This window comes from Echeneis naucrates, chromosome 15, assembly GCF_900963305.1.
Source record: "Echeneis naucrates chromosome 15, fEcheNa1.1, whole genome shotgun sequence".
Lineage (NCBI taxonomy): Eukaryota > Metazoa > Chordata > Actinopteri > Carangiformes > Echeneidae > Echeneis > Echeneis naucrates.
Genome location: NC_042525.1, coordinates 15,760,528 through 15,881,396, shown reverse-complemented (window position 1 = coordinate 15,881,396; position 120,869 = coordinate 15,760,528). Strand labels below are relative to the sequence as shown.

Below are 120,869 nucleotides of genomic sequence, written 5' to 3'. Positions count from 1 at the left end.
CTGCTCCAAAACACCTTATTCAAATGAGTGGCTCCTGATCAGACCTCAGCAGAGCTTGATGACAAGCTGATCATTTGAATCAGGTTTGTTGGAGCAGGAAACACCTAAAACATGCTGGACTGTGGCCCTCCAGGACCGGATTTGGAGACCTCTGCTCTGACCCAAGGGACCCCTGATCTGACAGATCTGGGCCTGTAATCTGATCAATGCTCCATCCATGTTGTGTTATTCTGGAAGTACACACAGGCTCTAATAGTCTTTTTTAAAAAGCTTTTTTTTTTTGGGGGGGGGAATAGTACAAAACAAAACTAATATGTTAATAAAGTATGAATCATAGGATCATCATGAGATGAAATCATGGGCAACTGGCTGAAATTGAGACATAAAGCTGCTGCAAGACAAACTACTTTTTGTAGACAGGTTACATCAGTGCAACATGGACTGCACATAAAATTAATGCTAGATATATTTTTGTTGTTAGTTTTCAACCCTCATAAATGCCAAAAAAGAAGAACTTGTGCAGCTTCCAACCAAATGTTCAAATGCAAAAAAACAGACTGAAAATACCCTCTTCTTGATAACAGAACAGAATAGTCAGAATCACATAAATGTGATTTAAGTGGTACATATTAAACTTCGAGATTAGTTTAAGATCTAATGAACATTTTGGATGTTGTTCAAAATTTCAGGCTGCAAAGTCACTACAGCTGTCAGAAAAATGTAGTTGACTGTAATAAAACTGTTGCATGTGAACTATAAAGTAGCCTCTAGACTAAATGTATAAAATCCTATTAATCTTTATTAAAAAGTTAAAGGCTAAATATATTGTTGCTGTCCACTTCAAAGTGAGCTCAATGATCACATCTGTCTAAAAAAACGGGTTTCTGATGTGACACAAAACAGATGGTTGCCTGCATTCACCTTAAACAGCAGTTTGACCTTCAGGGGCTTGTTTGCCTCTTTGGCTCCACTTTGAACTTTGATGTGAATGTGTGACATTCAGGCTCCCCAGTCACATGTGGTTCTCTTAACCTCTTGTGCACTCTGAGCTTCACTTCCATTCAAAACACCACCTTAGCCTAGATACCGCCAGACTGCCTTGAGACTGGGTGGACTCAAGAGGAATGAAACAGCATTTGAAGAGTTGTTTTTTGTCTTTATAGCCATCACTTACACGTTTGTCTCCAAAAGCCTACATGCCAACTTTTGGGCTTCAGTCAATGTTCAAGTATGCAGGAGTTACTGCAGTAATTTGTAGAAATCACAATACAGTATGTTTCAGAAACCACATTTATATGATTCCTGATGATACACCCTAAAAGCTCTATTTCATACAAAACATAAAGAGATGCTCACAGTATTAAAATTTTACTGGAAATTCCAAGCACTTAATTTGAGAAAAATGTAATAACATTTGTTATTTTTGACTTTCCTCTCTTTATCCTATTTTTGGCAGTTTTTTTTATATCAAATTATAAAATCACAGGCCATCAGCAAATAGGCTAATAATAGAAAGCATGTAATTCATTTGCAAAAAGACATGGATGTACGGCAAAACTTATGACAAAAGACACTCTGGGGAGAGATGTGGCTCCTGTTTGTCTCTTATTTTGTCACTATGCCCCCCTCAAACACACACACACAATATTAAAATTATTTGTGATTCACTTACAATGAGAAATGTTGCATGTAATTTAATGTTACAGGATTTATGAACCATGCACATAGACATTGGAAACAATGTTTATATATTTTCCCAGTTAAGCTGTGGTGACAAATTTAACTGGTCTCTGGATTATTTATTAAAGAAAAGCTATACAATAGTAAAGACACATGTATATCCTCCAAGGTGACATTAGAGTAGCTCAAGAGCTATATTGTCCAGCTGATCAATTAAGAAAAAAAAAAACAAAAACAAAACTGAACATAAATGATGAACCTGATCAATATCAGGATCAATAAAATAGGTAAAATGATACCTTTAAAAAGACCAATGAGATGTCAGTTTCACAGCTGTGGAGACAATAGACCTTTTAACTCCTTCGTTTCTCTTCCAAAGATTTGAGAAGTGAATCTGTTCCAGATGTGGAGCAAACATCATCACTTCCCCCAGCCTTGTGTACCGTATTCCTCCATTTGTGTGTCTGTGTATGCATTAATTGGTTTGAGCGGGAGAAAACTCTTTCAGTGTGAGAAAAGATGGAAAAAGTAGGTGAAGCCAAGAACAGATTAAATAGAATTTAACTTCCCTCATGGTAATCACACACACACACATATGCACACAGAGACACACTTATTTTTATTCTGCCAAGATGCTGTAAAACACACACTTACGTTTTCTAATAAAATGCACGCCTGCTGCCACACTGAACGCTAGAATTGAGCAGTGGGTGTCACCAACGTTTTTCAACGGACAACAGAGCCACAGAGGAGACTCTGCCTTTAAGACTTTACCTTAGAAGAAACATAAGACACCATGTGTGCCTGTATCATCACGTATCCACACAAACATGCACACACACATTCAGGCACACACCTTACATAATCTTGCACTCATTTTAATCTGTGTTTGAACCCTTGTGTTTACATTGCTATGGTTACAGCGCCAGCACCTCTCCTGGACGTTTCCAGAGCTGTGGAAGCAGCAGACACACCTTCCTTTGATTCCACGGCTAGAGTTGCTGCAGCCAGTTCACTTCAGCCCTGATGGATGTTTTGACAAGTGCTTCTCTTTCCAAGAGCCAGTGGGCTGCACTTCTGTGTGAAACATCAGGACTTGATGAAAAATGGTGTGTGGGGTCTGATTACAACCCTCAGGTCCAAAATGTCTGTACTTTGGTGCATATGATTGATTACAGGTGGAGTTTTTACCTTTTACCATTGACATTTATTAAGCACAAGGGAAAAAATGAAAGAAACATGGAAGAGGCCTACATGTTTTAAATTGAATAAGAAGCACATGTGCAGAACATAAAACGCAAGTTCACAAATGAAGAAAGTAAAAAGCAATTTCAAAAAATAATATTTTCACTTCTGCAAATTTCTAGGCATTTCATATGCATGGGTTGCTGGTTTGCATTAATACAAATGTGAACTTTAAGTTGATATACCTGCATAAAACTGTTTGCCATGAATGTAACAAAAAAAAGTAAACAACTCACGTTTTATTGGCTTTGTAGAACAAAGTAGAACAACAACATTTGGAAAGTAAATAAAACATAACATGCAAAAAATAAAATACTAGACTGAAAGACAATTTAAAAAGCTGAAGAGGATTTTAGGCTGCAGTGCAGCTGCTGGGCTCTGTGATGAAACCAAACTTGATATTAAAATATTTAAATCTGTCCTAGGGAGTGGAGCAATATACTATCACATCCCCTCTGATTGAAATGCGGCTAAGAAGTTGTTGTCTGCAGAGTTTGCAATTTTTTTGTGTCTTAGTTGCATCGGTGCTTCATCGCAAAAACACCACATAATGCATTTTTTGTACCTCAGTATGAACAACAAATGAGCAGATTACCACAGCGTCTGCTGTCAACAGGACATTCGGCTGCCTCTGAATGTTTCGACAGAGATTGAACTATGACCTCAGTGTCTTTAACAAGTCCAACATGAAACGAATTCAAGAGCTTTCAAGCTCTAAAATGCTGCTATTTTGAAATGTGGTTGAAAATATCTTATACTCCTTTTATTTTGCTGAAGTTTCTTTGGCACCAAACACCTCGGACAGATCTGTTTTTGCCCCGATTCACTGAACTCGATACATTTCAGCAACATGATGTAAGTGGCCTAAATCTCCGAAAAAGCATCTGTTCAGGTCCCATGTGATGCTGACAGTGGACAGTGTGTGGGATTGCACCAAGGGCAGGCTGTTCTCAGCCAGCATTTTATTATTTGTTGTTGTTGTGCGATAAGGCCAAAACATAGCAACAGCTGGGCTTCGTTCAGCCGTGCAGAAGGAGTCAGAAGGGCCGCACGGAGAAGTCTTCACTGGTGTGACAGGATTATGTGATAGAAACATGCTGTGCTCATGCGTAGCCAAATATTAAATAACACTACTGTCCCGTGTTTGAGGGGCCGAGCTCTGCACTGTTGTCGTGCTGCCATGGTGACAGTAACCATGCACAGGACAATGTTTACAGAATGTTTAGCATATCACAAAGCAGGCACATAGGGTGACTGGACCACATGAATCAAATGTTTGTGTGTGTCTGTGTGGGTCTGTCTGTGTGTGACCAGACTAAATACTTTTTTCGCTGACAGTTTTTCTTGCTGTTAAGTCGCCAGTAGTTCACATTGTGAATGGATGCAGCTTACAACCGGACAGTGCTACATTTTGCTACCGAAATACTTAAAGCATTATAACAACATTACATTACAGTAACGTTTCCGTGTAAGTGAGGTGATTTAATGTTCTATGTTACGTGATATACATATGTGGAAGCATGTGCAGTAATATGCTCCAGATGTTGTTTTGTATAAACGAAGCGCAGGGCAACGCTGCACTTGGTAACAGCGTTGCCTAATCACACTGAGGGCGGTTGAGAAGGGATGGTCTGTTTCCTGATAAGATTTCAAAATACCAGCACCTGTCTGCATGCATCATGAGACATACTTAAACAGGCTACGACTGAAATCTAACAACCCTGAATACAGCCAGGTCGTAAATGCTTTATGAACAGACAAACCCGAAAATTCAAGAGATGGACAACTGGCAAGAACTTTTTCCATCTCAGATGTCAACGCGTTGGTTCTCTGACATTAAAACATTTTAACTTTTATTAAAGTTAACTGCACATCTTCAAATTTAGAAAACAGCTAAATCTACAGGAAATACCAAGCTGAATGCTTTTGTGAATTCTTTATAAAAATAAAACATCATCTAATTATGAACTGAATATTTAAATATGAATCTTCTGTGAAAATATGACTTTGTTTTTTTCTTTTTTTTTTTCATTGTGCTGTCTGTCTGTTTGGTGGTTGGTCACTATGGTCCAGAATTAAGTATATCCACAGCTACTAGACAAAATAATATAAATGCAAAGACATTAATGGGCCTGCAGGGGATGAATTCTCCTTACTTGATTTGAGGGCCACCAGCACGTCAGAAGTTTTACTTTTTCAATTAAATTTCAACATCACTTTAATGGACTAGTGCGACATCTTGCAAGATATTGATTTAGCTCCCAGATGTTGCAGCCTAAAGGCTTTTCCTCTAAACCAAAGATGAGGTTCACCTTTACTGGTTGACATTTTGGTCTCGACCATATGCAAACATAAGGTGTTAGGTTGCAATAATGGCAGCAAAATCACAATGATGTAATCAAATGAGTGCCAAGAGTACCATCTATGTTTGCTTCATGTATTCATTTAAAGAAGGTAACAGTTGCATTCTCCTTATCACTCCTCTCAAATCTTATACTTTCTGCTACTACTTTTGCATTTGTCTCCACTAGTATTGTGAGCACATAAATTTGTAGATGTAAGCTTTTAGCTTGAACACTCTTGATCTTGGTGTATGAATTAAAGTCTGTATCAAATATAGCAGCACAACTAAGCATACTATGCACAAAAACACCAAGAAGCATTTCCAGTTACATTTGACCATACAAACAAGATTTTGACCAGGCTTCCTTCTTTGTACTCTAAATTTCCCGATGCACTTCTGCCATTTTAGCATTTTTGAATATCCTGCTGTATATACTGTATGATGCAATGCTGCCTTTGCAGTATACACTTCCCTGTAAGCTGCTGACACAGTCTCAATTTGTTACTTGCAAACCCTGCGCTGCATTTTACACACTGAATCACTCAGTTTTCTCTAAATCCCTCAGATGATTCAAACAGATGGAAACAGGCTCACTGACAAATCATCATCGGCAGTTTAGCCTACTCTGCAGCACAGTGACGATGACATTTTAGATCTGGCTTCCTGCTGGTCACCCACAGATCAAACGCCCATTTGTTCATCTGCAGGGAGTTGTCACAGTAATGATAACAATTGTGGAGAGGCAAATAGAAAAAATGAATTTAAACTAAAATAAACTGTAGCTGAGGACCCACAAAGCACATATTGTGGCATCAGCTCAGCGGTGGAGTTCGACAAGGTGCTGATTAAAAGGCTGAGACAGTTGGCAAGGAAAATGAGTCTGCTTCATTAAGCAGACAGCGTTTATGTGTCCCTGAGCAAGGCATTTATGGCCAAATGGCCTAAGTGTTGCTACGATTACCACCAAGAGACAAATGAATGTCTTGACATGCTGCTATGACATAATATCTAATCACTGCAAGAACAACTCGATTTAACCCCTCATAGTAAATTAGTTGCATTCATTTGGGTCTGGCACTCTTGTTAATCATGTTCTGCCTGAAGCTATTAAATCATTCACAAAATACTGCTCATCATGAGTTCAATTGCCATATATACTAATGCATATAGTGCTCATCTTATTCACTGGTCCTCTATTAGCTGGAAAAACAAAGCCAGCTTTGATTTGAAGCTACACTATAACTAGTGCATAACGTTTTCATGAAGAATAAAGAATGGGAGATTCAGTAAATGTAATTTCGTGAAAAAATTATTGAGGTAATGCGAACCAGATGGGGACAGTAGTAAATTTGGTTGAATGTTAAATGTTACTGGAATTCTCTTTTAGTTAAAATTTGCATCACAAGGATCACTGTCGGCTGTTACCCACACTGCTTTCCTCGCATGCTTGGTTACCCGTGGTTCAATTAAATGGAGAATTCTTTTTTGCTTTCTGTCCTCATCATGTCACTTCCTCATGTAACAGGAACATACAGTATAGGCAATAGCAGTTTAGGTGTCATTATATGTAATTGCAGAGCTGTTGGAGTGTAATTAGGTGTGATGTCATCACTAAACTCAACAGCCTCTGTAATTTGCTGAGGATAGACAACCAGACTGTCATCTCACACTGAACCAAAGCAGCGTCTTAAGAGCAGCTGGGGAGTAAGACCGTTATGTATCTTGAAGAGGTTCTATCACAAGGTGCACTACAATCAATATTAAAATGAAAGCAGCAGAAGATGATCAGTAGTGGCTCACACACGCAAAACATACTTGAGGATTTTCACAAAGTAGCAGCACTGTGTATTTATTTCAAATCTGCATGTATGTGCATTTCAAACATTTACTCAGAGGCATTGTTTGGGGGAAATGGTTTATCTCCTGCAGAGCTTCTTTCGATGTGGATATGTTGTGGGTCAGGGTACTCCAGGAGACATAACCACACTATCAAGTGCCCTGTTTGAAATGCTAATGCTGGGTTTAATGGAGGGAGATGAGAAAGCAGCTGCACACACCGAGAACAATTTTGGAGGCAATTTAGATGACTGCTGGAAACTCACTGGATGCCACGTGTAATGTGTTCAAGCTTATCTGTCAATAGGAGAAGTCTTTGGAGAGATTTACACACACATAAATAAATGCATGTGCAACATCCAGGAGTCACATGCAAGTAAGTTTTACTTTAGTATCTAGTAATATTTTTAAGAGTTGTGAAATTCTTTGTTTCTTTTTTTCAAAAATCTTCTTACAATAACAAAACAGTGAGTTGATCCAGATAACAAGTTTTGCCTGTGGATTCAGACTTGAGCAATCAGGTTCCACTGTTTTCCAAGAACTATTGAACTCATAAACCTGTGAGTCACACTGTTGCACTGGTGACATGATGCTCCATCTCCATGAAGATGCTGAGGCAGTCAGTCGTAGGTTTAAGTTGTGAATTCCTAAGGTGTAAGGAAATCAGAAATTGTCGATAGACAAACTAATTCTGTTAGTTTTGCCAATATCATGAGATTTTTTATTTATTTATTTTTTGAGTAAGACAAAGAAAAAAGTCAGCCTTATCATTTAAATGTGTTAGAAAAATATGCTTCAAATATATGTTGGCAACAAAATATGGTGAATGATCACAGTAAGTACTCCAAATTAAACACCATATGGGTTTGGTCCTAATCTCTGGTACAGTTAGGGAGTTTCCTGAATTACTAGCAGGAGATAAGCCTCAGATAGTGTGAGAAAATCACTCAAAATAAAGCCCTTTATGTTGTACCATACTGTGCTGAAGGTCTGGATAGGGTTAGGTACAAAAAGCTTAGTCAGAGTTAGATCATAGTTTGGGATACAGAATTTGGTGGAGGATTTGTCCATGTTGTCTTGTATTAATGACGTAAACTGGCCTAAAATTGTTCACAGATGTTTTTGTTTACACTATAAATGATGAATTCAAATACAGACAATAAATTTACCCTCAAAATATTTGGTTTGCAATTCAAACTTAACTTTCACTAATTAAATTGTGATTCAGGTCCAAAGTATTTCATTAAGTTAAGCTTCCTGCATTTGAATGGACATTTTACTTTTGACACACTCAGTCACAGAGATGTACATACACACACACACACACACAAACATATATACAAAGCCGGTCAGGTGAGGATCTAGAGAAGGCAGCTGGGTCATCTTCATCGCCATGGTAACGAGCAACACAGTAATGTAGGGAAGCATGATGTCATTAAATAAATCTGTCATCCATGGCCTCTGGGTGTTTTTGCTGCCACAGGATTTGTGGGGGATTTTTGTACTTTGGTATCTGGCACCGCTGTAAAACTCACAACAATGAGATGAAGTCAGGATTTCTTTTTTTTTTTTATTATTGTTTGAAAATACATGAACAGAACTTCATTGAAGCACATCTGCTATCACAGTGCATACATGTTACGACACAGGAGTGTAGATGCCCTTTGGGGAGAGACGGAGGAGGTAGTCGACTGTCATTTGAAGCAAATAAAACATCATAAATCTGGCAACATAAACTTTTGGATCATTATATATGCTTACATCAACGCTGATGCTCCAGTAAAGATAAGACAAGATTGAGAATTGGCATTTACAGTAAAATTGCAAAAGTATCTGACGACTTTAATAATGAGGAGATAACTAAGGAAGATATAATTTTTTGGCTCTACTGCTTTAACGGCTGCTAAAAATTACTTGTTAAAGTCAAATATTTGCGACTAAGGAAGCAACAACTGAAGGAAAAGAGTGTTTAACACTCAGTAGCCTGCTTACTCAGGACTCCGTGGGTCTAGTTTGATCCATAGTGTACCAGTAAACATTTAGTCTGGGGCCATAACTTGTGCTAAGAAACACATGTATATATATGCTGTATGCATTTATATGCTACATATACTTTCATATATGACTTTGTATAAATATGTACTTTAAATTGATCATCTCTGTGGTACCAGTTACAGAGAGTAAGAAATTCATTTAGAAGATTAGATTTCAGTGCATAACCTCACCTTTAGCTCCGAACACAGGCATCTAATATTTTTTCACTTGCTGATTGATTAAAAGTCAGGGGATGAAAGTTATTCAAGGTCTTTCTCCACAAATATCTGGACTAAAGTTGGCAATGATCCACCCAATTGTTTGTTGAGTCACTTCAGTCTGGACTGAGTGGACTGATTTCCTAAAGCTACATCATTAATACAAAGGGAAAAAGTTGTGATGATCCTCATATATTCATGAAACTATGCTGCGGAGCTTTAAGAACCCATCTAATCATCTCATTTGACAGTTTCTTCAGCATTATAATTGTACCTCAAATAAAAATTGTGAGATGCTTACATATTGGTTAGATGGTTTGGAGAAAAAATAACCATGATAATATTACACAGATTGAATGCAATTTTTCACATTAATTAAAGTCACAATTGTCCAGAGATTGTCCAAAACAAGAAAGTGCACTCCCTACATGCCCCAAATAATGTCCAAACCTTCATATCACCCATATATTTTTTAACAGTGATTGCCCATTTGTGAAAGACATTTTCTGAAGGTACATGAAAGTGTGATGGGAGTCAAGTGAAGCATGGAGGTTAATCCTGTTGTGAAATGGGATTCATATTCAGCTTTCTGTCAAGGTATGAATATAATTACAGCTACAGTTTATATATCCTACATAAGTTTGGCAAAAATACAGTCAATCCAGGGAGGGCTGCTCCCCTACTTCCTCCAAACAAAAACAAAACATCCCTGAAAATGTGCAACAGGGACACCGCAGAGCAATAACAGCAGATTTTACAGTGCAGGGAAGAATCTACAACAGATTTAACATCTAGCATTACACACAGCACATTGTACATACATACATCTTTACCATCAGACCATGACGCAGAGCAATCACAGCAATTTACAGCCATTTAGATTCATTATTCATCCTGCTAATGGACACATAAATGATCTATTAGCAGCACTGCAACATCATGGCTTCTGGAGAGGGGGAGCATTCACAACACATCAAAAACACAGCACATGCTGGTATTTAGGTCTACAGCTGAACTGGCCAAACAACTGCCCATAAAGAAGTATACAGAGTTAATTCAGCATGCATTCATGTCAATATAAACATTTCTAAAGTATTATGAACATATGATACTGGACTGAGTCTGTGGCTCGTCACCTTTTCAACACTGAGTTCCTTCCTTGCACAGTTAGATGATGAAAACTGATGCCAGTGTCTGGCCTGCATGTACGTTAAAAATAATAAAGCCAACAATGCACATGGTACCTTTTACTGTATTGTAAAAACAAGGTTTTGCAGGAGGTTCTACTTGTGCCTAGTTCTTCCATTAATTAGTGAGTTTAACAGGTTCTGGTACGCAGATTGTGTTACCTTCTGGCAGCATCAGAGCAGCTATTTCCTCCATTTTTCCCTCAGCAGCTGCGCTAAGCTTCATACATAACAAACACACGAGTGTTAAGTTCTTCCCCTCTAAAAAGGTGAATTAGGTTATTACACATAAAACGTGGAACGATTCCTTTAAAGGCAGGACACACAAGGTCAAGTCAGAGAGCTCACTGATTTAGAAAAACAAGAAAAATTTCTTGTTGTCATTCAGAGAAAGAAATTAAGTTATTAATAACTTTTGATACAGAATTTAATTTTTTTTAAATTCTCTATATCCTTTCTGGCCAATCAATATTTAAACATGTTTCATGCATTAACAGAAGAGAGCCCACAATCCAAAGACTGGCCTATGGTTTAAAAAACACCCATCAAGTCCCCTAAAGTGGTATTTTAAAATGTAGCCTTCCTCATTACTGATTACACAAAAAGTCAATCAGGCTCTGCTCTTTGCCTCCCATCGACTATGAGCAGCTACAGGGTGGGCTCCATTTCATAGATATTCCTCATTTTGGATTTCACTTGAATTTTTCTTCCCTTTGCTCACAGTGCAGACTATACAGAATCCAAAGGCACATCTCCACCTTGATTCAAATACAGCATGACTCCTGTGTGCTTCAGTTATTAGTTTCATAAACTAAATATAAAGAATGAGCAGTTTTGCTGCTTGCTAATATGCAAGGATGAATGTTTCTATCAGCCTCCACTCTGTCCAGCACAGTGGAGAATAATCAAAAAGGTACATGCACAGTCTCGATACTTTCCCTCCACCAACGTAGACTCTCGGTTCTCTCTTTCCTCAGGTTAAAGAGAGATCACTATCCACCTGAACTGAAAACGACCACCCCTCTTTGTATTTTGAGCACCTGTTAGCACCAAAGTGAAAATACTTCCTGTTACACAAAAAACTGAAAACAGAAACAGGGCAAGCAACTAGAGGAGAAGCTGTTGCTGTGGGGAAGCCTGAAAGGGTTAGAATTTCCTGGACAATACGAAGAGATCAGCACTTTGAAACCCATTCTGGGTTACCACCACATGTAACAAGCCTCTTTTCGCTTCTCTGCTCAAAAAGCAAACAGGAAAGAGGTTTTCACATTCTGTTGTGCTCTGAAAATTTGACATAACATTTTCATTGACTTTCTTCTTGTGTAAGGTTGATAAACAAAGTGAAAAGACAAAAAAGAGATGAAGTCCTAAATTATATTTACTGTTAGTAAATATAATGAGTACTGCTTAGGTATCTTCTAGTCTGAAAAAAGTGAATTACACCAGAATATCTAAATCTGCATTAAGACTGAGGGCAAAGAGAAACAAAAAGGTGACCCTGAGTTGGTACATGGCTCAGCTGCCCCAGTCCATCTGCACCAGAGGCCCAAAGGTGATCTGTGTCTCCTGGGCTTCACCTGAAGGCTGCACCCCGACAACGAAAGGCGTCCTCTGGGACAAAGCTATCACGTCCTCAACTTTAAGATGACCGTGGCAAGGATGAGGAAGAAAGTGTTCCAGCCCAGGGTGACAGCGAAGCCTCGCCACACCATCATCCGAGACAGATCCCAACCTATTGGAAAGTTACATGCTCATATTCCTGAGTCAGACATTAAGGTTTTACATACATTGTGTTTTTAGGAAGGTTGTTAAAACAAACATTCTACATATAAAATTAAAAAACACTGTACTGCATTAAATTGTGATATTGAGACTTTTAAATTCCCGTGGTACATACAGAAAATTTTAATTTTCAACCAAGGAACCTCTCAGTTCATTATGCTGTTATTAATTGTAAATTGCTGTATTTTCATTTCATGACCTTATTTTGCTTTGTTCTGTTTGCTTATGCAAAGCCCCGTTTTGACGTCTTGATAGTTTATTCACAAATTGCATAGCAATAGATGATACACAAAAGTTCACAGTTCATTTTTGACCTTGGAAACAGCAGTTAAGAAAATAATCTCACCAGTCTGTCACTTGTGACTTTAAACAGTAGAACTTCACACAGCACTTCACAATAAAGAAGAAATAAAAGGCAACAGATATGAAGAAACAGAATTTTTTTTTGTTGTTTTCTCATCAGCCACCAGTCCAAGATCAAGAATGGCGGACAAGAATAAAGCTCACCCAATTCAGGCAACAACAAAAACTTTTCTCCTTGGTCATATGTAACATCTGCATCTTTATTTTTTTCCAAACAGCTGCCTTTTTCAATCTCTTTTTCTTCTATTTTGCCGAGAAGATGGTCTCATAAATATATGTATGAAATACAATACGCACAGTTTATAGGGTTAAACAAAAGTTTTCCCTGTAATATCAGCAACCCAATGACAAATGAAAATCATAGTTTTCTGTTGAAGGAGAAGTGAAACCATTTGGAGAACCACTTACAGTAACCCATTTATTTCCAGTGACACTAAAACCCTACACAAACAATAACAAAATCTCTCCTCCCCTTTTCAGCCCCCCCATTTCCCCTCTTTTAATTATTTATTGCACAAGGCACTACTTTATGTGTCACCTATCTGCCTGTCTTGCTATGTTTTTACGTTTCATCTAAGAAGCCAAATGAATCCATTCAGTGAATATGCGAGGGTGAGGTTCTACTTCAACCCCAAAACTGAACTCTGATGCTGCTCACTTGCTCACCACTGCACCTCCATGTTAAGGTTTTCAAGCAGGAAACGGTGGCTCTGACTTCCTGTGCCTGGTGTGTATCACGTAACATGGAGGCAACCTGGGTTGTTGCAAGGTCTTATTGTTCAGAGACGATCAGGTCCAGAGAGGATATTGGAAAAATAGAGTGAGACCACTATACCTTACAGTCAGGGCTGATTAAAGATTTAGATGACTGGCTCACATGCTGGCTGTGCTGACAGGAGCACATGCTAACTTCATGCCAGACGAGATACAGCACCTTTTGACGTTGTGAAAGCGATGCGAGTTGTGCAATGCGTGTATACATTACCTCTGTACATGATACAGCGCAGGGCTTCAGAGGCGTAGGTCTGAGGAAGAGCCAGGCTGAGGTAGCGAAGAGGATATGGGATACACTCCACAGGCCAGATGATGCCTGCAGTACAGGACGTGCAGAACAGGATAGTCATTTATGCCCTTTGTCAAAATAAAGTGCGTGATTAAAAGCATTTAAGCAAGTTCTGATTTTCCCTGTTTTGACCCTGTTGTCTTGGGAACAACAACAAAATAGCACCGTGCAAGGTATCAAAAGTTAAAAACAACTGCCTGGGAACAGTGAAAAAAACAAAACAAAAAAACAGCATGGTCCATTTAACAGCTATTCAAGAGAATTTAGTCATATTACATGGTCTTCAGCTGACAGAGTTTCTCTGGTTACCATCAAATTGAACTTTTCAACCTCAAAATTGAATGTTGAAAGATAAAGATATGAACAAATAATCCTTTAAATTCTCAATGGATGGGAAATTTGATTCCATAAGAACAGACAGTTTGTGTGTATATCTACAATTGAAGATACGAGATACGAGATACGATTATTCTTATTGATTTAAAATAATATAATAATAAATCAACTGATGTAATAACCTAAACTGGAGCTGTGTTTAGTTTTTTTTTTTGTTTTTTTTTTTACTTCTTTTAGTTTTGTATGATTGAAGTTGCTAAATCCCTGTCACCTTTTTTAGGATTGGAGGTAAAAGTTTTGATGTTGTGAACCAGTTCAGACAAAGACACCCCCAGTCTCCCTCCACATTTTTACACTCACAGAGGCTGCTGCTGCAAAGTTTACCACAGCACACACACACACACAGACATGAGAGAGGCCTACCACTGATGATGAGGTTGGGGTAGAAGATACCCAGAGCTGCCTGGTTGGCGCTCTGCTCGTCATCGATTGCAGAGGAAATGACCAGACCAAACGAGATCCCGGTGACGCCCTGCAGCACGATCAAAGTTATGACCAGCACCAAGGAGCCTTCATTGGGTATCTGCAGAGACAGACAAGCAGAGGGGGATGAGGGGCGGATAAAGGAACGAGAAGGATGAATTTTATTTTTAAATGCAAGACAAATCATCACATTTGATACTCTTACTAATTCCAGATTGACAAAGTCATCTGGTGGTGAATAAAGTTTGGTGTAGCTGGCAAGTTTTTGCTTTAATTATCTCATAGGCTTCTTTCACCCCAAACTTTTTCCAACACTCAGAAACTTTCCCAGTTAAAAATTGATGTCCCTGAATAAAAGTTCCTCCAATGGTCTGAATGTGTCCCGTTCAAAAATGGACAACAAAGTCTGGACTTCTCTGTCAGCCCATTAGTCATAAAATCTTTTGAGCTGTTCCTTTCTGATTATCGTCTGACACCGAAATCCCAGCCGAACCAAGGGACTTTATTTGGGATCTCCCCATGTCTTAATTTAGGTTCTTGCCCCCCTGGGAAAGTTCTTAGCGTAGAAACACCCAGTGTGTGACATCGAAAGAAAAGGAAAGTAGGAAGAGAAAGGGGGGAGACGAGGTCACTGTCAGCTGTGATTCTTAAAGGTCTTAAACTTTTTCAAACTCAGTTTAGAGGTCTTGGTGTATGACTGACTAACTGAAAAAGAGCATTTTGTGGTTACAGAGCTTTGTGGGAAATAAATCTAAGGAAGACGTTCATTAAAACCCCCCTGTACCAAACTCTTCAGCTGCTGCTAAGGCCTACAGCTTGAGGCTGCAGTTGACACGAGAAAACATCTGAAGCGCTGTTGTGGGTATTGTAGGCGGCAGGAAGACTCAGCAGAAACATAAGAACAGATGAAACAACAAGCTCAAGAGAAATAGAGAAAAGAGATAAAAGAAAGAGAATGAAGAGAGACCCGAAGATACGGAGGTGCTCAGTGACTTTCAGCCAAAAATACTGAGGCATGAAAAGAAATGTTACTGCTCATTACGGTTGTAAATCACACGGGCAGAGGGAGGAGTGTAAACGGAGCGGCAGCAAGGAGCAAAATCAAATGGAAAAAGAAAAGAAAAGTCAGTTAATCTCAGCTCAGCAGATAACAGAGCGATAAGTCTCTGAACTTGAAGAGAATCTGATGTTTGTGTGTGCGTGTGAACTTGTGTTAAGACACTATCTGTCTCCCGTGACAACGTGCAAAAATAGACTTGCATCGAGAGGCCACATGACCACTCGGTTGCCACAGCAATCAAGGGTTGTTGTCGTGGCAATCCTGCAGTGATCCTTAGATACGGCCATTGCAGGAAGTGATTTATGAAGTGGTGGTCTCTTTGGACTTCAGCACCTTAATTAACACACAAACGCTGACACTCTCTCATGCACACACACAGTTCCAGGCACGGACGATTGCAAACACCCATAAAGGCATGTGCCTGCATGGACACAGATACACAGACACACACTCAAGTGATATCTATCCTGCCTTTATCTGCCTTTACCTTCTCCTGTACTGACTCCATAAAAGTCTATTGATATCAACAACCCAACTGACCTTTCAGCGTCTGCTGGGCCCACATGAGATTTACACCACAGTGCTTTTTCTCTAGTGTGCTGTCGCATGCGACATCAATGATGCATCATAATCTTTGAAAATAAAGGTCTGTTTTATGGTTATAATAAATTTTTATGGCTCGACTGTGTTGTGTATAAAGTCAGGTTTTTGATGTTATAAAAATGCAAATCAGCAGGTGAACATGGTAACAGGGCCTGCTGCATTTGCAAACCATTAACCTGAAACTCTCCACAAACCCAATCATGTTCGGCATGCCGTGACCTTTCAGAGGCTCTTTCACGCTCCAAAAATCTCCCATGGGAAGTTTATTTAGCAGCTAAATAGTGTAAGAATCACATGAGTCAGCTTTACTTCAGCATTAATTGACAGTGTTGTGGTTTTCAGTAAAGGTAAACACGATGGTGCTGAGGAACGAAACCATAACTGCTCTGCCCGTCTGTGACACTTTCAGATTCACAGGCATTCCTGACAAGTCAGCCATCTTTTTGTGATCTAACCAGTCATAAAATCCTTTTCTTTTGACCCATTTTTTTGGTAACTTTGGTATCATTTGTGTTTTAGTTTCTTGCTGCTATTTTATTTTCTTTGGATTTTATTTTTTCTGCTGCAAAGATCCATTTTCTCCAATCAATAAAGTCCCATCTCATCTAAAGTGAAGGGCGTGCTTGGGTCAGTCAACATCGCTGGGTGTTTTACTGCCGGGGAGGACGAACCTTGAAGACGAGCAGGATGAAGAGAAGCAGCAGGATGATCTGAACACTGATAACGAACAACTGAGAGAGGAGGTGAGCCAGCATCGTCTCCATGGAGCTCACACCTTAGAGAGAGAGAATGAATCTATGATCAGCAGTAAGTAGGTCACCACTCAATCTCAGCTGAGTCTATGTGGTTATAATGAATTTAAATACCTTATTATTACTTACAAAAACAAACTTTACAGCTCTCGGCATAGTTATTTCTCATTTCAAATTTGAATTTTTACAATGAATAATTCATCATGTGTTAAAACAGCTGTCTGTATTACTGTTCATCAAATTTTGCTGCAATCATGTTACTCCCCCTACAGGTTCTAATTATAATTACACTTAAAAAAATAATTTATTAGATTCAATTAAATATCCAGAGCCCACACAATATGACAGCAGATATTGATGCTTTTTAAGTTTTAAGATGAAGTGCAATTGGAAACTGAAGTCAGTTCATCATTCGTATACGGCTTTTGTGTTTTTGCACAACCTGTGACCATTTACCTGCAACCCAGCACCTGTCCAGAAGCCCCTCCTTCCTCTCCAGGACAAAGGAGAGAGCCGTCAGACCAACAGCCAAGTAGAAAGTGATACTATAGCACCAGAGAGGAAAAGGAAAGAAACAACTTAGGTGACACTTTGGTAGGTTGCGGAAGAAAATCGGGTTAAATCCCAGAAAATTAACTGATAAACTAAAACTGATATAACAGAATTTGTGTGCATAAACAGTTTGAATACATCCTTAAACAATCACTCTTCAGAAAAGTCCACACATTCATGAAGTCTTTTAAAAGTCTTATTTTATACATAAAGCAGCCTTAATCACACTGACCTGAGCACAGCTCCAGGCGTTACAAACGTAGTGAAGTCGGTGTTCATGCTGCCGTAGATTGGCTCCTCAAACTAGAAGATGACAACAAGAGAAGATTTATTTCACAGCGAGACACACAGCATTTATATTTATTTTCCCTTTAAAGACGGTGATACAAACACCATTTTATTCCATTTTATGCTCCTACCTTTATTGGGAGGGCAGCCAGGTATGACATACTGCCCAACTTATTATCTACAAACGCCTGCAGATGGAGCAATAACATCGACAGTTAAATGCATACAATGTGCTAATATTTTATTTTCAATTAACTTTCATTGGAATCGTTATGGTGATGTAAACTACCAAAGCCAGCAAAATGAGTCTGCGTGTTCCTGTGCCATGTATGAAACAGGAAACCAGATCATCTGTACTGATATCTGGGAAAATACTCCTGCTGAAGAAAAGGGCACTCAACCATATGTGCCATGTTTAAGAATGCTCTTCTAGTCTAGTGTACACAGTATAAACTCTGCTGACGACCCACTTACGTCATCTTACATCGTGATGTTGTATATGTTATTAGAAATATTTGTAACTACAAGACATGTTGAATGATTTCTGACTGCATCTGTCTCAGAGAAATGAAAACATCCGGATATAAAAAAAAAACAAAACAAAAAAAACAATGACACAAAAAGCAGGAAACAGATTCACACCTGAAAAGCCTCGTGAACCTTCTTCTGCAGCATTAAGGCAATTTGTCGATCTAGAAAAAAAAAAACAGCGAAAGTGAGCAGCTTCAGCTTTTCAGTAGAAAATAACTGGATTGCCCACAATGACTGGATTTACTAAAGAATTTTTCTGTTTTCCAATTTATTTGTTGCATTTTAGTACATGTGCAGGACATGCTTACAGAGTAGTAAAAATATATATAAATATAACATTCAAATCCACAACAATATGAATGAATTACACACCCCATCTCTAAAATATGACAATGATATAGTACAGTTTCTGCTATTGAATCTCAAAAGTCAATATTATAACTCGAACTTGCACAAATGATTTTATTTCCATTCAGTGCAAAAGACAGCAAAAAAGACATAAAACCATGAAAAGGCTTTGCATCTTACTTGTCATGTCCAGCCAGATGTGCACTGATCCTCCATCCACCACCTCTTTGGAAACATGCCGCTGCATCATCCTGTAAAGTCATGGACACAGACCAATTCTGAAAACCTAGCTGTGCTTATGTGACATTAAACAGTCAATGACACTGGAAAACAGATGTTACAACAGATGCAGAAATCAAAGTGATGATGTGCCGAAGATGCTGATGTTTTGGACATCATCATGTCCTGTTAAAATTCCATGACAGGTTAGATAACTACACAAGGTTGTCCTGTTACAGAGCAGGTCTATGCGATTATGATTGGGTAAAAAACTTTACTATATGCTATGCACAAATTGTGAATATTATTTGTATTACTGTTGAACTATTGAATATGTTTTGAAAGGATGTAGTATAACTTGAAGAACTTTGATGACTATCTTCATGTGCAGCCACTGAGGCCCTATCCTTAAATTTAACTTTGTTTGGAGGTATTTCTTTAAACTGCGTATATTAAATATGACTTGAATGAAAGACACTGTCAGTTTTCTCCAGCCCAGTCTGTCACATGAACCACAAATGATTCAACCAAAGGAAGTCTTTCATTGGCTGGTGCAAAGCTGTGACTTGCTCAGGTGTGTTAAGGACAAGAATGACCAGATCTCTGTTACGCACACATATACACAAAAGTACACATAAAAATAAACACAATGATTCCCACCTGGAACCACAAAAACAACTCATGACCTTTAATCTCCAGGAATGACTCATCCTCACATGTCTGTGTGTGTGTGTGTGTGTGTGTGTGTGTGTGTGTGTGTGTTTGTCTGCGTGATGTTTGTCTAACACAGAGTGAATAATACAGAAAAGTTATTCAGGAAATTCAAAATATAGGCATACATTAAAATACAATTTTCTTTATTGTTTTAAGCTCACACTGACCTCTTCACTTCTTCTATTTGTAATTTAAGAGGTACTTGATAAATTAAATGGTTTTATCACAGTGTAATGTAGCTCTGAGAAAATCCAAGGTATGTGTGGCTGCTGTTATGTCAGCATGGTTACAGTGATTGAAGAGGGAACTGGTGTTTTTGTTCTCTGGTGTCCTTTAGCATATACATCAAAGTCCAAGACATTAAACCCCAGATGGCCCCAAATGTGTGTATGCAAAGGGGAAAACAAATGTCACTATCCATGCTAATGGATCTGTAAGGCTGCACATTGGTGCTAAATGTAAGATTAAAGTTAAGAGATCTTGATTTAGGGTGCGTGCCATGTGACTGGTTTAAATCTAGCCTGGGACCTTTGCCCCTATATATCTCTATATGTTTCATGTTGGTCTCCCTGCCAGATACTGACTCCAATAAAAGGCATAAAAGCCCAAAAATAAATCTTTAAAAAATGAATTCACCAGTATTAATACAATTAATCCTGATTGAATCATGAATATCTGCATTGTAGTCATCTATTATTCTTTACGCAATTTACTTCAATAAACTAAGACGCTATTTGAAAGGAAACTGTTTCATATTCTACAGGAGATTCTTCTGGGATCAGATTAATAAAAAATGTTTCTCCCTTTTGAATCGATTGGGACATGTAAGATTTAACAACCCCTCATTCAACGGGGGCTCCTATTAAAGTTTTAAGATAGTGAATGAAAGGACAAATCAAAGACGCACCATGTTTCTGTCTACATGAGGCGGAAGTTTTTCCTTGCCACTGTCGCCAAGTGCTTGCTCATCGAGGGATCTGTTGGGTCTCTTTAAATAATTTTATAAAGAGTTTGGTCTAGACCTGCTCTATATGTAAAGTGCCTTGATGTAACTTTGTTATGTTTGGCGCTATACAAATAAATCTGATTTGATTTGATTCATTGTAAACCTTGAAACTGTGCGTCAAGAACTACGGTTGACAGAAATGAATTTATAACACAAGAGTTTGTGTTTACACACGACTGTGTGGTGCATTTTTGGCTCACATACAGTTTACCACATATAGTTAAGTATAAACAATGTCACAAGTTGCTCCTGAAGGACAAACTGAAAATGACTGTTGCTAAAACTGGTGTGAGAAGTTCAGGAAACAGCTCTTAAAAAAGCAGCGCTGAAAAGAGATACCCAGGTGTGTGTGTGACCACATTTGAGTAAACACTCACAGAAGGGATACACCAGACATGTTCAGAATTGAGCTGCGATGTAAATAAATCTTCTGTGAGTGGATTTCAGTTTCAGTACCTGCAGGTTGGTCTGTTTGTGTAAAATGCCTCAACTTGTCTGGACATGATATGACCTTAAAGGTGGACCTGCTGAGTCACAGAGTTTAATGGCTGATCACATCTGACGGGTCCAGTATATTAAGACGGATGCTATTCCTCTCACCTTTTTGTCAAGTAGCTGGTGAAGTTCTTGCCAAAGCCAATGACGCCCCAGTAGTCCCCATTATAGATCCCACTGAAAGCATCTGCATGGGACAACGGCACCTGTTCACAACAAACAAGAGACATGAGTCATGTGTTCTACATATACATATATAGCTAATTGCATCAAATGAATGCAGCCAAATATCGGTGATAACTGGAAGTTATACAAAACTGAAGTGTTGACTCAGTGTCAATTTCCTTTTTCACAGATTTCTAGAAAAATTTAACTGAAGTGAAACTTATTTGGTTAAACATTTACTAAATAGAACAACTAAGAACTGAGAAAAAGGCTGCTGCTTCCTCTCCAGACTGAAACACTTTCTAAAACCAAAATATCCCTCTGAATGAACAGCTTATGTGACAGCCACAGAGAAACCACCCAGCTCCACTCTGTTTTATATAAATGAGAGGATGATGTTCATTAATACCTGGTGCACACTGGAGTTGTCCAGGAAGGAGAGCAGTGATTGGCTGTAAGAGGTAACCCCAGTTTCATTGTTCACGACAGCGACCTGGATTCCCTTTGGATCTCCTCCAACACACAAACAGATCAGAGAGATCTGGATGACGGGCAACAAGAACTGGAAACACAATGCCCTGCAGACAGAACAGACGGTTGCCGTCACTGTAACAACTCGACTTTTGCTTTTAATCATTAGACATTACTGTTAAATACTGTAAATGCTGACATACCCCGGCATTCTCTTCATGCGCACCAGAGTCTTGACCATCAGAGCGGCGATGTTTCTCCACTTTGGCAGCATGTGTCTGGCTCGCACCTTCCAGTCCGCTGCACAGTCACACAAAACACACAATGAGAACACACTGTACAGAAATAGCTGTTCTAAATGAGTTGCATCCAAATGCACAACTAGGTGTCATTAAAGAAAAGAGTTTTATTTGTTTGTGAAAAGTTAGGTGTTTGAAGCTGATAGAGCACCTGTGTTGTCTGTTAGGGCAAAGACACCATGATACCGTGCAACAAAGTGTGTGATGATTGCATATGAGATGACCCCTCACATATTATGGGGCCTATTTTCTCAAAAGCCATAAACAAAAAGAGAATAAGAGAAATAAATACATCCATGAAAAGGCTTTATTTTACCTTGTGTATTTTTTAGCTGCATTTGAAACCAAAAATATAAAATTAAGTTCTGTGATATAGCAAATCAGAACCTGAATATTTGGGGATTTCCTCTGCAGCTCCTGATTCTGTCCCCAAAATTGGCCGACTCTCATCGCGGCCGCTCTCGAAGGATTGGCTGTTATCTAATGGGCCACCCTGTGGGCTGGATCCCTGTATGGAGGTGTTTTGATCTGAAGTCTCACACAGCTGCAGGAAGGCATGCTCCAGTGTCTGAGACAGAAGATAACACATTGCCAGGTCATGTTTGTTCACATTTGACCTGGTAAAATCAAGGTCAATAACAATAATAATACACAGGTGAAGAGGAACCAGAACTTTAGTCTGTCTGCCATTTCACTTCTTCTTATTGTGCGACTGCTTTTTATCTTTTTTGTGATGAGACATGTTTTCGCTTTTGTTGTGCTGAGTTGTATCTTGATAAAAATCTGAAAAAATAACTTCTCACCAAGGCATTTTCAGATGGTCAATGCAAAATTGCACTTTGGAATCATTTCATTCGATGTTCACATATTGCAACTTGAAGCTACTGTTGCTTTGTGGCCCAATGAACTGCCTGCCATCACCACCAGTGCCCCTGAGTGTCCACACAGCTCATTGTAGACTTACTGTCGCACTGTGCTGCTTCATGACTGCATCTGGAGGACCTTCAGCCAGCAGATGGCCGTTCCGCATGAGACCGACCTAGAGAACGAAGAAGAAGCAAAAAAGAACTTTTTATAAGAGATGTTTTTGTCACTATCTTGTCACAATTTTCTCACTTGTATATTCACAGAGATGGTGTTTTCCTTGGCAGCAATAGCATGAAGTTTCTTTGCACTAAATAACTTGAATGTAAACTTGACAAATTACTACAGTTAACAATAATATTGGAATAAATTAATTGCAGCTATTTGAAGCTTTACAATTAATTGTAAAGCTGCATCTAATGATTATTTCCACTGTCTGCATTAAGTCTTGAAAAAGGTGATGTCAGACCCCTTAAATATGTGGACTACGTGGTTTGCAAACAAGCATCTTGTTACAAAAGAGTAGAGTAACTGGTTTTCAAAATCTGCAGTGAACTCAGCCCTCAACAAAGTTTGTGATTACTAAGTGTTGTACCCAACTAATTAAACACCAACCAAGCCAAGTTCATTCCTTTTAAGTGCTGGCTCTCTGACACAGTTCTGTCAGGGTGGAACAGCAACAAGGAGAGAAATAAATCAGCAGATCCACATCACTCTCTCACAGCCTGTGATCTGCCTCCACCGCGTACCATTTAACCCAGTATGGAGCTAACTGAGCGGTCTGACTGGTTTTGGTGGAGAATTTCTGGCTCTACATTCATGTCACTGCATCCGTGAGGGGCCAGAATGACCTTGGACCTTGTTTTGTGCAGTGTGGGAACAAATTTGAGTTATGCAGTCTGAGTTTCAGTTTGAATGTCACCCCCCATCCTACACAAACAAACTCAGTAACTGAGTTAGAAAGATGAGCCTGGTCACATGACTATTTAAGGTGTGCTACAGATGTGTTTTTTACACCCATATTCACCAATAACAAACGTTAGAACGTGACAAAAAAGGTTTTTAGTCTTCATAACCCTTAGCAGGGAAAGCTTTTTAAAAATGTTAACCAACGTGGGACAAAATATTCTGTGCTGAACCTAGAACCTTTCTTGTTGCTTCATTTAGTGGCTGAGCAGTGCATAAAACAGTACAATATTGGGACTTGCTGTTTATTTACAAAAATATTTTTAGTGAAAGTACAGCGACGACCACCACAGGGAGTCGTCTCTGTACGGCGCAAATGTACACAAAGCAGGAGGGGGGTAGAACTAGCACTCACAACACCGAAAACAGAAGTGAAATTTTAGTTTCGGAAACTCCTACAAAATGTTATCTATTAAATCTGTTTTCATGCGTCCTTAAACTCGTTGCAATCACATAGAAACATAAGGCCATGTAAATGATTTTATCCAATCAGGATTGTGTGGGGTGCTGGAGCCAATCCCAGCTGGTATCTCAAATGAGAGGTCGCCAGTCTGTCGCTAGCTGACAGATAGAGACTCAATCAATCAAACATTCACACTCACACTCACCCCTACAGCCACTTTACAGCCGCCAAGCGACCTAGATATGCATGTCTCAGGACTGGGAGTCCGGAGTACCCAGAAGAAACCTGCACAGCCACATGGTGAAGATGCAGACTTGCCACAGGAAGGCCCCAGGGGAATCAAAACCACAGGTCAACAGTGCTAACCACCATGACACCATGCTGACCTTGATAAATAGTTTTCTTTTTACATTTTAAGGTCATTGCCTCTCTGTATTTCTAAACTGAAATACAGGGGGAACAAAATTGAGTTGATCATGTTCTGAAAATGTTATTTTTTATAGGCTTTTAGGCTGAAGACCAACTAATCTGTTCAGAAACCATCGTTATTTTTGTGCTAATGAATAAGATACAAAATGGCAATATGTGAACTTTAACGTTTAACATTGCCTCTAATTTTAGTTGTTTTATTTTATTTCAGTCATAAAATAATATAATCCTGAGCCATATCGTCTCAACTAAAAATGATGGACTTGACCTTTTAAACAGGAAGAAAACTTCTGAGGCTTGTGGCAGCCCTAATCTACTGTACAAACATACAAGTGTAAAGCTCTCAGTTTTATGGATTTACATACAAAGAAGATGAATGGTGAAGTGCAAAGGTTGTCAGGGTCCAATATTCAAATCAGTTATTTAGCCAATTGTACTATGGACAGATACTAAAAATTATGTAATCAGAGCCGATAAACTTCTCCTATGCTTCGCTAATTACATTTCCAGCAGTTAAATGTGATGCGTTTGAGTGTACTATAACATTTATCAACATAAATCAAACAACCCTTAAGTATCAATAAATATAGATATACAAACCAAACAAGGCTTACCTAACCCTAAAGCCACTACTTTGAAATGCTTCATCAGCCATGAAGGTTTGAACTTGAGACAAATCCTTTTGTTTTGCTAGTAAATCGAGAAAAAATACACAAGAGAGTTCCTATAGATATTCTGCAGGAGGTTTCCTCCGTGACGTCGAGCTTTTGTCCCTCCTGTCAAAGCTAATAAAAAGTAACGTGGTGACACAGAAATATCAATGGACCCTTTGTTTCTGAGGACTGCTGTGGAGGCAGTGTTACTGATTGAGCTGCTTTCTTTCTGAATGGTTGAATGTCTATTTATGCTTAATTTACCTTGTGTATTTGTGCATAGCTACAAGATGTGTGTATGTGCGTCTCCATACATGTATAAATTATCTCACCACATTGGCTTGCCTGGCCTCCTCTATGTAGTGTGTGGTGATAATGACAGAGACGTTCCCTGTCTGCACAATCTCCACCAGATGCTGCCAGATCCTAGAGAGGAGGCAGAAGAAGCCAAAGAAATTACATAACACTTGACCGACTCAGTAATGAGAATTTTCCGAAAATCTCAGTCTGAAAAAGCTCACAGCTTTGCCAGTTGCAGTTTGCCTGCCAACCGTCTGAGCCGATGAGGCTTTGTGGTGCACTTACACAATGAGAAGGGAGTGCTGTGTGTTTTCAAAAAAAGTTTTTGATTTATTTGTCTTTCACATATGCACAAATCTGATTGCAGACTTTGTCTGTAAAAATACACATCATGTTTATAGGCTGCTAATAAAGACTAAATATTGGATTTATAAGTGTTACTCCATAAAAACGCCAAAAAGAAATACTTGGTGAGTTATGAATGCAAATGAGAAATTAATTTTAATTGATTAAATGCCAACAAAAAATGTACCTGCAAGACCATTTCTTTATTTTAGCTGTCTGAAGAGAAACTCACGTTAAAACTAATCCAACAATGGTGGACAGTGTTAAGAGAAACAGGTTATTTATCCTAAGTGAAGCAAATTACTTTTTCTCATGTCAGCCATTTGAGTTTGAACTAAATGCAGCAGTGATATAGGAATTATTTCATGAGCCTTTACAACTTGATATGATATCGGTATTGGGACGCACAAAGATTTTATCTTTTCTTTGTTATGTAATCATGTTACAGCTTCGCTAGCGCCTTTTTGTACTTCTAAAAGAGACTTTACAGTTCAGTGACAGTTATTCACAGGTTCTTGTTAAAAAGTGGAGGACACTCAGTGTAAGTTTGGGAAAAATGCCATGTAACAGTAAAGTCACATCATTTCTACTATTACGATGGCCAGTTGATGGAACTGGCTGGATGTTATCCATGATAATAAACCATTTAAGGATGCACTCAAGTATTATTTTTTTTTCTAGAGCATTGTCATCAGGGCCATTACTTTTCCCAAAGTAATATGAGCTGGAAAGCAGCTTGCAGCTTCTAAGGACAGTCTATACCAATGTTGCATTATACCAGAGAAAAAAATGTGTGTTTGTGCGTGTCCCTCAGTACTTACTTGGCTCTGAGCACAGGGTCCACTCCGACCGTTGGTTCGTCGAGGATGAGCAGCTTTGGATTCTGGAGCAGAGCTGCTCCAAGAGACACCCTACGCCTCTGACCCCCGCTGTGACAAACACACAAAATATGAAAAAAGCATGTACATGAAAACAGCCAAAAGTTGACAGGGATGACATTCCTAATTGTTGTGTGAGCAATAATCCACCCCTGCTCTATGCATGCCACTCACTCCTGAGGGAGTGGAGGAGACCAAACCTGCGAGACAAACCTGCCTGACGACACAGAAGCAAATGATGACAAGTAGCTGAGTGAGGGATGCTGCGAGAAAGAGGTGTTTTGAAAGTTTGATTATATTCTCTGGGACTCAAAAGACAATATGAATAAACAATGAGTACACCTGTCATGTTAAGTCATACCAGAAAGGCTTTTACATGGTGAGTAGTAAACGGTTTCAAAAGCATGCGTGACACAACTCACGTGGCCAAGAACTCATTTTCTGTTTTATACACATGTTGCAGCTCAGTAACAGGCTGGCACTCCACAAGTGACATCAATTTTGCATGAACTGTTAATGGAAACCGGTTAGCAGGGCTTCAATGGTAAGTCTTTGTTATGAATCAGGGATGTGAATCATGAAACAATCATCTGAAACCAGAGCTGATTAATTTTCCTCCAATACCAGCATGTACAGTATATATTTCATATACAAGGGCCACAAAGTAAAGGATCACTTTCTCTGATGATTGAGAGGTTGCAACAACACATACAACATATAAAAATCACATTTCCAAAAAAACGGGTAAACCAGAGATCCAAGAGACATATTTGGTGAAATACCAAATACTCTATTTTTACTTTGTATTGCTTGGTTCTTTCCTTTTTAAGGCTTGATAACATAGTCTTTTTTCATCCTCTGGAAGTTATGAAACTGAGGAAAGCTGATCATCTGCTCCCTGAGCAGAAGCAGCTGGAAGTTGCCAGACGTCTCAACAGGAGGAAGGAAGGAGGTGATGAACACATCTTTGTAGATATGACCACTGGTTCAGCGGGACAGTGTTGCACAGTGCAAACTGCAGTGCGAAGAAGGCAGGAATACAGTCCTTTACTTTGGTACTCAAATTGATATTTTGTGCGTATAAGATTAAAATGTATTTAGCAGATATAAAGTCAGTTTTTAGAATTTGTCACTGATTATATTTTGCATGCATCCATGGGTTTGGTTTTGCATGACTTAAAGAAAGAAAACAAGTTTTATCAACCCCCTAACATTAAAAGTAGACGTGCAAATACTTAAAAAGAGACTGTAAATAAATGAATGAATAAATATAAGGTGGCGATTATCCAACGTGGAAAGGACATAACATCCACGTTAGATAAGAATATACTGCAAATCTGATGTTATAGTAATGAGGAGGATGTCAAATCTAATCAAATCAAATGTTACTGACATTGTGCCAAATCATACCAAAGTCACCTCAAGGCACTATTCATATGGACCAGGTCCAGATTAACGAAATGATGATTTACAGAAATTAAAATAGATGTCTCTTTATCTGACTCCCACGTGATTCTTAATCAAAGTAAGTTACATTATTTTATGAGTGCTGGGTTTACAACCTATGGAGGAGAGAGGTGATTATGTTTGTCCGTGTGTGTGTGGACAGATACAGTTATTATAACTTAGGTGTCAAAGTCAACCAGCCGCTGCAGAAAGCCGTAAAAACACATGCACTCCACTTCACAGATTGGCCTCATCGCTGTCTGTTTCGCTGCACATGAACAGCGTCACATTCAAAGGTTTTTTCAGTACGAGTGAGTTTTTCCATTAAGGGGATCTCGCTGCAGCACAGGAATCACATCACAGGGGTTTGCTCAGTGGCTGCTAAAAATCAACCCACGCTAGCATCCAGCTGACTGTTGACATAGTTTACCTGGAGCTATTTTCGCTCCATGACACGAGTCACATTTTTACAAAACTGAGGGGTGAGTAGCTGCTTCACTGTGATATATTCATGTCTGTCTGGTGAATTCACACTTCCCATCTGTTAAACCACACAGGTGTACCTAAGATTTCGGACCAGGCTCTGCTTCTGAGGTAGATCCAAGAAGTCGATGAGGAAGTTTATGCGTGCCTGCGTTTCCTTCGACGTCAGGCTGTGGATTCTGCCAAAGAAGGTCAGGGTGTCGCTGATGGTGAACTCGTTGTACAATGCCAGCTCCTGTGAAATGTAAAGGCAATCAGATTTCAAAAAGGTTGTGTGATTGTGTGTGCAACAGTCCCAGATGTAGTAAAAAAAAAAAAAAAAAAAAGACATTTGGTGCTTAATAATCCAGCTTTTCAGTCCCCATTATGTCCCACAAATTTACTTGCTCACCTCACTAATTCATGTCTCTAATTATTATTATTATTACGGCTACTACATCTTTTTGCACTTCCGTAACTGGAGCAATTGGTCTGGATGAATATTTAATATTGAATAATTTTAAGTTTAACATAAACATATATATTTTTTATTCAGTCATAAAAAATGAATATGATGTGTTAAAAACTGTAGGCAACTCTGTTGGAGTCTAAGGCACAAGTCGATGAATTCATCTGCCTTTCCAGATCAGACAAGGACAAGTGAAGGCACAACAACACTACGCACAACAGTAGTGGACAAACAGAGTCATATTTCCTGCTATCTGGGTCGCAGACAACTTCTAGAGACGATACGATGCTCAGGTCTACACTCAGAGGAACACATAGCATGTGTGTGTTATCTGCCGCATCAGGTATCCGTTCTGACAGTAATGAGACACACTCAGGTGCAGTTCACTGACTGCAACAAAGGGTAAAAAGAAGCCCTTGAGCAAGGCATTTAATTACTCTGCTGGTCCCTGAGCTGAATGCTGACAGTCAGGAAAGTCAGAAACAGATTTTAATACATCATAAGACCTTTATGATTCTTCTTAAACATGAATTCTTTCTGACAATCTTTCTGACAGAACATGCACCTCAGAATAATAGTGGGTTCTTTTAGGCTAAAAGAAGTTAAATGTTTAATTATTACATGGCTTTTGTGGATATAATACACATGTAAACATGCCTTAAAATGTTGTTTACCTGTGGCATGTATCCTACCATCCTCCCCGGCACTTCATGACCAGGAAATGCAGGTGGCTTCCCTAATACAGTGATGTGACCCCGTGAAATTTTCAGGGTTCCCACGATGCATTTCAGCAATGTGGTTTTCCCACAACCGCTGGGGCCTAAAAGACCATAACTGCAACACAATATAAAACATGTTATAAGGTAAAACTCTACTAAAGTCTACACTCAGCAAAGAGATGGCGATTCATTGTGATTTGTCTTCTTTCCACCAGAGAGAGGAAGAGAAAAAAAAAAAAGAGCATTTTTGTGGTTAAATACAGTGATGTTCCTAGCACAGTGGTTGTCCTATATCCCCTCTGGTGAATAGCACTGTCACACACTGTGCAGTGCAGGTGTGCGAATGGAATGAAAAATAGTTAATATGTTAGAGAAACTGTATCTCCTGCGTACAGTCATGCATGACAGCACTTCAAAGGGAGCGGCAGAAATAGATTACATCTATGTAAACAACAGTAAAGATAACCAGATGGCTATATTTGATAAAACCCAACAATCAAACAAAACCTCTTAAAATAAAACATCATTGGCTTCATTTGTGATGTTGGGGAAAAAAACAGACATTTTCCACAAATCTCACAGTCCCAAGCTAACTCATCACTTTAGCTAAAATAAGAAGGTAAATCACGTAGACCAGGTGTAACCCTACATCTAACATCCGTGAAGCTTCTCAGTCATCCAGCTCATCTTAGTCTCGGAGTGTTTAGGGGGGACCACTAAATTTTTGTAGGAGCTTAAGGATGAACAAAGTAAGAGAAAACATGACTTTCATTACATTACATATAGATGTCTTTGCAGCTGTTAGTCGGCACCCTGTCCCTGCCCTTTAGGGTGACTGAATTTTCCTGTTTCTGCTCTGCTGAGGAGGAAAACAAAGTAAAATCTTAGGGGGTTAAACCTGACAGTCTTGAGGGATACTGAGATTGTGCTAACAGATACAGGACAAAGGAGTTGGCTAGACTAGACTGGTTCCAGTCAAGTGCTGGACACCTCCTCTAAGAATGTGAGCCTTATTTGCATATCCAGTCCATAACTACTAACTAGCCCAGGTCTGTTTTTGTGCCTTTAAGAGCTACAAGTGAAGTAAAGAGGAGGTGGCATGCGTTAAAATGTTTTTCAGCATCTACCAACAGCATTTAGGTCTGTGAAATCAAATATAAGCAAACATCAAGCACAGGACCTTAGAAGTCAATTGTTAGCCTGAAATTACAGCAAGACTGACTCATTTGAGACGATATACGCTGCACTCACATGTGGCCTTGTGGTACAGTCAAATTGAGTTTGCTGAGGACCTTCAGTTTGCCGTAAGAGCGGCACACATCTCGGCAGCGGATCGCAAACTCCTCCTGTCCAGCAGGCAGAGAAGCCTCCAAATCATCTTTCATATTCTCCTCCTTTGGCTGGAAGAGAGAGGGAAAAATCCATGTCACCTTGCAAGACCACAGTAACGACTCATTAGAAGACGCACTCCTATGTTATTTCCTATATGTGCGTATTTCCCGTCACATTCACATCAGTTAGGAAAGTTTGAGACAGGCTTCAAAGCATCAGCCTCTAACCCTCACGCTGTCTGTGGGTATTTTTCTTCTCACTGCTGTGAGAGGATCTCTGCTTCAGCGGGTGAGCTGAGTTGTTCACCGCGCTTTTAAAACCTGATGATGGGGTATTTGAGACATATCTTTTGGAAGCCCAAAGGAGAGCAGAAGAAAAGAGAATGTCTCAAATTTAGATTTACAGAAACATCCTCCAAAAAGGAAAGTTTTGCATGAGGAAATACAAGTTAAACGTTTGTAAACTGTAAGCTGTGCCTTACATGCTTGTTTTTACTTACACTGCACTTTGAGCTACTGAAGTGGCCAAAGGGCACTGAGATGAAGGGCTAAAGTTGTCCAGTCTCGATATTAGTTTTTTTACTCATGATTTAAATCTGTTTTTATCAGACATCAAATCACAAACACAGTTGCCCATAATGAAGCGCCTTCAATCCCCAGAAGCAGCTTAAAGGGCCAAGTATGTTTGCACATGCGTGGAATTTGCAAGGAGGAACTTTGCATTCCTTCACTATTTTGCACTCCGACATAGGGAGCAATTTTAAAAAATAAAATAAAATGAAATAAAATGGGTTACTCTCACTGAGAAACTATGAGTTAAAAAAAAAAAGAAAAGCAAACTTGCATTGTGTCCTCAGGAGTTTCTTCCCTGTGCATGTTTGTAGCTCTATCAGTGGGAGTGGTGGTGTTTTAATCCATGCAGCAGGAACAAAAAGCAAACTATTTGTATTAGTATATCAGCTGCCAGTCCACTGCTGGTGGTAATCTGGTCACCACCAGCAGTTCAAATACAAAGTGAAGCTTTTCTCATACAGAACCAACACGATCATACCATTCTCATTGGTCTCTGTGCATCCAGTCAAGATTCAGTAGACAAAGTATGTGGGTCGTACAACAATAATCTGCTCAGTAATCTCTAATTACAGCTTTCTTTCACGGGTTTCCCTCAGTCCATAACTAACTCCCTCCTTTAATCCAGGATCTCTCATTTTCTAGTGAGGAGATTAGGCAGATTCCATTGCATAATCTGATGCATTTGGTTAGCCTCACCTTAGCCTACATCAGCAAAATATACAGCGAAACAGAAATCACCTCAGTTGTATATGAATAGGCCTTTACTTAGCGGAGGCTATGGTCATTTTAGAAGACAATCTGATTTTAAACCCAGTTAAGATCCAGTAGTGGCATCTAAGATAATGCTGGATAAAGATGAGGTTGCCTTCTCAACAAGTGAACACACTGAGAGCTAAGACTGAAACAGCAATTCAAGCAAATACTCACAGTAAGGGAAGCAGGTGACAAAAAAAGGAGAAACGGAAAGGGTGAACGGTGCCTGATGAGTGTCTGCGCAGACTGAAGACAAAAGTTTAACAGCATGTGAAAATCAGCTGACACAAACTTCCCAGTAAATCCATAGTGGAAGAACAGGTTCAGTTCACATACAGTAGATGCTTGTGGCTGAAGAATACACCCACCCACCACATAATCATTTCTGAGCCGTAATCAGTATTTACTATTGACTAAAATTGTGAAGTTTTCCTTCAAAGGCCCAAATATTTGCGGCCAATATAGTGTCTGAAAGAAAAGGCCGAGTTTTACTGAGTTGTATAGTAAGATTAACACCTTGGGATGAATGGGCCCGGGTGAGGGCACAAGTGTGGTTTTAACTTCAATATATTTTGGGAGCTTAATTATTCACTGCAGATACAGTCTTCTTAGAAAATCAATAATGTAAGCTGGAGTGCCGCTTTTCCAAATACTATGCACAAACCAATAATAATTAAAAATCTTTCCTCAAATTACCGATTTCAAACAGCCCGACAAAGAGTCTCTTTTAATTCATACTTGGGAGCGATTTCTTACCCTGCCCGCAAATTTGCGTCACCGCCAAGTGGAAGAAAAAGGCGCTCGGCGGGCGCGCTCGGACCTCACGAGATTCAGCGGCGCACTAAGACACACTCCCCGGTGCACAGCAGAGAGTGGTGGCCTCAGCGGGGCTACTTTTAGCCTACACCAGCCTACATCCACCAGCTGCTTCGCTTTCGTTTCTCCAGTTCTGTTGAGCGCGGCAAATGATGTGAGCTCTGCAGCTGTGCAACCCCCCCCCCGCCTCCTTAGAGCCCTGTTGCTTAAAGCTAAACTTACGCCCACCCCGCATCTGATAACTGCGCCATGAAACCCAAAGCCAGCATCGTCTCTGCTACGGCGGCGACGGCGAGCACACTGCAGAGTTTCACTCCGTCTCACTGCAGCACTCAGTCTCATGCAGGGAGAGGCTCGATGCCGGGCATTCACTGCAAGGAAAGCATCCTCAACCGTTCAATAGCAATCTTACCCGCTCCTCCATCTCGGTGCAGTCTGCAGGTACGGCCGTCGCATCATCGCGACAGACAGCCTCCGCGGCCATGGCAGCGGGGGGGGGGGGTCGAGGAGAGGCGGTGATGGGAGAGGAGGGGGAGAGGGTGGGCTGGGTGCACTGAGGGACCTTTATCAAGAAAGTCCCCCAGTGATGCTCGGTGTTAAATTCAGATTTTCGAGTGGATTCTCTGATTTGCCATCATCAAATCATGTCTTGCCCTGCCCCCGGGGAGGCCTGCAGCTGGGGGGGGGGTGCAGACCCCATGGACTGACCTGGAGCCATATTCCACAGCAACAAATATCAGCTTTGACATGCATAAAATATATATTTTCTTCAATTTAAAGAAATGAATTGCCATTGGTGGTTGGGCCTATTCATTTAGTGTTCTTGCCTTCACCTCACCTCTCCTGCACACTTTTAGTTGTTTTTGGTTTTTGATCTCGCCCCTCATTTCATTTAGCAGAAAAAGAATGTAGTGAAACTTATCTGGAAAAACGGTGAATCCTCAGTTTATTTGTCGTGTGAACAGAGGAAACATTAGCCAGCGCCACCTGGTGGATATTTCCTGCAGTGTGACCAACCTGACTGCCCTCATCCTCCGGATCGTGTTTGTTGACAGGGTGGAGTTTCTCGTTGCAGATGTGACAAAGTGGCATCTTCTTGGCAGGAGAAAAAAGGGGGGATTTAAGAACACATGATGAAGAGAATATTTAGTTTGAGATGATTATAGTGTAGTACCCAAAGACACCACATGGTGAAGACAAAACAAAAATCAATAGTGCACGACACTCCTAAGGGCTGGAGATATTGGCGAATATTTTTCAAATTAAGGCTGAATTAGTTCAAAATGTATCTTGAACTAATAGAAAAAAAAAATTTACCTTCATGGTGGCTACTGGTTAATGCTACAGAGGCCCACGATGCCTGTTGTGGTACATCTGACAACTGAATTTCCTTTTCAGTCCTAGAATATTTCTGCAGAAAATAAATGGCGGCACATTACAAGTAACAAACAGCACATGTGTTGCAGCTCTTCAACTTGAAATAATAACTTAAAACCACATCAGTTCATACCTGAATCAATCTGAATAAAATAGTTAGTCACCAGCTTCACTGCAACTCTTCCCTCTGGTCCAACACGATTTGCTGTTCAGAAAAACTTCATTAACTAGATACAGGAGCACCGGAAAACATCACAGGTCAGCTCAGAGTTCCAGACCAATCATCATTAACTGTGACAGAAACAATCAGCTTCCTCTACATGTGCCTGCGATAAATCAAGATTATATATATGGCAGTCACTCTGCTGCAAAAAAAAAAAAAAAGTTTTTGATGAGAACAGCTATTCAAGAAAACCTCACTATACAATTTAGAGGTTGAGGAAATCTGGAGAAAAGAGATACAAAGACTGGCTGGGAATGTGATTGGTGTCAGAGGGGAATATGTGAAACTGTACAGATACAAGTTGGACAAAAACATTCACACAGCTGATGTGAACCCACTGGGTTATCCTGCTTCGATAGAAAAACTGTGATTGCACTTATTTAAAATGAGGAAGTCTAGATAAAATTAAGATTAGAAAGTCTGAAAATGAAAATAATCAGGACAAACAGATATCAGTGATTAGTTTGAAATGAGCAGGGTGCTCAGGGATGTTTGCTTCTGCTGCTGCAGCTGCACAATAAGATGACTGTGGGGGAATATAGAACAAAACCGTAACAGCAGTTTTCATTAACTCTTACTGAGCCATTTTGTACTGTGCTGCACATCTGAGTGTTTTTCTTTTCAAATGTCTTTGTTTTTAATCTGAATTGTCTTCTTCTGCAAAACACTTTGCTCATTGCTGGATGAAAAATAAATCCGGCATATTCAGACATAATGTTTTGAAAGGTAGGTGTTAACTCTTCTTTCATTTTGGTCATCTAGTTTCTTTTTAAGTGAAAGATGCTTCAAACTAAATTCAGAAATCTAAAAAAATCTTGGCTGTGTTTCCTTTGGGGTGGGGGTGGGGGGTTAAATTAAGGAAAAAAAAAATCAGCAAATGGACATTAGAGCATGTGGATGCTGTAATGTTTTACCTTATTATGAGTCACGGACACAAAACTCTGAACCAGACAAACACTGAGTGCAGCATGAAATGATATCTGGTAGTGTAGATCGCATACATCATCCTGTTTCAGAAGACTCTGGATACATAATGCATGTGGTGTCTGGCTGTAACATGAGTCCTTAGGGGGTAAAATGCCCATTACTCAAATGGATTGCGCTAATTTGAACAAAAACTGGCTGAAAGACAAACACAATAGCGCTTGGTGTCTCAGGTCGGCTTGTAATGCCTTTAAAAATCCACAGAGGGGCAGGATGTGTCCGTCTAAACAAGAGAATACAACAAACCGGATTGTCTGTTGCGGGTTTGGAAGCAGACCAAAGACAGAAACAGGGACAGCAACAGAAAAGGGGGGGTGGACGAAGTCAGTGACAGAGAGACTGTGTACATTTTAAACCTCCCTCACTGAAAATCAGGTGGTGTCCTGGGCAGAAGCTGTTCATCCTCACAGGCCAACAGCAAAGTTTAATCTAAAAGTACTGAGTGTACACTTCGGCCATTGTCTCCAGAGTCCCGTGTGTCACATTTAAGGAGAATAAGCAGCAGGAGGGTTAAGGTGGATTGAGCTCTTATTCAACCAAAATGACCTCCTGGATTCCTGTTCCGGTTTGAGCCCAATAAACGCCAAAAGAGTCCAAAGAGCGCGTTGCCTAAGTGGGTGAAGGGTTGAGGGGATGATTAGCCTTCTCCAGCAGACGGGGATTAAGCTTTTAGTCCGTAATTATTATAAAGCATACGTCAGCAGATATCCACCCATTTCACAGAGACACGGGAGAGAGCGGAGGGATGTCCCGCTAGGTGACTGCTCTGTGTGAGGCGGGTGAGACGTGGAGACCCAGGAGCAGGATCAGGATCAGGAGCAGGAGCAGGAGCAGGATCAGGAATATCCTCCTGAGTCAGTGCCACGACGCCGACACGCCACACTCCCCGGCAGGGCTGCCTCCGCTCCCACAATAAGCATCCGATGCTATTCTGCTCAAGATGGCGGTGCAGGCAGCGGAAAAGGACGGAATAGTGAGTATTTGGCTGGCCGCTCCTGGCCTGGGGCGGGCGGCTGTGTTTTTCTTCGTGTATCGGTATTTGTGTTTGGTGCAGATCGGCCTGCGGGCTTTGGTTTCAGCGCGCCGTTAGCTCCATTATCCGCCGCCTGTTGTGACTGCGGAGCGCCGTGCGCAGCGCAGCGAGCGACGGGCGACTCGTCTCTCATCCCCGGCCGGGGAGGAAACGGGAAATCCGATAGGTTGTGTTGAAATGTTGTCGGTGTGTGTGTGTGCGCGCGTGTTTTCACCGAGGCCCTCGGCCGGCGAGCCGCATTTGTGCGCATTTACCTCATGAGGGGTCTTATGAGGCCAATGTGTAAGGGGCCCTGACAACATGACAGGTCTGCTGCCACCCTGTCATTGTTGGACTCCGCAGGGGAGGCCACACGGTGTGATTGAGCCTCACAGTTCAAACGCACCAGGGCCAGCCCCCCCCCCCCAATGTCAGGCCGGTAAATGACCATTTGCATCTTGTGCTTTCTGTCACTGGTGTTGAAGGCTGTGGAGGAAGAGCACCTGAACGACTCGCTGGGGAACCCCGGCCTCATCTCACCTGACAAGGAGGACTTATCTCGTCTGCTGGTATGAAAGACGCTTTAGTGCAATGGAGAGCCGGTGTGACTCTGGCTCCAGGCTGTGTAATTTGAATTCAATGTGCTTTGCATAGACGGTGCCATTCAGCGGACGCATCCGGGGCGGCATGCGGCCAGGGAAGAAGATCATTGTGATGGGCATTGTCGACCTGGAGCCAGACAGGTAAGATAACAGCAGCGCACGCACACCTACCTTATCTGGGGCATAGCTCAACATAATTTAAAGCACCGTGTTTTTGTGTCTTCCACATGCACGGTGAGATGTTTTTAGTGATAAACGTTTTGTTTTCAGTCCAGTAAGACTTGAACAGCCACTCCAGGACTCATAGACTGAACAGAGGCTTCTTAACTATGCAGAGACAGGGCGTTCCCCCTCCAGCAGGGAGGAAAAAGGGGGTAAAAAAGAAGGCCCAGTGAAACAGACTTGTTGGGTGTGACCATACCCTACATGGAAACTTGTTTCAGACTTGGAAGAAACCTCCCCATGACCTCATCATGTTCAGTGGCTGCTGCTGGAACAGTAATCATGCTAAAGTTCATGTGAATGTCCTGACAGCTGCTCAGTGTTTTTTCTCTTGTTCCATCCCAAAGCTGAGGAACTTTTTGACTTGTAATCACACACATACACTTAGTACAAAGATGCTTGTGTGTAAACAGCACAGCTGTTGGGGGTAAAGCAAAACTAGCAGCAGGGATTATTTCTAATTTAACACACAGTTGGTTTGCTCGTACACAGCAAGAGCAGAATTAGAAATCTGATTTATCCCAGATTAGCTATTGGACTCATATCTCACATCTGATGTCCTGTTTGCCTCTGACTCCTGAATCCTCTGGTCCCCTCCTTCTCCTTCAGCTTTGACGTGAGCCTGACCTGCGGCCGTGAGTCGGACAAGGAAGGACTGCCGCAAGACGTGGCCTTAAAACTCACCGCCCGCTTCAGTGACCGCCAGTTTCTGCGCAGTGCCCGTGTCTCTGGGAAATGGACAGAGGTGGAGGCGTCCACTGTCTACTTTCCCTTCATCCCCGATCAACCTTTTAGGGTAAAGACCATTTTTACATTTATGACTAACCTGCATATCAGATGATGCTGACCACTTCCTGTTTGCAGATGCTTTCTAGTCTCTTGACCAACACATGATGTTGTAGAGATTGTGGGATGGTCTGTCTTCATCATTTTCCTTTGACCTGATGACTGAAAATTCAAAATATGTACTTCATTAATATGCTCTTAGGTTACATAATATCCGCAACCCATTCTTATAACCTTAATCCTATTTTGTGGTCTGACAAGTTTCCTCTATCTTATGAAAACATTATACTCCGTTTTATTGCTGAAGTTTGGGGATGAACTGATTCTACTGATAGTAATAGTGTTCATATCCATTGCATGCATTGTGAAACTGCTGTGATGTGCAGCAACTCTGGACACAGCTCTTGAAAATCTAATGGACATCATGGATAATAACCTTTGTGATGTTTTTACTTCCAAAATAACTGATTAATCTGAAGGTGACTTGTGTCTCAAAGAGCTGACATTGTCACCAAAGGGACTGATGACCAAAACAAACTATACATACTTAATGAAGATGACCTTCTTTTTCTCTGGGATCAGTGGTGCCACATCAAACATTCAAACAAAGCAGTCAGTGTACAGTGAGGCGCCCAAAAAAAAACATATGGTGCCAGGACAAAGAAGCAGTACAAGTCAGGGGGAGACGTGATAACCATTCAAATTGGAAATCTTTCTTCAAATGCATTCATAGTGTTGTCGCAGGTGGTTGTGTGAAAAATAAGAGCGGTGCAGTGCCTACTATCCAAATGTCCAAATGTTTGATTTTTTTTTTTTTTTCCTGGCTGCCTGTAACACAGGAGATGTTTTATGATATGTGTAGGAAGGTAAAAGGCTGTAATGGTGCTGAACCATCCAGAACAATTGTTTTTTATTATATTGTTTTTAGGATTAAAAAAATAATCTAGCATCTTCATTCCAGTTTCTTTCCTCCAGCTTTTTATTATTGATGCTCTATGTAGTTTGGTATATCTTTGGGTTATACGCTGGTAAACTATTAATTGAGCTACCAAATAATCAACAATGAAGCAGATCATGAGTTGCAGCCATAGCAGGAGTGTAACTGCAATTCTATGAACCAAAAAGGTCACACAGTTCAATGTGCACATTGCTTCCATGTATCATTACACAGAGCGATTGTCACATGTTTCTACAGCAATGTTGTGACTATCTTTGCAGTATGGACATAAGAGACAAAGAGGAAATGCTCTTCCATGATAAACTGTGGCTATCAAGCATCAATGCAGCTTGTATCCTGTGTAGATGTGTGTAAGGGGCAACATCAGCTGTTTGTGTGGGGCTGGGAAGTTGACTACATATGTCATTCATGACATCAGATTCTGCTATAATAATTCTGAACGTGGACACTAAGCACATATGGCGCTTTGCTAAAATACATCATAATGTAACAGAAAATTAATTTAACAAGAGAAATCTATTTTTAAACTGTGATATGGACACTTGAAATTAGGTCCAGGAACAATTTATGTGCACAGTGGAGGACATAGCATCTACTATATTAAACTTCTCTTTGGAGGTGATCCCTGTGTATGGTTATGTAACAGCAGCTCTCTGATAAAGTGTTATTGTTTGTGGTTAGAGTGTGACCGAGAAGGTTAGCACAGCCATGACTGTCAAAAGCTGGGGGCAGGAGATTAGGGCTGTCTTACTGATTGTTTCCAACAAACTGCCTCCTGAATTTGGAGGCATGAGGACAAACACATGATATGCTGCGGTTTCAGAGCAGGAAGGCTCCTTTCTGTTACGCTGCTCACTGAAATCGGTTTGTTTTAGGCTGCATGATCACACCTAATGGGTTTGTTCGTGTCATGATGTTTACACAGTCCTGTCCATGTATTTGTTTTGTTGTAAGTTCACAACACTCGTAAGCCAACAACAAAGTTTTAGTTGTAGCTTTGCATTTTGATGGTTTGGTAAGCATCAGTATGTGTTGTGATAAGTGCTGGTTAAATTTACTATAATGGACTTTACCAGGAAGACGGAGAAACTGAAAATGTCAATGTAGATTTAAACGGAGCTCATAAAAAAAGACTGTTATTGGGCTTGATCCTGGAAAAATTACTGTAAATGATCATATCTGACGGATACATAAGTAGACAGATGAATGCCATGTTAACAGCAGGATTTGCCAGCCATTAAATATTATTAATATAATATTCACCAAGATCATGGTAGGGAATCTAATCTTTAGCTTTTTCTCTATTTTATTTATTTATTTTTTTTTCCCAGAATTCTTTTAGGTGAATCTCTTTAATGGGATTAGATTGTGTGCATATTCATATACATTGTGTGTAGGAAGCAACATTGGTCAACACAGGTTAAGTCAAATTACAGGTCTTCATCTAGATTAGAAATGCATTTTACTCTCGTTCACTGCTGAAATGAAACAGATGGCTCATCTTAAATATAACAACAAAGGAGCTTTGCTTCTCAAACCCATCAATGTCCCACAACAGCAAGAGTCTCACAAGATTTAATGAATGATTGTAGGGTTTTTAATTTATTTTTTAAAAAGGGTTAGGTTTTTCTGGGAGTTATGTAGGAATATTCCTATTTACTTTCTTGAGATTTAGATGATTAGATTAATTCCACTTTCGTATCTGTTTGTTCTATATAAAACTGTAGCTCTTTACCTCAGCGTAAAGACCAGACCTGGTTTTTACTCTTAGACTTTTAATTTAAAGTTTAAGTATTCATTGGTGAGGTTTAGATGGATTTTTTTTTTTTTTTTTTTTTTTTTTTTAACTTTTGAATAGAGCCCAGTTGCTGTTTCTCCCTGTTTCCACTTGCTATGCTAAGCTGACCACTTGCTGTAGCATCATATTGTGGGCAATATGAGAACGCAAGCAAGCATATTTCCAAAGATGTCTGAATTATTTGTCCCCAGTGCTTATCTTTATTGCCCTTTTATTACAGTTTGATGCATTAACACTAGTGTCAATCGGTCTCCTATCACTGATTATAAGTTGTAAATGTACTTTGTTTAATCTCAACTTTCATTATTGATGATACATGTTATCTAATCTTCTCTCTTTCTCTCCATGTTTCTCCTGTAGATTGAGATCCACTGTGAGCACCAGAGGTTCCGGATATTCGTGGATGGACACCAGCTCTTTGACTTTTATCACAAAGTAAAATCTTTGCCCTGTATCGACACAGTACGAATACAAGGAGATCTACACATCACTAAGCTCGGTTAACTGCCCCGCCCTTCCTGCTCTGCAATGTGATGCAAGAACTTCATCACAGATGACCACACACAACACAAACATTTATGCACCCGTTATCATCCTCCATAACCCGTCATGCAACACTGCAGCAACATTACTGGAAAAATCTTTGTCAGTGACACATTAGAGATCGTATGCTTAAATTTCATTCACTTCTTTTCATGTAACAAGGATCTGAGGTGATGATGTATTGTGGGTGGATGTCTTTGCTCTATTTTCAGGTATTATTTCTTGTAGCTCCAGTTTTGTTAGATCAGGGATCTCACAGCTTATTAATAGTGCATTCATTTTTATGATGAATCCTTTTGGGATCCTGATAAAGAGGCAGTTGTGGAGTTCTTTTCTAGCACGGAAAACAAGCCTGCGCATGTTACAGAAACCAGTTACTCAGAAAAATCTATCTGGAACTTAGCAGCTAAGATGTAAAAAAAATTATTATTATTTTTTTTTTTTTATGGTTGTTGACTGGTTAAGAGTTAAAAGTAATAATGTTAAAATTTTGCAGCTTGTGATGGCAAAGTAAATTGGGGATTAACTGGAAAATGCATGTTAAGGAATCTTAAATTAGTCACTGGTTAATTTCTACCCAACAATGGTGTCATATCGTATAAATCTCTGCTGTTCTGAACCTGAGCAGTGTTCAGATATTAAATCGGAGCCTTGACTAATTCCCAACTGGGGGGGATTAGATAAATTTTTCTTCTTTATATGATAGCCAAGTAAATTCAGTGTTTCAATTATCTACTAAAACTGATCACAAGGGTCCTGCATTACACCCCCTCTCTGCGTTGGTCTATCTCCAACTCCGTAGGCGCTCCCCCTGCCTTCCCTTGGGTTTATTCCAGTTGTCATGGTAACACGCTGCAGTCTCGCTGACCTAAATAACCAAAATGAGTTATATCATGACAAGGCATCGCAGAAAGCGTCCCATACTGTACACTATGTGTGTTGGTAGTTTGTACTCAGATTAGCTATCACTGCAGCCACGCTCTGTAGATTCAAGAAAAAGAAGAAAAGGAGAAAAAAAAAACAAAAAAAAACAGGAATTAGATATGCAATATGCTAGTCGATTTCATAAATGTAGACTCTCTTCGCCACATTATTAGAAGAAACGGTGCAGTCACAATGTGTGCAAATGTTAACTGAGCGCAAAATAGACTCCAAAACCCTTCGGTGACATTCGACAGTCAGCTGGTAGTTCGGAAGCAGAATTGGTATGTTGGTATGTTGAATGTACAGTAGTCATGTTTCTATAGTAGCATAGAAGACATAGTGATGCACAAAATTATTACTTAATGTCACAGTTTTTGGTGGTATGGCTGGTGCTGTTATAGTTATATAGTTTTATGTCTTTTTTTGTTTGTTTTGCAAGTGTTTCCTGAATCATTCCATGTCAGTTTCTGGGCCATGCTGAGGCAGATAGATGTTACAAAGCTGATACATCCTTGTCTAATGCAGCCAGCAAGTTTTGTACAAGTCTAACAAATACTCCAAGGCCCGTTGTGCATTGCAAAGTTTAGTCTCTGACCACTGCACTCTACAAGGGACATGTTTCCTTTCAGCGAGGCAGACCGGAAGTTTTAACAATTACAGTTATAAGTATGAAAAGTATTATGACTCAAGGACCTATGTTTACACCTCTTTCAGTATCACTGAACTAGATAACATGATGATTTTCCGATACAATTGTAATTTACAACTTTATTAATGACTATTAAATCATTCACTAATGCTGTATGGATCATGAAAGAAATTGCTATAAACTTGAGGTTTGACAAGGTGTACAAAATCCCTTATGTGTTTATTTGTGTTAATGCAGTTATTAATGATGATAAACCATTGGTTCCAGATGTTAATAAATAATCAATAAACTTTCTCATGTAGAAAAATGCATTAAAGCTGAAATTGTAAGTGTTAAATTGCTAATAAATTGATGGTGGTCCAGATGCTCTGCAGCTGTGTTTAAAAAGACAGATGCAGAATCAGGATCAGGCAAAGGGGATTTTTCACAACCTGGCAACCCAAAAATATTTCTTATGATGACATGATCAGTAAAACATTAGTAGATGATTTATTAAATATGTAATCATGTACTCTATTATGACTGATTCTGATTATATGATAGGTAAACCTGAGCCAGTCTTGACAGGCTGCGCTCATCTTTGGACAATGATTGATATCAAACAGAAAAATGATCATTAAGTCTGCTCTTAATGATGTATCACAGTTTAAAGAGATTTGAAGTATGTATCTAGTGGTGAGGGGCTTCTGTAAGATTTTAATCTTACTGCACTTAAGTACTCAGTGATGACACTTAATCTAGGTTTTCCATGTCATCACCTTTTGCTGCTGTGAATTTAGAGTAAGCCATGACATCTGTCCCCATCAGCTGCACTGACTTTACTGCACTGACGCGTACCATCGCTCACATGAATGAAGCTTCCTTTAGCCTCTGAGCAAACTTTGAGGAAACCTCTTTAACACCTCATTACCGTCTCTGCACAGTAAGAGAGGACATGTACTCATTAAGTCCTTTCAGTTAGCAATAAGGTCGTTGATTGCTCTGGAGCAGAGCATGTTTTCCTCTGGTCTGTCAGACATGGTCTTCCTGAGCTCCTCGTTCTTGCTTGGCAGCCGTTGGTTTATTTTGAATACAAACGGGAAATGAGTACACTTAGGTATGAAAGGGCAGTGAGGAGTTCAGTGTGAAAGGATGCGAGCCAGTGCGATGTATCACTCCAGTGTTACAACAGAACAAATGTGTACAAATAATGTATCTGTGTTGACAGGTTGTGTCATTTGTGTCCTTTTTATTAACTGGTGAGCTCGCCTTTGTAATGATAACATGTTAATATACACCATGTAAAGAAAATGACCATAATTCAGCTATTTGTGTCATGGATGTAGCAATGAGAAGTGTTAAAGTGCAGCTTCATGTTTTTTTGCTGCACAGCTGTCATAACTGGCAGCAGTTAACAATATGGACAGCTGTGATGCTGTTACGAGGAATTATGGGGGAGGGAGATGGACAATTCAAGACTTAATGAATTAAAAGGGCTCGAAGCAGGGAGTTTTTTTTTTTTTTTTTTTTGGGTGTGTGTCCGTGTGGGTAGCTGAGCTGGGAGTACGTTTTACTTACTTTCTCAGCACAGATGTGATTCTGCATTACCAAATTATTTATGGAGAGGTGGTGTGTACTTTTTAGCTGTGTATGAGCACAATCTTTTTTTTCGCCCCATGAGGCTTTCTGCACAGTTTGGCGAAGCGCAGGTACTTGAGGGTACTTATTTGGTACTATTGCACTTTAAAAAAGGGTATTGGTGTCCATTTAAGGGACTCAAAACTGCTTATTATTCCCGTAAATAAGTGTTTTCAGTACATTTATTTGAAAAACCTCAGCATAAAATGTGTTTCCTCATAAAATACTAGGTCCCACTCCCTGATCTCCTAATGATCCCATGTCTTGAGAAACAATAATTCCTGCTCTGAGCTCTGATTTTAATTGTTCTGAAATATCCGAAACAGTTTCAACAGAACTGAATGTCTCTCTTCCTGATTGTAATCTGATGATAAATAGGAAATACTGTTACTATTCACCTCGTTCAAGATCCTCTTCCTCATATCTACTGAGTTGTGAACTAGATGCTTCCTACTTATAAGTTAAAAATGGAGGGCAAGTGATGTGAGAGAAACAGTGTAATCGACCCAGGACTGTATGTTGCCCTGTTGTCAGACTTTGGATGTATATATTTATGAACGTGACCTCACAGGCTTTGTTTTTACATGAAAAATACCAAGCTAAATGGTAAACAGGAAGCATTTTGTTGTGCATGTAAGCTTGTACCTGGTTATTGTGTAAACAGGAAAGATTAAGGTATTATGCTGCCAGTTTTTGTTCTAGTGTGCTTCTATTAAATTTTCCTACCATCTATGTAAGGTTTTTCAAGATTTTCCCTTGGTCTGATTTCTGAAGAGTGGAGTTTTAGTGTTTACTTCCAAACCAAATTGTGGGATTTAAACAGGGCTGACATAAATATTAGAATGAATAAAACAAGAATATGGACTAGAGTATTTCTAACAAGCTTTTTCCACTTGAGGTTTAGGAACTTTAACAGAAAATTGACTTTCTAAGAAGTGCTAAAACCTACCTAAAGTCTACATCATGATGTCCATTTCTGAAGTGTCTTCTGAGTAGAAGTAGGCTGATCTCTTGCTAATGTATTTTGTGTGGTTGTACAATCATGTTATCATTTCTACTTATTCCAGTGTAACCAGCAGAGTTGTGAGTGGTACTGTCATACCTAGAGTATTGGTACTGTTTTATATGAAGGCATCTTGAAAAGTGGAGTTTTTGATAAAGATGGGTTTGTTTTGGAGTAATGTACAAATATTACACTTTAACTTCTCTTTATAACATGGAGATGTGTGAAGCAAATATTGGAACAAACCTTCGCCTTAAAATATTCTTTTAACTCCAAAACAAGATCCGCCATCCATTCTGAGTGTTTGTGGCTCCTTAAACATCATCAGGGCTGTTTAATCTGCTGTTTATCAGCATTCAGTGCTCCATCAGTCTGTAAAACACGAAAGAAAACAAACAAACAAAAAATTACTTACCGGATGTCTTTGTAATTCATGAACTAAACTGAGATGACCCTAAATTCTGTGTCTCATTGACAAAGTGCTCTGATCCAGTGTTTGGATGAAGACAGTACATTCTACCGTTGTGATAGCCCTCACCAAATGTTTGTTTTTCTTCCTCCTTATGCTTTTGTAAAAACAGCTTCTTTGCAAACAAATAAACTTCTCATCTTGGAACATGCTGGTGCTGAGTGTCTCAACACACACACACACACACACACACACACACACACTAACTGAGGTTTCTAAAAGAATGAACTCAGTTTATCGCTATGGGGAGAAAATCATTACGATAAAAAGAAGAAATGTTTCTTAGAGTTAATGTAGATGTATTGTCATTACACTATGAAATATTAAGTCTTCTGCACTAATTTTTTTCATATCCTCCATAGCAGAGGTCCCCAACTCCAGTCATGGAGAGCTACTGTCCTGCATGTTGGAGATGTTTCCTGCTCCAGCACACCTGATTCAAATGATCAGCTTATCATAAAACTCTGCTGAGGTCTGATAAGGAGCGACTCATTTGAATCAGGTGTGCTCTCCAGGGCCGGAGTGGGAGACCTCTGCTGTATAGTTTGTGTTTGCAAACTGGGATGTGTCTGTAGCTGTCAACTATATCACGATATAATGCATGAATCCATTTAGAATTACATAGCAATTAAAACCTAAATGGTTTAGAGGTGTTGCTGGAGTCACAAAGGAAATGTTGCCTCCTTCAGAGGAGTGGAGTCCCAACATGAAGCCACAGCAGTGCCAAGTAAAAATGTAAAGTAGTAAAATCTCCTCAGTGCTCATAGTGGATCAAACCAGCCCAAACTGTAACTATTATTTAACTTTGGTTTTCAAAAATAAAAATCTTTTTCATACGGTTTTATATAGTTATCCTGTGCTTTTTTTCCTCTGTGTTTGATATAGAGCTGTACAAATGAAGTTGCCTTCAGCCCCTTATTCAGCCAACAGTGGCGGTCCGGATGACAATTTGCTCTTAAAAATAGACTTGTAAGTGGCAGCAGATGTGGAGGGGTAGATGGAAGAAGAAAGGAGGTGCAGTAAATGACACGTACCTTGGACTTGCGCTCAGTCAGCCCCGCAGGGGGCAGTAAACGGACACCACTGCTGGAAAACCCACGAAGAAGAGGAAGAAGAAGAAGAAGAAGAAGACCATACGGAAGAGAAGCCACCTTGAGAATCCATGATACAAAGCAGAAGGGCCAACGTTGGCAGACACTGAGGGGTTATTTGGATGAAGCAATCGGCGGTAACATGCCGTACGCCTGCGCTGTGAAAACGTGCGGAAACAAGGCGAAGCGGGGAACCAGCCTGTCATTTCACCGCCTCCCGGTCCGGGAGCCAGAGCGGCTCAAACTATGGCTGCTCGCCCTGGACATCGACATGAGCACCCCGCTGGAAGAGCTCAAGAAATGCATCGTGTGCTCGGAGCACTTTGTGATGGGGGACTACACGACCATCGGGCAGCCCAAAGGGATGGTGCACCGTTTCCTGAGGCCTACGGCGGTCCCGACCATCGGACTGTACCCCCTCTCCCCAGAACAAAGACAACCGGAAGTGGTGAGCCTTCATATTTCTCCTCATTCATTAGCAGTCTCATGCTTTTATTTTGTAAGAGACCTCGGGTTATTATGTGGAGATGGTTTTTAAAGAGACAGTTCAAAGTGGAGTATTCTGCTTTTGTTGTCAGCTGACTGTCAAATCAAACTGAAGCACTGAAGCACAGACCACCCCACGCCTTTTTTTTTAACTGACTGTAGGAAATACAACCAAATAAAGAAAACATAATTCAAATAAGTCTTTTCTTCAGGCTCCTTATTTCATTTTAAAAACTGAGGAAATAAACGGCAGGCTGACTTTTCCCATATGGGCTAAAAACAGATGGCTAATTTTCATAGTGATCAGTCATCCTTCGTTGTCTGTAAACATCAGAAAAAGGTGCAAATAAATAATAATAGCGTAGCGTTGAGTCCAAGGTGATGCCTTCAAGTAATTTTTTGTATTAATGGTCCACTGTCTGAAGCAACTCGTAGCAATCTATGGATCTTTCTAATTTGGATTCATCAAGGTCCACATTGAACTATGCATATAATGAAGACATTACAGAAACATAAAAAAGTAATAGTGGCAGGCGCCGTAGTTATATGAAACCATAATTTAAGACAAGGAAAGGAGATAATTACAAGATGGAAACTCACACAAAGTGTAAAAAGTCAGATTTTTATGACTCCAGTTTCCAGTGAAAACTTCAAAATACACCATAAACCAGATGCCCAAGCGTAAGCATTTGAAACTGTCTTCACAGTTCAGTATCATAAAAAAATTAAGAGCTTAAATGCAGTCTGGGTGCAAAGAAGCCTGAAATATCACTGAAGATAAAGTGATTTGCTGGGAGACAGGTGAAAAAGGAAGGATGGTAGGGTTACCGTGTGCAGACACAGGGGGAACTGGATTGTTTTTAAAGCTCATAACAAAAAAGCAACAGTGCACAAATCTTTGATGCATGCATGGTGCAGAGGTTATCATTAGTTTAATTGCATTTATGGTTAGCAACCTTGGCTACTGTCCACTTCTTGTATTCAAACTTTAGGGGTGTGACAAATACTAACTATTACACAAACTACGTGAATGTGCTTGTTCCTTTGTAACTTGAATTGTATTTGAAACAGCTTTAGAGAGGTGTTGCTACAGTCTCAAGATAAATTCAACATATAAGTCAGATATATTGGAGATGTAGTTCATCCTGCAGTCTATAGCAAGGTGCACCTGTTAATGATCTGGCAGTCTTTGTAGTAGTGATTTTGTTAAAATGTAGATTAGAGCCTCCTTAGCTGTTAATTTTGTCTTATGTACTCCCTATTATACAGACTGACAGAAAGTTATTTTCAACAGGATTCAGAAAATGAGGAGAGTGGGCATACATTCATGGATCCTCTTTCCCCTGAAGGTAAGACTTCGGCTGCTTTTTGCTCTACAATGCTGAACATATTGCATATTCATCATTGGGCAATGATGAATATGCAATTTTTTTTTGTTTCAGGATTTCAGCAATGATGAATGTCAGTTTGTGTTATATGTGTGTTTGGAAGTTTCAAGTTTCCTCTCTGTCCTTTAGACACTAAGCCTGACCCGAGAGAATTTCCTTCATCCATGCAGCAATTTGACAATGAAGTAGAGAGACGTTCTATCCTGGAGGGAACAAGGATGCTCACACAAGACAGAGAGGTGCAGTCGCAGCTGTCGAGCTTTGATTTGGAGCAGGCTCCTATCCAGGAGGAAACAGAGATCAAAGAGGAGCAGATAGATCAGTGCATCAGTCCAGACATGGAGGCTTCAAGGAGTGTTGAAGTCAGACATATGGAACCAGAATCCACCTTAACACACGAGCTCCCCTCATCTCCCAGTGCTGTGACTCTAAATGATGGCACTGATGACAAATGGAATGAAAGTGATGGTTCTTTATCACCCCATCAGAGTCCTGGCATCGAAGTCTTTGTGGACCTGGAACAGCCTCCAAGGGATGAAAAGTCTTGCTATATTTGTGGCAAACGTTTTAGAAAGGACTCTTTTCTGATAAGGCATGTTCAAAAGAGTCATAAAAAGCAAAAGGCCTTTAAATGCCTGGAGTGCAACAAGGAGTTTGACCAACGGTACAAGCTAGTTTTGCATGTTCGTATTCACACAGGGGAAAAACCTTTTACTTGTGAATACTGTGGCAAAGCATTTGGTCAGAATTCAAGTCGTCTTGCTCACTTGAGGGTGCATACAGGAGAAAAACCATATTTTTGTGCCAAGTGTGGAAAAAGTTTTGCCACAAGCAATCATTTAAAATTTTGTAAAGTGCAGAATGCCCCTAACATTGTACCAGAAAAGGAAATCACAGATGAGGGTGACAAAGAGGAGAAGGCCTTTAAATGCTTTCAGTGCAACAAGGAGTTTGATAAAAACCACCAGCTGGTTCGCCACATGAGAGTCCACAGTGGTGACAGACCATTCAGCTGTGATTTCTGTGGCAAAACATTTACTCAGAATTCCAATCGCACCGTTCACATGAGACAGCACACGGGAGAGAAACCATACTTTTGTGAAAAATGCGGAAAGAGGTTTGCAAGTAGCCATCACCTCAAATCTTGCACAGGGAAGCCACGCAAAAACTCGAGTAAGAAATTTCGCTGTGCAACTTGTGGCAGGAGGTTTCACACAGAATCGAACCTGAAGGTGCATATGGAGGTTCATAGATCATGGCAGCAGCACATCAATAAGAAGCTGCAGGGACACGAGTTGGAAGCAAAAAAACTGCCAGAAAAAACACTAGAGTCTCTGACACCAGATACATTTCCAAAAGTTGACTGAATGTGATTGATTCATATGTACGATAGTAAATAATTTACTTTTATGGTGCATAAGTGAACACGAATATTTCCCATTTCCTTCTGGGGAAAGAGGACTTGCAAGTTGATTGTGAGATAGATGCAAATCTAATATATATTTCCACACAAAATTCTAACAATAAAAGCACAGTCCTCATTCTGTATAAAATGTAATGTGCTAAAACATGGGCGAGGAGAAAATAGGAAGAAAATCTACTCCAATTTTAGAGAAGTAAATGCATAACGTTTTTGTATTTTTGCCTTATATCCTGATAGTTTTCCCATGAATTCTGTAATGAGCTTTGGCCAGGTCAGAAACTTGTTGAAAATGAAATCTTAACTATATGGTACATGTATATTAAATCTTTGAAAATCGATTGTTTGTTCTCATTTTAAAATGGTTTTATAACACCGACATGAGTGTGAGAAAATGCAAATTGGATTACTACGTTCTCTTTTTCATTTTTACTTAAATGACACAGGCCCACGATGAGAAGTGTGATCACATCACTGCTGAGCTGAAGAGCAGTGGGAGCACAGTTGTTACCTGGGCAGTTCACAAAGATGCCTTTAGTGTTTGTTTGTTTTGTGTCCTGAACTCATTTCCTGTTTGTTTCGACTGGTTCCTGCATCTTTACATTGATGGTCGTTATCATTTTGTTGTTAAGCGAGTTGTTTATTTCATTATATTTCCTCAAGTTCTGTTTATTTTGTTCAACAATTCATTGTTTCTTGATTGTATATTCAATGTGAGAATGCATTGATGTATTCATTGTGACCTATAAATGTTTGTCGCTTCATTCAACATAATGATAGAGCTTGTCTAGAACATGTTTGTATGTTGTCCCCTTTGTAGAAATGTAACCACATAAACCCGACTAACTACAGGCAAAATATAAAATAGTGCCAAATGGAACCTGCTTACTGCTTCTCCTGCTTTTCTCATATTCATTCAGGCAAGTCCTGTGTAATCCTAAAACACGTATGAAACATTTTCAAGTGGGCATGATCACTTCAATAAAGTCTCCTACAGGCTTCGATAACGACTTGAGCTTCTTTTTTTCCAAATACAAACCAAAACCTTTTAAGAATTTACATTTGTAATTTCTGAATCCTTGAGCAGTTTGGTTAATATCCGTGAACCTGCAGCAATCTGCCCTAATTAGCAAAGGGAGGGCTTGAGTGCGAATGCAATGTTGCCCCACTTTGTTCACTTAGTGTAGCAGTGAACTATTTCTTGATTCAAGTAAACAGTACGAAAATTTCTGAAAGTAAAAATTTTATTGTAAGTGAAACCATGATTGTTTTTTCACATTATTTAAGAATGTATTGGTAGTAATTACTATCAGAAAGTTTTCTATGCATCACATGCACAAATTGGACAAGTTGGACTCAAAGTCTGTCTTAACTAAGGTGTGAATGTGTTGCTACTGTGCAAAGGAGAACGACTCCTCCAAGCTGTAGTAGTTTTGTGTGCTTGGTGTGTCTTAGACCCATGGACTACATGTGAAGAGTAAAATGTGATATTGGTGTGACATCATCACCTGGCTTTGCACATATGGCATCACATACTTTGAAATGATTGGGAGTACATATGCACTTTAATAACTGCACAGGCACTTTAAGAGAAGCAACAGCACTTTATTGAAGGTTTGCACAATACATTTGAACACATTGCTTTTTGCACATTTTGTATGGATAAGTATCTTATTGAATATTTATTGTCCTTCTTGTAGGTTTGGGCTTTGTTGGTGGGAGCTGTGTAGGCCACGCAGTTCCACCTCGAAGAGAGGGACTTAAGATTAAATGTGCAGGTTGAATTATGAGGTAATTGAATGAATCATGAGCTAAACTGAGAAGGATGCATTGCTTGATGTATGTTCGGTTGTGTTGTTCAGTAAGTGTGTGCATGGAGTGAACAAAGAAAGAAAAAAAGTGTATTGTGTACTCACCGGTCTTTGTGTCCTCAGGGTGTGCAGGCAAAGGGCTTCCCAAAGAGACGGACTCCGGTTTTATGATTCTGGGGGAAACCGAGTGTAAATTGGTGTTGGGCGTGTGTGTGTGTGTGTAGTATAGGAACAATTGGGTTTTAGAATTCGTTCAGGAAATCTAAACTTGCACTTATTTTCATAAGAATTGTCAAAAATATTTGGCGAGATGCCTCCTCCGCACCAGGGGGCGCTGTGACGGTGTCCGTGCTTTTATGTCGCTAAATGGTGCATGCCTCCGCTCACCATCGGTTTGTGTCTGCCCAGTCACAGCCGCACACCGCCCTTCATCATGTCGGACGCCCACCTGCTCAGAGTGCTGCTCAACCAGCGGCTCGCGGCCGCGGCCGAGGACATATGGGGGCTTTTTCAAAAGACCATATTAGAGTATCAGCAGGAAGTTGTCCGCTCCAAGGGAGAAATCGTTCAACTCAAACAGCAGGTCGGGCAGCTGACGACGTTATTCACGACAGGTCCGTGTCGCTGCCATGTTGCCATGTTTACAGCGTTTCTGGGCAGCAGATTGTCTTTGACTTTGACTGAGCCGCAAACTTCACGAGCAGCAAGTAAAATGAACTGGCGGTTAAAACCAGAGTTGGACAGTAATGATGTAGGCTACCTTTTATCCAAGAAGGTTTCAGTGCCATTTGTTGAGTGTTTCCATCTTCTTCTACTTTACATTTACTTATATTTAAACACGCTTGCAGTGCGGTGCACTGCATTATTGGCCAGTCTTGATCGGGCGCCGCATTTATTTTGTGTATAAAATGTCAACAAACTGTTTGTTCAACCAAACCCTGCAATTATGAGTCACCCTTTAACTTAACGTACATACCTTTTGATTCATGAGAGGTGAAGGGATTGTACCTAGAGGACTCCCACATGTTTGTACTTTTAATAACAACAACTCAATACGTCATACACCACTAACTAAAACGTATCTTACTTGGGCCAAATATACATTTGTGTTGGTTATTTCCAAATATTTATTCAATGGGTTTCGGCTTGTGACTTTTCTGTCTTTCAGACACCCAGTCAGCCTCCAAGGATGCACTTTCTTTACAGCAGCCTGACCAAATTCCCATTGTAAGGAGGAAAGACACCCATTACTCTCGTGAAGTTAAAGAAGAACAGGTGGATCTCTGTACTATCCCAGATCAAGAAGCTGATTCTTCTGCCTATAAGAAGATCAGATGTGCTGAATCAGAAACAATTACTTCAGTCGACAGCCAGATCTTATCAACTTTCAATGCAATAACCGTGACACTGGACGATGACAACGAATGGGATGAGAGTGATGGCTCCTGTTCCTACTCTTGTGGTCAAAATCATGGTTCCGCTTCTTTTAGGGCACAGAAACGAGCCAAGACAAACAAGGGGGATTGCCGTTTCTGTGGCAAGAAGTTTAAGAAGGACTCTGCCCTGATCAGACACATGGATGAGATTCACATGGGAGAGAGGGCCTTTAAATGCTCTGACTGTGACAAGGAGTTTGCTCGTAGGGATCATTTGGCTGTGCATTTAAGAATTCACACAGGGGAAAAGCCACACAAGTGTACTTTCTGTGGAAAATCATTTGCTCAAAGTTCAAATCTTAATGTTCACTTGAGGATGCACACAGGGGAAAAGCCCTATTTTTGCAAATCGTGTGGCAAAATGGTTGCCCATACCACTCATCTCAAAAATTGTGGCATTAGAGAGTCGAAACAGGAGAAGTCATTTCGCTGTGTAGTTTGTGGCAAAAAATTTCAGACTGCTTCGAAACTGAAGGCACACATGAAGGTCCATGAAGCGAGGAAACCAACCACGACTGTGTAGCCTCTAAATGGCTCTGACCATGACACAGAATTGACTAAATGGTGATATTTTATTTATTTATTTATTTTCTATACAAATCTGAAAGTACACAGTTTATTATTAATAATAATAATAATTCTTTCTTTACAGAGACTATAAGCTACTATAACTACTAAGTGTACACTAATGAGAAGATTGTAGCCTGTGTAGAAAAGATATCCAGCATTTGTTTCTCACTGATGATAAAGCACTCAAGCTACTTCAGCACTTGAATATACTTGAAAGGATAGTTCTTGACTGTAATTGTGGTGGTTACTTTGTTCTGATTCCTATGAAAGCAGAGCTTTCTTTGAAGTTTTGTTGGTTGGGTGCACATCACAGCGATGAAAAACACAAAAAGAGAAAAAACAAAAAACAAAAACTCAAACAGCATTGCTTTTTTGCCATGAGGGTTTTGACAGATAGTTTTTGTGGTTGTTTCAGAGTCATGCATATTTAACAATAAATAGAATAAATAAAAAGCATGAAATATTAGAAGTAAAAAATTCACTTTATTTGTTCGCTTGTAGTTAAATTGCAGCTATCTTTGATTTATTACTGAATCTGGTGTTCATGCTTACTTATTAATACTTACACTGCTTGCTAAAACACTAAAAACCTAATGTAACATAATAGGATACATCTCAAACCTGACTCTAGATTCAGTATCTAAAGTGACATCTTTGAAATACTACACACATATCCATGGGCATTTATGTATAATAGATGGCCAGAGTCAAATGATATACAGCTCTTCCTCCATATCACCCAAAAATTAAACGTTTATAATCCGATGACCTTGAAAATAATCATAATCGCAATAGAATAAACTGTTAAATGCTAAAAAGCGAATGTCCGCACTCAGCGCCTTGACAGCAACAAAGATTGTCTATTTATAAGAAGAGTCGCTCTCCGGACCTCTGATAGTTCCCAGGTCGTCATTGGCAGCAGCGTAATCCTGACTCTTTGAAACGGGACGGAGTGAGACGTCTAGACTCGTCTTCCATCCAGGTTTGTAGTCGGCGGACAGAGATGGTGAGCGGTGATGGAGAGTTTATCTGCAGCACTGACGGACTGCAAGAGACAGGAGGACCGAGTGAGCGACTGACGGTAAAAATCTAGGCCCCGGTGTCCGGGCATGTCGGGCTGTTTGACGGACAAACAGACAGTGTCTCCGCCTGCTAGCTTGTACTCGCGTTAGCTGACCGGCCGCCGTGCTGGAGCCAGATAGCGGAAAGTGTTGTTGTCTGTCGGTAGCTAGCTGGAACGCTTCATTAGCAGCTAATATCTTTCTCAGCTGATCCTGTCATGACCCCCCCACCAGAGGACAGAGAAAACGGTTTTGTTCCCTTCACATTCCTGTATATAACAAAAAACGATGCACAAATAAATCTTGTCAGTGTTTCTTCAAACTAGGCAGTTGTGTGTTTGTATCAGAGGGTTTGATACTGAGGTGGCCCTGCCAGCCGGACTTGGTCTGAAGTGTTTGTGCACAAAGCTGCGGATAGTGTGTCCCGTATCAGGTTGCTGTCTGGGCCCAGAGCTGGACTCTTTTTCCTCTCAGGGATCAGCACCACACAGGGCTGCTCGTGTCTCAGTTACATTTAATCAAAAGGACATGTAGAAAGAGCAGATTGCGCAATAAATTATTCCAAAGTTAAGATTTTTTTGTTTCCTCCATATGGAGCAATCGGGTTCCTTTTTTTGTTTTTGTGGACAAAGTTTGCAGAAAGTCTGAATTGAACCATAACCATTTGTGTAATTGCGCAGTAGGTTACAAGTCCACTTGTAACCTACTTTCAGTCCAATGCTTGCTTTATTTAAAAGTATTCTTTTCCGATCTGCTTTATATTAGAGCAGGAATGTCATGATTATTTTAGACATACATTTTTGCCCGCCTCCATGTCCAAATAAAATAGTTTGTTAGATGTTGTTTCTTTTGTCTTAACCCAATGATATTACAGATACTGTCCTACATGAGAGAAAGATGAAGCATCTTCTCACATTTGAGAAGAAGTCTTAGCTGTTTAGAAGTTATTTTGCCAGTAAATCTGAAGAGTTGATCAAATTGTAAAAGGCTTAGAACTGCACAGTGAAGCACTGCTTGTATCCAATCCTCATGCATGTTATGAGGATGCTTTTGTCATTGTTGAGCAGTTCTGCTCTGACTGAACAACCAACAGACAAGGCTTTAGACTTAAATAAAAATCAGTCTTAGAAATGACTGAAAGTTTTGATCGATAATTATCACCCCGCATTGAAATATTTTCACTCCTTTTTGATGATTTTCCTCTCTGTTACTTTCACTTTTGTTTCCCAGGTACACAAGGTCATCGGGTCCTGCTAGGATTACTTATGGAGCCATATATCATGCCCTTCCACTCCTTTTCTCCCCCTCCACTGGATGATGATGGTGGTGGGGAGGCTGGATCAGAAGAGGATGAGTTTGGAGAGTTGGGAGGACTTCCTGTCAGGGTTCCTAGGTGTCCTCAAGGTTTTGATGATTCCACACAGTCAGCATCCAGCCTCAGAGGGCCTTGCCAGAATACAAAGGTAGCCACCAATAACCGCAACTACAGCTTTAATCACCAAGTTGAACAATCGCAACCTGTATCTACTGTGAGCTCTGGATCTGGTAGGGGCCAGATGGATGTGGAAAGGCAGGAATGTAATGCAGGATTGTCTTTGCACCTCACAAATGGATATGCTGAAGGCGACCACACCTCTGGAGCCTCTGTGTTGGGCAGTTGCTCTTTCAAGGAGGAAACAGGATTTGCTGATTTCACTGTGTTTACAGAGCAGGCAGCACACCCCTGGTGCTGTGGCTTTTCTCCCATTGGAAGCACAGAGCAATGGGCTGGCAAAGGGGCAAACCTGGGTGAACAAATCTGCAATCCAGGTGATGAAATTATAATGGACTCTGAGCCTAGATCTCATTGTACATTTGAAGCAAAAGAAAATATTTGCACAAAGGTCAAGCACTGTGAGAAAAGAGATGCAGCACTTGTGCGACTGTCTCAGGACCACCCTCAGGAAGCTGCAGCAGCTTTGGGATTTCCATCTGACCAGCCTAATCTCACAGAGGAGGATGTGGGCAAGCATGGAGACCGCTGGAGGGAAAGGATGCATAGTATAAATTCTTTACAAACCTCAGAGGTGAAGGAGAATAGAGAGAACCACATTTCTACTATCCTTCAAACACCGAGTGTGTATGAGTCTGCTTCAGACGACCCGGTGTCCTCCTGTGATGATTTGTCATTTGAGGGAGTTTCTGCTGACTTGGAACCAAATGTTTCATCTCTTGCTTCACAAGGTGATCAGACTGACTGGGACCTGACTGATGATGAAGAACTGGGAAGCTACAGGCATCCTGGTCTTTTTGACAATAGCAGCATGGCAAATGTCAGCCATCCAGCAGAGCAGAGTTTTCATCAATGCCACCAACCCACAACTCAGGAAACCTCTGATACCTCCAACCAGTCACACTCTGTATTATTTAAAGAGGACCAATTTGAAAACCACAATGACAATAGTTCTGAACGGCCCACGGACCAGGAAGGTTTACAAACAGCTGATGTGAGGGTGCAGTGTCTAGGGAGCCTCCCACCAAGTGACAGCTTTGCAGATTTTTGCTCAGCACCCACACATGTGGGTGGAGAAGGTTTGTGGGTGGAGTTCCAGGATCAGAGGACTCATGAAGAGGTGAAAACCTGGACAGAGATCAACGACTCAGTCAGCAGCCTTCAGACTGATGAGGAAGTAAAAGGCAGGGTTGGACAATATGGAATTATAAGGAGAGACAGCTGTCAGGTGGGAGACATTTCACTGAAAACTGTCTTTTTGTTTTTAGCATCAACAATACAAGTTTGACACCAGTCAAAAAATTATTTCTTATCATATTTCACAACTCCTGCACTGATTTTTCACTTTGCCAGGCGTCATTGTCATGCCGTGTACAGCAGCTCTTCTGGGCCAGTTTCCCAGAGGTAGCAGTCCCAGCTGTGGAAGGTGAAGCAGATCAGCTTAAGCTTAGTGCTCTGCTTCACACCCGACAGCCCCTTGAGGGTGATGAGAAGATGCTAGAACTCAGTGCTGCTCAATGGTGAGGATAACCTCCTGAATTAGGAGGGCAGTAGTGATCTGATGGCAGTTATTAACGTTTACACTTCATAAGAGCAAGTTTACAGCTTTATTCCGTATATTTAAAACGAAAATAAAACAAAACACATTTTTTTTGTCATGTCAGTCGTAAGTTGATATGTTGTCAGTAGTCACGGTCAGCTCTGGCTGTCAAGAATCTAGACTAAATAAATAAAAAAATTTGTGTTGCATTAGTCGTTATTATAACTGTTGCCCTTGCTGACCATTTATATTTAGCCTCCTATTTCTCAACTCCAAATGTTAATGTTTTCTGTGGATGTCTTATACAGCTTTTTAAATTCTCATAATTATTCAGCATACAGCAAGGCCTGTGGTGGCCATATCAAGACGTCCACAGTGCATTTGGCCTCCAGTTTCAGTGGGGTAGTTCCCATACAAACAAGTCTCTGCTCAGGTGCCTCGGTGTGGACACGAGAAACATTGTGAGTATGATAAAACTGAGTGAAAAAGCTGAATGATTCACGACGTTATACACATGGCTATGGGCTATGTTGTAGTCTGTCAGTATATTGTGTGTCTGAGGTATCTTCATGGCCTGTTTTTATTTTTTGTGTCTTTACCCTCTGAAAGGTCTTCATTGGTGTGAAGAAGCAGCCAGTGACTGTGCCTGCTTTTGCATCCAGCCTGGTGAGACAGCTGCAGGACATATGGACAAATAGAACCTTTTACTCGGAAGAGGCATTGTAATGTTGCAAGAAAACCAGTTTTAGTGATGTGATAGAAGACCTTACTAAATTATGTGAAGGCAATATGAGTCAGGGCAGCTTCAGTGTAATAAAAAGATGCTTTGTCATTTTTGTATCTCCAGTTTTAGTCCGTATAGTTCTATATTCTGTGATTCCACTGTAATGTCCCACACTGTTTTTGAATTTCTTTCCCTTCTTAATCCCATCTTTCATCAGGGAATGCTAGAGCCCACCAAAGAATCATTGCAAGTAGTCTGTTCTCCAGGATACACAGCAGTCACAGCACAAACAGCTACAGGGATCCGGACCCCTCCAACAAACGTAGTTCGGGTAAGCTGGTGTATTTAGTTAGATTTGATAAATTTAAAGAGCATAACACATGAACACATTAAACTGTAATGCCATCATGAATTTTCTTTCTATAGGAGGCACTCCCTTCCAGCCAGCTGGACTGGAGCAGCCGTGGCCTTAGCAGCTCTCAGGGCGGTACGTCCCCTCGCCGAGCCCCTCACTTCTGGGGTCGGAAGTAGACTACCACCAGTCCCTCACAGGGGTTCTTCTAATAAGCCAAAACCTTTGAGAGTTTACTATGGACTCCACCTCCCTTCCTCCAGGGCATGTCTGCTTCTTTTTATTTCCCACTGTGTTTCCACCTAAATCAGCCACCAATCACTTTGTTGTTCTACTGAATCTCCTCTAATGAACAACATAACAAGTTACATCCAGAAATCATGATTCATGAAAAACAGAAAAGTATTAGAAGTATAATATCAAGCAAACCCAAAACTGAGACTTAAAGTAAAAGATATGTGAACCCAAACAGGTAACTGACCCATCCGTCACAATTTTTGTAAAGCAGTTTCCGGAGGAAACACTTTACCGCCTTCCCTTTTCCCACCCTTCTGTTACTCTCTCTTATCTTTTCCTCCTTTCTACATTTATGAAGATTTTATCTCAGTCTTTATCAGTCCCAGCTTTGAAGGGGATCCCTGGAATCTTCCTCTTCAAGTGGTGGCACCTGATGTGGATAGAGTCTACATTTGGCTTTATCCAAAGGACACTTTTTTACTTTACTTGCTGGTGGCCTCTGTAACTCTAATCCAGGGTTAAATCTGTTGTGTACCCTCTACACATAGTGTAAATCTGACAGTATTAACACATTTTCTGCTTTTCTTTAAGTTTTGATAAAAACTATTAATTTGTTCATTATTTTCTGATAAGGGGGTTTCATATGTTAACTTTGGAGAAAAAAAAATTATTTACTGTAAAAAAAGTAAACAAGACAGGTAACAGGTATAATTCTTTGCTCAGGAAAATTAGATGTGGATCAATCTCAGTTATGTTTTTTATAAACAGCGACCCCTTATCCTAAAGTATCAATCTTAACAGCAACCATAAAGAAGATTTAAATAATATGATTATGGGAATAGAACAAAGTAGAGACAAAAAAAAAAAAAAAGAGAAGCAAAGGATAGAAGTTAGAAGAATTACTGTTGGTGCCCTAACTTTTTCGCAGCAAATCTATATACTTGTGTTTTGTTGTAACTGGTAACATGCTGCTGGTTTTCAAAAAAAAGTTCAATCTAAATATTTTTTAGTTTACCGCATGACAAAGACCACCATAATCAGAGTTTGCTTATGGATCAGTGACAGACGATCAACGTGTACATGAAGAATCTGTATTTCTGCTGCATGTGTTTGAAGTAGCTAATATGAAAGTATGCTAAATAATATAGTGGGGCACCAAGACACAGAAAATGTACAGACTAACAAAAAAAAAAAAAAACAAAAAAAAAAATAAAACAAGCAAAACTGAACTATTGCAATGGGTCAAAGTGAATCTTTACTTTAGGCTGGTTTTTGGAAATGACTTCCTAATTGTCAGTTCCATATGTGGTATTGCACTGTTGAGTTTAAAACAAGCTTTTCTCCGCTCTGCTTCCATTTATGTCCAATTATGAACCTCATCGTTGTGATCCATTCACATCAACAGTATAAAGGCATTGACATTCGTGATGCAATAATGAAGTATGTGCACCAGAGGGCAGTGAAAAGCTCAAAATGGGTTTAATGTAAGAGCAAAATGAAAGAATTTAAATAATTTAAAGTCTAACTCAGAAATCAACTACTAATACAAATAACATACAGTACATGTAGTTTAATTTTTTTTGTTGTCTCTTCTATTCATTTCTGAATTAAATATTTCTTTTTCAGATGCTTGGTTATGTGAAATGTATCTTTGGGCATTCAATTGATTCTTTAATTGATTAATGTATGCAGGTGGGGTGGTGGTGGTGGTGGGGGGGGTCCATGTAATAATACAAAAGAAGAAGAAATGGTAAGCGTTTGGAAATAATTGACAAAAGCAAACAAGACAAAAACTGATATGACAAGTTTGTGTCATTACTGTATTAGCATGCTGAAGGGAATAGCATTTGATTCCAAAAACACTTGATTTGGTGACAATAATTATTACCTAAAATCTTTTTCAGTGTCTCATTATGAATCAAAGGTGTTTTTACAACCTTTATGTACCTGCAATCACAGTATTTCATAATGAGTTGTGCCTTTAAGCCAACAATGATTTCCTTGATGGTGAAAATCTCTTTGGACCTATAGGTTGTTGTATTTTTTTTTGTTTATTTACTGCTCGGATTCAGATTTAATGCACTACAATAAGGCCTTGTGGGAAATTCTTGTAAATACTGAAATAAATCAGTGGATGATTTCTGCTTTGCTTTTCCTCTCTTCCCTCAGCTTTTCTGTCTTCCTAGAAGTCGTGTCACTTCTCACTGTGGTTGAATACAACATTGGTGTATTCAAACTGCTGCACAGTGGTCTGGGATTTGCATCTTTTTTTTTTTTTTTTAAACAATGGTTCTTAAAGTTTTTAGCTTTGATGATTTAGACATGATGCTGCTGAACCTACTCTTTAAAACCAAAATATCTGACAATGTTGAGACTACATATTATAGCCAACCTCTTGTTCTCACCTTGCACTTATGTATTGGTGCAGGTGAAAGTAAGCCCTGACATCACCATTAGGTGTGTGCGACCAATACTTCTTAGTACCACATTCTTGTACAATCTGGCATCTATATGTATGCATGAAATCAGGGTTGAAGTAGTATGTACATTTTGTGTCTAGAGTTATGTTTTTACAATATATGAAATGCAAAATGCTGTTTCCTCCAACTGTGAAGCACTGGGGCTGTTTGTCACACCTGCTGCGTTGTAGGTGACCTTATCATGTCAGTACAGCTTCAGTGACTTCATGCTGAATGGTGACTCAAGATATCTCACTGTGAAGGGACCTGAAACCGAATAGAAGAAGTCAGACAACATCAGCTTTGCATGGCTTTTGTCATTTGCTGTGTCACTCTCAATCTTTCAGTCCGTCCACTTTCTCAGTAAAAGTAGGTCTCAGTCAAAAGGACAGGTTCAGTCTCCTTTTATGGATGGAAAAAAAGTCAAGGTCCTCCATTCCTCCTAACCTACTGTCTCCCCTTGTAAGCACAGGCTGTTCTGCTCTCAACTTGGATTATTTTGGTCCTGAGGAGAGCAGATCAAGCAGCAGCAGCTGTAGCAACAGTCCTCCACCAGGTCAGCATGTGGAACTGAAAAAGAAAGTAGATTTTATGAACTGTCTCTCAGGTTTGAAATTATGATAAAACTGTTAAGCAGTTCGGTACATCTTTGCTATATTTTGTGTGAGTATGTCAGTACTTTGTGCTTTGTCCCTTTTGTAACATGTTTTATGTGTTTGCTATACACTCCCACATGAAAAGGAGTTGACCGTGAACTGTATAAGCTGACCATCAGCAAATGGGAAACCAGCGCTAATAGCTGCCATTTAGAGGACACTTTGAATCGCCTGATGTCTGCTGCAGAGAACACCAGCACATTGATCAGGTCAGTTCTGCTGCTGCAGCCATCCTCTTACATAATCTTATTTTGTTTATATATCACTTTAAGGTGTTAATGCATTAATGCAGTGAGCAAAAAACAAGCTCACACAGGCAGTACTCATCATCATTCAATGTTTGTGTGTATTCCCCAGAAGGAACCCCAAACAGGATGAAGAGCTGAGTGGGGAGGCTGACAGGGTGATAGCTGGACTTCCTAACCTGTCCTTCATGACAGCCAAGATCCTCATGTTCCCAAGTGTCCTTGTACCCTGAGGAAGCAGTTCGTCATTGTGTTCATCCTGAACACATTCAGGCCCCAAAGGGTGCAGGGTTTAAATTCTGCATACAGATCCAACTTCCTGGATCAAAATGGTCAAAATACTCCACCTACTGGATATCTTAAGTTTCAACTCCCAAATAAAAACCACTTAATTTCATTCAATGTGTTAATTTAACTGTACAATATTCTGCAAAGAAGGTGGTCTGCATTTTTATGTATCACTTGTTTTGCACCCAGTGTTGGTCTTCTTAAAGTCAACACCCACAGACACATACCTGTCATTCGCTAAAGAGCTATATACTGAAAACACCAATTTAAATTACGTTTGAGTTTTCATATGCTTATCTGATAAGAAATTTCAACCCTTTTTAATACAAATAACATACTGTTTTTCCTCCAGTATAAATGGGCTTACCTTACCATACCTGTTCCACTCATGTCTGCAAATAATTACAAATTAAAAACTTATATACTTCTATAATAGTATTCAGGTCCTTAGCGACTGAAGGGACCGTGTGGCCGTTGCGACTGTAATAATCTTGTGACTTCCAACGCTTATGACTAAAAACAGTTTTTGGTGATTTTGCAAAAATTACGATTACAGGTGGAAACAGAATGACATTTTAAAAAATTATACAGACTTGGGATCCGTTGCCGCAATCGGGACGTAGTTGTGGAGAGGCTGGCGGACCGTGCGGGGAGTGCGTGTCTTTTGAAGGGCTCCGTCACCGGATGAGCACCCTTCCCTTCCTCCTTTGGGCCGGGCTGCTGTGTCTTCCTTCCGGCTCGCCGAAGAAAGTTGAGGGAGGTTCAACGGCTTCTGGGCTTTTACATAATGGATAGCCAGGGAAGGAAAGTGGTGGTCTGCGACAATGGGACCGGGGTGAGTTTGTCGCTCTGAACTCGGCTCGTTATCAAAAGGTGTCTTTGTGCAAACGGCGCAGTTTGTGTCGAATGATTTGCTGAAACAGGAAGTGGGGGTGTCTGCTCCGAGCTAGCTAGCTTTAACTGGGTGGGTAGCTAGCCTGACTGGTGGCCAGCTCATTTTCATTCATCCAGGCTCTCCTCTGAAATGGCACCGAGAGTGGCTGTTATTGTCGACGTGCAAGCTGACTCCACGGCTGTTGGTGTAGCTCCCACAGCTGCACATTCTCCATCATTAAAAAAAAAGCTAAATTTGCTTCCGACGGTTCTGAAGCTACGGCAGCTAGCTAGTCGGCTAACAGTGAACAGCTGACTGCCGTTTTATTCTGTCGCCCATTTTGGGGGGGTTTGCGCAATAAACTACTCAAATCGTGCAGATTCATGATTCGTAATTTGGTACATTTGGTTGAATTGCTGAGCACAATGGCTCCGGTTTAGTGGTGATATCCACCGCCAGGTAGGTGTAGGGTCGGCTAGGCCGTGCCAGGTGAATAGAGGAACCACCTTAAACTGTGCTGTCCTGTCGAGCAGCAGCTTTCACGGAGGTAAATGTCAACTAACTTCCTTTTTAGACCAAATGTGGTCGAAAACCACAGAGACTAACCAACTACATCTACACCCATTCTGATAATAGACTGCACATTTCTGACATTCATTCTTCCATTTCCTAGTATTTTCCACTTCTGCTTCATTACATTTTAAGCAGGTGTGGCCTGCAGTCTTCTACAGTAAAGTACCTTTAAAGTGCCTTTCAGATGACGTAAAGAAGTCATTGCAAATTCTGTTAATATAGTCCATTATCGCAAATCACAGTTTTCCTCAAGAGTTCTCAAACATGTAAACAAAACCAGGGACTTCCAACCATTTTGTCTTTTCCCCCTGACAAAAAGAGTGTTTTGCTGCTGCTGTTGCAGTGTCCTTTCTTATTTCCATCCCATTTCATGTTTAACAAGTTGAGACTGGAAGGGCTAATCTGTGAAATATTTTCCACAACAGTCAGCATGAGAGAGAAGTGAAAACATTTATTTTAGCAACTATTCCCCAATATTGACAGCCATTTAACTAAAGTAGCTAACTGTGCATTAAGTAGTCAAAGTTGCTCTGCCTTGATCTTCTACATCCATAACATTCAGTGATGGGTGAGTTTTGCTGATCTAATAATTTCATATAATTTTGTTTTTCAGCAAAAAAATTATATTTTTACAGACTTATAATACTTTAACTTCTATTTGTAATGGATTATTTTTCTAATGAGATTTTCTACCAAATTGCATTTGAATTCCACTAATGGAAATGACTCAATTTACTGACAAATGCCCAAGAAATTGTTGGTGGGTAATAATAAAAGTTGCAAAATAGTCATCTCCAGAGTGGAAACAACCATCAACCCTATGGTTGTGTGTTTGCACATGCAAGGGACTAGCCTGATGTCTTTTTTGTCACAACCAGACCAACTGGTTTATTAGTCCAGTAAATTTGGATAATATCAGATTCAGTTTGATCCAACATATACAGCAGCATGCTCAATGCTTTGCTATCTTTCTGTTGATGAATTATTTATGCACACAGCTAATATAGCCTCTGTTGGAGCATAGAGACTTCCTGTCTAAAACTTGTCAGTGGTTAGAGGATGTTGCCTCAGCATATGACTGACTAATAAGGATTTTTTTGCGATGTGTTCAAAACCATTGTGCAAAGCGAGAAACTGAGCCTGGTTCAGGGTTGAGTTTAGAAGCTGAGAGGAAGTGAGAAAGTCTAAACACCGAACATATGTCACAGATCCCATTTTCTGAGTTCTGCTGCATGCTGTTTCACATCATAGCCCACTGTAAAATCTCACAGTTTACCTTTGTTTGATGCAGCAGCAAAACAATACAAAAGCAACTGGACTGTTTGTTGAACTGGTAGTTCTTATTTAAATTCACCATGAAAGGTGAATTTTTGTAAGATGATGACGCAGCTGATTGCTGTGGTTTGCCTCGTCTGTTACAGTCTTTAGCCAGATTCCTTTGTGGGTGCAGGGTTGTAGAGATGTGGATATGCACAGATTCTGAAATATTATCTTAAGTATTTCAACAATTCCTGTTGGAGCTGTTCTTAGAATTTACTCGTTGGCTTTGGCAGGTTGGAAGAAGTCATGTCATGCTGTTTGAGGACTAAAAATTGTTGGGGGGTGGGGGTAAAAATTTTAGTAACTAAAGGTATAACCTACCATTGAATATCTTTGTTGAATTTAAGATGAGCTACATAGGTAGCTCAACTGGTTAAGCATGTACCATTTGTCAATGCTGAAGCCTTACCACAGGGGAGCAGGTTTGGGTCCAGCCTTTTGCTATAGCAAATATGCTCTATGTCCTGTGACTATAAAAATTAAAATGAGACAGAAAAGAACAATGTCTTGACAAAACATGACTGGTGTCCTACCTTTTTGCTGAATGCTAAAGCAGCTATTGCTCATATGTGCATACATATTAACAGAAAAGTATTTGGTGTAAATCTCAGTTCAGCCCCCTGTTATCAGCAGAATGACAGTAATGGTGTCTGGCTGTATTGTACATTCGGTCTTATCAGCATTCAAATGTTTTTCCTAATCACTCACCCTTGGATTTTTCTTTCCTTTTCTTTTTAGTTTGTCAAGTGTGGCTATGCAGGTTCCAACTTCCCAGAGCACATCTTCCCTGCGCTTGTTGGGAGACCCATCATCCGCTCAACGGCCAAAGTGGGAAACATTGAGATCAAGGTACAAGCTGGTCCACCTGATGTAACTCAGATTATTGTTTTGTTCACTAGAAAGTCTTGATTGCCAGGGTGAACAAGGCCAGGAGATAGGTATAAATTACAAACGGGTTAAAAGGCAACATATGAAATCAAATAAAAGAGCAAACTCAGGTTTTAATATAGACACAACGTCAAAGCCACAGGCTCCCGATTTGACTGTAAAAAAGGTTAGCAGCTCAATTGGGATCATAAATCTGTTTGATAACAAAATTAATGCTATAGTCATGAATTAGATCTCGGAGAATCTCGTTTGCACTCTCACAAATGAGATATCTAAGTCAATACTGTAATCATGGAAAAAATCAGTTTGTTAGGCAGAAAAGGCCTGTATGTCTGTCAGTTTCCCATTATTTTAGCATGAAGCCTATCTCTGTTCTGTTCTTTCCAATTGTTTTGTTTATTTATCTTTTTTATATCTACCTTCCTCTTCCTCCATGTTTTGTTACCCCTCGATGAAGTAGAATGCACAGAAGATGGTAAGTTCAGGTTGGTGTGTGCCTCCTGTACTTGCCTGCTCCGTTTTAATCTCAGCTCTTCTTTTTTGTAAATATTTTTTTTGTCCATTGTGTTTTCTACATTTCTTTTATCTTTTTTACTCACACAAGGACTCCATTCTTCAACATCCTAACTAGATTGAGTGCTGTTGGCCAAATGGGTGGCACAGAATCAGATAGATATACAGCACCTTGGATTAATGCATTCCTTTCTCCAGGCTAAATGTGTTGTAGCAATGGCTTTGATGAATCATAGGCCAGCTGCTATCAATGGAGTGCTTAGAGAGATTTTGGACCACTTCCATTTTCAGAGCCTCTGATTTGCTGGTACATCCTGACAGCTAACCCCCTTCATCCTGCTGCTATTTAAGGAATGAAATGAATGGTTTTCACCTAAAGAAAACTTAAAATGTGAGCTGCACCCAGAAAGTTTCATTTACAATGTTCTGTAATGTTCTTAAGGATCATGAAGTAATCCGCCTCTCTCGAGGGATGTCCAGAAAAGATAAAGTTGCTTCTCTAGTAGTACACCTTTTACAAGTGCAGAGGAAGTGTTCACCCTCAAGGATGCATGGCAGGCAGCTGACAGAAACACATCTGTTTTTCTTTTTACTTTTTTTTTTTTATTGAGGCCACATGGAGGCAATGCCTGTGACTGGTACTTTGTTAATGCCAAAGCACACAGGATGAAACCATAAAATGGCTGCCTTCAGTGGGCTTTTGATGTCTCCAAGTGGAACGTGAGATGCTTGACTGTGTGGCTAACACTGAGCTCTAACCCAGCCGTTGTTTACATTGCCAGGCTGCCTTGCATGCAGCTAGTTGAATGGTGCTAAAACAAGTGATTCACTGTAGCTGTAGAGGGAAGTGTTTCCAAGTTTAAATGCATGGAAAATAATGCCTTGTTATGCATGCTGGGTAACTGAGTTTTAAGGTAAAGAGCTCCATGAATATGATTTAGAGATGATTTGTCCCAAGGCAATGATGAAAGGATTTTGAGATTCTCCAATTTTAGTGAAACAACAGACTTTTGGGCAGGTTGAACAATTTTTTTTCATTATCACCTAAACCAGTAGTTGGTGCTTCTCTCTATGGTACGGTACAATGGCTGATCCAAACTGGGCTTCAGAAACTGGGCACTAAGCTCCCTCACTACTAAATATTTATCTGTGTTTACATCTGATCTCTCCCTGTAGGACCTGATGGTGGGGGATGAGGCCAGCGAGCTGCGCTCAATGCTGGAGGTCAACTATCCTATGGAGAACGGCATTGTCAGGAACTGGGATGACATGAAACACCTGTGGGACTACACCTTTGGTCCTGAAAAGCTCAACATTGACTCCCGGAACTGCAAGATCCTGCTGACCGAGCCCCCCATGAACCCCACCAAGAACCGTGAGAAAATCATTGAGGTACATTGTTTTGAAAGAAACATGAAGGTTTTTGTGGTTATGCAAACAAAAAAGGGAACTTAAACTTCTTTATATTATTAAGACTATCTGCTCTGTCATTTGACATTTGCACTAATTCATTCTATGTCCAGGTAATCCAACCAATTTTATTATTGGTTGTTAATAACAGCCATCTTCAGCCTTGACCTAACTGATGATGGCTGTTGGGGTAAGAAAGGTGGACAGTGGTAGCTGTCAGTTTTTTTTTTTTACCCCTCAGCATAATGTCTTTTAAAGACCACTGTAGGTTTGCCCATAACTTGCAGGCTCATTACAGAAAATGTATTTATAGGCATTGCAGAAGTACTGTTTCAGTTAAGCCTCTGTGAATTCATATCATTATGTTTTACTTCTGCATTCTGCTACAGAGATACAGATATATTGTATATTAGTGTTACTGTCTGATATTTACTGGTCTTTCCTGCAGGTGATGTTTGAGACATACCAGTTTGCAGGAGTCTACATTGCTATTCAAGCTGTGCTGACACTGTATGCCCAAGGTAAGAAGATACATACACTTACATAAGATGCAAGTTGAAATAACACATTTTTCTTTTGACCTCTACAGTTTCTTCATCATATATAACTTTTTTCCCAGCCAAATCAATAGACTTTCCCTGAAATTTGGGTGCCAGAGCTGGTTGCTTTTGTGTTTCAGCTGTCATCCTACATCAAACAGAAATATTTTCATCTTAACTGTGAAAACATTTCTGTCACAATGTTTAAATGCCACACATTTGTCAAATGGTTGTTAAAAGATTTGTTTTATGGATCTAAATTGATACCTGGTATAATTGTGCCAGAAACAGTCACATGAACATCACTCTACAACATCTCAGTAACACAAAAACCTTATGTCATCTGAGATGTTCTCATGTTTGTCCACTAATGCCCACCCGTCCTTGAAGCAAAATCAGAGGAGCTCTGAAGCTATATTCAAATACACCACACATGAGGTCTGTGGGCTGCTGTACCATTTATGAATACGAGTAGTCAAGAAATAGTGAGCACTTGCTTGCAACTGTTTGAAGCGTTATCTCACCAGGCTTTTGTGTTTACTCACCTGACAAGCTGTCAGTGAGTAGCCTAAAACTCATACTGGCCAAACCTTAAATTTAAACACAGATTAATGCTTGTGTGTATGATTGGTATTCGTTTTTCTGTGTTTTAGGCCTTCTGACTGGTGTGGTCGTGGACTCAGGTGACGGTGTGACACACATTTGTCCGGTGTATGAGGGCTTCAGTCTGCCCCACTTGACCAGACGCCTCGACATTGCAGGCAGGGACATCACCCGCTACCTCATCAAGGTATCTGGTCTCTCAGCAACTCAGGGTTACAATGAACACACCAATAACTAGTTCTCCAAGTAGTTGGTCAGTACTGCATGTGTCACTTTCATGCATTTGAGTGTACAAATGTCTGTTGTAATGTTATTAATAATAATAATAACAGAAATTACAATCTACTCAAATTTTTAGAACCTTTTTATAGCACAGCTAGTTTCTGTTTCTTACCTCTCGACCTTCATTACCTTACGTCTGTGTTGTCTCTTTTGTTCCATTGTCCTTTTTTCTCTTTCTGGTTACAGTTGTTGTTGTTGAGGGGTTATGCCTTCAACCACTCTGCCGACTTTGAGACAGTGCGCATGATGAAGGAGAAGCTATGCTACGTTGGGTACAACATTGAGCAGGAGCAGAAGCTGGCTCTGGAAACCACTGTGCTTGTGGAATCGTACACGGTAGATACATATTTGAGTTTTCAAGATATTAAAAGATCATAATAAATAAAAACCTTAAGTCTATTTAGTAGACATACAGCTTTGTTATAATATGAAAATGTATGGCATCAGTACAAAAATTGCTGATAGACTGGCCCTATACATACAGACAGAGAGAGCTCTTAAGCTGCTCTGCTTTTTATGTAGAATAATGTCAGTGGTTGTTATTTCATCACATGTGCAGGCACAATAGCCAGTATGGAGCCAGATCTATAAATTAATTGCTGCCCTCACATGGACATTGACGGTATTATTGAGAATGTATGCTGAAGAAAATACAATGAAATGACATGAACGCCTGTGTTTCCTGCTGTCACCTGTGTAATGAGTAAGCCAGAAATTTAAGGAATGCTCGAGTTGAATTAGAATCATGGGATCAAGCAAATTGTGGCAAGACGCAATGAGAATATGGGGATAAGGAAAAATATTTTTCATTTTAAGGATGTGAAATAACTGCTGAGAAACAAGAGAATTTTCTCAAGAAATGGGGACATGCATATTTTGTTAAGCAGCTGTCGTTCAATTTGGCCGTTTTTCTAGCCCACAACACATTTTCGACCCAAGGGATTCTTATTTTTGGCTTGTACACAAATAAAAAAAAAAAAAAAAAAAAGAAAGAAAAAGTAAAATTAGTTATTTTTATGTAGGCCACAGGCAGACAAGTTTCACATTGCTGCTTAAAATAGCATCATTATATAAATAATCCCTCCCAAAGGGTTTGTTATTCAAAAGTGGCAGTATTTTGAAGTAATCAAAACTAATGTGGTAACTAAATCTGTTTCTGCACTGAGCTAAGTAGACTACCACATGCCCATTGTTGGCTCTGTTAGACAGGGCAGTGCTGCTGACTAACTGTTTTCTCTGAGACTCAAACATATGGGGGTGCAGTGCTCCACCACCAGACTTGCTTTTCTTTCCAAGGCCTTTTCCCTGCAGAGGGAACCACAGAATCTAAACGCACGACCTGAAGTCTGGGTGACTGCACGCCTTACCGAGCACATGTTGTGTCTCATAGCTCACTGTGACCATGTGGGTTTGGGTTAGTGTAGGCAAGTGCGTGTGTGTGTAGGCGTGTGATAATGTATGTGTAAGTATCGTTTTGTGTGCATGAGTGTGCTGAAACAAGGAGGGCAATGTAACTGTGGCCGAAGGGCCCTGAACTGTATGTTACATCATTTCCTGTGCAGCCACATTGCGGCTGAGGCTAGGCTCCGCTTCCTCCCACTGCCCTCAGCTGAATGAAGCCTTTTTATAGTCAAACACATTCACTCTACTCAGTTTGGAGTCTACACTCTACGTGCTTTTACTTGCTTTATAATATGATCAGAGTCTTAGGGGGCTTTGTTTTTAAACTGCAGTGAACACTTTTTAGGCACATTAAAAAGTCCTTTCATAGATTGCAAACTGAGTATCATTCTTGATTGAAGATTTACACCCTCTCTGTTGAGTCATACATTAAATCCTACCTCCTCAGTGCTGTCATACTTCTTTTTTCCTTCTCTTTTCATCTCATTCCTCCCACACATATCCAGCTGCCAGATGGTCGTGTGATCAAGGTGGGAGGAGAGCGGTTTGAGGCCCCTGAGGCTCTGTTCCAGCCCCACCTCATCAACGTGGAGGGGGTCGGAGTGGCCGAGCTCCTCTTCAACACCATCCAAGCAGCTGACATTGACACCAGGTAAGTTCAGTGAAAATGTATACACACTCTATGGATAAAGGCAGGCACATGCATTATGATATACCTTACCAACACTAATAGGTACTTATTGTGATCACTCTGACTCACATTAAAACAAGTCAGACAAAGTATGCAAAATGTCTGTGTAGGCAAAGCAGGGGTCAGAGTGCAGCAAGAGAGGGTTTAGACATCAAACTAAAGATGTCAAACCATGAAGACCGTTTCCTTCCCAGTTCATGGTTTTCTTAAGACCGTGATTGAATAATTCTTCTCTTCCTGTCTGCATGTTGATGTTTCTTCCTGCACTCACCCTCTTTTCTGTATTCTCTTCATCAGGCCGGAGTTCTACAAGCACATTGTGTTATCAGGAGGATCCACCATGTACCCAGGCCTGCCATCTCGGCTGGAGAGGGAACTCAAGCAGCTTTACCTGGAACGTGTGCTCAAGGGAGATGTGGACAAACTCTCGGTGAGAACCTCATCCTTAACGCCATTTCTCTAATTAAACTTTTGGCTGCGGTGGAGCATTACGGAAGTTCTCTGGACTAAAAGTGCTCATTTGTGGTTTGCAGAATCACTGTAACTTGTATGGGTGTAACGGGCCATTTAAGATCAGTTTTAGGCACAACTTCAATTTGGTTTTTGGCAAGTATACAAGCGTTTAAAAATGTTGACTAAATCAACTGTTACATTCAGATGAGTTGAGTTTAAGTTTGGCCATGTTGCACCAGGCTTCTCAGTTGTTGTGAATTAATATTTCCAGCTGATTCTCAGTTTGTTTAACCAGGCCTGGGTGGGGTCTCCCACATGTGAGAGAGCAGCAAAGTACCAGAAATGTACAACAACCACAGGGAACATATTTAAGTCAACTTACTGTGTAAACTGTGACTGACACCTGACAGTGTCTTCTTTGTCCTCTTCAGGATGTCCCACACACTTTTAGCTCACAGTAGAACATATAAAAGTTCTTTAATTTCTTAAATTTGTGACGGTTCTGTGTGGTGCATTACACAGAAAAAAACACCAGGTGGTGCCAGATGCTAACAGACATTCATTCATTTTATTTTGAATTAAATTACAGCAGTTAAATCACAACATATTCAAGGACTCACTTCCCACTGAACCTGAACATTTCTCATGGAAATATATCACTACATTTTATTTCTGTCAGTATCTCTCAGATACAGATCTGCTTCATACTCAAAGGTCTCCAGATGACTCATAAGTTTAATAGTAAGTCATTATGTGCTTTACTTCTCTGCTCAGAACTGCAGCCTGCTGCGCTTTTCTCAAATTGTTTATCTCTGTCTCTAATGGCAGTGTGTGCCTTTCATATATCCTTCATTAAAAGTAACACACTTTTATTAAAATCTGTACAGTCTGGAAGCAGACATCTGGTTACTAATACTCAGCCCCTGGGGGCTTGAACCACAGCCGTGGTCATAGTTTAGTCTTTTATAGGGAGCAGGAGCCGTGGTAAGATTTAGCTCATGTTGACTACACTTGATTTGAACACATTTGGGGGGGGGGGGCATCCAAACATAAATTTTAAACTAATAGATGCCTTCCTGCTGCGTACTGCAACTCTCTGGTGTTCTTAATCCTCAGTCTGATCCTCCAGACACGCAGAATGTGGCTAAATACACCACCTCGATATGTAGCTTGAACTGTTTAGCTGCTTGTTTGTCGCAGCAACTATGTTTAGATGTCTAGCCACGTGTGCAACAAACAGAATCTGCATCTTTTGCCCTATTTGGTGAAAATATGAGTGTTTGGACATACCAAGTTTACAGACAGCATAGAGAGGTGTGTTGTAGGAATTGCTTGAATGGTGTTTTGAAAGTTTTCCATGATAAAATCCTGCCGTATTTCGTATCAACGTGAAGTTGAGTTGAACATAGCTGACATGAAACCATCTTCTTTAACTTGAAAGCTGCATGCATAAATACTTTTACACAAACAACAGTTGAAATGAGTTTATAATTTGACAGGTGACGCTTGTTGTGGCAAAGCCACCAAGAATCATCTCTCTGCATTTCCCCTCAGCTCCACAGAGCTCCTCCATTTTTAACTGCTTTAAGTTGAACGGCCGGAAACATTTGTGTTTTGTTTCAGGTTCATTGCTCACATCGGTGTTGTTTCCATGTACAGCAGACAGCTGCTGTCAGATGTTTCCCCCAGGAGGTGGTTGAGTCAAAAACAGAGCTAAAATGAGTGTTTAATATCAGGTGACCAAGGGATAAGCGCTGTACCTACTGGAGGTTTAAATTTGTAAGGAATGAAGTTTATCACCTGTATTAGTTTATGATGTATTTCTAAATCAGTTAATTTAATGTGACACCACATGTCCTTTTTAAATGAAATGTGAAATATTAGCAAATTTATGATTATGTAATCATCTATAAATATGTATCATTTATAAATCAACACTTCTGTAAAAAATAATTTATGCCATCATAGAGAAGGTTTCATATTGAGTATGACAATTCAAACAAAAAAACAAGACTTTTTAGGTATTTGCTCTAAATGCTGGTGTGTCAAGCTGTTTTATTTTACTCTTCTTTATTATTGCTCATATTGGTTTAACTGAGCTGCCTGGCAGCAATGCCTAATTAAATTTTTATTTTTATAAATGCACAAACTTTATGTGCCTGGATCAAACTTTAAATATATTCCAAACTGGGGAAAAAAAAGCTGTCTGAAAAACATTGTGACCACTGCTTAAGTTACACAGGATCCTGTCATAGTGTGTGTGTCTTTGTCTCCTTGTCTTGCAGAAATTTAAGATCCGGATTGAGGATCCTCCCAGGCGAAAGCACATGGTGTTCCTGGGTGGAGCTGTGCTGGCCGACATCATGAAGGACAAGGACAACTTCTGGCTGACCCGGGAGGAGTACCAGGAGAAAGGAGTCCGTGTGCTGGAAAAACTTGGAGTCACCGTCAGATAAAGCACTGAACGGACAGGCCACGCATAGACACACACACGCTCACACACACACACACACACACACACACGTATACATAAAATGCACACACTTTCCCCCCTCGCCCACATCGCAGAGTATCTAACTGTTTATCCCTCTTCTCTCTTTCGGCTCTTGATTTTCCTTAAACATCACAGGGAATAGAGTCGTCACCTTACCCGCTTCTCCTCCTCCTCTCTGCCTCTTCTCTGCCTCTCTGCCTCTCTTTTCTCCTGGTTTGGGATTGGTTCACACTTTTCCTCAAAAGCCCTGATTTCCACTGAAACCCCTCCTTTACTTTAGTAAGGACTAGAAGGGTTAATGTTGCCCCGCAGGTGTATTCCTGAGTCAGATTCTCATTGGGTGCTGGTGGGGAAGGTTACATGTAGAGCAGGAAATGTTTGATGTCAGTTAAATTTGGCAGGTAAAGCCACCAGCCACTGCAGTGATTGTCTCCAAAATTTATGTTTCCCTCCTTGATTAAAGGTCTGGTGGGGATTAATTGATGTAAAGTTTCTAAGCAGCTCATAAGCATCTGTAATAACACAATCAGGGTCCACCACAAACAGCCACGGGCCGCTTTCAGCATCTGTTCCAGGTGAGCGAGAACTGATCACAGTTTTATGTCGGTTTTTATAAATGATATCGACATTTTTCTTTTCTGGGAGAGGGATTACTTGTTTTTGCTTTTTCCTTTTTGTTGGATGTATGAGCTCATATCTTTAAATCAGACTCCCCCCACTGACTTTTTCTTTTGTTGCTGTGCACTACTACCATTGTAAATGGAGTGTATTGTGGTAACAGAAGTTCCTCCATGTTTTTATGAAGAATCGATGGTTGATTTATAAAGGGACAAATACGCAAAGTGAAATCCCCTGAGCTTGACATTAGTTTTGTGGCAGTACTTTGGGGTTTGTGAGTGGTGAGACAGTGATGGGACGAGGGTAGTGTTTCTATTTGTTCCTCATCAGACGGCCGTGCCTCTGCTTCCTCCCTGACGTGTAAATCTAAAGCTGGATGAATAGGTGTGAGCAGTTGTAGCAATATTAGACTATGACCGTGCTATAGTACCTCACTTGTTGCATTCCCTCAGATTCACCAAAGCACGGAGGCAGTCGCAGGTTGATGATGACACTGATTAAATCTGAGCAATGAAAAACTGATACATAAAAACAAATTTTGTTGAAGTTGAAATGCTGTTGAGATCATATTTAAGTTCTCCAGTCTTTCTCCCAACAGCTTTATGATTACTGGAGGCACTTCTATTTTGAGTATGATAAATGTGTATCACATTTTTTTTTTTTTCTCTCCTCCCCTCTTTCCATGAACATCTATCCAGTGCCAAGTGCAGTTAATGTTAACTGGATCTCATGTTTTAATGTCTTTCTTTATGTCACTGTTTTTTGTTTTTATTTTCCTGTGTTGTTCATAGCATAACTGCCTAACGCTGATTTAAATAAAGAAAAGTGATTTATAAGAATTACTGTGTGGCAGGCCCTTTTTTCTCCACAAAACAGGGTTTATTGTGTTAACTAACTTTCCTGGACCTGCTCCATGATTCAGACATTGGACCGCATTGTTGTTGTTGTTTTTTTTTGTTTTGTTTGTTTATTTATATTTTTTTTTTTTAAAGACTAATTGATTTACTGCGTCGTTGACAAGAGGTTTAAAAAAAATGTGTAAAACTGCCCAATTCAGATTTTTTCTGAATTTGAGAACCCAGACTGATGCATTCAAATGTCTTCTTTTGTCAGATCAACACGCAAAAACATTTCGCAGAAACTCAGTTTATGGCTAAATGGGAAAAAAGAAAAACTCAATTATTTCAAAATATTTGATATCTTTGGTTGAAAAATGACCACCAATTCATTATTCAGCTATAGTTCACAGTACACAATGGTTTTGGTAATTTTTTTTTTTTTTTTTGGGGGGACTGAGCAAAATTGTTCTTGAAAAGATGGGAGATAATTCAGTGTACATGCTGACGACAGTCAACACACAGCTCTTTATTCATTTGTATTTATCCTGAAGAATAATTCTCATTTTTATGGTTCACGCAGGCTCTGATTGTACTCTGATTGCTATCAGCTCTCTTTCTATCTCCAGTCAAACAAACGACGCAACAGAGATCATCCTCAGCCCACACTGAACAAACCCCTCTTAGATCGACTGAAGGCTTTTTTTCTGTAAGCTTTCAAATGTATCACATGGTCTTCATCAGATTTCACTTGGTAGTTGTTATGTTTTGATCTCTATCACCTTAAAAAGTTCATTCTTGATCTTGGAAACAATTCCCCAAAACAACCCTGAGTGCATTTCATCTCTGCTGCTGATGTCCATGTGATACTGTTGAAAGCTTGAGAAGGGAGGGGGGTAATTCATGGATCTAAGAAAGACGGAATTGTTTTGTCACTCAGAGCTTGTTCAACATGTTGAGATGAGCAGATAAATATCAAGGAGAAGATGACTGACATCTGAAAAATTACAAACCAGCTGTTGTACACAAACTCTGCTGGATCCCTTTTCAGGACTTTTTTTTTTTTTTTCTTTCCTTAAACCAAAATATTTCTTGCTCTGCTTATTGAAATTTTGCTGAAAAGTGTCTGTTATTCAGCAAATGTTGTATAATCCAGTTTGAAATGACCTGCTCGTCGCCACAGCGGCTGAGAGCTTTAACACAGTACAATGCTGAAAATGTATGCGGCAGCAACTTTCCTCACAGCTGTGCAATGTGGAAAAACTGCTTTGTTACTGTCGTCAGCCCAGGAAATAATGTCTGTTATTCCTGTTTGCATCTATGGTAATGAAGCCAGGGTTTTTATGTGAAAGCAGGTTTTACTCTTGGAAATTTGAAAGTCCTCATATCAAAGATAAATCTGCAACTGACAGCTTATTTCAGAAGAACGAAAAAGTGAATTGGAAGTAAAATTTTCAACTTTTTTTTTTTTTTTTTTCGAAATTTGGCCACTTAGTGGATGAATTTCTCTGATAGACAAACAGCTAAATACTTTTTTAATCTGTTTATTATGTGTGTGATTAATCAATAAATATTTGACCCCAAAAAATCACAAGAAAACAGGGCCATGGTGTCTTTATTTTTTTTTTTTTTCTTCAGTCAACAATTAAAAATGCAGAGGCGTTCAATATACAATAAAAAGCTCATTTGCAAAGCACAGAAACCTTTAAATGTTAAATCAAGGGATTGTTAAATAGTTGCAGGTTTATTTTCTGTCCGTTTTCCCTTCGCAGATGTTGGAATTAGATGTGTTGACATATAAACATTGCTACCAGAGGAGAGGATGCAGGTATGAAGGTGACTAAGGCTCGGCGACAGTGGAGGAGGAGGAAGAGGAAATGGAACAGTGGCAGAGGACTGGCGCCACCAGAGGAAGAGGCTCTCTTTCCGCGCCTGAAATAAAGATCTCACCCAGACTCTTCCGGCCTTGTTCCATTTTAATCCCTTGACTCTTGCCACTTCCCTCTTAACCCTGAACTGTTACCTCTGATGCACTGTTTGAAGTTTCCTCTCCATCCGAGCACAAACAGGCAACACTGGTTTCACCAGAGGTGGGTGGCAGCACAGCCCATTTAGTCTAGTACTGTTTCACTACACTGTATTTATTTATCCAACACAGTCTGTATGATTTGTTCAACAGGAGATAAATTAGATACAACTTGCTCTTAACAAAGACTAAACAACTTTAATGGAGATTTAGTATTTAGACTGAGTAGTCAAATTACCTTTTGATTTGCAGTTTTGAAACCAGTGTAAAGGAATAAAGGACGTTTGGGAAAGTAGAATTTTATGAAAACTGGACACGCATCATCTGCTGATGAAGATCACGTGATATGAGAAAAACTTCAGAGCAGCTACTGAATGCTGCGATCGTTCACTCAAGCGAAGAATCTTCTCACTTGCAATTAGTTTTTTTTATATCTTTTAATTCAATTCTAGTCGTTTTTATATAAGAAATATGTAACATTATAGCATCGTTACTTGCTTTTGGCGCACCGGTACATCCTACAGCCTTACACTTACTTCTTCTTGTTACTTAAAGCTGCTTTTGCACAGACCCTGACCAGCAAAAACCTTTTCCACAGGGTGGGAGTAGAGAGAAATTTTCCCTAGTACTCTAATGCAGTTTATCTCAGGTGCAAGGGTTTGAGCTCAGTCCTTTATAGAGTATGCTGAAACAATTATCTGGTTCCTTGTAGGCAACACTTCTGCAACATATTTGCGCAGTCTGGGTTCCTCGGCCAACTCAGGCCTAGGTAAGACCCCAACCTTGTGCACAAGTTACATAGAGCTAGAATAAAACCTCAGTCTTGAGGAGGGAACTGTAAAAATCTTTGGACATGAGACCACAGCACCGGTGTAGGACAAGCCACCCATTCCTTTAAATTGTACTGGGAAGTGAGCGCCGGTGCTCTATGCACCCAGAAAGGGGCCACATTGACCCCATTACACAAGCAGATATCTTAAATGTTTGCACATGTGGACTGTGATGCTGTTTGCAGCCGTTGAGCTGCTTAGCAGGCCCCCAAAAGCCCTCAGGGACCTTCTTTTTCTTCTCTCTCTCCCTCCCCCCTCCCCTCTCTCGCGCTCCATCATTATCGCCCACATGCTTTTCCAGAGACATCCTGAGTCAAACAGCTCGACGTTCTCGATGGCTATCACATGTTCCTGCTGAGGAGGGAGGCAGCCGGGGAAAGACATCTTGAGGAGAATGAAACATGGTGTGCTAGGCTGAGGTTTTTTTTTTTTTTTTTTCATTCTTTGAGCTTTCTTTCATTTAAGACTTCACAAAGAGTTTTGTGCAGCAAACTATGGAAGTTATTAAAGCATAATGAGAAACTTCAGGCTTTGAATGACATTTTTTATCCCCTGAATCTCCTCACAAAGTCATGGGTGGCATCAGTTAACTTGAGCAATTTCATTTCTCTCCCTTGTTTGTGTTTAAAAACCGTCATCTGTGGCTTGAACCTAGTTTTTTTTTCTCCAACTATTCATTTTAAATGCTGAACGACAGAAGACCAGAGAATTATTTGCACCTACAGAAATGCAGAACTATAAACAACTGTTTTCCTAGATATGACTCACCAATAGGGTTGATTTTTTATTTTTTTTTTACCTTTTAGCTGGATGAACGTGAGATTTACATCACCATGAGTTTCATGTTCCCCACAGGATAAATCCTGACATTCTCATCAGCAGGTCAACATTTAACTTTGCGTGAGTTTGGTGCCAATTAGCAAACATAAGTATGGTAACAAGACAACATGTGCTTTCCCAGTTTTCTTCATGTTCATTTTATACATTATTATACATTAAGGAGCAACTTGTAAAAATAGCCGGTGCAACTGAGGCAGCATTAGCGTTAACAATTGTTTATTTAGAGAAGTGCCTCCAGTCTGGGAAAGTAGCACTGATGTTAACATGCTAAGCTGCCAGCCACAGCCCATCTCCTCAGTTTCTGACTCTGGTTCAGCACACCCATGCCTGGAAGACATGGCTCAGCTCGGAGGGCGTAGGATAACCTCCTGTCAGGTAAACAATGACTGTAGCTCTTGTTAAGCAACTCGTCACCTGCTCCTACAGAGAAAGCACAGCGAGGGAAAACTAATAGGCCCTTCAATGAACTGAAATTTCATTCAACACAAAACGGAGATGGAGGTCAGAGACGTTGCGTGCAGACGATCTTTGGTTTGCTGCAGAAGAGAATGACACGCTTTTCTTGTTTTACAATATGGGGAAGTAACACCAAAACAAGAATTAAGTGGCAGACACAAAAGTGGTTTCACTGTTTTCTCTCATTTTATTGGAGGCGGAAGGTAAGACACACATTTCACTTAAGTTTTCTCACAGACCTGGCCACCCTTCAGTATCTACAAAGTACTTCCTGTTCCTTCTTGAAAGCAAGAGCTACATCCATCGTACATGTTAGAAACAGTTATTTAAAAAAACAAAAACAAAATAGAAATAAAAATGTACAACATACACTTGATATATATAATATAATTTTTGCTCTTTTTTTTTACAGAGGTAAAAATACTAAGCGTAAAAAAATGGGTCTTATCCATTACAGGGAGTAGTTTCCTTAATTTTCTCAATTTAGAGACACAAGGAGTTAAAGAAGATGTGTTCAGGCACTTGTAAATGGCTCTGACATGAGAGAACACACTCAAACACCAAATGAGACAGAGACATAAGATTAAATGCCTGCACACACACACACACACACACATTCCAATCCGATTTTCCTCATCCCTGATACACCACATCATACAATCGAAGGATCTGATTATACTGACTGGGTGTTAGTATTTTGTAGCATATTCAGCTGATCCCAGTAGCTTTGGATCAAGGAGCAGGAGAGGGGAAAGGGATGTGCCATAAACACAAACACATACATGCACACACACTAAGGACATACAACCTGGACAGGATGTGTGAAACAGACACAACCAGGGAAGGAAAAAGGACATCCTCAGGCATTCTACATTTCAGCTACAGTAAGTGACATTTCCTTGGCCAAACAATCGGGGATGGATGTTTGTTTCCAGGATTTCAGATGTTTTTTGGACTCCTGTTCTTCTCCAAAGGGACTCTGCTGGTGCCCTCCTGCTTTTTCTTTATGTCTCCTTTCTTCTCCTTAAAAAAAAGAAAGAAAGAAAGAAAAAAAAAAAAAAAAGCTTATTGTGTACCCGGCCACATCCCCGACTCTGCCATCAACCGGGCTTTAATGAAGTGTAAAGCACCCGAGTAGCTGTCAGTTTAGTGTTGTGCTGTCAACGGGAGTACACGATTGGTTGGCTGTGTTGTCACTCAAACTGTAGGTAACATAGCCAGGTATGACAGCATTTTTGTGTTTGTTTTTTTTTTTTTTTTAACTTCCAAAGCCTAAGTTTATATAACAACACATCCACTGTAAACCTGAATGAACAGGCTGTTTCATTCTGAATTCATTCTAGCTGTTGCCAAACATCCATCTGATGTTACTCTCTCTGGGCAGGTGATGCACTAAATGTAGCATGGAGGGAAAAAATAGGACTGAGAGAAAATATTGCGCACCAGTCACATACAACCATGGTTTCAGCAAGCTATCCTTCATGTTTGTCTCCCACTTAAAATATTAACAGAATAGTTTGAGATGTGGAGAAAAGCTGGACATCTGAGACAATCAGCTTATCTTAGCAAAAAGGCACCAAAAAGCATCACCCAACACATTTCTAACCAACATGCCTGGCCAAAGCAGAGCCTGACTGTTCAAATGCAAATCATCATTTAGTATTTTCGCTGTGTCTTGGTGCTAGGCTAACTGTTTCTGCCTGTTTACAGTGTTTATGCTAAGCTAAGATGCCCACCTCCTGCCTCTAGCTGAGGTTCTTTTTTAACGCACAGACATGAGCACTATCACTCTCACCTGAGTCTCACCAAGAAAGTGCTGAGACAACAATGGAAGGGGTTATCTTTTGCTGAGTTAGTGAGAAAACAGATCCAAACGCACCTACATAGTGATATTACACATAAACAGGTAATTCACAATTATGTTTTGGGGAAAAACAAAACAAAAAAAAGTTTACAGCCAATGCTATGAGACTTTGATGATTTTTACACATCCATATTTGGAGCAGATTTTCGGTTATTTTCAAGTGATTTAAACTCATTTGAGCCATGAGTTTGGACTCTGCTGTTCCACATAAATGATTGGTGGGCTTAGGGAAGGGAGCTGATTGTACATCGCAGGCAAACTGGAACCATTAGTTTCCACACCTGATGAAAACCATTTAAAAAAGTTGCTTTTCATTGCAAAAATAGCTTAAATCAAGTGTCTAGGTGTACATGGTGAGACTGATTGCTTGGAGCCATAACTATGCTCACGCTTATTTATTTATTTATTTATTTTATTGTAGCAGACACCTTCAAAAGGTAAGGTTTGGAGCCAGGCTCCAAATTTTTAAGGCATAACAGGCACCAAATGTAACCGTATCTTCTTTGAACGATCTTTTGAGTCCGTGGTTTGAAATGGACTGCTGGCTGAGGTTCTGCAATGGAGGATGAAATCGGAGCCTTAAAATTCTCACTCTGCTTCAAGTGTCTAAGTTAAATGTTCTAAAGGAAAACAAAGCAAAAATTACAAAATGGAAAAAAAAAAAATTAAATTAAATAAAAAATAAAACAAAAATAATAATCACCACTATAACTGGATAGGGTTCCTGGTTTAAGGTGATAGTGTAGGCACTATTTGAAATAACATGAAAGGAGCAGGGAGACGGATGCTTGGGTGTTGCAGCATGACTTGAGGCACCGTCTTTTTCAGTGAATAAAATCACAACCCAGCACCCTTCTGCTGGTAGATCAATTTAGTGAGACAATAAATAGGATAAAAACACTAATCTTTGGGATATTAGAAGATTAAGATGAGTACCACATTTGTTTCAGTGAACAAAGATGTCAATGGTGGAGAGCTATGTAGACTATATACATGAGCTTTACTATAAGCTGCAGTACAGACAATGAAAGGCCTCGGCGCACATTGTAAGCATGCACATACGGCGTCCACACACACACACACACACACACACGCACACACACACGCACACACACACACGTACGCACATATACATAGACACAAGAAGTGTAGTGTCTGATTTCTCTTATAGCTGGAGTTGAGCTGAGTGGGCCTGATATTGGAATAGAATATAAACAAAATGGCCACGCGAACATCAAAGGAGAGGAGAAAATAAAACAAAGAAACAATTCAAGTTCTTTGACGCCAAGTCAGTGTACAAAGTATAAAGTACCTGCATATGTGATACATGACATATAGGTCAGCTATAAAAAAAAAACAAAACAAAAAAAAAAAAAAACCCATGAAAAAGAGTGCTCTCTCACTAGAAACAGGGCATGAAATGGCCATATGAAGAGGTGAGAGAACTGTCTGCCATAAGGGGGAGCTTATCTTCCCAGGCCATTCAGAAAATGCACCAACTGTTTTTTTTTTTTTTTTTTTTTTTTTGGTTTATTTCAGTGTCTGGAATTTGTAGAGAAACCCAGAGGAACCAAGGTAAGAGAGCGAGCAGCCATGAGCGCCTGTCCTCTCTGTACTTCCCCATCCTTCCCTTTCCCTGTGCTTGCGTTGGGTTTACGTTTTTATAATTCCCTCTGAGAGGTTTCCAACCTTGGCGGCTCAGCTCAGGGGCTTGTGTCGGCCACCGCAGCAGCCGCATGTGAGCCCCGCCCGGTGGCAAGCGTGGAGAGGCGGATAGAGGCAGAGGCAGGGCGCCACTAGTGACAAGCCGAGAAGAGCTAACCAGCGTGTGCCGAGTCGGCCTCCCCCGCTGCCCTCGCCCCCGTCGCAGGAGCAAGGGTCTGAGTAGTCCCCCTCTGGGTCAGACATGCAGTGGTAGAGCATGGTGTCTGCCAGCCACATGCAACTGACCCGCCGGATGCATGCGCGCACAGGGTCCGGCGCATCCTGGCACCGGCCTCTCCTGTTGTCGGAGATGTAAAAGGCCTCACCACAGTGCTCGCACTGTGCACGCTCCATCCCGTCCTCCTTTTGCCCCTTCCCGCCATTGGTGGATGGGGAGGAGCTGGGGAGGAAAGACCGTGGCTGGGTGGAGACCACAGAGGAGAAGCCATGGCGGTGTGAGCCGATATGGCCCTTATTGGTCAAGGGTCCAAGGGCGGGATCAGAGTCTGAGGGTGACAGGGCCGGTGCGAGCGGGTAGGTGTAGTCGTGTTTCTGCACCTCTGCCTTGGCAAAGTGGACGTAGGACTCAGAGTCGTCCATTTGGATGAACTTGTCACGCACAGTGGCGTGCCGGTAGTCCTCGTAACCCCTGAGCCAGGGGCGGTCCGACTGGCGTCCATGGTGATGTTCTGTGGTTCTCTCCCAGCTGCGTTCCCGAGGATTGATTCGAACGATTTCATCGTCCTCCTGGAAAGTGACATGGCGGGGAAGCCGAGACAACGGCTAAAGAAGAAGACAGAATGAGTCTTTAACACTGCAGGAAGTAATAACAAAATGATTTTCCATCAGAACATTGGGCCATTTTGTCTTATTAAAATGGCACGCTTGGTGATGATGTGGGATAAAACCAGCTATGTCTCATCTCACCTGGTCCAAGAAGTAGGTGTCTGGGAGCCGGTAGGGGTCGTGGAGGTCGTGGCGATTTCCCATTTTGCACTTGTGTCTCTGCGGAAGGGGCGAGGACTCAAGTGGCTGTAGAGAGCTTTCCAACTTCTGGGAGGAGTTGGATGAGCTGTCTGTGGTGTTCTGAGGGGACAAACAAACACAGGATGTAAGCTGAAAGCTGCTCTCTGATTGGATACACCAAACAAATTATTAGTGTGCGAGGACGCCATGATTGGACAAACAAAAACAGGAAGCATTGGTGGAGTTCTGTTCATGAAAACAGGAAGTGTGAGCCCTGTTTTTCAAGCCACATTTGGATCATTGTGTGTCTGAGTTTACCTTTTAATAACAACATCTGCAACGTTCACAAAATGTAGCAGCAGTCAGACCTCAGACTAGAACTAGGTCACATTTTCACATGTAACTAGCCACCTACATAGGTGGAGAGGATATGCCGTTTGACCCAGATGACCCCCCCCCCCCCATTTTCAGTAAATAAGCTTACTGTGGTGACGTAATTGTCAAGTAATGTTCATGCAGCTGACTGTAGTTATTATTTGTTTAACCTTAAGACTGTAACCCTTATTTCAATGCTGTCCAATCAGTCTGCAATAGTCCAGTTATGAGACTACTGAAATGTGAAACTAAGAATTACAAAATAAAACAACCTAAGGCCTTTAAAGGTACAACATTTCATTTTCAGTTTACTTTGTAATGATAGAAAACAATAAATGAAAGGAAACATGTAAATAGTTGCTGTTTTTGCTTGATAAAAACAAACCAATGGCACCATCACCTCTTGAAATCATGTTTCCCATGAAGGGGAGACGAAGACAATAGCTTTTCACAGGGTAAGGTATAGCTCATGCTTCAGGTGTGGTTGGTGGCGTGATTCTGTTATAGGAAGTCTACTGGCTGCAAACGCTGTTTTTGCAGTATCACCTTATTTTGGCCTCGCCCCTGAGTCCTCCTCATTCTCTTTCCTCCCCCAGCAACCTGTCCTCCTTCCCTCAATCTCACTTTCGACACATTCCACCTTTCCCTCTGTGTGTGTGTGTGTGAACAGTATCCTGTCCCCCTTCCGCTAAATGCTGTCAGGGCTCTCCTCCAACTCAAACCTTGGCCAGACACTAGTCATTTGGGCCGCTGTGGTGTGGTGCGCAGACAAGATTTCAGACAGGCACACTGGGGGTCAGCCACTGTGCGGCATTGCAGTAGGTCAGCTGATAGGCGGCTCAGGACTTCTCTTATATCAATGTGTCATTTGAGTAATGTGTGCTTAAAGCTTATGGATGAATCTTTATTAAAGATGAATGTGACCCCCTGGAAAAGGAGCCGCTGTTTTTATGAGAGAAACAGAACTGACTCTGTCTGGAGGGGAGCAATGATAAGATTTTTGTTAAGAATAATCTCTGCTGTACTTGCTTTAACGCCACCGATCGTGGCTTATAGTGTGGAAAAAGAAACATTGTGCATGCAAACCCCTTTTTGTATTTATTTAATCCTGCTTTAAGACCCATATAGAGTCAACAAGAATCACAAAAACTTGTATCAACGGTCAACAAGTTTGTACGCCAAAGAAAAGTTGGCTGAATTTTACATGCTCATCTGTTGCCAGCAGCTTGCAGCAGCTCAGACGCTTTTGTGCTCCCCATTTGTCTGTGCTGATGTGGTTTCACTTCTTGAAGCAAAAAAACTAAATAAAAACAATTTCACCTGAAAACCATAAAGAGCTAAAGAGCTTAACTCCCGCTACTCAAATGTTTCCTAATAAAAGCAATGGTGTTACTTTGTATGGTCTGTGGGTTGAATTGATATTTTGAACATATTCAGAAAAAAGAAAGGACAAGAATCAATCAAAAGTGAATGTAATCTAACAAAACAATGCCCCAAAATTGGTTGATGGTCTTGAGTTATTTATCATTACTTTTCTCCCATGGCCAAGGTCAGGCGAAGAGTTTACACTTGAAATCCTAGCAAACATTTCACCACATGTGACATTCCAGCAAATCTAAAACCAGTTCTATGAATTAAATTCTAGACTGACATGACCCACATCTTATATCTGTCTGTCTGTCCGTCTACAGAATCTATCCCTATTATATCCTGCTCCCCACATGGAAACCACCATGCTGAGAATTTCCCCCAGCTTTCTTACAAAGCCCTCAGAGCGGCTGGCCAAAAATAACATAAAATGCTGCCTCCGCTCCTGCCCCCCCCCCATAGAAGACATTACCAGGAGGAGGAGCCTGTGCAGTTTAAAACCAGTCCGACTCTGGCCTCCACGGCTGCAACTAATTCAAAACACAGACCAGACTTTCTGCTGCAAGCACAAACAGCACGAGAGGGCTTGAAGACAGCAGAGTTGAGGGGGAGAGTTTATATTTCAGGACATCCTCTATATACTTTGGCCCAAGGCTGGGCAGAGGGCATTTCAAGTTATTTTTTGACACAAAACATGCCCCGACTCAAAGCTTGGGAGGATTCATCCTTCAACAGGCCCGTCTTGCTCTCCTGGGATGAGCCTAGAATTGCTTCAATAGCTTTCACTCCCCCTGTTGTGAATGAGCCAAAATAGAGGCAGAGAAGGGAGATGTGCTGAAGGCAGGGACAGAGGAAGGGTTGGGTTAAGTTTAGGTTTGGTGAAAGAAGCATAATTTTGGAAAGTATGTCCATCCTAGACCCCCGCACCCCCCTAAGCCTGCCTTGAAAACTGCACTGCCATTGCTAACTTTAGGTAAGGTCATTAGCACAGACTGAGAGGAAAACGATGAGTAAACAAGGAGTCCATCAATTTATCTTATGATTGTTAACCTGTGACTTTAGTGCCATGGCTGTTAAGTTTGACATGTGGCTGCTTGGTTGTGCCTTAGGTTCGCAAATCCTCTCTTCACCTTTTCCTACAGCTAAGACAAAAGGTGAAACTTCGGTTTCATATATTACTCAATGCTCATAGGGGAAGGTCACACATTCAGACAGAAGACAGCAGAAAAGTCAAGAAGTCAAGGCAAAAATGCTAATTCGGACAGTGGATTTCATCTGCCAAGAGTGGAAATCCAGACAAGAACTATTCATGGCCCATAGTCGTCGATCAAAAGTGTTCGGACATACTGCGCTAACGGTGGCGTTGTTTGGTCGTCATTTACAGCTTGTTGTAAACCAACCCAGTGTGACTGTGAGAATCCAAGACCTGAGACGACTTGTACCTTTAAGGTCCTATTCAACCTGAACCTCTGGCTGTAGTTTTGCTTGAATTTATCCATTATTGACGTTTATCCTGCTAGGCCAATGCAGCACATTGACTATGCATTCTTTCAAACCTCAAACTTTTGCAACACATGATGAGGCGTTGCAATCAGATTTAAAAACATTAGGAAAATTGGCAGGCTATCCATTTAACCTTTTCCCTGAGTTTTTGGATAACACAGCACAGGTTACTTATTGCTCTCTTGCAGGTGCATAATGCGTGGGCATGGCTGCAGGTGCTTGGCCGCAATAGTTGTTGCGAGTTCAAGTGCATTTTTGTAAAAGCAGCGATGAGACATTGTGCTGGGACCCCCGAGAGATTGTATCCTGACCCCAGTGAGCCATCCAAGGTTAGGCTGACTTAAAAATGGCTAAAATAGAAACATGAGTACTGTCTTGCCATTCCTTCTGTTTTTAAAGGAACAACATGCCGGCATTGCTTTGCATTTGTTGCACTGGACACTTGCACTTTGCTCCACACTCCTACTCATGTGTTTGTGTGTGTCTCTGCGGTGGCTGTACACTCCTAGCAGAGCACCTATTAGTCTTGGCCCTTACAGACAGCTCAAGTCAAAGATGAACCACGAGGCACTTCCTCTCGTAAATCACCAGCCCTGCACTAAGCTGGGAAACAGCTGCTTGCTGCTAGTTTGGTGTCTGCTCTCTTTTTCAACTTGGAGAGTGGAGTGGGTGGGTGGTGGGGGGGATGTGGGGGAGGTCACCAGGAGAGAGGGAGGTGGTGGAATACAGGAAGTGACCTATTGACCTTGCTGCTGTCCCTGGTGTCAGGTTACAGGGTGAGGGGGAGGGGTCCTCCAGGCTAACTTAAGGTGGAGAGACCCTGACACACAAACACTACTCACACTTCACACACTAGCGACAGCATGTGCAAGAGGAATACTTTTTGGAAAACTTTATGCTAGATGGATGAAACAAAGTCAGTTTTATGATGTTTTGGAAGTACTGGGATCTTTGGGGCTCTAGACTAATAACTTGTTCAGTCTGCTCTGGAAGCACACTTCACTCGAGGGCCTGGAACCTCCATTTCAGTGCTACAAATTGGACACATTGAACAAGTGAAAGTCTAAATTCACCGACAGTTGCAGACAGATTTCAAATAGCACAGCCAACGTTCAGTGGCACTGTACTGTTTGGGGTGGCTTGACTAAGGCTGCGGTTGTGCGTGTGTGTGTGGTTTTTTTTTTTTTTGAATGACATGACCTTGGTTTGCCGGAGTTCTCAGCATGAAGTCCAGTTTTTGCTGGCGAGCAGCATCATCTGACATGGCCTATTTGTTTTGTTTACCTCACAATCACTATGAGCGAAGAGAAGGGAAACTCTTACCCAGAGTATCAAAAAACTCTACATGGACATGGATGTGTTAGCCTCCTCTCTGAAGCATATTTAACTGTCTCACCAGTGAAAGAAGCAACTTCTCCAGCAAACCCCCCTGGAGTTTTCTCAGCACAGGGTTGCCTTTGGTCTTATTGCCCATAAACACTGGAGGCACAACGGCACTGACTGTGAATTGAACCTTGAAATAACATCCTGGTGCTGCCCATAGCGACTCAAGTCTCCAAAATTCCCAATCTGAGGAAACTCAGTTCAGCTTTATTCTCATGTCCTCTGACGCACAAGAGTGACATCCTGGAGTCAACCAGTCATCATCACTTTGTTTCACTTCGGAAACACGGAGTTGTTGTGTTTTCTTTTTTTTTCACTTCAGTTCAACTGTATAAAACAACATCAAAGGAGGCTGAGGTCAATCTTAAAATCACCGTGAACAGTTTTAATGTTCTGTGTATAACTAATGATATGTGGACATGACCTTAAAAACACTGGCCTGAAAATGAACTACAGTTTATTCCAACGTCCTTTTTTTTCTGGATGTGTTTCCCTCAGATATTTTACAGCTACTTTTTCCTGATGGCATATTCTGTCAGGTGTAGCACATAGATCTGTCTCTGCAACCTATATTTACAAGTGTGACAGCACATGAATGTAGGTTACATGCTTACAGTGAAGACGTCGTCGTCACCGAGCTCGCCCTCATTCTGGAGTGCTGTTGAGGAGGTTGTGGAGCCTGCAAAGTATGAAACAGGAGCGCGTTTTAAATCTCAGAGATCAGTCTTTTTGCTGGAGGATGAGTTCATGAAGTAACCCTTGACCCTCATCCACTGACAACAACAGTTCACAGATATTGCAGTGATGCAAGAAAAATTTGGGTGTCCTGTCTGTCAACACTGTCAACAAGTGAAATACACCTCAGTGAAGTTTAGAGCTACCATTACTGCTTCATGCATCTATAAACCCAAAGTCACTTTCAATAAAGCTGGTAAAAAAGACTGTCATGGAAAATTTGTTGCTTTTTCACAGAACTCAGTTTTGGCTAGAAACAAATTTGTATTTGAGCCTGCTGATGCAACTCAGCACTGATACCATGTCAGCGGCTGCTGCCTGCACATTTATTGGCTTATTGAAATCTTTTTAAAAAACAAGTCTCCTCATTTTACATTCATATCCTGCTTTGGATTAAATCTTATAGCTGTACTTGCATGTTTTAGCCAGAACTATGACCTTATGACACCATCTGCTATATCCAGTCTGCTGGGGCTGTAATTTCTCTGACAGATCTTTATCCTGACAATGTGTCCAGCTATATTAATATAGAGCAGCACAGCACCACAGCGTACCTTCAGCCAGATCCTCGATAGCTTTCCGTACCCCTCTGTCGAAAGCTCTGGCATCGGCTGGACTCTGGAAGGACAGGCCACACCTCCTGTCCTCCACCTTCCAGTGATGAAACGTGGGTGTTGCTATGGTGTACACCAGGTCCTTCCTCAATGGACAATCTAGGATAACCTATTTGTCCAGAACACACAGTACAGTCACAATGTGGACGACATTTGTCCTCTTCTTGCATGAGCTTTGATGTACTTTCTTGATGTTCATTCCTGTGTGTGCATATTACCTGTTTATCCCGGAGCCGCTCGCCACGGATGAGGAACTGGGAGGTGCTGGAGGCCGGAATGTGCGCCAACTCAGGCGGGAGGAGTCGGCACACCCCCACCCTGCTCAGAGCTCCCCCATCCTGGGCCAGCCAGCCGCCACTGGAGTCGTCCCTCGTCATCACCACCGCTTTCACACGCACGATGTAGCTGTCACTGGACAGAGAGAGGGAGAAGGGGGAGGGAGAGAGAAGGCCTTATTAAAATAAAAACCACAATGTATGTCTGATTTATATAAACTGGGAGTTGAACATTTTCAGAATGTTCCATTACTTGATTTATGTACAATTTAGGACTACAGGGGCTAGAAAAATATAAGACTTTGTCAATCTAATTTTTGTAGTAAAACTAAAATGCTACTGAAGGCTAATCCAGGCCAATCAATTGATCCATGGGGTCTTACAGCAAGAAATGAAAATGTTTTGTCATTAATTTTAGACTTTCATTTTGCAACGCATGTTAATTATTGGCATTGGCATTCAACTACAAACTTCCACCCATCCATTTTTTCCACTCACACACAAAAAAAAAAAAAAAAAAAAAAATACTTGAAGCACACATATTGTTTAGAGAGGCTACTGGGTGGGGAAGTGAAAATGTGTACCATAAGCTTGGAAATAATATTTTTAATGCAACAGAAAAACTCTTCCTTCGGCAGCGGCTATCATTGTGCCCTGACCTCAGGTCATGAAACTGTACAATGCTGTAAGCTTAAACTTTTACGAAAGAGTAAAAAGGCTGGTTAATTCCACAGCCATTTCATTTGGAGCTGGATTCACACATTGGCAGAATGTTTGAGGGCGTCTTAAGTCACGACTCTGCCTGGTGGAGGTGGGCGATGTCGCACCGGGCCAAATCAGTATGAAACCACACACACTCAAACTTTCATGTAAATGCTTATGCTTTATTATCTTTGGTGTTGTTCAAGACTTCCTCTAATTAAGGGCTTGACCAACAGAAACTTAATCCTAGTGTTTTTTTGTTGTTATTTTTGTTTTTTTTTTTAAATCAGAGGCCAGCTGGGTATATTTCCTTGTATTAACTTGAGAAATATCTTGGCTCTGAAGAACTAAAATCTTCTGAGGTGAAGCTATTTTGTCAAAAAACTTTAAATTTCTTTTATGAAAATTGCCAGATGATAAGTGCTCTGTTGCTCCAAACAAGGAAAATGATCTGCTGTTAACCCATTGCAGATGTATTGATTTTCACGTTTATATCAGACAATGAATTGCAAAAAGCAGTAATAGATATGGTGAAGCAGTGTCACCATCCTATAGTTTGTCCATTTTTTATGATATTTGATGCTTATCGATGGTGTGTGCTCGAGCTTTTAGAATCTCTTTATTGGTCACAGTGTTATAATTAATAAGTCACACACAAAATGACCAGCTTCTTAAATAGACTGAACATGAGGGTATCTTTTTGCCTGATGACAGTAACTTCAATCCAAAAACTATCGTGCACACACAGCACTGGATTGAAGCAACATCGGGAAGACAATACTGCTGCAGTTTAGTCTATGTAAAATAATATGTGAGCAAAAAAAAAGTCACTAGTTTTCAAATAGCCTAAAACAATGATAGTAAAAGCAGATATTCTCAGCAAGAATTATGACAACCACCATCCTCACAGGGACATGGTCGCAATCCACATAAATGATCTGACAATAACAGGATGTAACTGTGTATTTCCCAAGTGTGTGTGTGTGTGTGTGTGTGTGTGTGTGTGTCAGTGAGAGAGCGAGAGAGAGAGAGAAAGCGAGAGAAGCAGAGTGGGAGTGAATGAGAGAGGTGTTGTATAATTAGCTTAGAGACAGTCCCAAGGATTTGATGTACGAACACACACACACACACACACACACACACCTACACACACACATACACACAGGTGGCAAAACTGGTTCACTAGCTTCCACCCACACACATTCATAAAACTGACTGAATGACAGACTGACCGACAGCAGACAAACAGCTTGTACAGAAAAGCAACCACAATCCACTTGTGTGTGTTGTACAGACACACACAAGTGTCAAGATATCAAAGATAAGTTTAATGACTATTTCCAATGAAATTAGATTAATAAAGAGGTGACGTTGACCTATATACAATAACTAGAAGAGTACAGTTCCAGACTCTTAACTCGACATTTTATTTGCTGTGCCAACCCACAGTGAGAGGATGTAAATAGTCATTCAGGTTCTTCTTTGTCACGTGGAAAACTTGAATAACAAGAACAGATAGAAATAGAAATAGAAATTCTAATTCGACATGTCAATGATTTATTTATGAGGGGAATTATTTTGATCTATACAACAAAGATAAATGTTTGGCTGCTATCATTGGCAAATTTATCTGGGTTGAAACTATTGATCAGTGATGATGTGTGTGGGGGTTTTTTTTGTGTGCATTTTTTTCATTTTGGCTGTGCTAAAAATGTGGTTTAGTTGTGCAGAAGAATTACCCTGACAGAAGAAATACTTTCCAACTGTGAGTATCTTTTGTGTGTTTGGATAATATTGGTACCTAGTCTGGTCTTGCTACCTTTTTTCTCATATATGATTGCTGTTATAGTAAATAGACTACTAAAAAGACATTACAAATGTATTTTTGTCTGGGTGAACATGCTACATTGTGACCATTTTCTGTAAGCATCAAGTGGGCTAGGCCAGCAATTTCTGATGTCCAGGCAGGTATCCACCTATAGATAGTGTCCAAATAAGAACATTTCATCTGCCGGTGAATTACAACTTGTATATTAAAAGGACCGCAGTTGCTCAACATGACTTGAATGCATGTGCAACATACACAAACGAAACAGTACAACCAGGCCACTCACATACAGAAATAACACAAAATTCTGTACTATATAAGCACATGTGCTTTAAGATACACGATACCAGCTATCAGCTCTCTGAGATGAACTTGTCACATTTTGGGCTGTCTTGTGACCCGTGTTTAGAGCCCCGTCTGCCGACAGGCCCTGTAATCTGTGGCTGGAACACACAGACAGCCACAAACAGCAGCAACGTGCTACTTTAATACACTTGGGAGTGACCACACATTCTGGCATAAATACACACAGACGCACACATACAGTACATTTGGGAGCTGTGAATCTAAATCTGTCCACACGAATGTTGCACGAGGTACTGATGCTGAAAATGGACTGTGACGCTTACCTTCAGCAAATGTTGTTATATTTCATACATACAATATTCAAATGTATACACATACTCCCTTAAAAAACTGTAGATGATGATGTTTGACTAAAAAGGTGTTATATGATACATTTAAGGCTGGGAATGCATTTCAAAGCCTCTTACAAGTGGAATAAGGGTGTAAAATGTTGCACCAAAAGTGGAGCAATGATTCAGTTAAGAAGAAAGAATATGGGGAGAATTAAACCCCTTATTGATAAGGAAGGGGCGACTGATTCATGAATCACATCCTCCTTTCATATAATATAAAGTGTGAACAAGCAGGTCAAAAGTGCAGGGTGTGTCTGGCTCCCACCTCCTTAGAAACGCTGCCAGCCAAACCTTTTGCCTAGCAAACATTCAAACCAGCTTGTGGTTAGCTTCCTCAGAATGTTTTTTTTTATGTGTGTGTACATGACTTACAAACTCCTCCAATTAGCGTAGGCAGCATAAAATACAATGACAGAATGATTAGTATTATGAAGTGGCTTTAAATGGGATACATTAGCACCTTCTTAAAATAGCATTGAATTAGGAAATTGCTAATCCAGCAGATGCAGAGCTGCATTAGTTTTCATTTGGGCCAACACTAGGCTAATATTCTACCTGCTTGTAGCTCTGTTTTGGCCTCCACCTTCTGATCAGACATATGCTTTGAGGTGATAGTTCACTGTGAGCAACCTCTTTCAAAAACAAGTCTTTTGTTTTGTGAAATAAAACAAATAAAAAATAAATTTTATCTTGCCTCTAATGTGAAATAAATCCCCCTCTTGTTTAATACTGTTTAGGTTACATCTGCCATTATCTTTAAAAATGAACCAAATGATTGTCTCCCTTTGTCTTCTAAATGAGGTTGAGGCGTTTTTATATCACACTATCTTGTACCAGAGATCCGCTTGGTTCCTGTGTTTCATACAGTTAGGCAGTCATTTAAGGTGCTTATTTCTGGCTGCTGGCACTCACCTTGTAAACAAGTCTAAATGATAATCAGGAAATGAGCTGCGGGCGGAGTGCACACCTGTAGATCCCCTGCCAAGCCATGATAGTGCTCTGTCAATGAACCATTAAATTCCATCTGTTAATTTTGTTTGCCTGTAAGCCACGTCAACATTGACATTCAGGCTATATTGACTATCAGAACACCACCAAATTGTAGATGAATGTAAAATGAATTATTTAAATACAGAATTTTAGAGAAAACTATTAATATAGCAGCTGGATTCTGCAACTGCCGGATGTAGTCTGTGTGTCACAATTTTGCAATAAAACAGTAAAGGGGGCTGGGAAGCAGGCTGGTTATCAGGTCTGGAATCCAGCTCATGTGTGACAGATAAAAGGGTCAGTGAGGGCAGCCCAGCCATGTGTGATAAGGGCGGCTATACTTCCTCTGATAAGGAATGACTGGCCGCACCTCTGCCTGATCAACAGAACCGCACACAGAACTCACGCAGAGGAGCCGCCTCTCCGTGGAGCCACACACACAGCACATGCTCTGTCATCAGAAAGTGGCTGAAAGGTGCTTCACCATAATGACTGGTGGTTTGGTTTGTTTTTTCCTGACAGTGTTTCATTGGACAGGCTGATACTTCTGATACTAGGGTGACAGTAATGTCATATAGACAAACGGCTTATCAAATGTTTTTGCTCCCAAAATACCAAGCAGATGCCAACTCCGTCTACTCAAGTGTAAAGATTTTGTAGACATTCTCAGTTTCACTTCAATATTATTCTACCATCTCTTTATATATTACCACTAACCATCTGTGAAAGCTAACTTTCAACTTGACTAACTTCATGTTTGTGACCTTTATTGGCTACAAAATTGGCTTTAGGAATATCTAATTTTCCTTTTTTTCCTGATGAAAATGTTAAGTTTTTGTTAGAAACAAGATAAATGCAAAACAGATATCGCTGCATTTGAGGTTGAGCATGTATAGTTCGCATATAGCATGAGCTTATACTGCAGCCTATACAGGGGCAAGTATTCATCACTCCATATTTAATTTGGCCTCCAGTGTAGTGCTTCAAAATCTGTCATTCTGCTAAGCTTTCTAATATTTTTTCATTTCTGATTTAAATTAAGGTTACAACAATCACATTTTGCGGAATACAACTTGATCCTTATAAATTATTTTACACAGAGGGATTCATCTAAAGGCAATATTTTTTTAAAAACAGTGACATCCTAAAGATTTTTTTTCGGTAAATTCAAATATGATAATGAATGAGGGAGATAGAAACAGAGCATGTGTGTTGGGGTGAAGGGAGTTCATTTGCAACTATTGACATTGGAGGCTGCTGGGGGTAAATTTGATCGGCTTTCTGCCAATCAACTGTAGTTACATGAAGCACTCACGTGTTTGGCCAGCTAAAAACTTGAGCTGCTGTTGTTAGTGACTATGAGTGTGTCAGGTGACGTGAGAGAGAGGTCACCAATATGGAGAGGAGCGCTCACAAAAAACATCCCATACCCAACTGACCAATCACAATGGGAGCTTGAGTCTAAAACAGTGTCAGTTTGGTTAATTCTTTCACAGTGAATGAAAAATTCCCCCAACAGACTGACTCAATTAGTCTACAACTTAGGGGAAAATTTACACATATGAAATTATGAGCAAAGCAAAGCCTAAAAATCACACTAAACCAACTCTAATAAATTTGTGAGCCTTGATTACAATAGGATACTGCAAAGTGTTTGCTACAAAAACAACTGTGAGCAAATATTCAGAGCTAAATTGTGATACATCTTCACTATTTTCAAGGGGAAGCCTTCCTGCCTAAGATGATGGCTTCCTTTTGGAAGACTGATTAGACCAAACTGAAAATAAGCTGCTAGGTTCTAAACCTCTTACAGGCAACAGAAAAGCCAACCAAGACTCTCTGTAATGCTTTATATCCTCTTTTACTGTGTTACACTTACTCGATTGGGTCAAATGTAAATGTCAAAGGGCTTTCTAATGTTCTCTCCAGATGTGATTGATGCACACCACAATGTAACCTCAGTGTTTTTGATCAGGTGGCCCTGGTTTACATAAACTGTCAGATGTCAATGGTTTATCTTGTCATTGGGCAGTCAGTAGTCCAACTCCAGGACACCGAACCAACTTAAAAGCACTTTGCATAATGAACACAAGGAAGTCTGTAGCCTTAGGGCTTCCCTTGTCTAAGTATGCATTTACCATCACACATGATGGGCTGCAATGTTTCCTGGTGTTATTTGCTCTCAGTTTTAAAGAGCCTATTATGTGTTGCTGGAATACTTTCATAAGATGAAAACATGAAGTTGCCAAGATGCATTAATTTCAACTAATTACTGACAGGGAACTGAGTGTGGGGCAACATGTATAAACCTATCAGAGTGGGTGAGATTGCCAAAATGGCCAAAGCTGCTTAAGAGAGGTCAACGATTAACCAAATAAATGGAAGACTGATACTGGCTTCTATGTTCCAGGAATAAATAAGTCATGTGAACATAGTTATACGACAATAAAATATTGTCTAATAGTGACTGTGATCAGACTCAAATCCAAATGAAAAGATTACTTTTGTTTTAAACGTAATATGTTGAGGAAAATTGACATAAGTGGGTGATGAGCTTTATTATAGCAGCTACTGACAAATGAAACAGGATAATCAACTGGATCAAGCTATCGTTTAATGCACAGTATAGTAGTATGAGTCTACATAATGACTGCCATACATTACATCTAACAAAATGGACTGTACACGTTGACTCATGTCAAGTACAAAGTTGAACTTGCTTAGGAAGTGAAAGTTCACAGAGTTCATTTACTGCAGAGCTTCCAGGCCATTCATATACAGAGAGCTTCAATAGATCAGACTAGAGGATTGTTGTACAATTGGTATGACAAGGCAAAAGCACACGACAGTGAAATGAATGAAAATTTAAGCTATTATAATCTTGGTCATCCAGTCAGCTGATGAGCAGAGATGAATAAATAAATATATATATATATATATATATATAAAAAAAAAGAAACAAAAAAACAAAAATAAATAAATAAATAAATAAATAAATAAAAAAAAATACAGGAAAACAATCCAGGTCCATTGTTTGCTCTTCAGATATAAACAGCTCAGGCCATTATATAAAGGCTCCAGATAGCAACCAGTGATGAGCTTCTCTGTAAAACACAGGAAACACTGTGAACGACGAACTGTCCCACATGATGTGTGTGTGTCTGTGTGTGTCATACCAGAATGAGAGAGAGACAGAGAAATGGCAAGGGTCGGTGAAGGAAGTTAATTTGTGTACTTGGACTATGTGGCTGTGTACTCCTTGCTTGTGCCGTGTGTGCGTGTACACAATGTATTTGCGTGTGTGTGTGTGTGAGACATGTAACACCATAACACCATATGTCATGTTAATTATGTGTTCCACGCATATCACCATATAGACTTTTATTCAGTTGTACCCACTCTAATGGACTATCACTGTAATTCTACAAAAAAAAAAAAAAAAAAAAAAAAAAGAGCACCGTGCCAATCTTGGAATTTGCTTGACATATATTGCTGTCTGAGGATTACTATGTTTCTGTCCATTCTCTGTATTGTTTTAAATGTAATTCTTTTAAAACTAAAATCATATAGTTGGCAAAAAAGTGGTATAAAATAGAAGTTAAGTTGCCACATACAGTCCTCTCACTTTTTAAACCAATACTATCTTAAGGATTAGTACTTTTGTGTACTCTTTTTACAGTGCATGCAATCACTGTGTAAATAAAACACAAGTTAGATAGTCACAGATAGTTTGACAGTAAATAATCTGTCAGCAGTACACGAAAACAACAACAGGAAATGTGTGTCTCTTCACCTCACCGCAGAAGGGACAGTTAGAGGAAAAAAAAAATGCTTCTCTTTTTCAATCGATCAGTCTTTTCACACACACATAGAACTAACAGATACATGCTACACAACCAAGACTGTTGTAATATATGAAAGAGAGGAGGAACTCACAGGAGCATGTTGGGGGAACGTTGGTATGAAACCAAACTATCTTACTTTCCACATACACCTAGTTTCATAAATGAAGAATTCAGAGGATCTCATGGAGGATTAGTCTTTTTACAGAAACCTTTGACAGTAAATAAATTATAGAACAGATGTTATTCTGCATCGTTTTGGCAATGAGCTTGTCCACTGTCCCGAAATTCCAAACCTGTCAGGATTATAGTAGTGTAAACAAATGCTGCTAACATAGAAAAGCATATGTGAGGAACAGAACAGTCCAGTGGAGGGAACATGCAGACCTGCTACCTCCTCACTGCTGTGCCAATTGATGAGTGCTTTTTGTTCAGGAATGGATTATATTTCGTTGCTAAGTTGACTTTAGCTGAATGTCACCGGGCATCTCCTGTCAGATACTGACTGTGCACATGCTGACCCTGCAGCACTACAAACCCGATCAATACATCCTCCGCAGAGTGTGTGTATGCGTGTGTGCCTGCAAGAGCTTGTCTATTTTTATAAAAGGCAATAAATATAGACAGGGCAAAATGGACAAACAGATGACACAAAGTCTACATTAGCTAACTTTAGGATGTATAGTAAAAAAAAACTATTTAAAAAATCTCAATCCGTATTCCTGTGTGCATACCTATGATACAATCTGTGTATTATAGGCTCATACAAATTGCATGTGGCTGTATGTATAATAATCATATCACTTACTAGTATCAACCTGCATATTAAGTCTGAATTTCATTGAACACGTAAGGCATCAAATGTGTGCATGTGACTCCATCTCCAAGATTCAACAACATACAGTGAGAAAAGTAGCTACATGATACAAGCTACAGAATCAAACATAAAACTGCACTGCTACACCTTATAACTTGACACAAGAGAAATAAAAGGTATGTGACTTTTACGCAACACATCTGCGTTAATCCCACAACAGGCTTTTATTGCTGATAAGTAAACCACAAAAGAGAAATTAGCGTATTACTACAATCTGATTATTTAAGTCAAGTAATAAGACAATAAGCACATTTGCCTGTGCCATAGGAGCTGCACCAAAGAATTCCTATCAAAATCCCACCTGTACAAAGACACTGGTGAAAATTACTTCAACACACAAAATGACCAGCAATCAATTTATTTAAGTGGGCCATTGTTCACAACTAAAAATAATTTATAATAAAATGTATCTAGTGTTTTTTAATATCATAAAATTATACAATATCATCGTTTTCAAGTAAAACACTTCCATATAGCCCCGAATACGCCTTTTCTATGCAATCTCCTATTCTTTTAACTGTTAGCTAGCCAAGCTAAATCACATGAGACAGAAGGTAGCAGGTCAGTCGTAGATTATTCTATTTAATTCAATATAATAACAGCCTGAAAGTGGTCACAATTATGAAGATGTAAAAATTTTTAGGACAGCCCAGTTTGGATATTAATCAGCTAAGTAGAACAAGGAGATAAACAGATAACAGATATTCGTCTGCCAAGTGTTAATAGTAGCATTTCTGATGACAGTTTCTGGGAAGGTTTGAAATTTCACTAGTACCAATTTAACTTGGTAATTAAAGTGTATCAAACCCCCAAAGGTAATTTAGTTGGCAATACAGCCATTGATTACAGCTATCAACAAGTTTTATCGCATTCCTGTAAGCTATATTATTGATTAAAAAAAGCTTTTATTGTGACTAAAAGGGTCGGCCATTTTTTTCTGTTGTTTTTGCACTTGTGGTGGGCGTGGTCCAATTTGCATACTAAGCTAAGAGTTAAGAACTGAACGTCGTCACCATGGAAACGCTTTCTCGTCCGGAAATGGGGGACAGTTAAAAATTCAGGGTTCACGCAGCAGTTTTATATTTTGTGGCTCAGAACAAAACCATAAAGATTTCAGAGACCAGCAGCAGTGAATACAGGGAACGTTGCGACTATTTCAGGAGGTAGCAGACATCGAACCGTGACCCGAAGGTTAGTATGCTAACCCAGCTAGCCCTTCTTCGCTATCACTAACCGGGGACACGCTATAGCTCCTCCTCCTTTGTGTCTCCGCCGGACCGGGGGGCAGATACGACACACGGGCTCTCTGCACGCTGGCTCCGCTGAGCCGGGTAAGGCCAACAGGCATGAATGGGGAAGCTGAAGGTTAGAGGGCTTTTATGAATGAGCCGGCGTCACGCCATCGCAACACAAACACCCCCTCCGGTGCCCTTCGCCCTCCTACCCCAGCCGACTGAGGGCTGCGAGGCAGGCATTCCTCCCGAGCGCAGCACCGTGCAGTCTGACTGGGAAGTTGTGGATATAAGCTAATCGAGCTATTAAAAGATGAACTAGCCATTTAAATAGGATTTAAATAGTTCTGGTGTGCTTCCTCGTATGTCTGGAAATTTTCATTTCAGCCTTAAAGGTTTAGTTTAGACCACAGTCTATGGCCTATTCAAGTTTGTTCAACAACAATGGACTATGAATGCAACTACGGTTCTTTTTCAGTAAGGCCGATTTTAAGCTCCAAGCGCCCCTATTCAGGCCTATCGGTGCCGCATAAACAGGTCTGTGGGCCTCGATATCGTGCAGCTCGAAATTAAACATATTTCGAAAGAAGCAACAGCACGACCCAGAAGCCTGACAGAAACAGAAACGGTTAAACGCGAGTTTATGAGGCTTGATTCTCAGAGAAACAGACCAGTGTGTTTTTTAGGGCAACCAGTCGTTTACAATCGGTATTTTTTTTTTTATGAATGGAGCGCGACAGGCTATGCAAATGAGGGCGATTGAGAAAGAGATGGCGGATGAGGCATATCGGATATCTCATATCCTGTGAGACTTCCCCCTTCGGTTGGAAGCAAACACACAGATGTGGCCAAACAACGAGGCGACACTGCCTCCGTGAACGCTTCTGCTTCTTTCCTGCGTGAAGCCGCCGCCGTTTGCGTGTTTTTCTTTTAAACGTGTAACTTCGGGGCGCGTTTGAGTTTTTAAGTTACACTGCAACAGGCCTGCTCCCTCGCTTTAGATTCTTTCAGAAAATGTTTCCGATCCACCCACGCTTATTCCCCTCCTCCTCCTCCTCCTCATCTTCTCTTTTCTCTCTCGCATTCTCCAGACTAGTCCACACCAACGTGGGGGCCCTAAGAAAACGTCTTCCACGCCACTGTCAATGCATTGCTCCACAGCACCAAGCACACGAGCCCATCGAGCGAATAAGAATAAAAACACAGGCAGACTATACGTGAAATGCAGCTTTGGACGTTGAGCTGAGGGCTGCACATTCCACCAAGTTGCCCCAGTCTGCAACTCTGCGAAAAAAGCACGAGAGAGAAACGGATAGAGGAATCTTAGGGACACGGTACTTACTCGTTTGGGTGTGTTTCTTCTATCATTTTCTCGTTTCACCTCAGGTATTGGACCAAGGCGGTTGCATACTTTTCGCTCGTCATTCTTTCGCCGTGGCTCCTCCGATTCTGTCTCCAATTCCGCATAAATCCCCTGCGCCTTTGTGCGAGAGTCGGCTCTTTGGTTTGCCTTCTACTGGCTGTGCCTCCGTCTTCTTTTCCTCACTTTCCCCCCCTCTCCACCTCCCAGCACCCCCCCACCCCACCCCCCCGGGGGCCACTCAGTTTCTCCTGGCTTGCAAATGCCCCCTTCTCTATAACTTTAATAGCCCATTGCCTTCAGTAGGTAACGTCGCCTATATAGACAATTCAGAGCCGATTCCAGCTCTTCTCTTCGCCGCCCCCCTCCTCCTCCCTCCCCAAACACACATACACACACGCACGCATACACAAGACACACACTCCGATATTAAGTCCTAAGGCGCATGTTTTCACCGACGACTCCGGTTCCAGTTGTGCGTAAAATGCGCGTCGTCGCTGTTGTAACCGAGGGGTGGCCCCGCTAGAGCCCCATCTCGCTCTACTCCATGTTGGATTGCAGACAGACGAGCAGCTCCAACGACGCCGGGGGAAGGGGGAGGAGGGAGGGAGGGAGGGAGGAGGAGAGGGAGGGGGGTACAGGGCGGAAGCGGTGACGTCGGTCTACATTTTGGTGGAGGGCCGTAAGGGCCCTTGATAAATGGCCCTCCTCCCTTGTTTTCCTTCCCCGGATCCTTGATTTCAAATCCGGACATGTCACATTTGTTCTCATAAAAAATCTGACAAGTTCCTATTAGAAGAGACTTTTATACATATTCCATAGGAAATGAAAAATTCCATTTAAAAACGCTGACAACTGAGCATGTGAGGCAGATTCAGAATAATGTTACTTTATGTCTTTATGTCTAGTCTCTAGGTGGTTTTGCTCAGTAAAGAGCAGCCTATAGATTGAATCAACTAGCTCCGTGCTTTGCACAGCCCCCCCCCCCCCCCAAAAAAAAAAAAAAAAAAAAAAAAAAGATTAAAGGGCTTTATGGTTAATCTCATTAATTTTTTTTACCCCGTATCTTTGAGAGGGTTATCAGGTAGTAATCCACGGCAGCTCCGTGCAGCCTCTCACTGCCTTTGTGAAGTGAATTGGTCTGCGGATTGGGCTCTTTAACACCTATTGATCCCCTACAGTGGGTGGACGTGAGATGATTAGTCACTTTTGTTTGCACTGAGTGCTGCCAGATTTGTGTTCCTGCTTAAACAGTTGCCAACATTGTTTTTAGGTTCATGCCCAGGCGAAGAAAAGCAACACGTTTTAGTTTGAAACTATGGTCCTGGAGCCCCCCCAGCTGGTGATTAATACATCCTACATGTTGGACCTCAGGTTTTGACCATTTCTGTAACTCTTAAAAACTGCATTATTACATTATTACCTACTGCAAGTGAAATTGCATACATATTACACTTTTTGATCTGAACTGCACTCACAGTTATGATGGGCTCATATTACTGCAGCTGTATACTAAATATTGCCTCATAAAAAATTTGTGATAATAATACACATTTGGGATCCAAACATGTCACATGAGCTGTCACAATAACAACATTAATTACACAGCAAACATGAAGACAGTAGGGAAAACTGCATTTTGATTGTGACCTCTCAATCACTGCTGAGTGGATCACAGGCTCATTAGAAAACAAAATCTTTCTTCGCAACTGCAGTTTCAATTGCCGTTTTCCAAGTCTGTCATAATATTTACAATTCATGATGCAGGTATTTTTACTGTTAAAGCAGCTCTAGAGAAACATTTTTACAAAAAAATCTTGTAATATTATAGCTATATATTCACATCATTACATTGGTATTCAGCTGTCCTTTTCTCAGTAACAAAGTAGTTGATTAGTAAAAGAAGTAACAGGACCACCAGTGTGTTTCCTTCAGATTTTTTATTTTTTGCAGTGTGCCTGTCATATACAGTAGATGGGTTTAACTCACTCACTTATTTTTCTATTTACAATCATTTGGGGTATTTGTGCCTCTACCAGAAGATCTGGATGTTGGAATTCACACGTGTAAATTGTCAACATTGTCAACATTTAATTCAATTTAATGCAGGTGCTCATTTCCAAACTTGTTTTTTGTCTCATTGGCCATAATTTTAGGGTTAGGGTTGGGGTTAATAATTTCTAATAATTTTGTAAACATACAACTTTTGAGGCATGCAGATTAAGGCAGCTAACCCAATGAAGACCCATTAAACACAGAAATTTTTAATTTACAAACACTACCTTATTAATTAATTAGCTTAAATCATTGAAATGTCAGTATTTATGGTATCACTTAAACATAATCATGCTCTTGGGTCGAACAAACATTATGGCATATGTACAAACGAATGAATGCCTATATGATGGTTTGCTCTGAACAGACAGCTACTTGGGGTCTAAGTTGCCAACATGTTATCAAAATGTTCATCTGTATCGTCAATGACCAGAAAAAATTTAAATGGACCATCAGTTGTTTTTCTACACCATTTTGAAATCCGACTTATTTTTATTAATTGTCGCAGCTTACTTTATTTCTGTGTCTACCATTAGCTGTCAACTGTCAAGTTATTAATATTGTAACATTTAAAGGCAAATCAGTGTCCTACGTTTCAACACATCGATTCATTCCTTGCTTTTGACGCAACAAAGAGCACTTCCTTAGGTTACATTTAGTCTGTTGGAGTTTTAATTTAACGTACAGTTCAGAGAGTGTAGTACTTTTTGCTATGTCTGTTTTCTGTCAGTGTAAGTGTTGTGCTTTTAATATTTGCTTTATATTGTATGTGTACTTCATACAACAGAAATTTCCTCTCAGGGTATTGAAGGGTCATTCATTCACAGCTCTGCCGTGTATATAAATAATTAATGAGTCCACAGACCTAGTCAGCCTTCCATTCATCATCAGTGAAGTAAACACTATATATTTAGTCTCAGTTTTCTGTTTCCCAGTTCTGGCAGACCAATATTCATAATATTCTAATTTCACGGTAGATATAATTTCTGCAGGCTTGTTCTCATCAAGAAATGCCCCAACCTAGTTTAATTTAGAATACTATAAAAATATCCCATGCAATGTACTAACTTGTTTTTGGTGGGGTCCGAGATTTATGAAGGAGGTGATGATGTGTAGGGTTTTACTGTAGAGGGCTTTTACAACACCTTCCTTATTTGTGTCTGCCTTTTGAGTTTAGCATATGTGCATGTGTATATTTATTAGGTTGTTTATAACATATCAAAACTAATCTGGTGACATTTTTGATCCAATCTGTAAAAGTGATGCAGAACCTTCAAATCTATTCTGCAGATGAGCATTTTTAGCCTTCTTTTATCTCACAAGTTGATTTGTCCTTTCAATCATTCACATTTAATCTTTCAAAACAGGTATGGGAGGATAGATAAGATTGGATTAGATTCACTTTCTTATCCACAAGAGAGGTTGGCATTAGCATACTCATCAGACAGAGTATATATATTTGTATATTTGTGAGAGAAAGAGAAAGAGAAAGAGATTAAAAAAGATCCCAATCAAAGTCCACAGTGAAAAAAGTTCAGCATGTCTGCACTGACTAAAGTTCAAACTTTTATACCTTTCTGCTTTTTGCAAGCTAAGTGGCAGAACAGCATCACCTATTGGTTTGTGATATGCTATTTTGAAGCCTTGAATATTCACTTTGGCGGAACCAGAAAGTCCGTTAGTAGAGCAGCCCATATTTAGAGAAAGTGGAGCTGAGCAGTGGATGAGGATGGCTGACATTGATCTGACACGCTCTGTACTCCTGATTGTCAGGCAGGTCACGTGTGGTACTGTCTGTCAATCACATGTTAGCCACCTCCGAATGCATACCCTGCTTTATGGTCTGCTTTCCACCATCATTTAAAACAATGCAAATTATATTGTACTGAAGACTTGAAACTTCTGATTAAAACCATAAACTCATTAGAAAGATGTTTGGTGGGATAATACATCAAGAGGAAGGTAGTGACATTTTATCATAGACTTTGAAACAGTCACCCTTTTTTTTTTTTTTTTTTACAGTGGAGTAGGAAGCAGGTTTAATATATTTCTATGTTGGCTTCACATTTCAGACCTGGAGTCTATTTTTATGTGCAGTCTATAGTTGCTATGCTGCCTTTCTTCTGCTGTCATTTATTTATGACTATTATGTTGCCCTATAACTTCAGCTAGCTACTTTATCATACAAACCCATCTTGTGAGAATAAAGTTTACTTTCAACTTAATCTACATTTCTATTTAATTTTTGCTTTTTGTTATTTTATTGTGAATTGTGTACATATTTGAAGTAATCAATTAATTACAGTCAGTCATACATCATCCCACTATTGCAGGTTGTTTATTATTCAGCTATTATTTATTTATTTATTTTTGTTAAAGAATTTTTTCTGGCCTTTTTCAGCAGGAGTCCTTGAGAAGTGACAGGAAAAAGGGGTGAGAGAGCGGGGGATGACGTGGCAAACCCAAAAAAGCTGGCTGGAGCCAAAATGAGCCTCCTGTTTATGGGAAATGTGCTTTACCAGTGACACCACTGACACCCCTGTTGTTCAACTAGTTGTTTTTTTTTTTGGATAAAATTATCAATGCAGCTCTTGCTTTTTTGACATCTTGCCTGGCTTTTACTAAATACTAAAACAGTATTGCCATTTTATAAAAACAAACAGGGAAGTGTTTCCAGAATTTGTAATTAATTACAACATTAAAAAATACAAATAAAGATTTTTAAATGTTGCTGCCCTAAACTTGACACTTAAAGGTAGATACCATAGTTTGTGGTTTCCTGATGTACCCTGCTCACAAGCCATTTTAATGACACTTAAAACACTAGTCTGCCCGAGTGTCTTGGGAGACATCTGGGGAAACGAGCAAAAACGTGCAGGATGCAATAAATCACAGCAGGTTTATTCATTACTCATTCTTCAACGACAATAAATGTCGTTCTAAATAAAAAATAATGTAGTTGAGATGCCCAACACTGACAGCTGCAAATTTAACTGTCAGCATACAATAAGGATTTTTAAAGGCGAATATTTACCTCTGAACCGGTAATATGTTGGCCCTGTGATGGACTGGTGACCACGCCCTCACCCAGAATGAGCTGCGATTGGCTCCAGCTCCCCCCGCAATCCGGAAACAGATAAGTGAGAGTGAGGGAGTGAACCTGTGAAGGCTGAATAAAGAGAATAATGAGCTTCTGAACAGATCTCTCCTTTCGTCGGAGAACGCTGAATAACAGACGAGAGTATGGACAACTAACGATGTCCATGCTGTCTCCCTTCTTGACAAACCAAAGACAAAATGCATCACGCCATACTCAGGTGAATGAAAAAACACACTGTCTTATTTTAAAGTCCATTCAAACCCCTTCAGTGCCTTGAAATTCTGCTACAAACTGTAAATCACAGTGCACTTCAAGTTGGTATAAGGAAACAAACATTCAACGTTTTCCAGTCGTGGCTATGAAGATTTGTTTTTCCGTGCTCTTTACGTTTTGTGTCGTTGCAAATTCAACATGTTACTATTTTGGACTTTTTGTATGAGCAAAACAAGCAAACTAAAGAAATTCCCTGTTGGGGAATTGTTATTAATATGTCTGACAAATAGGTTAAAGAATAACCCAAGGACTGTACAGCTGATTAACTGACATTAAAAGTACGTTTTTGACGGTAGCCAGATGAACTGACCTCAGTTCAGTGATACTTGTGTAATTGCTGTGGCTGCCGTGGTCTGGCGTTGGGAAACATTTTTAAAGGGCATCAAATATTCTAGCTTTTGAATACCTCAAGGCCACGTATATGTTTAAGTTCTTTAAGATGCGACTTGGTTCTAGGTCCTTTTTATAACACAAACTCCAGCCAATATTCAAAGTATTGGCAGAATTGTATTCTCATTGGCATTAACTAGTGTAAGTTCGGTTGTGTATACCTTTTTCTGAACAGATCTTTTGACTTGGCGTCATGTGATCATTTAACTCTCATTCATTTTAATGCTTACATCTGTGCTTTTCCAATGTTTTTCCAACGTGCTTTTTCCAACACCAATGTTTAATTTGTGAAAAGGGTCTCCCTTTCACTCTCTTTTTACCTGTTTTCAACTTGCTTTTGTGTTTGCTATTGCTATGGGCTGCTTTGACATCTTGTGCATCTGTGGTGCAGTTTTGTAAAGGGTGAAATGGGGATGTGGTGTATTTGTGTTTGCTCATGTTAATACGAATGCAGTGTGTGACAGGTCTGTCATAATAATTCATTTTCTAAAAAATTTGAAGATTATTTGAATATTGTGCACAATCGTAGAGTGAATGGCTTTGTGTGGTTTGCACACTGCTCAGAAATGCTCAAAGTGTGAAGATGTGTGTTTTTATCAGAAGTCATCTAGAGGAATATATTTTTTTTCCTCTGATTTCTGTGGGTTAAAATGTTAAAGCCTATTGGACTAAAGTACCACTTGTTGCTGTTGAAAGGTTCACTTGAATATGTCATATTTAAGGATGGCAAGGATACAGTGGATCATAAAATGCTTGCTTCAAATTGAAAAAGAAAAGGGGAACTACTGAATAAAAATAAATAAAAAATTAAATAAAAGAAGTTGTCCATAAATAGTATATACTTTTGTAATGAGTTGGCTCTCAGAACATGTTTCGTAACGCTTTCTTAGCTCATTTCAGCAGCAGCTCCAGTCAAAACAGTAAATACGTAGACATTTTAAGGGGGTCAATTTGTCTCTAATTCAAACCACACCACACTGAGCTCCCCCTTCATAGTGACCCCTCCTGAGTATCACAAAACATTCATCAGGCTTGACTCCCTGACCTCTCTGCATCCCCAGCCCCCCGGCCAATCAGAATCAAACCAGACAGCGTCTCTATGTCTGTAACTTTTGTACACGTACATAAAAGCCCTCTTTCCCTTCGAGAGTGCTCACACCCCCAAATCCACACACTCCTTTTAAAACCAACATGAGCACTGTTCAGCACATTAATGATCCCCCCCAACATACACACACACACACCACACCAGCCCACACTCCACATCCAGGTGATAAATGAGGTTGCCCCGCTGTGTGGTATCAGGTCAAAGGTCAACCTAACAGTTCTTGTGGGGTTTTGAGGGCAAATTGAAGTCACTGGGACGGGGGTTACAACTCTGGTCAAACTGCTGCCTTTCTACCCAGCACAACTGCCGTGGCTCTGTGCCTGTCTATTCCAGCAGAGGGAGACAGAGGCTCATCTAACTGCTCATTCTTCCCCTACCAATGAATAATAAAGCTCCTATGTCAGACTTCTTTGTATTCAAATGAATGCCATAATTGTGTTTAGTTGATAAATTTGAAAATACTAACACAACAAAAATGGACCTTCACTGGTGTAATTTAAAGGCAACACTGCACTTTTTTGCCTCCTTATGACACAATGTGACAAACTTTGACAATAACAACAACTTATAAATATTATTTTATTTTTGATGAATGAGAAGAGCTTCTTGGTGTGCCAGCAGATATACAGAGTAAATTGCTATTTATTTGGTTTTAGACTGCTGATTAGGCAACATAAGCTCTTTGAAGACATCTACATAGGTGCTAGGAAATCCAATAAGGCTCATTACAATATTGTGCAAATTGTGCATTTTCTGTACACTATGGCAAAACAAACTTTTGCCATAGGTTATTAGTTAATAATCTATATGTTATTAGCAGATATATTATGCATATAATTGAATTATATAATTCTGGCTACAGTACACTTATTGTAATATTGACATTGCACTTTCATGGTATTAAAGAAGAATGAATTTGCTTAATACAATATTATCATTTTCCACTTTGGGTTTCTTCACCAAGGTACTGCACCAAACATCCAGATGCTCAACTGATCAGGAAATCAACAAATCAACAGTAATCAATCAGCAGCTATTTTGATAATGTCCCAAAAGTTTTTAAACAATAATATTAAAAGTTCCATTCAGTGAAAAGCTCTTTTGCTCCATTGGCTAGACTATATTACCTAAATTAAAATTAAAATTAAAATTGATTTGCTGTTCATCCAAAATGGTCTATTGTCTTGTATTTGGTGGCTTGCCAAAAGCCAAAGCTAAATAGGCGAGATAGCTGATCAACAGAAAAATAACTTGGCTAATTTGCATCTTAAAAAACTTTGGGTAATTGGGCTGCTGAATCTATGAGGATTTTTGATGAATTTGTGATTGTCAGGTGTGTTGTGAGTTGAATTAAATATGAATTCTTTTACAGCCCTATCTAGCCACATTTTTTATAGCTTAACCATAAACCAGAAAATTGGTGCTTAAACCCAGCAAGTCGGAAATGTGTGTATATGTTTGTGTGTGTGTCTGTGTGTGAGTGAGTGAGGTCAACTATGGGGTCATCAATGTTTAGTCTGTGGGGTTTTCCAGAGTGGCGACTCCAGCTTCCTGTCCATGTTGCCAAGATTTATATGTATACCTACTCAACAGGGATCTTCTTGGTAAACATACACATGTACAGTACTAACCCTCCATTTTCACTATCATTCCTTTCAGTGTCACAGAAATACAGCAGTTTTAAACTGATATCTGTTTTTGTGAAAACGATTTTGGTGCCGTGCAGTAATTCACCTGACGGAAAACGAGATGATTTTGAAAGAGGACTAGAATAAACCTGAAATAGAAATTAAGCTCACAAGACAAGCATACAATATGACTTTAGTAGATTCAAAATGATGCCAGCATGTAATGACATTGTCATATGGCAATAGCTTTGACAGAAGAGTCACACAAATGGCATGAACACAGTTTTTCAGTCCAAATAGAATATCAACACAAATCTAACATAGTCTCAAATACATTCATGTCCAGTTTGGCCCCCAAAAGCCTTCAGTATTATCAAAATACACAGTCTCACACACAGCTTGGCCTCCATGGCTCCAGCAGGCATAGTAATGGTTCTGGGAGCCAGACTCCGTCTCCGTCGCCAGGGCAGGGCTCCAGCCCCTGCGTGTGCGACAGCAATTTCCTAAAGAATCCACAGCAAGCGCAACACTTCTCCTTTTATTTTTACAAAAACACCACTGACCCCCCCTGCCTCCACCACACACACGCACACGCACACAACACTACCACTTCTGAGAAATGCAGAGCAGTCACTTGCAATTACAGCTCATCCAAGAGTATGATATACAGTCCTGTCAAATAGCCAGCGGGCCCACAAGGAAAGCAGAGGGTCTTTTTTCTTGTTTGACCATACTCAGTCTGTCTCAGTCTGCACCAAAACTCATGGTGTTTCTGAAATTCAAGAGCACAATGAATTAATTTTACCTGAGATGTGGCTTTTGTTGTTAAGCTCTTATCTTCTTTTTTTAATGTTTGGCTTAATCAGTGCCTTGGCCAAGATCATTCCTTGTCAAAATGTAATTGTCAATTTCAGTGAGTTGTGATCAGTACAACTAATACATGATTCCCTTCTCAGGCTTTTTTACTTTAAGATTTTTTACAGGCCAATGATTTTAAGTTATTCATGACATTGAAATAATAAGCACTTTCCTTTCCTGATAATTATCTTGCATCTCCCACAGTTCGGTCTTCTGACACCTTAGTCAGGAACCATTGTTGTATCAAACTCTTTCTGGCGATCTGGAGTTTGATTTCTGTCACTTACCTGTAATTAGAGTGAAATAAATACAATCAGAAGGGTTACGGTTAGAATCAGAAGGTCAAAATATGTCAACACTCTAATAACTGTAAACAATGTTAATGATACATGTTGTTATCTGGACTTTTAAGGGCCAAAACACTATTATAATTAATTTCCAAAAATTATACACAAATGTCAATTCCTTATCTGCACTGATGGAAAGCACCATCACATGTGGGCTATCATGTTACAAACATCAGAAGGCCCAAACATTTGCAATTATTCATGACAGATCTGACATAAACAGCTTATCATCTCTGTCTAAAGCTTTCTGTAAACAAACCACTGGTGACCAACCAACCTGACTTAATCTCCCACTTAGATTTCCAAACAAATGCTGTGTCACATACAAAGACACACACGCGCACGCACACACAAATGCGTCACAGTCAGACAACAGAACAAGAAGAAGTTTATGAGATTAGACATTTGGCATCAACTATCAAAGCGAGCAACAGCAGAAACAGTGTTCCAAAAAGGGGATCTGTGTGCTTGTGTGTATATTGCGGATGAGAGTGAGGGGGTGTGTATGGCCCCATCTAAACAAGCTCCAACAGACGCTTTTTTTGGTGAGTTGCTCCAGGAGAGCGTGTTGATGGAACCGAATCGATGTTCGGATTAGGGCACGCCTCCGTGATCAAGTGCTCAGCCACTAGATAAGAGCGACAGAAACACCCTTTAATCCTGGCTAACCCTTTTCTAAATAGGATGGGATTCTACAAAGATCACTGGAGGGGAGGAGGGCTTTTAACAGCAGCTCAAAGTTTTGCTTGAATCTGGTATGGAAGCCATGATTTATTTTACTTTGAAGTGCAAAATGGAGCTTGTGCACAGAGATGCAGCATGTGTAAATGTAAATTGCTGAGTATTTAGATACAAAAGAATACAACAGCAACACTATTCCACAGACTTTCGAGATGCTCTCTTCTCAAAGGAGTATTTTGACATTTTGGGAAATATTATTTGGTTTTGTGCACAGTTAAATGAGAGCCCCCTAACCCTTTGCAACTGCAGCCAGACATTCATACCTGATAAAGTCAGGAGGGGGTGGACAAAGTGAAGTATCTTTCTTTCTGAAGAGGATTTCTGAAAATGCTCTGCACTAGCCTTATATGCGATCAATTAATTTCTGATATGATTGACCAACAAACTGTATGAACCATTTTTTTCCACCTTAAAATCTGGCATGGTTTATAGCTGATGTTATCCTTGAACAAAGCTGGTTCGCCTGTTTTCAAACCTTACAATAAAATATCTACTCATCTCCAACCCAAACCTCAACACGCTTGGCGTGTGTTCAGGCTGAATAAAAAAAACAAAAAACATCAGGGTCAAGGTGATGACATGTAGCATCAAGTAGTGAGGAGACAATGATCCAAGTTGAGTTGGAATAACAAATCAATGCATTGAAAGCCTTATCTGATGCACCGCACAGTGGATTATAACACTCAAAGACAGGATTTTATAACTACACAGCTATTACGATGCGAATGTTTAATTGGTCCGAATGGGAGCATGTCACTAGTACTCTCTGACCAAGGCTGGGTAATCAGATTCATGTCAGTAATGACTTGGCAGAGTGATTTCTGTGTCTCCACTCGTCTACTTGAACCTGATCATACAGGCTTACGCTCCTCCTTGATCACTGCGTCCCTCGCTGTAAATGCCGTTTAGCACGGCCTCCCTTGAGCATCAGGCTATCACAGACCACCCTGAACTCACTGTGGCTCTTCAGTGTTGGAACAAGCTGCCGAACAAGACTTGAAGACTCATCTCTCTTGAGAACACATCTTCGCCTAAAACCTTTGTCATCCAACATGCCCAACTAGCACTTTCTTTGCGCTTTTGCCAAACTTCTTCACATGAGCTCCTTGTAAATTAAATAGATGTTCCACTGTTCACTACCGCACTGGAACGTTGTTGATGTTTCCCACTGGTAAATTGTCCCTGGATAACAGTGCCAAATAAGAAAACGAAAGGTGCATGGTAGAAATGCCGAATTCACATGACAAAATAATCTCCTAGGCAAGTGCATTTACATGTGGGTGGTCAACACGATGCCTTTCACAGATTGCATTGTGACACTGCGGAAGCTGCGCCAAGTTCACCTTGTTTTACTGCAGCCCTGTCAGCTGACACCACTGCTACAACAACATGCTGGTTTGCTTCTTTTGAAAGTCACATTAGTTTTTTTCCTTTGGCACTGAAAATAAACAGAAACGTCTTCTTTCTCTTTATAATCTTCTATACTTACTTGTTCAGTTCAGTTGTCCTTGCCTTTTGTTTTTATATCCATTCATATCTAAGTACTGAGAGCAAAGTGAGTCCAGTTCCTTGTATGTGTGAACACAATTGGTCAGTAAAACTGATAGTAATTCTAATTTAAGATCTTAGGGATAGACAGTTAATTAGTTCTTAAGCCTCAGCCTGGTAATTTCACATTAGGCTATATCGGGTAACTTCAGTTCTCAAAAGTTTTCCATTGTCTTAATGTCATGTATCGCATATCTCTTGCACCACTGCCATTCAGCTCTTTTAAAACCACTACATTTCAGTGGTCGTAGGTGAGAAATGACAGGAGGGAGACATGCCCGATCAAAGGCATGGGTGTGCTTTTTTTTCTCCTTTCCTGGATGAAAGAAATGACAGAGACAAAAACCTCAATCCATCCACAAGTTTAGGTCCTTCTTCCTCTCTCCATTTTCATTTTCACCCCCTGTTTCGCACAATCGGGCCACAAAACTGTTGAAATTGGATGTTAAAATACCTTTGCTTTAGCAACCTGTCAGCTCCAGGCTGACGTGTGAAAAGGTAATACAAGCTAGACTTTTACTCTCGCTGAAGAATGCCCCTCTTACAACCCCCCCCTTTAGTATCTGCACCAAATTCACACCATCCTTTTCTAAACCATCCGCAACCAATGATGACCATAACCCAAGTGTTTTAACACCTAATTTAAGAAATCCCTGCAAGTGGTTTTCCATTACAGTATTTGTGTGATTAAAATATCTAAGACAAAAAAGTAAAATATTGAATGTGATAAATTCACTTCCCATTGGCATGATGCTTGTATAGTCCATGAACAGTAACACTACACACTAAGCTGGCGAACTGTCCAGGGTGTACCCTGTCCTCACCCAGAGTGAGGGGTGGGGTACATCCGCTGGGATGGTCCCAGCATCCCCTGTGACCTGGAAACAGGTAAGCGGTAGAAGATGAATGAATGGATGTCTTGTTTCAGCTTCTCCAGCGCGATGATCTGTGGCTATTATATCTGTATGAAATGAATACAAAATAGGCAATTTGAAGGTCTTAACTTGGGCCTCAGGACTGGATGTGTAACTGTTTGGGATAGTGAGTAGATTAAAGGAAGAAAATTATTTGAATTTTAATCGATAAAGAAATGTTTATCGCAGCCAATCGACTCTTATTGACTTAACAATTGGATTTTTGTGTTGTCTGTCTTTGTTTGGTTTAGGGTTCGGGCTTGTTATTTGTTCTGTTACCTGTATTTTATCAGCCTCATTAATGTTTCGAAAGTAATTTTTCAGGTGCTTTTCTAACAAGTGCAAGTGGCAAGTCATATCTGTTCATAAAGAGATACATTGCAGCTTTTGTGAATGAACATTAACTTGGACTTTCCGTGTTGCTGTTGCTGCTAAGGTTTGACGAACTGCTGCGGTGTTCTGGTGTGACCTGTACTATGAGCCCATTTGAAGCTGCTGCAGTTGTCACTTTTCAGTATGAAAAGGGCCTTAAGTGCACACAAAATAAAAGGGAAGGGATGCAGACAGACAAAGTTACGGTCTTGGAAACACAAATGAAATTGGTGATTTGTTGGCCCTGCTCTGTACTGACAAACAGGTGACAATACAGACGTAAAAGGGTATGACAGAGCTGTTCCAGATATGTCTTGTAATCTGTGTGGCAGTGAATGGTTGCACACTGTAGCTGTTGGTGGACTGCAAAAACACATATTATGAAGTGGAAATACAGGCTTGGAAAGGACCAATGTGTTTCATCTGAACAGTCCTAACAAGTGGCCAGGGAGTTGGGTAAACCCTCCTTTCATAGCAACACCAAGAGTGGCGTTGCACTTAGAGATGTGGACTTGGGACTTGTGCTTGTTCGTTACCCGGATTGGGTACAACCTGAGTGAGAAAAGTAAAGTGTTCCTGCCTGATTATTACCACAGGGGGTGGGGCTCTTAGCCCCCTCCAATGGCCATTAGATCAATCTGCAGCGGTTCTGCCATGAGTCACTGTGTCTCTGTTTGAATGCAAACAAGCCATTGTTGAGAAGCAGAACACTGGTCTCAGTGAGAAGTGTCTAATTGGGCAGTTTACCAAATTAAGGGTTGTGTGTGTGTGTGTGTGTGCACCATGCAGTCTAGTCCTTACTGCAGCGGCCCTGGTTGAAGTACAGTCTGTGGCCCCTTGCTGCATGTCATATAATGCCTTTTCCACAGTGAGCATCCTTGTTGGCCACTGACTGAAGGTGGGCGTGTCCACTAGATACACCACTGCCTAATAAAATCACGTTTTATTAATGTTCTTCCTAAAGTTATCGACTTGAAACACTCAATTAGGATAACATGAGTGGTTGACAAGAAAAATGGCAAGTCATTACATCTCCAACATGACAACCCCTGAGTGCCCCCTTCCAAACGAGGATTGTTAATTCCTGTGTCTAGATTAAAAACACCTGTTGGTAAACAAGACAATTATTTTGTTCAGTCCAACAGGGAGCGCTGCGTTAATCATACATGCATTCTCCCGTGTTATAAGGCAACCTGATATTCCCCCACAGGATTCTCACTGATTAACTCGATACTCCTGACTGTTTAAAATTCATCCTGCCAATGAGCAAGAAACTGATCTCCTGTGTGTGTCTATGTGTGTGCGTATGTGTGTGTCTCTGCAATTGTGCTACTTCTCCCAAGATCATGGAAAGTGTATGCATAAAATATCCCAGTCCCTAGCGTCAGCACAATTAGCTGTTAAATAAAAAGCCTACTCCTCAACGCTTTTGCAACATTTTAATTAGACAAATCAGCTGAAGTGAGGGCCCGTTTTAGTAAAATAAACAGCCCTGTTTGCCAAGAAAAAGCTCCCTGGAGGGAAAGGCACTAAGTGAGGTTGCTTGGGGCAGGAAATGGAGAGATGGCAGCGGCTTAACCAGGGAGATAAAAGATGTTTTCTTCTTTAAGGAAGAGAACATGTCTAAATGCTTCCTTAAGCCACCAGAGTACCTGTTCCATCTTAGTACCATGTGTCTGCTTTTGTACTGCTGCAAGCGTCAGCTTTACCAAGGGATATTTAAAGAAAACTCATTCTGCTTCCTGCTATTAAGCTCCCTGTGTACTTTGACTGTGCTGCTGATGCGGTAATGAGAAGAGGTCAGGTCTGTCAATACCTAACAAATATCTAGCAAGAGGACTCACCTAGTGTCTACAATTGCTGTAATGCTATCATTTTGTAGCCTTTTTGTAGCACTAATGTGCCAAAGCTGAAGTTGTTGAAGGCTGAGCTAAACATCACTATTGCATCACTGAACTGTGGGCAGGAGGGATGAGTGTACATGCTATCCTTGTTTAGCTACACCTGAGCAACATTTCAATCAAGCAAAATCTTTGTGTGAATAGAATATTGCAGTACTTTTTGCCCGTCACCACCTCCACCTGACAGTGTGTGTAACTCCGCTGAAATACATTGATGTGCAGTAAGTATTCAAACACAATCACTTCTTCAGCCGCTAAAACACGAGTAGATGATCTAAAGATATGCAGTAACATTTCACGATTTTGTCCTGGTTCAAGTTAAACTGTCTATCCCACAGTCAGATTTTTCACCTGCCCTTCCTAACCCTGGCACTACATGGCACTCCCACATCTGTTCCTCTCCTGTCCACACAAAATAACTGGAAGAGACAGGAGCTGGAGGTTGAATGGGGGTGTAAATCTGCATCACGCAGTTTGTGTTCCTCTGCAAATTTCCCTGATTCTTGTTTCGCTTCTTAATGAGGTTGCTTCTCATTGTCGCGTCATTTGTTGTCCTTCCTTCCTGCCTTTTCATCTTATTGTCTGTCTGTGTCAGTGAGGCGAAAGGGAGAATGAAACCATCATTTGCCTTAGCCACTTAATGTTTCCATTCGAAGCTCTGCTGGCTCTGCTCTCATCCTTCATCCTCTTCAACCTCTGCTGTTCCAGTTAAAGCATGTCCTGTTGTTGGTGCTCCATCTCTTGTCAACTGCTCTCTTTCCATCCCTACCTTGTTCCAGGCATCTGTAAGTGACAGCTTCCACATTGTCTTATCTGTAATCATATTGCCAGTGAAATTTTCAAAAAAAATGTAAGTCCTTTTGCTCCATAGAAACATTAAGGTGGGAAACTTGATAGAGCTGAAAGAATTTTCAACATTAGTAGAAAAGAAGGACTTACAGCATCTTTGTGCATGGCGTGATTCCGGGGTGTCTATGTGAGTGCATTAAGGATGCTCAGTGTTACTAATTCCATGTTTCCTCAACTTAGACAGCAAATTTCCTGCGTTGTCATTTGAAGTTACGGTGTATCCAGTCAAAATGTGAACAGGATTCAATGATGAAGTGCCCATGCCCAAAATCCTGAACCAACCCCAGGGTTCCACATCTCATTCCAATGACCGCCGCGAGACCAAACAGACTGGTGTGACCATGACACAAACTCTTTCGCTCTTCATTGCTGGTGTTTGTGTCGACATTGTGTCCACTGGGGGGCAGTGTGGCCCCAGTGGTAAGCGATTGGAGAACGAGACGAACTCTCACAGGACAGCCTCAAGTTTTGTTTTGTAGCCCTCGAACGGTGAAGCGGAGGAAAAAGTCACCGATGCCAAGTGCGTCAGCTTTTTATAAAATAAAAATAACAATGTCCACACGAAGGCAGCTTTTACAATGGATGTAATTTTATGTAGGATGAGACAGTTTTCATTTTACGAAGCTTCCTGCAGAAGTTTGGCTGCAAAGATGCAAAACTCTTGTAAAAAATGCTTTTTGTTGTTGTTATTATTATTATTATTATTATTATTATTATTATTATTGCTTTAAAAAAATAAGGAAATCTCGTCTTCTTATTTTTTGAGTTAATTTCTGCTGGTAGCTGGTAAAAAAGTTTCCCTTGTTTTTATTTTCCATACTTCTTTCCTCTCCACCTTCTTCCTCAGTGCTCAGTGAGTGTGTCTTGTGTCTTGGCTGCAGCTATTTACAGCCACATAATACTGGCTAGATAAACTCT

The 120,869-nt window shown here is 40.3% G+C and overlaps 7 protein-coding genes and 1 long non-coding RNA gene across 17 annotated transcripts; 5 read left to right on the top strand and 3 right to left on the bottom strand.

Annotated features, from left to right (window-relative positions):
* Positions 1-8,685: 8,685 nt before the first annotated feature.
* Positions 8,686-37,223, bottom strand: abch1 (ATP-binding cassette, sub-family H, member 1). 6 transcript variants are annotated; one of them, XM_029520719.1, is made up of 23 exons: positions 35,996-37,223; positions 34,992-35,063; positions 34,799-34,892; positions 34,499-34,573; positions 31,260-31,408; positions 29,964-30,123; positions 28,922-29,076; positions 26,856-26,963; positions 25,722-25,815; positions 23,039-23,113; positions 22,462-22,642; positions 21,979-22,075; positions 21,714-21,882; positions 21,245-21,345; positions 18,886-18,956; positions 18,469-18,518; positions 17,958-18,014; positions 17,771-17,841; positions 17,443-17,531; positions 16,906-17,009; positions 14,512-14,671; positions 13,675-13,779; positions 8,686-12,276 (listed from the first exon to the last, which is right to left on the bottom strand). In XM_029520719.1, the coding sequence occupies exons 3-23, from the start codon at positions 34,802-34,804 to the stop codon at positions 12,170-12,172; spliced, it is 2,184 nt and encodes a 727-aa protein (XP_029376579.1). In that variant the 5' UTR covers positions 34,805-34,892; positions 34,992-35,063; positions 35,996-37,223; the 3' UTR covers positions 8,686-12,169. The 6 variants fall into 6 exon arrangements, with proteins under 6 accessions (XP_029376579.1, XP_029376580.1, XP_029376583.1 ...); XM_029520720.1 differs by having other exon boundaries at positions 36,083-37,223; XM_029520723.1 differs by lacking the exons at positions 34,499-34,573; positions 34,799-34,892; positions 34,992-35,063; positions 35,996-37,223 and adding exons at positions 32,840-32,911; positions 33,422-33,622.
* lgalslb (lectin, galactoside-binding-like b) lies at positions 36,525-43,070 on the top strand. Of its 2 annotated transcripts, none has more exons than XM_029520725.1 (5): positions 36,525-37,038; positions 37,554-37,646; positions 37,732-37,820; positions 38,511-38,697; positions 41,804-43,070. In XM_029520725.1, the coding sequence occupies exons 1-5, from the start codon at positions 37,006-37,008 to the stop codon at positions 41,945-41,947; spliced, it is 546 nt and encodes a 181-aa protein (XP_029376585.1). In that variant the 5' UTR covers positions 36,525-37,005; the 3' UTR covers positions 41,948-43,070. The 2 variants fall into 2 exon arrangements, with proteins under 2 accessions (XP_029376585.1, XP_029376586.1); XM_029520726.1 differs by having other exon boundaries at positions 36,530-37,038; positions 37,563-37,646.
* Positions 43,071-47,790: 4,720 nt separating this feature from the next.
* LOC115055326 (zinc finger protein 287-like) lies at positions 47,791-52,030 on the top strand. The gene is made up of 3 exons (XM_029521047.1): positions 47,791-48,187; positions 49,520-49,574; positions 49,743-52,030. The coding sequence occupies exons 1-3, from the start codon at positions 47,882-47,884 to the stop codon at positions 50,978-50,980; spliced, it is 1,599 nt and encodes a 532-aa protein (XP_029376907.1). The 5' UTR covers positions 47,791-47,881; the 3' UTR covers positions 50,981-52,030.
* A 1,187-nt stretch (positions 52,031-53,217) lies between these two features.
* On the top strand, positions 53,218-55,239 carry LOC115055810 (gastrula zinc finger protein XlCGF52.1-like). The gene is made up of 2 exons (XM_029521836.1): positions 53,218-53,458; positions 54,013-55,239. The coding sequence occupies exons 1-2, from the start codon at positions 53,218-53,220 to the stop codon at positions 54,801-54,803; spliced, it is 1,032 nt and encodes a 343-aa protein (XP_029377696.1). The 3' UTR covers positions 54,804-55,239.
* A 539-nt stretch (positions 55,240-55,778) lies between these two features.
* Positions 55,779-63,898, top strand: aftphb (aftiphilin b). Its single transcript, XM_029520525.1, has 10 exons — positions 55,779-55,931; positions 57,142-58,631; positions 58,757-58,923; positions 59,278-59,404; positions 59,553-59,609; positions 59,885-59,998; positions 60,094-60,154; positions 63,188-63,271; positions 63,457-63,580; positions 63,729-63,898. Exons 2-10 carry the CDS (start codon positions 57,177-57,179, stop codon positions 63,847-63,849), a joined length of 2,310 nt encoding a protein of 769 aa, XP_029376385.1. The 5' UTR covers positions 55,779-55,931; positions 57,142-57,176; the 3' UTR covers positions 63,850-63,898.
* On the bottom strand, positions 62,491-64,630 carry LOC115055079 (uncharacterized). 2 transcript variants are annotated; one of them, XR_003841653.1, is made up of 3 exons: positions 64,498-64,630; positions 63,163-63,285; positions 62,491-62,982 (listed from the first exon to the last, which is right to left on the bottom strand). It is a non-coding gene; the product is annotated as an uncharacterized LOC115055079 (long non-coding RNA). The 2 variants fall into 2 exon arrangements; XR_003841652.1 differs by having other exon boundaries at positions 62,491-63,285.
* A 61-nt stretch (positions 64,631-64,691) lies between these two features.
* Positions 64,692-84,532, top strand: actr2b (actin related protein 2b). 3 transcript variants are annotated; one of them, XR_003841651.1, is made up of 10 exons: positions 64,692-64,739; positions 67,410-67,520; positions 69,249-69,464; positions 69,931-70,003; positions 70,675-70,811; positions 71,093-71,242; positions 72,814-72,959; positions 73,296-73,428; positions 75,737-75,965; positions 84,484-84,532. XR_003841651.1 is itself a non-coding variant. In XM_029520528.1 (10 exons), exons 1-10 carry the CDS (start codon positions 64,692-64,694, stop codon positions 75,905-75,907), a joined length of 1,200 nt encoding a protein of 399 aa, XP_029376388.1. The 3 variants fall into 3 exon arrangements, 2 of the variants coding, with proteins under 2 accessions (XP_029376388.1, XP_029376387.1); XM_029520528.1 differs by lacking the exon at positions 84,484-84,532 and adding an exon at positions 68,020-68,034 and having other exon boundaries at positions 75,737-75,907; XM_029520527.1 differs by lacking the exon at positions 84,484-84,532 and having other exon boundaries at positions 75,737-77,402.
* LOC115055077 (sprouty-related, EVH1 domain-containing protein 2-like) lies at positions 82,796-104,053 on the bottom strand. The gene is made up of 6 exons (XM_029520526.1): positions 103,850-104,053; positions 92,282-92,474; positions 92,004-92,172; positions 91,329-91,393; positions 86,047-86,205; positions 82,796-85,902 (listed from the first exon to the last, which is right to left on the bottom strand). The coding sequence occupies exons 1-6, from the start codon at positions 103,873-103,875 to the stop codon at positions 85,114-85,116; spliced, it is 1,401 nt and encodes a 466-aa protein (XP_029376386.1). The 5' UTR covers positions 103,876-104,053; the 3' UTR covers positions 82,796-85,113.
* Positions 104,054-120,869: the final 16,816 nt, after the last annotated feature.

Bases quoted from the DNA above. Each gene is read 5' to 3' on its own strand.
- abch1 (XM_029520718.1), bottom strand. From the start codon at position 32,935: ATGCTGTTAAACTTTTGTCTTCAGTCTGCGCAGACACTCATCAGGCAC. The intron at 25,816-26,855 runs GTAAGTACTGAG...CCTCCTCTCTAG, and splicing joins GACCCTGTGCTCAGAGCCAA to GATCTGGCAGCATCTGGTGG. The intron at 21,883-21,978 runs GTATGTCAGCAT...TTCTGTCTGCAG, and splicing joins CGCATGAAGAGAATGCCGGG to GGCATTGTGTTTCCAGTTCT.
- actr2b (XM_029520528.1), top strand. From the start codon at position 64,692: ATGGATAGCCAGGGAAGGAAAGTGGTGGTCTGCGACAATGGGACCGGG. The intron at 71,243-72,813 runs GTAGATACATAT...ACACATATCCAG, and splicing joins TGCTTGTGGAATCGTACACG to CTGCCAGATGGTCGTGTGAT. The intron at 72,960-73,295 runs GTAAGTTCAGTG...TCTCTTCATCAG, and splicing joins GCAGCTGACATTGACACCAG to GCCGGAGTTCTACAAGCACA.
- LOC115055810 (XM_029521836.1), top strand. From the start codon at position 53,218: ATGCCTCCGCTCACCATCGGTTTGTGTCTGCCCAGTCACAGCCGCACA. The intron at 53,459-54,012 runs GTCCGTGTCGCT...TCTGTCTTTCAG, and splicing joins GACGACGTTATTCACGACAG to ACACCCAGTCAGCCTCCAAG.
- lgalslb (XM_029520725.1), top strand. From the start codon at position 37,006: ATGGCGGTGCAGGCAGCGGAAAAGGACGGAATA. The intron at 37,647-37,731 runs GTATGAAAGACG...TGCTTTGCATAG, and splicing joins AGGACTTATCTCGTCTGCTG to ACGGTGCCATTCAGCGGACG. The intron at 37,821-38,510 runs GTAAGATAACAG...CTTCTCCTTCAG, and splicing joins GTCGACCTGGAGCCAGACAG to CTTTGACGTGAGCCTGACCT.
- LOC115055077 (XM_029520526.1), bottom strand. From the start codon at position 103,875: ATGATAGAAGAAACACACCCAAACGA. The intron at 92,475-103,849 runs GTAAGTACCGTG...CTCTCTGTCCAG, and splicing joins GAAGAAACACACCCAAACGA to TGACAGCTACATCGTGCGTG. The intron at 92,173-92,281 runs GTAATATGCACA...CTGGACAAATAG, and splicing joins AGCGGCTCCGGGATAAACAG to GTTATCCTAGATTGTCCATT.
- LOC115055326 (XM_029521047.1), top strand. From the start codon at position 47,882: ATGCCGTACGCCTGCGCTGTGAAAACGTGCGGAAACAAGGCGAAGCGG. The intron at 48,188-49,519 runs GTGAGCCTTCAT...TATTTTCAACAG, and splicing joins AACAAAGACAACCGGAAGTG to GATTCAGAAAATGAGGAGAG. The intron at 49,575-49,742 runs GTAAGACTTCGG...TCTGTCCTTTAG, and splicing joins GGATCCTCTTTCCCCTGAAG to ACACTAAGCCTGACCCGAGA.
- aftphb (XM_029520525.1), top strand. From the start codon at position 57,177: ATGGAGCCATATATCATGCCCTTCCACTCCTTTTCTCCCCCTCCACTG. The intron at 59,405-59,552 runs GTGAGTATGATA...ACCCTCTGAAAG, and splicing joins GTGTGGACACGAGAAACATT to GTCTTCATTGGTGTGAAGAA. The intron at 63,272-63,456 runs GTCAGCATGTGG...CCACATGAAAAG, and splicing joins TAGCAACAGTCCTCCACCAG to GAGTTGACCGTGAACTGTAT.